The following is a 137,596-nucleotide window of genomic DNA, read 5'->3' as shown; positions in this document are numbered from 1 at the left end:
AAAATATATAACTTTTTTACTTGCTTGTTTCTTTCATGTGAAAATAGACTCATTTAGCTTCAATTTCATATATTATTCAGCCTCTAATTCAATTTCCACCATTTATGGTGAATTTTCAAAGTTTCTCAATTGTTGTTGTTCAAAACTGTCTTATTTCTAAATTTACTCTCTTATAGTTTTGATATTTCATACCATCTTACATATGGGTCGATTTTAATTATCAAACCCAATATTCCTCACATAATCTTGTCCATTTCATATGTACATTCACTTTTCCAATTTCCCTGTTGAACACTCGGAATATTATTCGTTACTCGGTGGATTCAGCACTTAGCAACCACCTTAAATTCAACGATACGGGGAATCAGCACATAGCAACCCCTTTCACAATCAAAGATACGGTGGAGTCAGCACTTAGAGACCACCTTTAGAGTCAATAATTCAGGGAATCAGCACTTAGCAACCCCTCGGGGAATCTGCACTTAGCGACCCCTTTTTATTCAATGTATTCCGGTCTATTCCGAGTGTTCAATCGGAAACCTTGTTTTTCAACATTTTACCACCTTTCTCAAACTTAACCACATTTTTATGATCTACATCAAATATTTATTCTATATTCAATCAAATCTCAACAATATATTGAATAAAATTAAAATAACGCATTAATTCACATGCATACTTACCTCGGTGTAAAATATTGTAATTTTTGCAATTTACTCCACGATCTTTTCCTTTCCCCGATTTAGGTTGACTTCTCGTCTTTCTTGATAATCAAGCTTGAAAGTGGCCAAAACCCTAGCTATGGAGTCTTAGAGACATTCGGCCAAGCATGGAGAAGATGGACACAATTTTGGCCTTATTTTCCCTTTTTAATTCATTTAATTTCTAAATGACTAAAATGCCCCTATTTAAAAAAATCTATTTCACCCATTTCTTATGTCTATTTTTGTCCATCAATTAACTAACGGTCTAATTACCACATAAGAACCCCCAATTTATAATTTCATAACTGATTAACACCTTTAACACATAAAATTCAACTTCTGTATTATTTACAATTTAGTCCTTTTGACCAAATTGAGTGCCCAAACGTCGAAATTTTTGAACAAAATTTTTACGAAATCTTTCCGTGAAATTTTAGACCATAAAAATATAATAAAAATAATACTTTCCCTTGTCGAATTTGTGGTCTCGAAACCACTGTTGTAACAACCCTATACCTGATCTAACCATACAGACCCGGTATAAGACTATTACATTTGGTGCCAAAACGATTATGGCTAGATATTGTTTAAACAAAACATTTATACATAGCATTATAACTTACCAACCATATTTGCAAACATACATATAGTTTTACTAATTCATTTCATATATATATATACCAAAATACGTAAAATACCTAAAAATAGATAGAAGTCCAAGAGTTTACATTTTAATTCCTAACACATGGAAGCATAATTGACTGTCTATGTACATGCCATTTTAATTCAAAATATGGTACCTACTTCTGAAGCTCTTGAAGATGTGATGAGATGAGAGATCTTCTATCCTGACTTTACCTCTTCGAGTCAAACTGTACCTACGCGTTAAAATTAAACGCGTTAAGCCGGTGAAGGCTTAGTAAGCACTACAATAATAAACAAATAAATAAATCTAAACAAAATATGTCAAACTCATTCTGTTATTACGTATTTACGTACGTATAAGCTTCATAAAACTTACCTTAGCATTTTAATGATTCGCTTTTCCACAAATCATAATCTTAGCCCAAAGTAGATTTTATAGAACACACCGGATATACGGAACAAATACAGAGGTGCATTGGTATGCACTAATGAACAGAGAGCACTAAAGTGCTATACAGAGAGCACAGATGTGCCAAAACAGAGAGCACTGACGTGCTAAAATCAGAGAGCACCAACGTGCTAGTAGTCAGAGAGCACTAACGTGCTAATAATCAGAGAGTGCGCTAAAGTTCCTTAATGGCATGCCACTAATATCCTGGTAGTTCTAAATTCCATCTACTTGGGCATTAAAACCGAATCTCATTCAATTAAATACTTTATAGAATTATTTCGAAAAAGATTTCTCATTTCTCCATCATTACAATTTAGTGCACATTTCACAATTCACAATTATCACACCATTTTCACATATATACACTTTTGTCACAATATTTACTTAATGTTCAATCAATATACCACTATATACTTTCCATCTATAATTTTCTTTACAAATTTCATAATTCCATAATCTTTTATTTTACTTTATTTTATTTTATTTCCAAATAATTCTATACTATAATATAAACATTTAAATAAAATAATTTAAATAAAATAAGCTTGTAGTACTTACAACAAAAAGGTTAAGATGATATCTTCCTTCACTCCTTAGCCTTCTCTTTTCCTTTTTCTTCAATTTCATATAAAACACATAACATTTATATATTAGAAAAACAATCAAATAACTTTCCTATATGATTTAATAAGAATAAACATATATGATATAATAATTTCATAATTTCTTACCTTAGCTAATATTTCAATTTAATTCATAACTAAAATTATTTCCATTTCTATCACAATCTATACATTATTTTTACTTAAATTCTACTTACAACTTGACTTAACTCTCAAATTTTCACTAATAAACCTTAATTTCGAATTTCTTATAATTTTACATTAACTTATTTCTCAATTATCTTTTTCCCAATCCTAGTTTGAATTTCCATCAACTCAGCCTCTAATTCATCCACTAATTCAATATAAACTACATAAAAAAAATTCTACTAACTTTCAAAATTTCAACATATACTTGCTAGTATTTTGATCTAGAATCATAAAAACTCAAAGATTTCAAGAAAAAGGACTTAATTTGACTTACCAATTTGAAATTGAACCTTAAAATCCCTAATTTTCTTCTTTACTTTTTCTTTCTTTCTTTCTCCCCTGTTTCTCCCATGTTCCGTTTCGAATTGTATTCTGTTTCTTTCTTTTCATTTCTTTTTCTTTTGTTTTATGTATATAATAATAATATAATATTATAATAATATAATATAATAACTTACTTATTAATTAAATAACATAATATAATATATATAACTTAAATTAAAAAAATATCTTAGATATTTCATTTGTTATGCCGCCTCAATTTCAGAAAAAGGCATAGTTGCCTATTTGGTCCTTTTAACTTTCTTTAATTTATAATTAAACTTTCATACTTATTTCAATCTAATCCATTTTTCGTAATTACTTCTAATTACATCAAATTCTCCTAGTCAAAACATAATTAGACACACAACTAACTTAGTAAATATTTATAATAAATATTTACAAATCTGATTTACCGGAACAAAGTCCCGGAAATGTATTTTTTTATTTAATCTATTTAAATAAATTTTACCATATAATCAATAAAGTTTTATTATCAAAATTTTCATGCAACCTTCCTATCATAATATAGACCATATCACAACATTAAAATAAATTTTCTTTCTAACTCGGATTTGTGGTTACGAAACCGCTATTCCGATTTACTGAAAATGGGTCATTACAACTCTCCCCCCTTAAGGATTTTCGTCCTCGAAAATCTTACCGGTAAAGAGGTGTGGATATTGTTTCCTCATTGTTTCCTCCGGTTCCCAAGTAGCCTCTTCAATTCCATGTCGTTGCCAAAGAACTTTCACTAGATGTATCTTTTTGTTTCTTAATTCTTTTGTCTCCCGTGCCAAAATTTTGATTGGTTCTTCACTGTAAGTCATATCGGGCTGAATCTCAACCTCTGTCGGATAAATAACATGTGAAGGATCTGACCGATACCGCCTTAACATGGATACATGAAAAACATTATGAATTCTATCAAGTTCTGGCGGCAAAGCTAACCGGTATGCAACAGGTCCAATCCGTTCAGTAATCTCATATGGGCCGATGAACCGTGGACTCAATTTACCTTTACGACCAAACCGAAGGACTTTTTTCCAAGGTGATACTTTCAAGAATACTTTATCGCCAACTTGAAATTCTATCTCCTTCCTTTTAAGATCGGCATATGATTTTGTCGATCAGAAGCTGCTTTCAAACTATCTCGAATCACCTTTACTTTTTCTTCAGTTTCTCGAACCAAATCAACTCCAAATATCTTTTTCTCACTGAGTTCAGTCCAATATAATGGTGTTTTACATTTCCGACCATACAAAGCCTCGTACGGTGCCATTTTAATACTGGACTGATAACTATTATTGTAGGCAAACTCAATCAAAGGCAAATATCTTTCCCAATTACCTTCAAACTCCAGTACACAACATCGAAGTATGTCTTCTAATACCTGAATTACACGTTCGAATTGGCCATCTGTCTGAGGATGAAATGCAGTACTGAAATGCAATTGAGTACCCAGAGCTTTTTGTAATTTTTCCCAGAAACGAGATGTAAATCGGGGATCTCTATCAGAGATAATAGAGTTTGGCACTCCATGTAACCTGACAATCTCAGATACGTACAATTCAGCCAATTTATCCAGAGAATAATCTATACGTACCAGAATGAAGTGTGCTGACTTTGTTAGTCGATCAACGATCACCCAAATGGCATCTTTCTTCTTCGGTGATAATGGTAATCCCGCCACAAAATTCATAGTAATTTTTTCTCATTTCCACTCTGGTATAATAATTGGCTGGAGTAATCCCGAGGGTACCTGATGTTCTACTTCCACCTGTTGACATATCAGACATCTTGATACAAACTCAGAAATATCACGTTTCATACCTGGCCACCAGTACATCTTCTTCAAATCATTATACATTTTATTACTTCCCGGATGTACGGACATAATACCACTGTGTGCCTCGTGTAAAATCTTCTGCACAAGCTCTGGATCTTTCGGTACATACACTCTACCTCTGAATAATAAACAACCATCAATCCCAATTTGAAATTCTGAATCATTACCTGACTCACATTGTACCCGTTTAGCCTGTAATTCATCATCATTTTTCTGTGCTTCATAAATTTGCTGTAGAAACATCGATTTAGCTTTCAATTCAGCTGTAAGTGTACCATCATCAGACAATGACAGCTGAGCATTCATAGTTCGTAAAGCAAATAGAGGTTTTCGGCTTAAAGCATCAGCAACTACATTAGCCTTACCTGGATGATAGTCAATAACCAGATCATAATCTTTTAACAATTCGAGCCACCTGCGTTGTCTCAAGTTCAAATCTTTTTGTGTCATCAGATACTTTAAACTTTTATGACCAATATAGATATGACATTTTTCACCATACAAGTAATGTCGCCATATTTTCAATGCAAACACAATAGCTGCCAATTCAAGATCATGTACCGGGTAATTCTTTTCATGTGGTTTTAGTTGTCTTGAAGCATAGGCTATTACTTTATCTTCTTGCATCAAAACACAACCTAAACCATTTAATGAAGCATCACTGTAAATAACAAATTCCTTACCCGGTTCAGGCTGGACTAGAACAAGTGCTTTTGTTAGTAGATCTTTCAATCTGTCAAAACTCTGCTAACATTCATCAGTCCACTCGAACTTTACATCTTTCTGCAATAGACGTGTCATCGGAGAAGCTATCATAGAAAATACCTGTACAAATCTCCTATAATATCCAGCTAGCCCCAGAAAACTTCTGATTTCAGATACATTCTTCGGCGGATTCCAATTGACAATAGCTGAAATTTTACTCGGGTCTACTCTGATGCCTTCAGCAGATACAATATGTCCAAGAAACCCAACTTCACGAAGCCAAAACTCACATTTGCTAAATTTAGCATACAGCTGCTTTTCACGCAAAGTTTGCAGTACAATTCTCAAATGGTCTGCATGCTCGTTTTCATCTCGAGAATAAACCAGAATATCATCAATAAATACTACCACAAACCTGTCTAAGTACGGTCTGAATATTCTGTTCATCAGGTCCATGAATACAGCAGGTGCATTTGTCAGTCCAAACGGCATCACAAGAAACTCATAGTGCCCATACCTGGTTCTAAAAGCTATCTTCGGTACATCAGACTCCTTTACTCGTAACTGGTAGTAACCCGGTCGAAGATCAATCTTTAAAAATACGGTGGCACCCTTCAGCTGGTCAAACAAGTCATCAATCCGAGGCAATGGGTATTTATTCTTTACTGTAACTTTATTGAGTTGTCGGTAGTCAATACATAATCTTAAAGTTCCATCTTTCTTTTTCACAAACAGAACCGGCGCACCCCAGGGCGAGTGACTAGGATGAGCAAAACCCCTATCAGTAAGCTCTTGCAACTGTGATTTCAGCTCTTTCAACTTAGTAGGAGCCATTCTGTAAGGTGCTATAGAGATCGGAGTTGTACCCGGAATTAAATCTATAGAAAATTCTACCTCTCTTTCCGGTGGTAACCCAGGTAATTCTTCTGGAAACACATCTGAAAATTCACACACAATCGGCACTGACTGAATTTTTGACTCGGATACTTTGGTGTCCAATACATAAGCAAGATATGCATTACACCCTTTTCTGACATACCTCAATGCTGTCATGACTGAAATCACACTAGGCAACCCATTTAGTTTATCAGATTCAACCCGAAGCAATTCACCATTCTGACATTTTATTACAATGTACTTTTGTTTACAATTCACTACTGCATCATGTTGAGTTAGCCAATCCATCTCCAAAATCACATCAAATTCATCAAAAGGCAATAGCATCAAGTCAGCTAGAAAACAATGGCCCTTTACCATCAATGGACAATTTTTACAAATTTTATCCACTATAACATGCTGGCCCAGGGGGTTTGAAACTTTAACCGCAAATCCAGTAAATTCAACAGGTAAATTTTTGACAGACACTAACTTTGTACATATGTATGAATGTGTAGAACCAGGATCAATTAAAGCAATAATATCAGTATCAAGTAAAGAAAACGTACCAGTAATAACATCTGGTGCATCAGCATCTTCTCTGGCACGAATGGCATACGTCCTGGTAGGTGCATGTGCTTCAGATCTAGCTATTTCTCTCACCGATCTTGTACCACTATGAGCGCCATCAGAAATTCCAGGTCTTCTACCTCTTTGTGGAACTGAACTACCTCTCGTAGACTGTTCGATAACACTTTCTGACATTTTTGGACAATCTTTAATCAAATGATCTCTCGATCCACATCAGAAACAAGCTCGGGAATTTAGTCGACATTCTCCCCAATGATATCTTCCACAATACTCACATAATGGAAATGTTGGTTTTCTTCTAAAACCCCCAGTACTACCTATAGAAATCGTCTGCTGAGTTTGTCTTATCTGACTTCTGGATCTTTGCTCAACAATAGGAGAAGTGTGCTTATAACCTCTAGAATCCCTCATTCTTTTTGAAGACGGTGGTAGTGCAGAACTAGTTGCTAATCTTTTCCCAAAACTCTTCTCTTTTGAACGAGCTAACCCTTCTTCCAGTCGTTGTGCTCTATCAACCAAAATAGGAAATTCTTGTAGATGTAATGGTATAAGAGGAACATAAATTTCTTCATTCAATCCCCACTCAAATCTTCGGCACATATCAGCTTCATCTGCTATTAATTCCTTAGCATATTTACTTAATCTGATAAATTCATGTTCATATTCAGCAACAGACATGTTATGCTGCTTCAAATCTAGAAATTCCCTTTTCTTCTTCTCCAGATAAAGTTGACTCACATATTTCTTTCTAAATTCAAACACAAAGAAATTCCAATTAATTTTTCTGCAGGATGAATATTCATGACAGTGGTCCACCATTGATAAGCCTCACCCTTTAATAAAGATACTACACATTTCAGCTTTTCCTCCCCTGTACACTGCAATTCTTCAAATATTCTTTGACTGTTTTCTAACCATTCTTCAGCCTCAGTTGGATCATCATCTTTCTTTCCTTTAAACTCTTCAGCCCTATATTTTCTTATTCTCTCTAAGGGAGATCGATAACTGGTTATAGATGGTTGTGGATGTGGAACAGCAGCAGAAGAAGATGGTGGTGGAACATGTGGAACATTATTAGTTCTTACCACTTGCTGTAATAACTGATTCATTATTTGTAACAAAGCTGCAATTGGAACTTCTTCTCTAGGCGGTATCGGCTCAGTTTCGGTCTGAGTTCTTTCTTCCAATCCAGGCTCCCTATCATCCCCCAAGTTTACCGATTCACTTCGAGCTTCAGCTCTCTGTTGATTTCTTTCTCTATCAAAGTTTAGCGCCCTACTCTCAACTTCATTTTCTGACTCTTCACGAGATCTATTTGACATCTTTAAATTTCTACAATATTCACAATAAATCACAAATTATACAATTAAATAAATAAACCTCATCTCATCACATCAATACATAAAATGGCATGTACAGATAGACTCATTCTCGACCCAAGAATTCAGAAAACCTAGGCTCTGATACCAATAGATGTAACAACTCTATACCTGATCTAACCATACAGACCCGGTATAAGACTATTACATTTGGTGCCAAAACGATTATGGCTAGATATTGTTTAAACAAAACATTTATACATAGCATTATAACTTACCAACCATATTTGCAAACATACATATAGTTTTACTAATTCATTTCATATATATATACCAAAATATATATTGTATCTTGACCGTCGGTTTTGGGGGAACTCAACTATAAATAGAGAGCCTACCCCTCATTTGTACCCATTCCATTGTATTCTGAATTCTTAAGTGTAATAAGAGTTCTGAGAGCATTTACTCAAACACCTTGTGTGCATTCTTTTCCGTGGCTTTCTGTTGTTCTTTGGCTTAGCTTCTTTTGGCTTAAATCGCTTCCGCTCTTCAATTGGTGCCTTGGGGGAGTTCTTAAGGAATCCTCATTTGAGTTAAGGCTGACTTAGGCGAGTTTGGAGCAAACGGATCGCCTAAGGCCGCACGGTTTGCGAGACGAAAGGTCTAGCCTCGTGACACTAGTAGATAATGCCCGTACACCATCCAAGATCATCCAGATAATGTCCTGTTATAACCCTCTTGGTTCTCGATCCCATAAGCTCTTAAGCCTTCCATGAAGCCCTCTATAACCAATCAGCAGTTTAACAACCACAGTTTGTTTCATACTCTGATTAATTAAATCATGAACCCGCTCTAAAAAGAAAATGTCAGAATACGTTCCATCCATATTAATCTCAACATCATCACCATGAAGATATATCATCACCCAACCCTAGATCCGATCCTTCCTCATCGCTGTCCACTTCTTCGTCCGTCTGTTTGGACATCAGCATATCTTTAAACGACATTCTGTGCGAGGTACCCTCCACCCCTTCCATAGCATCACTATCGACATCAGCAAATTCTTTATTCTCTACTTTTTCGATCGCTCTTTCCATCTCCGATGGAATTAGCAAGCCTGGATGTTCCAATCCATGGAGCAAATCGGCTTACACCCCCATGATTTCAATTTGTTTTTTCATTTGAAGTGAACATGCTTTGGTTCAAGCAGCGAGAATAGCGTCTGTCATTGACTTGAACAAGTCGTTGATCTCCTTTCTGGGCATTGACGGGTTCAAGCAGCGGGTTGAGTATGAAGGTCTCCCAACTATTTGCTACGAATGTGGTCGTTTTGGCCATTTTAAATATAATTGCCAAATCGATCAGACTGGTAATCGAGATGAAATAAGGAATCGCCAGATCCCATTCCTGTAGTACCGGATAAGGAACAAACTGAGAACTCTCTCTGTGGTCTTTGATGCAGGTGGCGCTTAGCCGGAGGAGGAATAAGGCAAGGACGGAGAACTCGCGATTTGCACTTTTGGATGAGGGGGGATGCTGATATCTCGGCACATATTTGGGAGAATGACGTACAGGATGCTAATTCTAGGGGAAGGACAACTGACACCATGCAGGAATCACATACAGCTGCTTGGAATAATAAAGGTAAGAAGGCCGCATGGGCCTAAGCCACCGATTGTTAATAAAAAGGGCCAGCAATGATCTTGGGAGTCCATCAACAGAAAGCCACATGAAAGAAACTAGAAGCATGGAAGTTGGGTCAGGAAGTACGGCCCAGGGATCACAACAGGTCATTGTGCAGCAGACTACTTTAGATGGGGACAAGCATAAAGCTGTTATGGTTGTTGACGAAGATGGAAACGACGAGACAAACATATTGGCTCGTGTACAGAGAAATATTTCGGTTAATCAGGTTAAGAATAGAGCTATAAGCATGAAGGATATTACTAATTAAAAAGTATTTAAATTTTATTTTTTATGTACAATTATGTTAAATTATTAAATATGATCTAAATTAATTTTTTTTAATTTCCAATATCATATGCATTTTAACTTTCCATTACAATTTTTTATCAATGCCAAACACCTAAAATTTATAAATCACATTTTCTCACAACATTTAAACAAAAAAACATTTTTTCCAAACTAAAATTTTTAAAAATAATTTTCAATCGCAATAGCAAAAGGAAACTAACTTTTAGTCAATTTTGATGACAACACTATGGTGGGAAAAAGCCTTGTGTGGCAGTGGGGTTTTCTTTAGTAGCAAAACAGGGATATTGATCATGTCTTGCGAAAATGTTTCCCAGCTATGTCGGTATGGTCCTCTCTTATTATACCGGAAAGAATGAATATATTGTTTCATATGGACTTTCAGGAATGGTTACAAGTAAATATCCAACAGCCATCATACTTTCCAATGAAGTCGGATGATTGGGACACATTATTCGGTATATTATGTTAGTGTTTATCGCTCAAGCGAAACTCAATTTTATTTAATTTGGTGGATTATGAACAAGAAAGCACCATTGAGAAGGGCCGCTGTTTGTGCAAAGAGTTCATTGGTGCTAGCGCTAGTATGAGAGCACAACAATCACTAGGAGGCAGCAAAGAATGTCGTGGCATAACCTGGGAAAAGCCTGAGCATGGGGTGGCTGAAGATAAACGCAGATGGGGAGAGAAATACTATATCCGGACAGACAACTGCTGATGGTTGTATAAGGGATCATAGGGGAAGATGGGTTATTGGATCTAGTCGGAATATTGGGGTCTGTTCGGTAATGGATGCTGAGCTATGGGGCGCAAATGATGGGTTGGTGCAAGCTTGGCAGCTAAAAGCTTCTCATGTAGTGCTGGAGTTGGACAGCCTTCAAGTCATTCGATTAATACAGGAACCTTATGGAGCCGGGGCCACCAATGCATTGGTACGAGGAATAGGGGCAAATGATGAAATGGAATTGGATAGTGCAGCTTACCCATGTCTATCGATAAGAAAATCGTGTAGCGCATGCATTAATATCCGGTACTTAAGATCGATTTCTAGGATTCAATGTATTTTTACAACCGTCGGATGAAGCTATCATCCACTTAATAATGATAAAGTTGAATTTTATCTTTATGTTTGAATTTTTATATTAATATTTTAAGGATTCAATTAGAATATTTTAAACTTTGAGAACCAAATTAAAATTTGGGCTATAATTTCAAGATGTATCGCGAATTAACCCTATTGTTTAATTTCTCTCTCTTCTTTGGTTCTGCAGCTGCCGCCCTATATCTCCATTAAAATTCTTTCCGTTTCTGTTTGCAACCCATAATTTATATCTTCAAATCACAAACCAACGTTGATAGGCTACTCGTTATCTCTATTTCGATTTTGTTATAGGTTTTGATATGGTCATGCCCAGATTTGTTCGTCCCAAAGAAGGAGATAGCGAGTCAAGCCCAAACCTTTATGTGGCAAACTGTGGCCCTGCGGTGGGACTTCAATTTGACACCATCGTATCTGCGTTTAGCTCCTTTGGGGAGGTCAAAGGTGTGTACGCAGCTGATGAAAGTGGTGCTCGTGTTATTGTCTCTTTTCTTGAACCAGCCTCTGCTCACTCTGCTTTCATTGCCTTGAATGGCCGCCCTTGCCCTCACCTTGGAGGCCGCTCTTTACACATCCGTCATTCCATTTTGCAACCACCGTCTTCCAGGGTCTGCCACTCTCTCCTCTGTCGTCTTTTTTCCCTTTGTAATTTCTGCTGATACTAATATATGTGCCCATTATTTACACTTAGGGAATGGCGTCTGTTCCAGTCTCGCTAAACGCTTCGGATTTAAATATTCCAGGACTCTATTTGTTCCATGACTTCATCAGTGCTGTGGAAGAGGAGGTTAGAACTTAGGTGTCCTAGGCTTTTTTTACTGATTTGTTCCTTTATTTTTTATTTATTCCATGATGTATGAACTGCCTAATGTCCTTTGTTTCTTTTCAGCAATTGCTTCAAGCAGTTGATACTGGATCTTGGATTAGTCTTTCGAAACGGAGGGTTCAGCACTATGGATATAAATTTTGTTATGATGTAAGTGCTCACTATTGTTGCTCTCTCTTCTTCTAATTTTCACTCTGTACCATTAGTCCAAATGTAGTTTTTAGAAGAACTTTAGAAGGTTTCATATTGGGCTCCTGGGAAAAGAAGTTTGTTGCTTGAGGTTACGAGGATATTCTCTTCTACTCTACCAAGCACACTCCAAATTCATTTTCTTTCCACTTTTCCACCCAACCAAGCACAGTAAACGGATTTGGAGTGTGCTTGGTAGGGAAGAAAAGTGAGGAAAAAAAATAGAAGATTATCATTTTCCATCCTAATGCATAGAAACCAGTCCTTCTAAATTGGAATGATGAGAGGAGAGAAAATGAGAGAGAAGTGTATGTTAGTTCAAAATTATTTTTTTTTCAACTGTTTTATTTTCTTTCCTTTCATTTTCAACTCCACCAAGCAATTGATAAAGAAAATAATTTTTTCTTTCCCTTTTTCCATTTTTCCTACCAAGCACACCTATGGAAAGAAAAATTATATTTTCCGTCTTCTTTTTCTACCCTTCAGTTTTCCATCTTTCCACTCCACCAAGCAAAGCACTAGTGTTATTGAGCTTCGAATGATTGGTCTAGAAGAAATATACATTTATGAATGTGTTTCTCAGTAAATGCTGTTTGCTAACTCCTGATACCAGTATAAAATATAAATTGCTTTATGATCTGGTAATCTGCTGGTTATAATCTAAGAATTATGGAACTCCTAAAGCCCTCTCTAACCCCCTATATATCCTTTCTATGTTACAGACTAGGAATGTTGATACAAAGCAGCATTTGGGTGCACTTCCATCATTTGTTTCCTTTATACTCGAGCGGATTTCATTATCTCCAGACATTCCTGAAAAACTGGATTTGGACCAATTGACGGTATGTAGTAGCAAGTTCCTTCCCACTTCTTTCTATTTACTTTCCTGTAAATAGACCAAAGGTTTCATGTTTTGATTTGAAAGGGGAAAAAAAACTTGAGCCCTATGTCATGGTTATAGACATACAGCTTGGACCTAGGGGGATGATGTTAGCAAGACTGAAGATCAGTAGTGACCTTACAGGTTAATGAATACCCACCTGGGGTGGGCTTGTCCCCGCACATAGACACTCACTCAGCATTTGAAGGATTAATTTTCAGCCTTTCACTAGCAGGGCCTTGCATTATGGAGTTCAGAAGATACACAGCAGGTTCATGGGCTCCTAAAACTGCCTCTATAAGTGACACGGAAGTTGAAAATCCTAATAGTTGCTCAGAGGTTTCTAGGAAGGCTGTCTATCTTCCTCCTCGGTCAATGCTTCTTCTATCTGGGGAGGCACGATGCGCTTGGCATCATTATATTCCCCATCATAAGGTAAGCTTTATGATTAGATGATTACTGAATACTTTCGTCTGTGCAAGTTTCTCTTTTAGAGGTTATGAAATCTTAGTTTTACTGTTGCCATCATAAACCCAATGATTACGGCTATGAAATGAATTGTCGTGAAAACTAAAAATAGGAAAAAGAGACAGAGAGTTGAGTGGAGTGGAAAACCAAATCTTCCAAGTAGTGTTAACCAAGGTTAAGCTTCAAATCTCTTGCATATATGTGTTTGGCCTTTTGGATTGAGAAGTCTTCAGAGTTTATCAATGCTTCACGCTTGTGGAACTTAATAGTAGATCACTCCTAATATTCTGATGCTTGGACTATGATGAAAATTTTAAAGAGTGACTAGATATATGTTGAGGGTAAAAGTGGGATGTAGATAGTGGCACAGTGTGACACTATGACCACTATTTTGCTGTTTCAGTTCTCTCCGCTGCCAGTATTAGCTGTAGTTGACTGGATAGCATTAGTTATGCCCACAACTGTAATAAACATGTCACAATCAAAAACGTGTCCATGACTGCAACTTAAATCCCTAGGTAAAGTGATTCCATGATATTTCATTTGGTGATGGATAATGTTTGAGCATTTAGACTTACCACCTAGGGTTTGTTAGCTCTATGTTCAGGTTTTAAATGTATATGGCTGCATTGCAAAGGCATGAACCTTATGAAGGGAAGCACATCATTATCCTTTTGACAGACATACAGGCAGAATTTTGAGAGGCTTGTGGTGTGATTTGGAGAGAAACTTAAGGGGAATCTTGAAATCACTAACATTCCTTCTTGCTGCTGCTTGAGAGTTGAGATTTTCATGCCAATTATGAGGTTTTATTCTTTTATGTCTTTCGAAGAAAATAATACCTTGGTGATCAGGTCATAAGAAAGTACCGTAATTTGTATGACTGTTAGATATTTTATAACTTGGTGAGTAAGGTATCTTTGGATGGCATATCAGCTTTCCAAGGATTGCACTCAAACATTTTTGTATTGTTATCATCATCTGTGAATGTTAAAAGGTCCATTAATGCACAATTTGCAGATTGACAAGGTGAATGAAACAATGATCAGAAGGGGTTCGAGAAGAGTATCTTTCACATTTCGTAAGGTTTGTAAGATTTAGGCTTTGGAGAAGTAGTTGTGGCATTGTTTATATCATTACCTTAATTCATGAAGAGGTCACTAGATTTTTTAGGGATGGAGACTTGAAAACCATCTTCCTTGGGTGCAGGTGAGAAGAGGACCTTGCCAATGCGAATTTCCCCAATACTGTGACTCTCAATCCCAAACACGGGGAGGAGGCTTTTGTTGTGCTACATAACAATGTTGATGTTGAATGGATGTTGTGCTCGGATGGAAAATTTTGCATTGCAAAACTAAGGAATTGTACCATTAAAGTAGAAACTTCTGATTTAAGGCACATGCATGGTCAATGGATGATCAAACCTTGATGAGTGTTATGAAATACAATGTTTTTTTCTCTCCCACGATGAGATCCCCCTAACAATATTTACTGGATTCCGGCAATGTTATCCATAATACCATACCTTGAGGTGACTAATCACTAATTACATGATGAAAAGAGCACAGAAAATACAACCAGCCCAAACTCAGTATAGTCTCTGACAGAAGCCTAACAACCTACAGTTCTACACCTTTCATGTTAACATTATTACCTTACAGTCCAAACTGGTACTACTTTGTATGTGTAAAGAAAGAGCAAAATCCACCGTCATCATCAGGGCACTAGATCACCCGTGATATCTCCTGCTATGCATATTTACCAAAAAATTTAATTAGAAAAGAAAATTTTGCACACAGTAAAGACAACAATAATTCCATGACCATTTATGTACAGTGTTTAAGCTGAACAGCCTAAGGCTATTCAACGACAAAGTCATATTGGCATCTTAATGTTCATTTCTAATCATTTAAATTATAACCTAGCTGTCAAATATGGAAATTTCATTTCTAGCTTTTGAGAACACCGTATGATATGGAAGAAAATGGAGTAAAATAGAACTAAGAAACCCATTTCATCGAGTCACTTAAAAAGATAGGGAGTAAACTTCATTATTCTTACCATGCATGCATTTAATGAAGTAATCCAAATCTGGGAGACATATTACTCCTTGAACCAAAGGGGATGGCTGTTGATAGACAAAGAATGAAAAGTGGCGACGATCAGGGTCATTTCTCGGCTTGGCTGTCTCAATTATTCTCAAGCACCCTTCTTTGTCATAACATGAAAGTGTATTCTCACCAGCAACCTTCAATCCTCGATCCCAGACTGAATTGAGAACCTGTGGCAGTAAGTTAGAACCTTCAGAATTATATTGCCAATAATAATGGATTAAGGGATTTAATCAGATCAAATCAGTCTGGCGTCTGTTGTGGCCTTATATAGTATTAGAAGAGGCTCTACACCTATTATTGCTTAACCTAGCAGTTAAGACTTGAGAGTCTAAAGCACGATATTAGAAATTAACTTCAGAAAATGATATACTGAGGGCAAGTGATTGATCACTTGTATAGTTCAATAAGCTAGCAGGTAAAAGCAAGTATCAGGAAATCACGTTAGTTCACTCCAACATAATACTTTACTCTTTTAATCCAACAGTTGGCTATCACGGTATAAGCGTCAGTTTATTTACTGCCCCCTTTTAATCCACATCATAGGGCCAGTTATCTTAGCGAGTCTCAAGTGATGTTATTTCCAGATTTGTGTGTAGTAACTTAACATTCAAGTTGAACATTTTCACATGCTACCAACTAGTTTGAGGCTAGATACTTGATACAATATGGGTGAAAAGTATTCATGAAGACTTGCCTATCCTTAATATTGAAGGCTAGCCAGGATGCAACTAAAAGGCAAAGAACTAATTTTAGCATTAAAAACTCTTCAATAGATGACAGAGGAAAGACATCTGTAGCTTAAAAGTAATCAAGGAAGTCATAGGACACCACAAAGACTCACTTGCCAACTCAAACCTTCTGGATCAGCAAATGCTTCATCATTTTCATAACTACAAATCTGCAACCCATAGCATACAAACTTCACTGTCACAGAGTGTTTCTTTAAAACCTCAAAAACTGGAGAATATCCATCCTGATTGGTAGGGTTATAATATCCTGCTGTCAGCTCTGCCGCATGACTGGAAGTCTTGTACCACCAATAAACTGCAGGTATCTGCATATTAGAATAAAAAATTAATCCTTCGTACTTTCTAATATCTTGTAAGCTCTAATCAAATATCACCTTCAGGAGCCAGCCACTGACAATAATGACATTCATTCAGTTCAAAAAACTAAGCAGGCCATACATCAGAACTTTTATACATAACCAGAGTTTAACATATGAAATTATTCAATCTGCAAGGAAGTAATTAAAAATGCACTGCGAATCACCTAATTTGTCTAATCCATTTAGATTTGGAACCAGTAAATGACCAGGATACAATAAAGCATGGGATCTAGGTTCAGTGTTAGAAGGGAATTGACAGAAAATTACACTTAATTGCATGAAAAGTAATTAAAAGTACACGATCAACAGACTATTTATTAACAAGGAGTCAAAGAATGACAAGTCAAGCAGTGAACAGTATAAAAGGTAAAGCTAGCTTATCTTTTGTACACTACTTGCATACCTTAACAATAATCTTGGTCTCCTCAAAAGCAAGATTTGCTAGAGACAAGACATTATCCGCATGGTCCATTAGTGCCTGGGCATACCAATGGAGGAAAAAACGCCCATAGTAGCTATCATAATCACCCCGTTCACAAAAGAATCCCGTTTCATGTGGCCTAGAATTATAATGACCAGCATTATCAGGTCCCCTAGCCCAGAAAGAGTGCCCACGCAATTTAGCAGCTCTCTGTAGATGTTGTTGTAAATATTTATCGTAACACTGGACAGATTTGATGGTATCAGGAAAATATTGCATACAGGCATATGCAAGCAAGTCCTCAACTAAAGATATTGATCACATATAGAGAGAATGCCAAATTTTCATATGCAGTACAATAAATAACCATAAAACACGCTATATGAGCATAATATATAGTACCAGTTCCAGAAGAGAATGAGCTGGTTTAACAATTTATGAGTTCATTCTTCTTTTAACACACTATATGAGCATAAAATATAGTACCAGGTCCAGAAGAGAATGAGCTGGTTTAACAATTTATGAGTTCATTCTTCTTTTAACTTGGGGAAGCATATCTATTTGATAACTGGGCTTGACTTGAAGAATATTTAGACTTGTATGTACATCATACACTAATGAGTTAAGAAAGCTAAATTTAACAAATTTAACACTCTTCGAGTTTCTTTTTTAAATATATTCATATAACTTGCATATAATATATGAATATACATGTAAGCAAGTATTCTAACTTGAGCTTGATCTTAATGTTAGCTTGATTATAATTGAACCTAACATTGTTGAGATCAGGTAGCTTGACTGCATTTTCAGGTTGAACCTATTTATGGCATATCATTTGGATAACAGAGAAGATTGATCCAACTGTGTTTTAGAATTCACACCCAAACCTGCATATGTTAGATACAGAAAAGAAACAGAAACATTGAAAGACATAGGAGTTAAAGTTAACAGATACCTGAAACTCACCGATGCCAGGATACCTCCATCCCATCCTTTCTGAGAAAGAGGGATACCTCAACTCTCCAGATGGTCCAAGTCCAATCTCCACTGCAGAAATAAGACCCTCTGCAAACAAATCGTCAAACTCTGTCCTGAAGCTTCTCATGAAATCAAAATAGACCTGCAAATAAATGACAATAACACTAGGAAAGGCAATCAGTATAAGCAAGATAATCAATATAAGCAAGAGTACCTGAATAAGTTTTTGGTTACATGCATCAAAAGATTAATGTGATACACATTACTTTGGATGAAAGAGAAAGGGGAAAAGAGATCAAAATATGTTGAAACATGTAGAAGAGGAATAGTTTCCACTTGTAATTGGTTAAAACTTAAAACACTGATGGATAGACAAACTACCTTTTCCAACCCATTGAGATGATGAGGCTGGAGGTAACTACAAAAATATAATTGCATAGAAAAATTATCAGCTTTTCAGTACCTCAACACCAGTTCTTCCATTCAAAACACGTTCTTTGTTAATTCCCCAAGATAAAAATTCAGTCGTCCTCCTTCCTTCACGATCAGTAAAGAAGATATCCTGGTTTTCTTTTCCTATCTCCAAAATCCAGTTTGGTAGGGAGATCAGTACATCAGCAGAATCAGTTCTCCCATACTCATGAAATGCCATTACAACCTTCAAAAGTGAATAAGAAACTTTAAGACAGATGCTTTCATATAAGCTAAAGACCACCAATAGAATACTCCAACAAATGCAGAATAAAAGTTTAGATATGTCAACCACTTTCTGATTTGAGAAGAAAATACAAGTAAAAAAAATTAGAAATGCATGGATAAAAACCAATGAAACTTTTGAAACAGAAAGCATTACGTCACATGTAAAAAAGTGCTTAGTAAAGAATGAACTCAAAAATGAAGATACTTAAACTGAAACAAGCAGACGTCATTAGACACGTTCCTTCAGAATTCCTAAAAAGTTTCATTATATAGATGTTAAGAGGATGTAATTCATACAGAAACAGTCTTGAAAGTCATTTCCCACTACTGCATCAACTCTCAAATAATGTTAAACATCAACGGCGAGAGAGTAAAGAAAGGAAGAGAGAAAATGCAACTTTATTTAGTTGAAAGCCACCTGTATCTTCATCTTGAACTCTCGGATATAGTTAAATAATTCCCGGTAGCCAGACCAGACATACTTCTGTGGATTCCAACACTCAACAATTCCCCACCAACAATCTACAATGACTCCATCTACATTTAAGGAGTTCATATGACTTAGCTCTTGTCTAACACCATCAGGATCAGCCAACTGACAGAAGTTGTTGATGAAACCTGTCTGCCAAAGAATAGAAAAGAGTTAAATTTCCACAAAGAGAATTTGAAAGTCAATGTGAAAATTAACAAGCCACGACAAGAACTGTGCATCTCAAACTCTCAATTAGAATATCAAAGACCAAGCCTCACCGAAAGCTTTACATAAACAGGGACATATTGGGTGCCTGTAAAGTCATTATCGTGCTCCGTTGAATGAACATCTTGTATAAGCTGCTTCAATGAATCACCATATCAGATATATATTTATAACGTCAAAGGATTCAAAGTACAGGGAAATTTGAAAAACATAGATGATGGCAGGTAAAGCAACAATTGGTATCTATCATTTGAATAATATGAAGATGTAACCACATTCATTTTTAATCTTAAATTATGGCTATAATCCTAGAACAAATTACTCTAACAAATCATAATAGTGACATTATTATTTGTAAAACACAGACAGATTGCAACTCAAAAAGCAGAGGGATGAAGAAAAAGAAAGGAAGAATAAGAAGCAGTCAATATGTAGCTCAAAATTTACCTGATCTGCCTCCAGGCACTCAACTGAGTTGATGGGACTCGTACTCGGATATTTCTCACTCCGTGTATCTCTCTCAGCTATAACAACGGAATCAAGAGATGCTGGAGACAAACTGTCATCAATTCTGACAACAGGTTGCTGACAGTCTAACGTTGCTTTAACAGAGCAATTCTTCAAAGAAGTAGCCGTTAGTGGACTTTCACCTGACCTCACCGGAAATGCTCCCTGAGCATTATCAATGTCAAAACACGGTCGTCATAAAGATAAATCAAGCAGTGTGCACATAAAGTAACACCCAGTAAAGCATTTACAATATGGATGTCCAGATAAATTATCAGGATACTGACTAGAGCAAAGAATGAAAAGCTATTAAAAGCCACAAAAAGCAAACTTCAACCATAGGCGCCACTCCAGTGGCTCAAGGGCTAATTAGATTTTTTATATCTATCCAAACCATGCTTGAAACTGACACTATTTGATTCCATAAGATTAGCATATATCAAGTGCGTAGAATGAACATTATGGTTCGGAAAAACAGCTTAAATGACATATCGAAGCTGACCTAGATAACGATGTATTCATCCCACTTAAGAAATTGAGAACTGTAGCAAATTATTACTAATTGCCTAGACATTATAGTCATATTTTCAAGTAAATTAATTTTTGTTCGGTAAGTTGTTGGACTGGACAGAGCTAAAGGAAACCAACTAAGGGTGAAATAACTGGCCACATGATATTCAAATATTCGAAGCCCCCCCCCTCCCAACAAAGCTGCCAGTAAACTTTATGCTTGGAGAAGAAGAGGAGAGATTCGAAATAATAAAGGAATCAAACAGCATTAGCAGGCACCTTTATAGAGAGAGAGAGAGAGAGAGAGAGAGAGAGAGAGAGAGAGAGAGAGAGAGAGAGAGAGTAATTTAGTAGTTAAAGAGAAAACGAACCAAATGTTGTTGATGTTTGGGAGGTGGAGAGTGCCTGTAAGTAGTGCCGTCGGGCTCAACGGTCCAACCAGCCTCACGGGCCAAGGCGGCTAGCACATCGTTCATATCAGCACGCGCGGGAAGAGGGAAATTACCGTATTGTCTCAAGCCGGCCAGCATACGGCTAGTGATGGCTCGCCTGTGCCGTTCCCGAAGCTTCGTCCTCTCTTTTTCTTTCTCTCTCTCACGTTTGCCCTTGCCGGAAGAGGCAGTGGGTGCGCCGGCAGATCCAGAGGGAGTGCCGGTGGGGCTCACAGAGGCAGCAGCCGCAGCGGCGGTTGCAGCGAAACCGCGGGGTCGCCGAGGCTGAGGCTGGGGCTGGGGTTGGGACTCCATGGATGGGATCTAGCTTGGAGGATTTAGGAATTTTGCATAAATTATATTTGTGTTTCTTTAGGTTGGGAGTCAGGCAGTTAGTGTGGTGGCCACCGTCATCATCGTCATCCTCGAGCTTCACACTTCAAATCAACTCCCTTCTCGCTCTCTGTCTTCCACTCACACTCTTCCCATTTCTGATCTCTCCCACTACGACTGCGTTTTTACTTTTTAGTTTTTGCTTTCTTCCGTTCTAAAGTTTGCCATTACATTTTAACTGCCTTCAAAGCCTTCTCGTTTTTTTAATTATTAACTAAAACCATAAATGATGGTAGAAGTATAAAGAAAAAGAAATATTAGAAAAAAAAAGAAAGTTAATTTTTGTAGGTTAAATTAATGAGGAAATTTATATTTTTATTAAAAAATTTATTTATTTGTATTAATCTATTTTTTAATGTAATTTATATGGACTAATTTAACTAATTTTTTAATAAAAAATATAAAGTAATTTAATCTGACTTTTAAAAATCAGATACTACTTTTATCATAGACAATGCTAAACCCATTAGTTTCGAAATAAAATAAAATAAAATGACAATTTTGGAGATCATTTATCATGCATATTTTATGTATTTATATATTTCATTTTTTTATTAAAATTTATTTCAAATGAATAAATGTATGATTTTGAATTTGTAATGTTTATATACTTAATCTAAATTTTATAAATAAATAATTTATATTAATTATTTAAAAGTATTTAAAATATATATTTTACATATCAAAATATTAATAATGAATTATAATAAATTATTTTTTATATTTTATAAAAAAATTGTAATATTAATGAAATTTAATATCATTCAAATGCATATTTTTTTATTTTAGAAAAAAAAAGGGTGAGCTTTTCTTAAAAGGAAAAAAATAAAAGTGAACAAAATTTAATTTGATTCGAGAAAATAAAATGTTTTTAAAATTTTGAGTTAATCAAATCGAGATATTTGATTTTCTTGAATGAATTATTTGGTTTTTTTAGTTCAAGTTGAATTTTACGATTCGAATAATAAATTAGTCCATTTAGTGTAAATACCATTTAAATCTCTAATAGTTTCAAAAAAAATATTAAATTGGTCCATTTCAAAAAATTCAAATGAATTATTTATAATTTTCCCAAAATTTTATAAGAAATATATATACTTAAATTAAATAAGATGTTAAATTATAATTTTTTTAATATTTTAAAATAATAAATTTAAGACTTTAACCATATAAATTAACAAATCAATATCATTATATTAAATTTTCTCTCTCTCTTTCTTTACTCTAAAGGAGTTTTCAAATAAATATGGTATTAAATTTATGTGTTTTAACTTGAAATTTAGTCATATTGTCAATAATATTTAAATATAGCTAGTTTATTTTTTAAAAATTTAACTCAATCAAATTTATTCAACTTGATTCGATTTTTTTAGATCAAATTAGAATGATAAAATTGGACTCCTCAACTTTAACTCAAAATTGTTTTTATTCGATTCAATCGAATGCTCACTCCTAATACTAAACACCTAAATCTTAAACAAAACTTTTTAAATGCACACTTTTATAACACTTTTCAAAAGCAATGTATAATAGCCTGTTTTTAGTGGTGCCGGAAAAGGTGGGTTCAGAACCCTATTTTTCGATGATCGAATCTGAAAATATTATTAATTAATATTTACGGGTATAATATAGTATTATATTAACTTTCGGTCCAGTAATTTTGTTGAATGGTTAGTAATTAATACATAAAGACTAAATCATAAAATTTAATCGCTATTGATTTTTATTAGTTAAAAAAGTTTAAACAATAATTATTTAGGGGTTTAAATGAAAATTAAACTATTTTAAATTATGGTGGACGGTTAATGTATATTGTTTAGTGAATATTTGTCAATCTTTTTAATGTTAAAATTTGTTTTAATTATCTTAAAATATTAAAACAAAAGAAAAAGTGGCCATCTTCATCTTTCTTCCCTTTTCTCCACCAAATCCACCTTGAACCAAGGAAGTTTCGGCCAAGCTTTCTCCCTTGCATGATCAAAATCTGAATCAATAAGTAGATAATCGAGAAAAAGGGAATATTGCTGATTAGTCTCTACACTTCAACTCGTTAACAATTTTTGTAGGTAAGTTCATATGGTGTAATTATGTTTGTAAATATATTGGATGTGTTTAAATTATGAAATTGTATATTGTGATTGTATTTTGAATTAATTATAAAATGGTACAAAAGGTAAGGAGTGGACTGAATTGTAAATAAATGATCTAGTGTGTGAAATGTGCCCTATGAACTTAAGATAGGATACAATTAGCATACCAATAAGGTTATCTATGCGTTGTACGGGATATTATATGAGATGATACTGATGTAAAAAGAATTCACTATTTAACCCGGAATCCAACATTTGTTGTGGATTACCGAGTCTTGTCTCTACAGAGACCACTGTTACTGATCGTATCTATAGAGACCCTGGTGTGTTCTAGAGGGATGTATTGTTTTATGACATACGATGCCTACGGGCTTAGCACCTCGATGCACAAGTGTGTTTGGGAGTTATCACTCAAACGAGCAATCTGGTGTGTTTTTGATGGCTACTTGCGTATCCGTATCTATTTAGTATATTTCATTGGGTTAAACGGTTAGTGTAAAAGGAAAATATCTGATTGATAATATGTATTGTATATGAAATGTATATATATGTGACTGGAATGATGAAATGTCGTAAATATGTTCGATGATTCTGATAGAATGACACTAAATGAAAATGTTTTGTATAAATTGAAATGTTATAAGTTTATAAGTAACAAACTCACCTCACTGACGAGAAATGTCATGTGGTTAGCTAATTCGTTATGTTAGTATAATTTGAGGTGAGTATGAACTTACTAAGCATTTGTAATGTTTACTCTGTTGTGTTTTCTCTATTTGTAGTTGTCTTTTGCAAAACGAGGTGATCAGATCAATTTAGAGCTCACACTATCAAGCCTTCGATTTGGTAGTCTTGTTATCGTACTGCACTTGGTTATGTGGCATGTAAATAGGCAATGTGATGTTCATGTGTACTTACTTTGAATGATGTTGATTTTGAGACCTAAAATGGTAAATGACAAGAATGGTTATATGATATGGATGAATGTGTGTACCTTGGCAAATGTTTAACTATAATAGAAGCATATAGATGATCATATTGATAATGAAAGGTTAATTTGAATGATGCAATTGATTAGTATCATAAGTTGAATGGTTGATGAATGTACAAGTTTTAATGTCATGTTTAGGTATCTAAGGGAGGTATAATGAGTTTGGTATTCTTGAATCAATTTATTGTTTTGAAATAGTTTAAGTAGATGGAATCGTTTGGAATGATTTATGAAATCTTGCTGTGTTTTGGTGCCAAATGTGGCATATTGTTAAACGTTAGGAAAAATAATGAATGATATGTTTTGGCATGGTTTTGAGAATGTTTTAAATAGGTTTGGATGCTGCTCTAAGAACTTTTTTGATATATTTGGATGATTGGTTTGAAACAAGTATCAAATGACATTAAAATACCAAAAAATAGGATTCATGTCACGACGTCATGTGGTGGTCATCCTAATGAGAAAAGGCAAGTAATATCACGTTGAGAAACTCCGTCGTTTCAACAAGGCCAAAATAGTGAGTGACGTTGCGACGTTGTGATGTGACAAACTATTTTGGCGACGTCACGACAAGGAACTCCCTCACATCATGACGTCATTCCGGACTTTTGAAATCTTTGCAATTTAGTCATTTTTTATGCTCGGGTCAACTTAAGAGCTTTCGTAAGCTCGGTTAAGACTCAGTTTTAATTATATATTGTATTATGCTCAGAATTATGAAATGAATTAGTGTTTAAATTGAATTAATTGATATGATCTGTATATGATTGCTCTGGTAACTGTAGTAGCATCCTGTAGCTCGAGTCCGACGATCTGATTGAGTAAAGAGTGTTACAAAATGTTAAAACTCTAAGATGTTATTAATTTTTTAAACAATTCAATTAACTTCGCAATTGTTATAAATAAAATAGTATTGATAAATTAAAATATAAAATTAAATCAATATAAAATACAATGGACAAAAAATTGAATTAAAACCTTACATAGCATATACAAATGTCAAAATTAACATTAACACGTTACATTGCATGACGAAACTCGAATATGAATGTTCAAAGACCAAAGGTGTCCACCTCAACCGATAATACAAATGTTGAAATTAAAAATCCACACATCACAATTAAAAGATCATAATATTAACAAATTTGAATATTATTTAAATGTATGTTTTTATTTCACAACATCATGTTTAAAGTACACATTTTATTTCTCAAATTATTTTTTAACAATAATATTAAATACTTGATTTTTAAATAAAAAATTTTAAAAGTACTTTTTTCATAATATTTTTCAAAAAAACTTTTCAAAAGTAGTAAAAAAATTGTCAATTTCTAATAAAATACTATGATAAAATTCATGATAAAATTTCATCACTTATATAAAGGGGTGATTAAATCTCTTGTTAAACTATTATTTGATACATATTCAAATGGTGAGAACCAATCCTCTACCTCGTACAAAAAAAAAAATACTCTACGTTACAAATGTAAAGGCATATCCATTTACAGCAGCAGGCTTCAAAATTCAAATCAAAGCTGTTGGAGATGGGCTTCAAAATTAGGCATTGGGTTAACTATAGTAAATTTTAGTGGCAAGGCCAGCCCACCTGGTGAGGTAAGAGATGAACGAAACACAAAGTCAGAAGAGAGCGGCGGTGAGTGAGCGAAGAAGAAGATAATACAAGTTAGATGGTGATCATCGGGAGGACCACAACTCTAGCTTTAATCATCCCTCGCTTACCCCTTCTTTGTACCATATCCTGCAGTCCTCGTCTCAGGTGCCACATCCACTTTTAATGATTACATATACTATTTCCTTTTAGGAAACATTAACCGCTTGTTCGAATTTCATTTCATATTCTCTCACTTATATATATATATTGATGTTATCAATTTAAATAAAGTGTTAGTAGCAAGTTGAGAATGAGTACGAGCGCAAGCACTAACACGGGAGGAAGCGGCAAGTCAGCACTTGTAATTCGGGAATTTGTTAGTGTAGAAGGCGGCGGTGGCAATGCCAGAGACGAAGCTGATGCTATCAGATTCCGTCTTGTATCATACAACATTTTAGCTCAGGTAGGTTTTTCTTTGGGTTTGGGGATCTACGCCCTTTATTAAGAATCATTATGTAATACTTTGTATTCGTATCCGTAGGTATACGTCAAGAGCTCTCTGTTTCCACATTCTCCGTCTCCCTGTCTTCGGTCAGCTCAAATCAAACAATTACTTCTTTTCTTTTTTTATGTCATTGGAATTTCAATTTCTATTTATCTTTCACATGTTTATCATTTCAACTTTGATGTACATAAACTCATGGACGATACTTCTTAGGTCATTATTGTTTAATACATAACTAGTAACTAAAAATGAATGTCCCTCTGTTTTTATTTCTGCTAATTATATCCAAGTGATTGTTTCGTACTCTAAAATCGAACCCCCTTGTTTCAGATGGAAGGCTCGCTCACAGGTAATTTTAACTCTTCTTAAAGACCTTGGAGCAGACTTTTATTCCCTTCAGGTTTGTTTTCTTTCCTCCCAATGAAATTCATAAAATTTCATTTTTTTCCTACTCCTCTCCTGCTTGTAATCTTCCCTGCATTGACTGTATCTCTCTGCATGCACTCATGTACTTTGAGTGTATATTATTCTGATTTTCCTTATATATGGTCAAAACTTATACCAGGAAGTAGATGAGTTTGATTCCTTTTACAAAACAAGTATGGAGGACCTTGGGTATTCCAGTATATATGTTCAGAGAAGTGGACAGAAGCGTGATGGATGTGGAATATTTTATAAGAAAAACTGGTATGCTTAAAGTACTCCCTATTTCTCCCTCAAACAATTCCCTTCCACATATATTAGTAGAATATATACTAGAATTTTGTCTCATTTTTTACATAATGCTGGCGTTCTATCTTATGTTCCAAGCTACCATTGCACAATTGTTTCAGTGCAGAATTGCTTTTAGAGGAAACAGTAGAATACAATGATCTTGTACCCTCGTTACATGATGAAGCCTACTTATCTTCAGACAAGCAGAATGCACCACTGACCAACAGAAATAATGGGGATAGTTCAAAGCAAGGTAACATTTTCTAATGTTATATATCCTTTTTGCATCCTGTCACACCTGCATTATACTTGTTGCTTGATACTTTGGCATCTCAAAACCAAGTTATATAATTTTGTTAGCCTTTCTTCCTCTGATTTTAAAGACTTCTCTGCTTCTTGCCTTTGTTTTCCTCTATTACCATGTGCAATTGGTTTTAGTGTATACAAATTTGTTTTAACATTTTATTTTCCCCTTTTCTCCATTAGTATTGCCTTTGGTAGTTTTGTGTGTCTTTTACAAGTTGAGATGGATTAGGGATAAACTTTATTTGGCATTATTATGGCGAAAAGTTCTGTAGTAAATCTTCAAACATATAGGTAAGCTTTAGAGATCCTGTTTTCTGGGCTTTCCAGAAATTCTTAAAGTGTGTTTCTCGGTTAAATATATGTCTGCAGAAAAGCAAGCAATGGCGTAAAAGCATATTGCATTTTAGGTTGCTAAACTGTGACTAGTTAATAAATCATATTATTGTTGGGTGATGTTATTGCTTGAAGCATAGGTTGATAAGAATAAAATATTATTATCCAGAAAGCTAAAATTTAATTTCTTAATATGAGTTTTCCTTCTGCTAGAAAGTGATCAAGAAAGAAGTATAGAGCACGGAGCACTTTGTCCTCCACTGAGCTGCTGGTGGCATTTTAACCACTAAGGTCTTCTTATTACATATAGTAGAGATATTATTTGGACTAAGTGTCTACTGCTGAAGTTTTATTAGCTTATATTACAGCACAAGTACATTTTCATGAAGGAAAAAAATTGATATAGTTAATCGTTTATCATTTTGCAAATCTTAATGATATGTATACCTGCCCTTTCCTTTTCTTCTCTGTCTTTTGCTAAAGTTCTTTTTTGTGATGGAATTTGGAATCTCATATCATTACCTGCTACAAACTAGTGATGACATGGTATGCTGGTTGTTCACTGTTTGGATGATCTGTTTTCAGATTTGTCAGAAAAGTTCTCAATTTTGTCAGTAAAAAGTAGTCCAGAGAATCGTGGAGATCCCAATGATCCACGTGTAAGATTAAAGAGAGATTGTGTAGGAATTATGGCTGCCTTTAAACTCAAGCATCCTTTTCATCATGTTGTTATTTTGGCAAACACTCATCTTTATTGGTAAGCTATCCAAGTTTTCGTTGATTCAATTTATATAGCTATTATGTGTTTATACATCTTAGATCTTATGAGTTATGTTTGGTTATATATATAATATCAGGGATCCAGAATGGGCTGATGTTAAGCTTGTCCAAGCCAAGTATCTTTTAGCGCGCTTAGCTCAGTTTAAAACACTTGTAACAGACAGATTTGAATGTACTCCTTCGTTAATTTTGACTGGTGACTTCAATTCAACCCCTGGAGACAAGGTTTGTCCATAAAATTTAACTTATTTATTAGTTTTTCACATGTTTCTAGTTTCCACGGGATAACCCAAATTCTTTATCTGTAGCTTCTTGTCTATCCTTTCTTGCAATTTTATATTGGAAAATTATCCTAATTCCATGAGTTTCTTGATGGCTCTGTTTGTATTCTAAGTTTATTTTGCTCCTTTATCCATTTAACATTTTCATGGAACTCTAAAATAATAAACACGTGGAGGGAAAATACTGTTGGTGCTAGTGAACTAAGTTTGTGCTCAGTAGCAGCTTGTCTTGCATAGTTTTTGTTTGTTCTGTATACTTGCACGTGAAAATTGTAGTCTTGCCCCCCAGTGAAACAGCTTGATTGGAATGTTTGATGAGCTTGAGATCCACGGGGACTTGTTCTATACTTTAATTTGACTTTCATTGTGCTTTCTTAACTCACCCTAAGCTTCCTCTTTCAAAATCCTTGCTCTCCCTCTGGGGGCATGGTCGCCTGTTTCAGAGCATAATCAAGCATGTTCTTTTGCTTGATTGTGGCTTTTTAGTGATAAAGATTGAAACAAAAGTTATGGTGGTTTTTTTAATGGATGACATACTGTATATCTATATATCTATTAATCTTGCCGAGTTTTGTGGATGCCTTAAGTAGTTGCCAACAGCTTCTTTTTTTTTTTTTTTGTTATTTCTGCAGCCTCAACATTTTGCAACATTCTGAATGTTAGTTATGTTTTCAGGTTTATCAGTATCTTATTTCTGGTAACTCTACATCATCTGATAGATGTTTGGAAGAACTTCCTCTTCCCTTGTGCAGTGTTTATGCTTCGACAAGAGGAGAACCACCATTTACGAATTGCACCCCTGATTTTACTGATACACTTGACTATATTTTCTTTTCCCCATCTGACTGCCTAAAGCCTGTCAGCATTCTCCAACTTCCAGAGTTGGATTCACCTGATGTTGCTGGTGCCTTGCCAAACTATAGCCACCCAAGTGATCATCTGCCAATAGGTGCTGAATTTGAAATTGCCAAAGACTAAAATGTTCAAGCTGAGAAATGAGCGAAAATTGGTTTACCAGATAAGTTGAATTTGCTTCGTTCGTCGTATTCTTTTCTTTATTTTTTGGAATTTAGGACATCCTATACTATTCTGGAGATAAGGCACTTAAAGCCTGTAAAAGAATTGACAGAATAAAGCTGAATTCTTGTGGTTTTGGATTTGGATGGTCGTTAATGGAGAGAAATGGAAATGGAATTGCGTAATAAGTTGGGCTTTAATGTATGATACTTTGGCATGGAAATTGGTGTTGAAAGCCTGTTTTAATTTTTATACAAGGGAGAAATGGTGCGAGTGGGGTAAGCACTGAGCATCTCTTTTTGTTCTTTGTGGGGATAAGGGAAAATGGTAGTAGTAGTAGAGGATCAAAAGCAAGAGACAAATAAGGTAAAGAATAGTAGCACTTGCCTTACCTCTCTATTTTCAAATTTCAAAAGTTTGTGCAGCAAATGAGAAGGGGATTTGATAGACAAGCACCAAAACCAACACCATCACCCATTCAAAAATTATAATAGCAACAATAATTTACATCTCCAAACAAATTAAAGGAGGGGGCATTAGCAAAGGAATAGCATATATGTAAGATTGCAAGTCAATGCCAGTTATAAAGATCACTAGAACCCTTTTAGTTATATTCCCAAAGCAATGATAAACTTGAATGCTCATAGATTATGTGAAGTGATGCAAAGTCAAGTTTCTCCCTAAATACTAAGAGAAAGAAATATAGAAAATGTTATAAACAAACAAATATATATCCATAAAATTAGATACATTAACTAACAATTGAGACAATAAAACAGTACCAAAGTGCAATTTTAACTTTATTAATTTAAAATTTTAAAAATTTTTAAAGGGTTTAAATAGCAAATTCGCCTCTACAAGTGATTGTTTGGTAGATTGGAAAATTTTGGAATGATAGAAATTTGAAAGACTGAAAAAAAAAAAAATTGATCTCCTTGTTTCATATGGGAGTCTCGTTCACAGGAAATTCATAAATTCTCCTACTTAAAATCCTTGGAGCAGACTACTATTCCCTTCCACCCAATGAAATTCATAAATTCTCCTTCTTCTTTTTCCTACTCTCCTGCTTGGGCTCTTCCATGCATTGACTCAATCTCTCTGCATGCACTCATGTAATTTGAGTGCATTTGTGCGTATTATTCTGATTTGCCTTTTACAAAACAAGTATGGAGGACCTTGGGTATTCTAGTAAATATGTTTAGAGAAGTGGACAGAAGCCTGATGGATGTGGAATATTTTATAAGAAAAACTGGTATGCTTAAACTACCTATTTTTCTCTCGAAACAATTTCCTTCAACATATAATACTAGAATTATTCTAGAATATATACTAGAATTTTGTCTCATTTTTAGGTAAAGCTGGCATACTATCTTATTTTCCAAGCTACCATTGCACAATTGTTTCAGTGCAGAATTGCTCTTAGAGGAAACAATAGAATACAATGATCTTGTACCCTTAGACAAGCAGAATGCACCACTGACCGACAGATGGGGATGGTCCAAAGAATTAGAAAGGTAACCTTTTCTATTGTTATATATCCTTTTCGCATCCAGTCACACCTGCATTGGCCAAGTTATATAATTTTATTAGCCTTTCTGCCCCTGATTTTAAAGAATGCTCTGCTTCTTGCCTTTATTTTCCTCGATTACATGCATTTTTTTAGTATTGCCTTTGGTAGGTTTCTATGTCTGAGATGGATTAGGAATAAGACTTATTTGGCATTATTATTGAGCGAAAAGTTCTGTAGTAAATCGTCAAACATATAGGTAAGTTTAAGAGACCCTGTTTTCTGGGGTTTCAGTAGTTCTTAAAGTTTGTTTCCTTAGTTAACGGAAATATCTGTTTGCGGAAAAGCAATGGTGTAAAAGCATATTGGATTTTAGGTTGCTAAACTGTGATCGGTTCATATATCATATTATTGTTGGTTGATATTATTGCTTGCAGCATAGGTTGATAAGAATAGAAATTTAATTTCTTAAGATGGGTTTTCCTCCTGCTGGAAAGGATCAAGAAAGAAGTATAGAGCGTTTCGTCCTCCACTGAGCTGCTGGTGGCATTTTAACCATTAATGGTCTTCGTATTACATGTAGTAGAGATATTATTTGGACTAGATGTCTACTGCTGAAGTTTTATTAGCTTATATTACAGCACAAGTAGATTTTGATGAAGGAAAAAAATTGATATAGTTAAATCGTTTATCATTTTGCAAATCTTAATGATATGGATACCTGCCCTTTCCTTTTCTTCTGTCTTTTGCTAAAATTCACTTTTGTGATGGAATTTGGAATCTCATACTGTTACCTGCTACAAACTAGTAATGACATGGTATGCTGGTTGTTCACTGTTCGGATGATCTGTATTCAGATTTGCCGGGAAAAATGTAGTCCAGAGCATCGTGGGGACCCCAATGATCCATGTGGAAGATTGAAAAGAGATTGTGTAGGAATTATGGCTGCCTTTAAACTCAAGCAACCTTTTCATCACGCCGTTGCCCATCTTTATTGGTAAACTACCCAAATTTTCGTTGATCCATTTTTTATAGCTATTATGTCATGTGTTTATACATCTTAGGTCTTATGAGTTGGCTGTGCTGAAGCATATGTATATTTGTTTATATATAATATCAGGGATCCAAGATTGGCTGATGTTAAGCTTGCCCAAGCCGAGTATCTTTTAGCACGCTTAGCTCAGTTTAAGACAATTGTAACAGACAGATTTGAATGAACTAAGTTTGTGCTCAGTAGCAGCTTGTCTTACGTAGCTTTGTTTGTTCTGTATACTAGCGCGTGAAAATGGTAGTTTTGTCCCCAATGGAAAAGCTTGATTGTGATGTTTGATGAGCTTGAGATCCATGGGGAATTATTCCATACTCTAATTTGGCTTTCATTTTGCTTTCTTAACTCGCCCTAAGCATCCTCTTTCCAAAACCTTGCTCCCTCCGTGGCATGATCGCCTGTTTCAGAGCATAATCAAGCATGTTCCTTATTGCTTGATTGTGAACAAAAGCTGAGGTGTTTTATTATTATTATTATTATTATTATTATTATTATTATTATTATTATTATTATTATGGATGACATACTGTATATCTATATATTTATCTCGTTGAGTTTTGTGGACGCCTTAAGTAGTTGCCAGTAGCTTTTTCTTTTTCTTTTTGTTATTTCTGTAGCCTCAACAGTTTGCAACATTCTGAATGTTGTTAGTTATGTTTTCAGGTTTTTCAGTATCTTATTTCTGGTAACTCTACATCATCGGATAGATGTTTGGAAGAACTTCCCCTTCCCTTGTGCAGTGTTTATGCTTCGACAAGAGGAGAACCACTATTTACGACCTACACCCCCACCTTTACTAATACACTTGACTATATTTTCTTTTCCCCATCTGACAGCCTAATGCCTGTCAGCATTCTCCAACTTCCAGAGTTGGATTCTGGTGCATTGTCAAACTATAGCCACCCAAGTGATCATCTGCCAATAGGTGCTAAATTTGAAATTACCAAAGACCAAATGTTCATACTGAGAAATGAACGAAAATCTGTTTACCAGAAAAACTGAATTTGCTTTGTTTGTTGTATTCTTTACTTCACTTTTCCTTATTTTCCATATTTATTTCTTTGGAATTTAGGATATCCTGTACTATTTTGGATAAATGGGACTGGTTTTGTGATTTGTGTATGTATTTTTAAAGCCTGTAAAATAATATACAAATAATAAAGCAGACATTTTTTGGTTTTGGTTTTGGTTTTGGAAGGTCGTTAAAGGAGAGATGGAATTGGTAATGCGTACTAAGTTGGTATTAACATATGATACTTTGGTAAGGAAATTGGGGTTGAAAGCCTGTTTTAATTTTTTAGGGAGGAATGAAGTTTTTCTTAACTGACCATGAAATGTGTTTCATTTTCATGAGCGGAATTAAATTCTCAATTATATGGTTAAAGGATAAGATGAACAACCATCATATGAAATGGAACAAGTTTGGTAAGCATTGAGCTTTTTTTTTTTATTTGTTGGGGGTAAAGTTGTCTAGGGTCTAAATTGAAAATTTGATATTGAATTCTTTATTGTTTCATCTGTGGTTTAATCAATTTGAGCGATCAATGCTTAAAAATAGGAGGGAACACGTTACACTACCATACCAACTTTGTACAGATAGGAGAGGATCGGATCAAAAGAAAGAGACTAATATGGTAAAGAATTAGTAGCACTTGCCTTGCCTCCATTTGCAAATTGCAGAAGTTTGTGCAGCAAATGAGAATGGGATTGATAGACAAGCACCAAAACCAGTACCACCACCCATTTACCAACGGCTCATAGATTTTTCTTTTGCCCTATGATGCAATAATTAGAGCATTACATTGAAACTCAGAAACTTGATTTCGGTTGGTACGATATGATGCTGTCTGCCAATGCCATACTTGACCATTCAAAAGCGAGGTGAAAGTAGACTAAATATAATGGACTCTGACTCTGATGTAACTAATGGATGCCCATAAGCGCCACTTTAAACGTCACACACGCATATAGGCTCCTTTGACATCCAAAAATCATGGAAAAGACACTTTTTGTCGTCTAAAGAAGAGACTACTACATATATTTGTATGATTTCATCACCCCACAAATATAACAGTGACTCCAAATTGACTCTTTCAATTTTCTTGTCAGCAATGACAAATGATATATGTTTTATTATATCATCATCATCATCACCATCATTTGCATTCCATATTCCATGTGCATATATATGTACTTGAAGTTTTCTAGTATAAGTAGTGTGAATATATATATTAGATGTTGATTACTGAGAGATGGAGGAGAATCCAAAAGAAAGAAAAATGTCAGTAATACTGAGGAAAAAGTGCATTGTTAAAGCTATGAATGAACATCTCTCACCAGAGCGTCACCATAAGCTTACACTTTCAAACCTTGATCTTCTTTCCGGCCGCTTCCCGGTGACATACTTGTACTTATATTATCACAGCAGATCAGACAGAGGTTCGATCAATATTAGTAATAATGTGTTTGAGTCACTCAAGACTTCACTCGCCAAAACTCTGAGTTACTACTATCCTTTTGCTGGTCGAATAGTAGAAGACCCGCAAACAAGCCAGACTCTAATCATATGTGACAACAACGGTGCCCTGCTAGTGGAGGCAGTGGCCAATATCCCTTTGATCCACCTGGATTTCTACAATTTAAACCAGACCCTTGAAGGGATACTGGTCTCGTGCCTGAACCCCGACGAGTTTCCTTTTCCTGTGCAGGTTCAAGTAACATGTTACACTTGTGGCGGGGTGTCCATTACTTTTACCTTCGACCATGCTCTAGGTGATGCCACTGCTTTTGGCAACTTTCTCTCCTCGTGGTCCCAACTAGCTCGTGACATGCCTCTCTCTTGCATACCGGATCTTGATCTCGGGAGAAGCCTTCCACCGCGCCTCCCTCCTACGTATCACCCTTATTTCAATCATGTTTTTGTCAAGTGCACGCTTGAAGATATTAGAAACATACCTAAAACCGGCATCTTGCTCAAGCGCCTTTACTTTGTTGACGCCTTGAGCATCAATCACCTGCAAACTCTTGCATCTGCCGACAGTAACAAGAGAACGAAAATCGAGGCTTTCTCTGCCTATGTTTGGAAGATTATGGCAACAAGCATTGATGAAAGCCACGCTAACTGCAAGATGGGTTGGTTAGTTGATGGACGTGGTAGACTAAGTCATAGCTCCATGTCAAATTACATTGGTAACGTATTATCTGTGGCTATTGAAGAGGCAAGCATTGTAGAAATAAAGCAGGGCTCCATATCGGCAATTGCCAACAATGTTCATAGGGCTATATCCAAGGTAACTAATGAAGCTCATTTCCAGGATTTGATTGATTGGATTGAGTGCCACAAACCTGGATTGATGCTCCCAAGATTTGTCCTAGGTCGGGAAGGGCCTGCCCTTGTTATTTCATCCGGACGAAGATTTCCGGTTGCTGAATTGGACTTCGGGTTTGGTAGTCCCGTGCTCGGAACAGTCTCCTCCACAATTGAAAACAGTGGAGTTGGTTACATGAACCAGAGGCCAAGTGCTAGGGGTGATGGCTCATGGGTCATTTCCGCTATCTTATGGCCACAACTTGCTGCAGCATTGGAGTCTGATTCAGTTTTACAACCACTGTGTGCCTCACATCTTCAAAAATCATAATAATAACAATGATTTCATCTCCAAACAAATTAAAGAGGGGCATTAGCAAATGAATAGCATATATGCAAGTCAAAGCCAGATTGTTATAAAAGTCATAAGAACCTGTCTAGTTATTTGCAAAGCAATGACAAATTTGAATGCTCATAGTTTATGTGAAGTGATGCAAAATAAAGTTTCTCCCTAAATACTAAGAGAAAGAAATATAGAGAAAGCCACAAGCAAATATATATCCATAAAATTAGATACATTAAATAACAAATGAGATAACAAAACAGTACCAAATTTATTTATGTTTCAAAACCAAGTTGAAGCTCAAAAATCTCAGCAATCTGACAGTCTCATTCTTGACTTTTTATTAATTTATTTCTATCTAATTTCCTTCTTTGACATTACATGACATGATGAATGAATCATCTTACAAACACCTAATTTAGTATTTCTGGAAGAACTAACGACTGCCTGCTTTGAAGTTTCTTATTTATTCCTACCTCAAAATCCCAATTCCCTCAACCAAGAAAAAGGGCGAGGGGGGTTGTTCTACCACCTCGTTGGCCAGATAATGAAAACAGCAATCTATCTGATAAATCTTCTCTAACTACCAATTAACAGATGAATGGTGCAAGATTTGTCCATCAACATACTCAGTTTTTAGCAGAGAAAAGTGAGGAACTTGATTGTGATACATGGCACTTCTATTCATCCAGGAGAAGTTCCTGAAAAGTTTTAAATGTATTTAGGCCAACATTTCAGAATATATGTGAAGGAAACTAACTAGTAAAACAAAAAACAGATCTACATAGTTTAAAACTCCAAATAGATCCTTACTCTCCCAATTCATCTTCATGATGCAAGAAAGTCATCACAACCCCCACACATGTGCATCCTGCAGCATCAGCCTGTTGCGGCTAACAGCTCAGTCAGTAATCTCAAGCTCAAATGCACCTGACATTCTAGGCGGGAGAAGCAAGCATGCAACTGTGAGAACATTTAGGAGAAATCAGTTCCTTTCTTAACATCAAAAGTTCAGAACCATAAGCCCTAGTCACTCAAATAATTTTCCAATACGATTCACCATAAACTCCAAATAAAAGCACATACATCAAGCAAAGCCATTTGGAAAAAAAAAAAAAAAGCTTCAGTGCTAGGGTAAACACTAGAATTACAAGTAACAAGATGAAGCAACGAACCTCTGATGTTTAGCAACCAGTACAGTATTTGAGAAAGAGAAGTATCATTGTTGTCCCATGGTCAACAATAAACTTTCCTGCGAAAGAATAATGCAAAATAAATAATCAAACAAAGTAAAACATCAATCTTACAAAGTACAACATATATATAATATAATTGCATAGATCCAGTGAGATATTATACCATGCCAAAATTTGCAACCAGCCCTCAGGGACACTCATGGATCAAAGTCGTATAGGTAATATCATCTAATGCCAGTCCTTCACTATTCATATTATCACATACTCTAAAAGCATCATCCACCCTCCCTTCTTTACATATCCCGTTCATGAAGGCATTATAAGTAACGGCATCAGGGGCAATTCCACGTTTAATCATCTCTGTGAGAAGTTTTGCTGCCTCATTCATTTTAGCCAATTTGCAGTATCCATTGATCATAATGGTATAGGTAACTTTATTTGGTTGTATATCATACGAAGACATTTCTTGTATAAGACTCGCAACTGTATCCATCTGGCCTAACTTAGAATAACCTCCAATTAGTGCTGCATAACAGACAACATTTGGCAACAAGCCCAGACCTCTCATTTCCACAAGAAGTCGCTTTGCATCGTCAGGAAGACCTATGTTGCACATTCCATGTATTAGAGAAGAATATGTGCCAATAGTTGGTAGGATGCCCTTGCTTTTCATGTCATCACAAAGTTGAAAGGCCATCTTCATATTCCCTTTTTTACAGTAAGCTCTAATCAGAGTGTTGTAAATAACAGCGTTGAGCTCCAGTTTGGTAGTAACCACTTCATCCAACAAGTTTTGACCCTCTTCAATTTGATCAACATTACAGTATCCATCTATCAAGATGGCATACGTATAAACATTGGAAATCAGACCATGGCTTTTGCTTTCATCCCAAACCTTGACAGCATCTTCCATTTTCCCCATATTCGAAATGCCAAGTATAAGCAAATTGTAAGTGTAAATATCAGGCTGAATTCCACGCTTAAACATTTCTTCCTTTAATCTAAAAGCTTCTTCCACTTTCCCCTCTTTGCAACATCCCAAAATGAGTGTATTGTATGAGACCCTATCAAATATCAAACCCCTCTGCAACATCTCCTTTAGAAGCCTAATAACCTCTTGTACCTTACCTGCTTCACATAAACCATGAATTAAAGCATTGGACGTTATAATGTTAGCAGGAAATCCTTTTTCGAATAGCTTATACCAAAGTTCAACGGCTTCATAATGCTTTCGTTCCTTGCAAAGTCCGCCAACCAACATTGTCATCAACCCGTCATTGGGCCTTAAATTTCTCAACAACATTTCTTTCGTAAGATGTAGAGCAGAATCAAACCTAGACTGCAAGCATAACCATCGAATTACAGAACTAAATGTGCCAATGTTTATAAATAACCCTCTAGACAACATTTCCCCTAAAAGATGCTCAGCATGCTCCATTTGGCCAACCCTGCAAAATCCATGCATAAGCAAATTGAATGTGACAGAGTTGGGCTTCATCCCATTGGATAACATTTGATGCTTTATCCTAAGTGCCTCATCAATATTTTCCATTTTGCAGTAGCCAGCAATTAATGTATTATATACAAACTCATTTGGGGCAAAGCCCTTATCAGACATTTCCTTCAAAACTGAATTGGCTTCCTCAAATTTATCCAATTTAATCAAACCATTGATAAGAACACTATATGTAATGAGGCTGTGGTCAACACCCTGTTTTGTCATGTTTTGCTTAATCTGAAATGCCTCATCCAGTCTGCCACTCTTGCATAATCCGTGGATAATATTATTATAAGTAACTACATTTGGAGAGATACCCAAGTTTTCCATTCTAGAGAACAAAGCCATGGCATCCTGAATTCTCCCACCCTTGCAAAATCCATTAATCATTGTAGTACACAAGTAGACATCAAGGGAGACAGAACGAGACAAAGTTTCAAATACTTGGTACGTCTTTCGCACTTCATTAGCCTTAAGTAAAGAATTCAAGAAAAAATTGCAAGTCTTGGTAGAAGGAAATATACCCTTGTAGGCCAGTGTGAAAAAGACATCAATAGCGTAAGTAAAACCCACATTCTTGAACTGGGTGCAATAGAGATGCAGCAACAAATCAACCCCCGCAACCCCCTTAAAAGAGGTATTCAAATCCGCCAATGCAATAGCAATCTGAATGTGATTAACGGTAGGAGGATTGTTAGGAGAGAAAAGTGGCAGCTTCCCATCAATCAAACGAATCAAAAGCAACCTAGCAGCGGAAGAATTATTTGAAAGAAGAAGCAAAAGAATCAAAATATAGTAGGATCGGAGCGTAAAACGGAAGTTAAAACAACGGGAAGCAAGGTGAAAAAAGTTAAGAGTGGTTTTGGGATCGGCACGAGGCGAAAGAGCGATGAAAAATCGATCAAAATCGGAAGGGGATAAAAGAGGAAGGAGCTGTTTGGATTTGGAAGAATCAAGGGAAGGCTTAGAGAGAATAGAAGATAGAGTATCGAGCAAACTCTGGTTCACGGGAGGCGGAGAAGAAGGCTGCCGTTGAGGATCGATTTGTGGGGCAGCTGGAGAAGGAATAGGAGACGAGGAAGTCGCGCAGGTCAAGGGGCGTGTGATTGGGGTGTAGATATAGATGGGTTTAATGACAGCCGCCAGTCTCCTCACATCCATTGCTAACAACGTTTGGGGATAAAGATTGGCGAATGATAATGGTGAAACTGAATATAGAAATGGTATCATAGAGTCATTCGAGTTTGAGAGGATAATAAGCAGCCACGCTCATCCCAATTTTAGACGAACAAACATATTATTATTACCTATAAACACTACTAGGGCACCCATTCATTGACTCGGCTTGCAAAAACTAAAAGGTCACCCAGTTGCTTGCAGAATGCAGGCAGCTAAACACAAAGAAGAAGCTAAACAAACAATGAAAATGGAATGGGGTACAACACAACAATGATGAAATCAGGGTTTAGAGATTTAGGCAGAAGATCAGAGGAGGAGATTACAAATGCGGGCTTTTCAATCCAACTGGACCAAGCCCACTTCAAACCTTCCTCATTATCATTACTTTTGGATTGGACTTAACCTAGTTTTCTTTCTTTTCTTTTCTTTAAACTAGGTTTAATTTTACAAATAGTCCCTATACTTTATAAAAGTTATGAATTTAGTTCCTATACTTTAATTTGATCATTTTTAGTCCTTGTACTTTTTTAATTTTAAAATTCCTATCATCACCAAATGATAACTATTCAATTCAATGAGTTAAGTTATGTTATTTCTACAATATTGATAACATGTTAATTTGCACGACATTTTGTGTTTAATTCGGCTTATTTCTGAATTGATCCCTGTTAAATTAGTGTTTTTATGTTTTAATCTTGTCAGGGATGCAATTGAGACACTAAGAGACAAAAACAAGCAGAAAATGACCAAATTAAAACACAATAAATGAAATGAGGCCAATCAAAAGTGTGAAAAAAGCCAATGACTCGTCAGATTTTTTGACTTTGTAAAAGTCAAAAAAAAAGTTATTTTATTTTTATTTAATTTTATGTTAAATTAATTAAGGCTAAAATTAGTAAATTCTATGTATATAAATAGGAACTTAATGTTCTTAGGAAAGACACACCTAATTTTACATTTGATTTCAATTTGAAATTGAATAGCCATTATTCTTTTTCATTCAAATTGGCGTGAGCATTCTCTTTCCATTTCTTTATTTTTTTCAAATTGGTTTAATTGCTTTCTAAGTATTTTTCTTTCTCATTCTTCACCGCTATCATCAAATCACTTTTCAATTCTACAAAGCATGAATAATTTCATGCTTCACTAAATTCCCTCTTAGCTTTAGGCCGGTGCTTTTTTCGGTAGGGAATCGTGAGATATGTATTCGTGTTAAAAATATTTCCAATCGGTATTCACTTTTTTTCCTAATTATCGGGATATACAACTCATCCCTTGAAGTTAAACTCGATTTCAAGTCAAAGTGCATGTTGAGTTGGAGTTGTGTTTGCTAACAGTTAGAGAAATGAGTTGGTCGTATTGTATTTGGATCTCTGAGAACAAATCAAGGAAGAAGTGATTGGATTTAAACGACCCAAGCGGTTGAGGCCGTTGATTCGAGTTAGGTTCTTCAGAGCGCAAGGTTGCCGGAATCTTGAATCAGGAACACATGTATCTCGCTTAGATAATCGATAATGGTTGATTTGCAGGTCGTACCAGGATCAGCTATGAAAGGAAGAATTGGTGGTTAGGACGTTATTAACTACTGTAACCAGCTTATTGTTTGAAGGAGAAAATTAATTTTCAAGAATCGATTCAGAAATCCAGAATCCACCGAGTCTAGGGCTAAGGCTTATTATCTTTGATTACAAAATCTGAATTTAATTTCCAGTTTAATTTTTAATTAATTTAATTATTTATTTATGTTGTTTCAATTATTTAGTTTCTAAACATTTCAAAACTCCACTGATTTATTTGTTTATTTTTTAGCAAGTCTGTTTGGAGTCGTGGGCACGACTTTTGCAACAACTTTCGATACGACAAAAATTACGGTCACAAGTTAAAGATGGAAGTTGATTATAACATTCAATCCTTGTGGACTTGACCCCACTACCACTCTTTACTACTATTTAAAGTTATTTTGTAGGAATTATTTTTTGTGATTTCGACCCCATCAAATATGATTGAGCAACATGTTATCATATACCTAATGTCGTGTTAGCTTGTTATTTCAACATACTACACACTAAAAATCCAGTTAATGGATTAATGACTGTCATATGCGTCAATATTAAAATTTAAAAATTCAAAAAGTATAGGGACCTAAAATAATTCAATTGTAGAATATTGATTAAATTTACAACTATATGCATAGTATAGGACTAGTAATTGAATTTAACCAATAAGTTTAACTGTTACTGTTTGGGTCATGACTAAATTTTCAAATTTAAAAAAGTAAAGGGATTGAAATTGATCAAATTGAAAGGTACAAGTACAAAAATTGATCAAGTTAAAGTATTAGAACTAAATTCATAATTTTCACAAAATATAGAGACGAATAGCAAAATTTAATCTTTACACTATTACGAGCAACCAAGGATCAAGTCCCATACGTATGGGATTAAACTCAAATTCTTATATCTACAACATAATACTCTTGTCATTAAGCCAAGAGATTGTTAGCTCGTACACAAATATAATTAATACAAGACAAACCATTCAAAAATACAAAATAAAACCATAGAGACAATATCTAAAAGGCCTGAAACTCATTTCCTGTAGAAAGAGTAAACTTTGCTTGAATTAAACCGTCAATCATCGAAAAAAAGAAGCAAAGGTAAAAACTCTTACCAAATTATCACAATCACGCAAATCGAGTAAAAAAATTATAAAAAAGAGAAAAATACACCAATAATTAATCAACTTTAATTCCAATAACAAAATAAACACTCAACTTATAAAAATAACAAATCATTCATTAATATTATGAAAAAGTGAGAAACCAGTCACTCACTAATATTTTCCCTTATAAACCTAACAGAATAAATGACATGACCAGTTAGCCAATTAACTTACCACGTTGGCATGAATTGGATATGAGGAGTAGAAGGGTCTTCCTATTCTCCTCTTCTTTTTCGGCTAACCATCAAAAGTAAAAAATTGCCAAACAAAACCTATGGTACTTTTAAGCCGCTAACCCTTGCGACGGCCATTGCCACTGCCATTGCCGCTGCTCTACCTGCTGCCTTTGTTTTCTCTTTCTTCTTCTTTCTCCTCTTCTCGCAATTCTTCTCGCTTCCCCGAGAAACCAACAACATAGTTTCTTTTTTGTTTACGTTCAATAATACTTTCTACTTTATCCCCCATTATTTTTCTCTTCTTTATTTTTTATTTCCATTTTTCATTTTAATTTCCCTCCATTTCCAGACCTTATTAATCAGTAAAATTGAAAAAAAAAACCCAAGCAGCAGTTGTAGTAGTGGTGAAAGTGAAACCTGAATTCTAAAACCAGTCCCTTCTTTTTTTTTCTCATTTTTTCTTCATTTTTCTCTTCTGGTTTTGTGTTCTATATCTTGAATAATCTCATTTGGTAGAGTTTAATTTTGAAGTAGATGATTTGGGTTTTATTAAGAAAAAATTGGAGAAGTTTTTGAGTTTGCAAAACCGAAGCAAACTCCACCTCTACTTACTTTCTCTTCCATTTCTTTAAAGACTAAATTTTAGAGGAAACCCAATCAAGAAGATTCAATAATGAGACAATCTCTCCAATTATTTGTCTTCCAAGTCTATGGTTTCTGGTAAAAATGTTGGTTACTTCTCTCTTTTTGTATTAGTTTGGTCTGTATATGTACTTTTTTAATGTTTACCGTCTAACAGCAAAAGTTCTCAATTATGCACTCGTTGGAAATTGCTAAAATAATGAAATGAGGATAGATCTACGAATTTTCCTTTTTTAGAAAAATAAAATTGAATGTTTGCTATAGCCATTGCTAGGGTATTGTCTTCAATTTCGTTTTCGAACGACGACTGGTTTCTAAGAGTGAGGGATTGGGCGGCATCTCCATTTCTTCTTTTTCTTCTACTATCTGGCTAAGGTTTTTAAATTGGGTTGTTTAAACTACAGCATAAATTTTAATGTCATTACGTCTATAACAAAAAATTATTACTATGACTGATTTATTATATTTTGAATGTCGGAGTAATTAAACGACTATTAGTTTAACCTTACCCTTATAAAAATTATAAAAAATTTACTCACAAACTTTAACTGAATTAATAAAGTTAAAGACTTTAATTTGTATTTGAAGGAGTAATTTTAAAATTTTGGAAGTTTTTAAAATATTATTGTTTCAAATTTGATTAATTAAAAATGTTATCAATTATAGTTGCATTGATTGGATAAATAGCTGTTAATTTTTAAAAAAATTAAAATATTATTTTATATAAAACTCATATATGATGATATTTATACCCGACACTTACTAAATTTTAAACATTTCAATCAAAATTTTATTTAATTTTTTATAGAAAAAATAATTAAACTTATTAAGATATTTATTAGGTAAAAAAATTTCATGTGGCACAACCATAAAAGTTTTATCTCGTAATAATGCCAATGGACAACAACTATATGTTAAATAATGAATCGCTTTAAAAGCCAAAAAGAAAGAGGCAACCTCTATCTTCAATCAATTTCAAGTAACAAAGCAAACTCAAAACTTCAATTTCCTCAAAGTTTTCTCAACTTGATCAAAACGTAAGTGGGAAATTCCATAAGACTGCATGTATTTTTCACTTTTCTTACCTACCAGCAAATGCTTGACCTCTTCTCCACTCATTGCTAACAGCTTCAGGATGTCTCTAATACAGGGGAAAAATGCTTCAGGACGAGCACAAAATGGTTGGAACACAAGGAACAATGCTTGCATATCAGTTCCAAACTCATTGCTTTGCTTCTTTGAAAACTTAACATCACCTCCTAAAATGCTACCACATATAAAATGGTCCAGCCCATCCGCCACACTTCGCCACAAGTCCAAGAAGTCTTTCCCGTTGAGATTTTTCTTAAGAACATGAAGCTGGCTCTTCAAACTCTGCAACGCTTCAATAAAAGCATTGGAATCCTCAGTATGGTTGTATTCCAGAGTTAGATTTTCAAACTGACGAAGAAGAACGGCGATGATTTCCATAAGCCAGTTGGTCTCTAGTTCAGCCAAGCATTTTATTTCCTCTTCAAAGAAGCAATCATCATAAAACCCTTGGTGTTGTTCCTGCATGTTAGAATTGCTTTCGGCAATTGTCATCTCCAAAAAACTTGCATCATCACTCCATTCTTGCAGCTTAGACTCAACATATCTAGCAGCATTGATTGATTCACAAGCTCTAACAAATGCGCTACCATCAAGCTCTTCAGGTGGCAATTCGGCATTTCGGCAATGCAGAAGCAGCACATTGGAAAAATACCAGAAGAATCTGGCTACAGTTGATCTAACAAATTTGGCACGAGACAAAATATCTGGTAAAGTTTGGCATCTAACAATCATTTCTTGCGCAATTTTAAGTGCAGATTCCGCAACAAATGGAGCTTTATGGGCTTCTCTAGAAGAGAGCAAAAATGTTTCACATATTGTACTAACATCAAAGTCAACTCTATGTTTGTCGTCAATTTGCCAAGCTTTAGCATCCTTGAGTACTGCTTTTAGTTTCTTCCAGCCGTCCTTGAGCTCCATCTTTGCCCAAATCTTAAGCCAATCTGGTCTATCACAAAATACTATCAACACGGATATCCCTCTCCTTTGAGCATCTGGAAACAAGAGACAAGTTTCGTATCTCAATAACGACTGCATCTGTTTATCAAAAGCAACAATAAGGTCGACTAGATGAAGCCACAATGAGATAACTTCTAATTTCATGTCTTTCTCCTTGTATCTTTCAGCCAAGGCAGGAAAAACATTTTTTGTTAAGAACCCAGAAAGTATATGCACCATTGCAGAAACCCAAGCTTCATTAGCACTATAGCTCGTTAATCTAGCTGCATCAATCAGAGGCTGCAAAATATCACTTACTCCTTCCATAAAGTCCCTAGTAACTCTATATACAAGAGCAAACATAAACTCAGGCTGCTCAGCCCATTTCACGAAGTGATATTCCATTCTTACAGCTAAAGGAGTCACCAGTTCATCAATAGCCCAAAGTCGTATCTCGCACTCCTTTTGACCTAAAGTTTTAAACTTTCGAGCTTCTCTACGTGAATGCAGTTGCTGCAAAGTGCAAAGCACATGAAAACTTTGAGCATAAGACTTCTTTTCATTTCCGTGCATTAGAAGTAGTGGGTTCAGGAGCTTAGAGAGCCCTCCACTTTCCACTTTTGATGCTAGGAGTTTTGGAGGCCACCCAAAAGAAGCAAGAAGAGCACGATGTTCTGCAAGAGCTTCTGGTCGAAGTATAGCCAAAGTTTTATCTACTCTATGATCAACTGACTTGAAAAGATGGTGCCATTGTTGGGATTTCTCAACATTGACAATTATCTCCTCAACATCATTCATGGCTTTTATGGCTTTTAGTAATTTTTCTTCCTTTACTCCAAAATCCTGCATGGCAAGAATGTCTGGATATAATGTTGGCGATGCATTCTGAAATAATAGGGGAAAACAGGATCACAGTTATTACTTGTGATGTCAGTAAAGTTGAAAACTTTGCGAACATATTCCCTGGACGATGATTCCCAGAAGAGAAAACTACATCCTCGAGGTCTCCTACCAAAGCTTCTAAGCGAAGTGCAGTTTCTGTAATAGTTAAAGACGAGCTAAGTTCATAGCCAGGTGGCATAGTACATAAAATATTGGGGAAAGGTCACACAAGCTATGAACATAAGAACAAAGAAGGACATGTAAACATATTCTAAAAACAAAGAAAGCATTGCACGCTAAGCCTTTGCTTGATAGAGTGGAAAGATGGAAAATTGAAGGGGTAGAAAAATAGAAGGGTAGAAAATATAATTTTTCTTTCTATAGGTGTGTTTGGCAGGAAAGATAGAAAAATTGAAAGAAAAAATAATTCTCTTTCCATCCACTGCTTAATAGAGTTGAAAAATGAGAGGAAAAAAATAAAACTTTCGAAAAATGCATAATTTTGAGCTAACATAAACCCTCTGATTTCTCTTCTCTTATCATTTCAGTTTGGAAAGATTGGATTTTATGCATTAGGATGGAAAATGATTATCGCTACTATTTTCTTTTCTCTTACTCTTCTTCCCTACCAAGTACACTAAAAATTTATTTTCTTTACACTTTTCTACTCCCTCCTTCCATCCTTCCACTTTTCCACTCTACCAAGCAAATTTGCTTGGTTGAGTGGAAAGGAAATTGGAAAGGTGGATGGAAAATAAATTTGTACTTTTCATAGGTGTGCTTGGTAGTAAAGATGTAAAAATTGAAAAAAAAAATTCTTTCCCTCCATTGCTTGATAAGGTTGAAAATAAAGAAAATAAAACAAAACATTTTAAAATGCATAATTTTGAACTAACTTATAGGTTATGCATTAAAATGTAAAATGTTTTTTTTTCTCACTTTTCTCACCTACCAAGCACAATTAAAATTCCTTTTTCCAATTTTTCAGTCCCTCCTTCTATCCCTCCACCTTTTTACCCAACCAAGCACACCTAAAAGCCGAAAATATGTGTTGTTATTCTAATAACAGATGAATATGCATCAAGGAGCATTCTCAAAATCTAAGCAATAAACTATGAATATAAGCATTAGCAGTAGCTGAGCATTCTTATTCTGAAGCTGCATGAAATCACTGTCGTTACCTCACAGCAGGTTTTTCCTTTTTCAAATTGAATGCAGACATAAGCTAATAGGCAATTGAAGAAAACTTGCATAAAGGAACATTCTTACATACACAAGGCCATAGAATGCAAGAACAAATAAACAGTCTTTCATTGTCATGAGGAATTAAAACCCAGTATTATTATGTAGATAAAATTAAGAAGAAGAATGAGTATGCTAGAAACTATCTGCTTGGGATTATTGCGATAAGGTGTAAAAAAAATGCTGACCAACATATTGGCGGATGAAGTGAATCCGGTGCAATTGAAGGGCCAGCAGCCGCAGTTCTTCACCCAAAAGCCTCTTCAAAGCAGTCCCATCTGCAAAGCCCCAAACATGTTTAAATTAAAAAAAAAAGGGAGAGATTAAGCAAAATCAACCAACAAATCTTATGCAGAGTGCTAACACTGAGAGGAAGCGGAGAGGGTGAGATTGAGATTAGAAAGGGAAGCTTTAGCTCGAAAAGAAGAAGAGATCCATGAAAGGGTGCGATCCATGAGGGTGGTGCGGAGGTGTAGTAGACGATTGTCGTAATCAGAACAATGTTTGGTCCATTCAGACAACAGACAAGAAGAAGAAGTAGAAGATGAGGAAACATCCTTCTGGGTCTTGAAATGTTGGTCCAGGTATTCTGACTGGGATCGACATAGCTTACCCACCTCCGGTAGAATTAGATTTTGAGGATCCCATCCTTCCATTTCCCTCTATTCTCACTAGATTCTCTCTATTCTGAACAGTAAATACGCATGATAACTAAAACCAAACTCATCTCTCTCAATTTCTCTATCGAAGAATTTCGGTTTTTTTTTTAAAAATTAAATAATATAAAAGTACCGCCTTCCACTGCTTTTTTATTTTCTTGGGTCCATTTTCTTTTTCGTCCAACAGCTAATAGAGCGTAAATTCGAATATTTGCATATATTTACTTTTGCTAATTGATTCGACTTTATATGTTATTATTTCAATTTGGGTTAATACATATTTTATTGTTGAATTTCTGGTAATTTTCGGTTTGTAGGTTGAGATTAACATAATTACTTTATCTTGATATGATATTATTAACCAATTCGATGATGTCATGTGATAATTTTTCAATATGTCATTAGATAAATATAAATTAAAAATTATTTTAAAATATGTAAATAATAAATATATTTTTTACAAAATATCAAATTATTTATATTACTATTATTTTAAATTAAAAATATATTAAATTTCAAATATATATAAATTAATAAAAAAATATAAAAAATTTACATTAAGAATGACGTCAGAGATATAATTGTCCAGATTTAAATATATTTAGACAACTACTTATCCAGGTTCTTTGTTAATATAAAAGATTGTGCTTTTTTTTTTAATTTATATATTTTTAATTTTTGTAATTTGTATTTGTTACATGGCACCACTAGGTTAGCAAGTAGTGTCACGTCTTCACAAACTAAGGGCTCCTTTGGATGCCCAGTTACTACCAGTGAGGTGCGTTTATAGTGCCAAACTCACTGCAGCAGTTGTTTGGTTTGCACAGTCAGTGCAGTGAGTTTTCCTTTCAACCACACTGGTCAGCTGATTTTCAGCTGGAGAAATCAGCAACAGTGGATGAATTTACTGAGCTGTTGGCACTGTAACAGACAAAAACACCCTTACTTTTACTTATCATTTTACCATTTTAGCCTTGAAAATTAAATTAATTTCTTTTCCTGCAGAAAACCCTGCTCTTCAACTCCTTCAATTGGCACTCACAGCAGACTCAAAGAAGCTCATATTCTCGACTCATCCTATCAATCTTGTTCTCAACTTTGATCTGGTAAGTCAAAACCCTTCTTTTTCTACTCTATATATGTGTTTGAATTGTATCAAAGTAGTTTCTGTTTTTCCTTCTCATCTTGTTCTTAGCTAAGAAAATAACAAGAAATAAATATGTCCTCACATGGAGGACAAAATCTTAAAGCAGTTAAGTAATTACTAGAAATGAAAAAGAATTTTTGTGTTCATACACAAATCCATATGTTCTTTCTCCATTATTTTTTTACCTCTACTTGCCGTTGAAGAGATTGAACATAATTGACGATTTCATCATGCATACCAGCTTTGCCTGTGATTTTGTTACATCCTGGTATAAATCTTACAGATACTTCATTCTTTCACTGATTTTTTCCCTTCTAACCTATAAAAATCAACATAATTAAAACATTATTATCTAATGAAAGAGACCTGATAAAATAAGAAAACAAATAAGAAAACATCTCCTGCAATGCTGTATTCGTGTCTCAAACCCTCAAAAACTAAAAACTGTCAAAAACAAAACAAAGCACAGCTAAACAAACGAAACAACAAAAGCTTGTATAGAAAGGTTCTAAGGTTCCCAAGATTCTAGAGAAAGGCTTAGCCTAAACTTAAGTTATAGGCCGAGTCATGCATTTCTTTTTAGTCATAAGTGCTCCCATGCAGTTGTATAGGCTGAATTTTATTCTATTTGAGTTGTGAGGTAAACATGTAGGGCAAGGTGGTAGTACAGGTTACAACGTGTCTTGCCTCTCACATGCATTGGACACATGGATAGCTATTTGCCCACTACTTGCAGCAAGAAGAATGGATGCTGATTCAGTTGCTGACATGTTGAATGCAAAATAAAATGGCTTCAGACCAAACTTTTTTCAGCTAGTCAAAAATATTCAATAAGGACTTAGTTTTAGATTACTTTTGGCTTTCCTTCATAATCTGAGATCACTAAAGACCATTGCTCATATTTCAAGATTTAGGGCTATTCTAGGAAGCTGTTAAAAGTTCAAATTGATTCAATCAAGTAAACAACCAACCAAGAACTAACAAAATAATACTTCACAAGCATGCATGTATAGCAGAAGTTTACAAGCTAAAAACAAAAGTACTTAACTTAGAAACAAAACATACCGATCTAATATATGGTTGCTGGAACAACCAACCAACAATAGGTATCCTCTGCAAAAACATTGCCAGTGTTGGCCAAAAACCACTGCCAAGTCAATAGACTAAAAGATAATCTCATTAATCCCATCTTCAACTTCCATACCTCCTCATTTGTTGCTAAATAAAATTAAAGCAAAAGCCATGTAATTAAAAAGTCAAATATGCCAACACTAAAAACTTTGACTATACAAAATTGTTATTCTATATGTTGTTCGAACATGAAATAAAACAAGAGAAGCAATCAAAGTTCTAATAATCTCCCTCTTTGACATTTTGACAAGATCAACAACAAACAATTAACACACAATCTGAACAAATCAACGAAAACTAGAATATATCTCCCCCTAAGAAATAGAACCATGCTCGACCATACACTTCCCTTGTCAATATGATTGGTCATCACATTGTCCATCAAGCATACACACTCTTTCCAAAGTAATTTCAAGAAATATAGAGCATGACAAATAATCCACACAAGTCCCATCTAGTATCAACAAAAACCACAAAAAGTAGCATAAAGAGAACACGAGATAAGCAACAAATGAATTAAAAATTAAACTTATAAAATTAGGTGTCATGTATGTTAAATTAGAAGTTATTATATATATGAGTTAATATATGATATATTCACAATATATAATTTTATACATAACTAATGAAACAGTTAAGATAACGCGAAGCCTTATTACAAACTATTTCAAATATTTAAAAAGAAAAACTTGAACACAGATTACAAAAATTAATTTTCTTAAAAAGAAAATAATGTACCTTTCAAATCTACTTTTGTATCTGCAAGAGCAGAGACAACATAGTACCTATGTTTCTTGTCCTGCATGGATAACCATTTGCAATCACACAGGAAATTAGGAACAAATCTGAGATTCATTCAGCCTTCACGTCCGAGTAACGGTAAAGCATTTTATACTATACCTTCAAGAACAAATTTTTTCTCAATGCACCTCCCAAATTCCCAACATATTTTGCCTGATTGAGAAGAAATATTTTAGTTATATAATCCATGAATATGCTTAGGGATTCATGAGCCAAGTTAGCAGTCTTCTTTTACCTGAGCTTCAACTATCAAAACAACGGGATGTTCATACTGGGAAAATTCTATTTGAAGCTCCTGCAAGATCCCAATCCACGTACCAGTCACTAAAGAAGAGGGTACAAAAGCATAACCACCATAACTAAAGCAAGGCCATGATTATGATTATGAACCCCATTGATGCTATCAATCTCATTTTCTTTCAGTAGGTTGTAGAATTGATATAAATCAACATCTATCGTATCTACCGTTTGCTACACCAGATCGACTCTGGCAAAGCATAAAGCAACAATTATTAACAATCACCATCCTCATTTTGAACATTTGCTGTTACTTCTCCCCCTTTTAGACAAAGATGTCAGAGGAGCTTCCCTTATAAAAATTTTCAATTTTCAGGACAAAGCTTTCAATCAAAGTCTGCTACTCTGTTACATATTTCTACTAGAAACCAAATAAAAGAACTTGCCAAAACAAATCCAACCACCATATCGAAGGATACAGAATTTGAGCATTTATGGTATTTCTAGGTTTTCTAAGCATTTTCTTTTCAATTTCTACATTCACTTGAATAGGGTTTGTTCTTAACTCTTAAGTAACAGCTAAAGCTATAATTCAATCAAAATTTGAAGGAGGAAACACTAACCTCTCGGATTGAACTCACGGCATGGAGAGAAAATTTCTTTGTTCTTTCTTCCTTTCTTTGCCGTCTGGGAGAGATGAGAATGACCAAATCTGTTCTTTTATCTTTCCTTTTATGTTCTCATAATAATAATAATATAAATCCTTTTCTAATCATAAATTTAATGGCCATTATTGATTCATAAATATGTTAGTGGACTTCAATGGCTAAAATCAATATCATCCACTAACTACTGCCTCCGACTCATAGCTTTGATTAATAACTCACCTAATCCTCCTAATGTTTACTACTTCTTCAATTTAGTCTTTATACTATACTTACTAATTTCTTTAATCATTTTCATCTCAATTCTCATTCTTGCCGCGGAAACTTCTTGGTTTAATTTTTCAGAAATTTTCAGTTTAAACAATTCGATCTCAAAGTCAAATTTTTCTACACCGGTGAAAAAATAAGTTGTTACAATGCCACGTAATATTTGGCATGTTTTAATAATGACATGACTTAATTGATATAACAACAATAGTTTAGAGACCAATTCTGAACAATGGTCATAATTTATCATAGTTTCCTTTCTATATTTATAAAATTTTGACTCATTTACTAACACATTTATTTTGAACTGAGTTTTTGTCCAAGAACATTTGATTAAAAAATAAACAAAACAAAACAAAAAAAGATAAATTAAAAAATAAATAAGTCCATCTTACAAGCCCAAAAATACAGGGAAAATAAAAATGAATAGTATGTAATATATTCGGCTATAAAAGCCATAATAACACATGTATCTATTTATAGACAATCAAAAAAGAGAAATCCAGAAAGAAACTACAACAGTTTTTTTTTCCAATTAAGGTGCCAGTTTTTTTTGGGTGTGGCTAGATAAAGATTAGCATTGGGAGACGTCTAATATAACTTATAGACTATATATTTGCTCTATGCTTCTTGGTGAATGCTAGCACATTGACTGAATTATATCAATGACAATAGATGGTAAAGACACGAAATTTTGTGGAGGGAGATAGTAGCTTAGCAACAAAAGCTGTTTGGGATGATGAGCTGACATTGATATTTTGTGAACTTTGCGTGAATGAAGTCAAAGCTGGTAATAGACCGACAACTCATCTAAACTCAAAAGGATGGGAAAATGTCATTACTCTTTTTCAAGCAAAAACACAAAAAAATTATGGAAAACCTCAATTGAAAAATAAGTGGGATACATTAAAAAAAGAATGGAGGTTATGGAGGGAGTTGCTTAAGGAATCTACAGGTATTGGATGGTGTCCATCTAAAAAGACGGTCAATGCTACCGAAGAATGGTGGGCTACAAAAATACAGGTTAGTGTTCACTTTATCATTATTTTAATGCATAAAGTTTATTGATATTAGTAATTTACAATTATAAAAATCTTAGTATAACATTTAACATGTTATGTAGGAAAATCCTGATTTTAAAGGATTTAAGAAGAAAGGAATTGAACCATGATTGAATGAGTTAATTTGGCAAATGTTTGGTGGCATTGTAGCCATCGGAGAGAACGCATGGGCACCTTCGTCTGGTGTTCTTCCAAGTGGGGTTCCTATGGGAGATGATGCACTTAATGAGGGATTTGGTGATTCAGATGAACATAGTAACGAGAATGAATGTATTCCTCCTGATGAGGTACCATCAAACCCTTCTCATGAAATTCCTAATCGAAGAAAGCAAACACTTGGGGCTGTACACGGTAAAGGAAAAAAATTAAGTTTAAGTAGAAAATCATCAAGAAATACATTAACTACTCAGATTGAGAAATTGTGTGAGAGTATGGCTAGTCCAAGGAAGTCAGTGAATAAAATTATTTTTCCTCACTCTCAATATACTATTTCAAATGCAATGGATGCTTTGCGTGCTTTGGGAGATGAAATTCCAAAAAGAGATGAACTGTACTATTTTGCCACCAAAATGTTCCAAATACCGGTGAAACGAGAAATGTTTTTGAACTTAGATCCAGATGATAGGGTTTGGTGGCTTCGACGTGAGTATGCTGAACAAAATCCAATTGCATCATTTTCATCCTTGGTAGCAACATCCTCATTTCCCTTCCAACCATACCATCAACCACCTCCACCATCAGCTCATTAGAAATATTATTGTAATATAACTATACTACTTTTTTATATGTAAAACTAATGTATGCTACTTTTTATGTTTGGTATTTTTATGTTATGCTTTTAATCAAGTTTCTGTGTTGTATAGAATGTCACGAAATATTAATTTACTTACATTTGATTACTTTTTCAGGTTATGGATGAATTTAACAATATGTATAATAGTTTTGATATGAATTATGATACCTCTGAATTAAGTGAAGAAGCTTAACGAAGAATAGCCACAATTGTTACCCAAGTTGAGCATAACAATTATCATAATGAGGAATAATATGTGTTAAGCAGTGTATTGGTACACCATGAAACTTATTTCACTATGCAACCGCGTATGGATTCAAATTATACTGGTCAAATGTGGGTGGACGAAGTATTAAATGGGCACGATGATCGTTGCATGATTAGTTTTAGGATGCCAAAAAATATATTTCACAGATTGTTGCATGATTTGCAAACAAATTATGGCTTAAAGAATGGGAAAGTATCGGCGATGGAGAAGTTAGCATTATCATTGTACATTCTTGGAAATAGAGAATCAAATTCAAATGCAACAGAGCGATTTCAACGATTTGGGAAAACTGTTAGTCGAATTTTTACTGATATGTTGCATATATTTGCTCGAATGGGAATAGACACGATTAAACCCATTGAAGGTCAATTCGAGGAAGTACCGAACCATATTCGACATGATACAAGATATTGGCCTCACTTTAAGGTAAAATTTACACAATCTTTATATTTTTAAAACATAAATTATTTCTAACTTTTATCTCATTACTTGTATTTATTTTAAAGGATTGTATTGGGGCCATAGATGGAATACACATAAAAGCATGCATTTCACCTTCTTCTCAAATACCTTATATCGGACGGAAAGGTGAACCAACTCAAAATATTATGGCAGTTTGTGACTTCAACATGTGCTTTATTTTTGCATTTCCTGGTTGGGAAGGAACAGCACATGATAGTAGAATTTTTTTGCAAGCACTTAGAAAGCAACCCTCCACCAGGTCGAACTTTAATTTTTTAATTACTTTTTACATAAAAAATATTAAAATTTTTAATTTATTTTTAAACTTGATATTATGTTTTACTTTTTTGCAGGAAAATATTATCTTGTGGATTCCGGATATCCACAAATGGCAGGTTTTCTAGGTCCATATAGGGGGGAACGATATCATTTACCTGATTTTCGTCGAGGTAATCATCAAGTATCTGGAAAAAAAGAAATCTTTAATCATGCCCATTCTTCGTTACGCTCTGTGATTGAACGAACATTTGGAGTGTGGAAAAAAATGGCCAATATTAAGAGATATTCCAAGTTATTCATTCAACAAGCAAGTTTTAATAGTTATTGCAACAATGGTTTTGCATAATTACATTCGAAGACATGCTTGGTCAAATGATGAGGATTTTCGAGAATTTGAGAATATACCGGATATGCCAGTCTCTTCAAGCCAGTTTGACAGAGGTTAATCGAGTTCTTCTAACAGAGAAAGTGACCTTGAAATCACAATGTTAAGGGAAACCATTGCAACTAGTTTAATGAATCAATATTTGTAAACACATTTTGTATCATAACCTAATTTCTAGTAATAATGAAACTTGTTATGTCTTATGTTACTATATTTTTTTATTAAAAATCATCCGTTTAGATACTTCAAAATTAGATCCAAGTATAGTGTTATTATTTGTGAAAATAATATTTATCATTGTTATAAAAAATATTTAATTATAACTATAAAAAATTAAAAATAATTTTCATTTTATCTAATAAATAATTTAAATTAATTATATAATTCATTAAAATATTGGAAGATACATTTTAATATTTTATTAAATGAATTTGCATATTTTAATAATTTTAAAAAAGTAAAATAATTTAAATAACTTCTATTATATATCAATTCTAATCTGATGTCCTTAATAGTCATTTTTCATTCTCACCTCACCGCTACAGCTGCGTTTGAATCCAAACACACACTCCACCATTGTTTCTAATCTCACCGCTACAGTACCCAATCTCACCGCTACAGTAACTAATCTTACCGCCACCGCTGTTTTTAACCTCACCGGAGGTAAACGCACCGCCCATCCAAACCAGCCCTAATAGTGCTAATGCAAACGAATACAAATTCAAGTACAAAGTAGAAAATAAAAAAAAGACCAACTATGTACAAATAAATAAGGTTAAGGAACAAAATATATATTAACCCTTTCAATTTATTAAGATATTCGAATATAAAATATATTTTATATTTAAAAAAATGAAATTAATAGTGAATTTGGATATCATCAAATAATTTAATTAATTTAAAATTTAAAGCATATTCAAATTTCATAAACAAATTAAAAATCTGTTGTTTATATAAAACTAAAAATTATTAGTAAAAAAAGGTGAGATGGAGTGATGTAAAATAGCGCGAAAGGATAATGAATACTTCCAACCTATTTGCAACGGGAGGATGAAAATGCAAATCCAACTCTATTGCTGTCCTTATTTTGAGGTCAGAATCCCTTATTTTCAGGTCAGAATCTTTTCTTCACCAGAATTTTCAACTAGCTATGATTTATTTTTTAGGCTGAAAACTGGGGCAAATTATCAAAAAAAAGTCCTATTTTTTTAAAATTTACCGAAATAGGCCCGGTATTTTATTATTTACAGGAATGGGCCATTTTTTCCGAAATCGCGTCCACGTCAGCGCGATGTCAGGGGACGTGTCAGAACATCGTGTCCACGTCAGCGCGATTTGCTTACGTGGACACAAATCGCGCCTACGAGGACGCGATTTGCTGACGTGGATGAACAGTTTATGTTTTTTAGCTTGAAAAACTTTGAAAAGCCATAACTTTTGACTCGGTTGTCCGATTGAGACGATTTTTTCTATTTCGAATAATTTTTCGAGATCTACGCGCTGACAAATAGCCGAAGGCGGTTTGCCGCACTTTTCGTCGAAAAAGATTTTTTTTTACCTCTAAATTTCGATTTTTCGGTTTAAAATTGAATTTTGAAACATTCAAATCATTATTTTCCTTATTTATTTAAAGTAAACACCGGATTTTTTTACAGAATTGTTGTATTATTTTTTCTGATTTGACACGTGTATGGAATATGTCCGATAAATCGTTAGAACGTAAGTAATATAATTAAGATAATAACAGTATTTCTATAATATGTCAATTAATTAGTTTAGTTTAGTTGGTTAAGATGCTTGCTCTTTTCCCATAGTACCTTAGTTTGAATTTTCTTGTCAATAAATTTGAATTTTTTTTGTACTTGTTGCATTTATTTTTTTAATCAATTAACTCTTCAATATTACATTAATATATATTATTAGTACAATAGTATAGATGGATTGACCTACAATATTATGAATATTAACTACAATACATAATTTGAGCTACATATTACAGTAATACATTAATATGTATTATTAGGGGCAAAATACCAAAAAAAGGGGCAAATTATATATAAAAGGGGGGTATTTATACTTTTTTTGGACCGTTGGGTACTGTTCACGCGCGGGCCGAAATCGCGTCCACGTCAGCGCGAGTACCCTGACATCGCGCTGACGTGGACGCGATTTCACGGAAAATAGACCATTCTGGTAAATAATTAAATAATTGGCTCATTTCGATAATTAAAAAAAAAGACTTTTATTAGAAAATTGCCCTAAACGCACTTGTCAAATAAATTAGGTAAATAAATAAGGGGCAAGTTTCGTGTACGCTATGGTCAAGGTCAATAAATTAGTCAAATAAGAGGGGCTCAAGAGTCAAGACCAAAGTGCCACAACATTCAGATTTTAGTCGAAAACATAGTTATATCGCAACATAGGTAACACACATCAGTGTCTTCAATCCAGCTCCTGTATTAATTGTCTGAAATCTTAATTTTAAATGAAAATAAAATGCAGCAATGAATTCACGAGAGTAAAAAGCAATAGTCGTATAGACTTGCATATATGTATATGTATATCCTAAGGATAGACACAAAATGTGTCATTTTTTATACAAAGAAACAATCTCTCATACGCCAATGCCATCTTGCTTGCTGTGAACATGGAAGATGCATATTCCCGAGATGCCTTTCCCCTTTGTGCTACCCTCTTTGGACCTTCTCTCACCACCTCCTCTAACGCCTCTACTAGTGAATCCACATTTGGCGAAAACATGAAACCCAACTCATCATTAACGACAATACTGCCTTTGATGCTCGGGAACCTCGATGCAATCACCGCTTTCCCGCTCATCATTGCTTCCATCAGTGTCAGATCTAATCCTTGAGGCCTCAGCGTTGGGTTCACAAAAATGTCAATAGCATTGTAAAATGCCTTCAGTTGGGATGGGCTCATTGAACCTAAAACTTGTACGCGGGCCCCTAAATCCTTGTATCGTTGCTCCCATGGTCCGCTCCCCGCTACAAGCAAATACACATCGGGGTGTTTTGTTATGAGCCTGGAGAAAGCTTCGTAAAGCAAAGGGTGTCCTTTATCCTTCACCAATCTTCCGGCCACACCAAGCACCAAACTAGCATTTTTGGGGACACCGATTTTGGACCTGAAGTCAAGGCCCAGGGATAAGTCGTTTCCAAAGCCATTTTCATCGACACCGTTGAGGATGACATGAACTCTTTTCCTTGGGATCTGATACACATCCCTCAACATCTCCCCGCAACTATCACTGATTGCCACATGATGAGCGTAGTTGTGGAAGAATCTTATTTCTTTAAGCACTTTTGGGACGACCCCATATAAACTAGCGTTGAAAGCAGGCGACATGGGTTCATTGGGCTTACGAGTTAAATCTTGGTATATGCTGGATTGTAAGCTTTCAAGGGCTATACCGTGCCATGAAACAGCAAGATTCTTGAGATTGCGAGCCAAAGAATGAGGAAGAGCCACACTTTCCGAATGGATGACATCGAATGGTTGACGCTGGTTTTCATCATTAAAGAGCTCCCAAGCTTTGTTGTATTGCCACTTGCCAGCTTCACCTTCATGGCAGTGAATTTGTGGGGAATCATTAGAAGATGTTGTCAGGACATCAGGGGGGTGTCCGTTGTTATTGACTACAGGGGACGTAAACACATGAACACGGTGGCCGCGGCGAGCTAAAGCGGTGTGCAAGGTGTAAGCATGGCGCTCCATGCCGCCAGGGGTGGTGCCAATAGGCCATTTTCGTGAAAAAACAGCAATTTTGAGCGTGACAGGGGGAGATTGAATATGGGGGAAAGAAAGACGATTCCAGGCAAATAGGGCATTCCGCAGGTCGCCAGACCAAGACTTAACTTTGTTGGAGGCAAAAGGGGGTTTGCAGAGGTAGGAAGTAGAGGTATGAAGGATAAGAAACAAGAGAGGAACGGTGAAGGCAAGTATGAAGAGAAGAGTAGCGAAGACATTAGAATGGAATGAGATGAGATGAGGCTTGGGTTTGTTGTTGAAGGCCATACTATTTTTATTCAATCCTATCTTTTTCTATCTAGTAATAATCACTTTTTAAAAGTTCTCTGGCTAATTCACTTCATTCCAGTATGCATATATTCTACCCTACCCCAGCTAGCTAGGGATCCAAAATGCAAAGTTGGGGTATGACAATTAGGAAGGAAAGAAGGAAAAGTTTGCTGTGGGCAAGCACTAGGCACGCACTACCTAAAGCAGGCAAGCAAGCAACGCAATGTGCCTTTATTGGTTTTTAAATATTGGACTCCTTTTTCAGAACTAAGTGCGTTTCTCACGCCTCCTCTAAACAGAAAAAAATGTCCTATCATCATCTTCATAACGTTTCTATACATATAACAAATTGGTTTCATATTATAAAATCCTAAACTATATGCTTGTTTTTCTACTCGACTTGGTCGTGGGCTCGTGGCAGTGCCACTCACAAAAAATTTATAACGTGGCAACAACAGTTATCTTTCGCTTTTTCCGGCCCGCACTTCATGCTTTATTACCTGTTAGCCAACCCTAAAATGCAAAAAAGAAAAAAAAAACACGAGAAGAGATGGTAGGAAGTTTGGATTATCGACCACGCCCCTGCTAGGCAGCTCCGAAACTAAAACCTAAAAAAAGGTCTAAATGTCAAATGGATGGATCGATGTTGTAGTTGCTGCTACACGTGGTCCTTTGAAAATTTGAAGTTTGAACGCCGACCCAACGCTAAGTATATCAACTTTGACAAACTAGGCCAACCTGATGTTGAAAGGTTTCGGTGGATTTTTTTATCTGAAGCCAGAAGAATATCTCATCAGTAATATCCAAACTAACCGCAAGCTTTAGTGAAACTGATGATTCAAGCACTAGATAGTAACATAACATCGAATTAGACAGGACAAAGTGTCATCAAAGGCAGAACCAAGTTGCATCTATAAATGAGTGCTATATAATTCACCGAAAGCCAAAACAAAAACAAGAAGACACGACAGGATGCTAGATACAATGTCTTTGCTGTCTATGTGTTCCCCAGAGAACGAAAATACCTACATTATTGCTTCAAGTTGAAAAGCTAAAGCAGCTTACCTCTAAAGCCTAGAGTAGTGGTTAATTTGTAATTTAGTTGGTGGGTTAAACTGGGTTTTTTTTTGGGTAAATAAAGAGAAAACAACTTAATACAACATACTATTCATAACATATTTTAAACCGAGCTAGTCCTTAACGGTTTTCAGTAATGACACTTTTGATTCCTTTATGTCGTCCACTGTCAGTTAATGTATTTCGGTTAAAATTGAATTGATTTAATTCGGTCAATTGGTTGATGATTAAATTTAATTCGATTAGAAGTTAATTAATAATTTTTTGAAATTTCGATTATTGGTTAATTCGGTTCGAAATCGAGTAATCAATCGAATTAACCAAACTTAATAATTAATATTATGTGTTAGTTATGAGTTAATTTCAATATTTATGTAGTGTTTTTAATTATATAGTGTTTCAAGATATAGATTTTCAATTAATTCGGTTAACTTTCAAGACAAAAATATATGTTTTGGTTAATTTTAATGTATTTTTTTAATATCTATTATATTTGTTTTAACTAAAAGACAAAAACATATAAATTTTAATTAATTCAGTTAACTGACTAAATTAATTGAAATATTTCGATTCGTTTAAATTTTTTTTAAAAAAATTCGATTTGATTAATGTTTGTTCGGTTCTATTAACCGTTTGGACATCCTAATGAAATGAGAATCATTCAAACAAGTACGGCACCAGAAGCGAATGGCAAGGACTTGACCCCTCTTGATGTATTTTTCTTTTTAGGCTTTTAAATTTTAGTAAATTTTAATTAATAAATAGTAAAATTTTTTATTTTAGTCCTAAATTTTTGGCGTATTCAAATATGAATAATTTAGCATGTTACCAAATATATATATTTTAGAAGCATATAATATAAATTATTACCGTTTACGTTTGGTTTTCTATTATAGGTAGCGATCATCTTGGTGTTTTGAAGTTAGAAATGGTTCCTTATATTTAATGGAACAGCGTGGCTTTCCTTTACTCTTTTCGGCTCCTCATCAGTCATCATTGTATTTGCAATTATATAAATAATAGACTTATTTAGATTGAAGAATGAAGACATTTAGGACGGTTACCAGAACCTATAGGGTTCTTTATGTTTAAATTTGGTTTAAATAATAAAACTTTACTAATCTTTCCAAAGAAACAACTAAGGTACTTTTACTAGATTATAAATATAAAAATTATAATTTGTTAGATTAGATATACAAGTTTTTTGAAATGAAAAGAAATTTGAACCCGATTTTAGTTAGAGTGTTCACCGCATTAGATGTGATCTAGATTCGAATCACACTAGTCACGTTGCTCTACCTTATTATAGTTTAAGAAAAAAAAAACGCCATTCCAAATCATGCATCAAATCAAATTTAGATTTAGTGTCTTAACTAAATGACTTCCCTGCAGAGATAACGGTAGCATAACGTACAAAGTTAATTTATGATTGAATACAACAAATTAAATGCCACAATGATCGAATGAAATTCCCTATTTTCGTTTCAGCTGATTAATGCAGCTAACTTTTGATCCACATCTAAGCTATAAATTAATATGTTTCTGTAAAGCTTAAAGTAAAATTAAGCCCCCCTCCCCTCTCTACTTAGCTCGTAATATTTCTCAAAAACAATGGCTTCAACTTTCGGAAACTGTTCAGTATTATCTTCTGTGGTTCTACCAATAATGTGCATATGCTTGACTCAGTGGCTGCTAGTGTTTCCAGTTGCAAAAACCATCCCAAATGGCTTTTCGGTGGACCTAATACATCGTGACTCCCCACTCTCTCCGCTTTACAACCCTCTTGAAACCCCGTTTGATCGTTTCTACAATGCTTACAACCGCTCTATCTCTCGCATTAATCGTTTCGGGCCAAGTTATTCCAAGGCAGTCTGGTCGGATATAATGGCGAGCGGTGGAGAGTATTTCATGAATATTTCCATTGGAACCCCACCAGTTTTGGTGCTGGGGATAGCCGACACCGGCAGTGATCTCACGTGGGTTCAGTGTAAGCCTTGTGAAGAATGTTACCTGCAGAAGCCTCCTCTGTTTGATCCTATGAAATCCTCCACCTACAAGAGCGTTCAATGCGGGTCTGATCCCTGCAATGCATTGGATAGCTCCGACAGAGTCTGTGATCAAGAGCAGAACACTTGTAAATACAGCTACTCCTATGGAGACCGCTCCTTCACCAGAGGAAATGTTGCTCTCGAGAAGTTCACCATCGGTGCAGCCAACTCTACTCGCATAGACAGTCCGGTTTCCTTTCCGAACCTTGTGTTCGGCTGTGGACACAAAAATGGTGGCACATTTGATAATGTAGGTTCAGGTATCATCGGCCTTGGTGGAGGTCCCCTTTCTCTAGTCAAACAATTGAGTAAGTCCATCCATGGCAAGTTTTCCTACTGTCTGCAGGCTCCGGATTCAGCAGCGAAATCAAGCAAGTTAATATTCGGCACGGCAACCGATTCCAATTCTGTTTCAACTTCAACTCCCTTAGTTGACAGAGACCCTTCAACGTATTACTACGTGACATTAGAGGCCATCAGTGTAGGAGACAAAAAGTTGGCCTACGGCAGCGGATCAGCTTCATCGGCAACAGGGGAAGGCAACATCATCATCGACTCCGGGACGACATTGACGTTCCTGGAATCAGAGTTCTACAACAGCCTTGAATCAGCGTTGGAGGAAGCAATTAAGGCGAAACGAGTGAGTGATCCCAAGGGGCTTCTCAGCCCATGTTTCGAAGCCGATAAGGACATGGATCTTCCCGTTATCACGTTTCATTTTAGCGGTGCGGATGTGAAGTTGCAGCCATGGAATACATTCGCGCAAGTCCAAGATCATATGGTGTGCTTCACCATCGTACCTTCCAATGATATAGCCATTTTTGGGAACCTGTCTCAGATGGATTTCTTGGTCAGTTACGACCTTGAAGAGAGATCTGTCTCCTTCACGCCAACTGATTGCACCAAAAATCCATAGGACTCGATACCTAAATAAATACGTCAGTGATTAAATAAAAGTGTGTGATATGATGATCTTTAATCAATATATGACAAGTAAGTCGTTAATTGTGCAGCTGACAATTGGGTGTTTGGTATAATGTGATATATACACATGGCTTGGTTAGGACTTTTTAAAGTCGCACTTCAATGCACATTATATTTGAGTTTATTAAATATTGACGTCTTTGTCTCAACTCAATCATTTTATATTTCTCGTATCAATCAATTTGTGTAAACACCAAATTCAACCTCGTTCTAACAACGTATAAGCGAAACAAATTGCTAAAAATGTGATGATGGCATGCCAGTTAATCCATAGCATGAAATCACGGAAAAGAGACAAAAATGCTTTATTCGTGTCAGCCATGAACAAAGCATACATTAAGTGGAATTTCCTTAAAAAGCAATTATGTTGAAAATGGGTTTTTATAGGAAGTGAATTAAACACATTATCAAATGCATCAACTTTGATATCTACTCTACCATTGTTAATGGAAAAGTCATTATTATTTAAGCGTTTAGAGTCGAATGGATTTATTATCATTTAAGGGTGTGAAGTCAGAAATCATTTGTGAGGATCGGAATTAACTTAATGTATTTTATGAGAGATAAAGTGCAATTTAAATATTTACTAACTCATAACATGATAAAATTTAAAGGAGCAAAAGTGTTATTTTTCCATCTTAGGGCTTGACATCGCCCTTTGATCTCCGCTAGCCGCTAATTGCTGATGATGGGTTCATGCTTGAAGGTTGAATTAAAAAAAAGAAAAAGAAAAAGAGTAACTTTATCCATTTTTATAATATTTTTTATTTTTAAAATTGTATTTTTTTGAATTTTTAGAATTGATATTAAATTGACAAAATTCAGTAGTTAAGGGTTAAATTTATTAATTCTTTCAGAATAAGGAATAAATTGATAAAATATTATGGTTAAAAGAAGACTATGCCTACATTTCGTTTGATGTCAAATATATTTTATTGATGGCGTGACTAGAATTTGAAATTAATGTAATTGGGTAAAGTGATTAGAATTTAAAATTAATCTAATGAAGTGATGAAATTAAAAAATAAAATCAGTGACCAAAACAAAAATTCAGGAGGATAATTTTTTTTAAAATGGTAAACTAGATAGTTGGTCATCCAACTTTTATAAGTTCTCATTTTAGGCATTAAAATTAAAAAAATTGCATTTTGGGCACTACCATTAACAACCATTTTCATTTTGGTCAACCGTCGTTAATTCAATGTTCATTTAATTACCAAAGTTTAGTAAATTTTCATTTTGGTCACTCTTTTATTTTTTAATTTCCTTTATTATTTTTTAATTTTCCCAGTCAAAGGAAGAAACCTGGGGTTTTAAGGAAATTGTCTTAATTTTTATAGGAAAAACTTGAGTTTTTACAAGGAAAAAACATTTTATCTTTTTAATTTCCTTTATATTTTCCCATTTTTAGATTTAAATTTAATTTTTTTCAAGTAAAAAAAGAGAAAAAATAGAGTTTTTACATGGAGTTGGGTTATAGGAAGAAACTTGGGTTTCATTTTTGCATCTGAATAACTCAATTTCCTGTAAAAACTCAAGTTTTTTTTCTCTTTTTTTAATTAAAATTATTTATAAGAAGGAAATGAGTGAGTAAAATGAAAATTTACAAAAATTGGGTGACTAAAATTAGTGTAAAACAACATTGTCTAACCCCAAATTAAGGGGGACCAAAATGAAAACAATTGTTAATGTCTATGTCTAAAATGAAAATTTTTTATTTTCAATACCCAAAATGAAAACTTACAAAAGTTGGACAACTAAGTGCTTGGTTTACCATAAAAACACAATAAAAACAAGGGTAAATTGTATAAACAGTCACCCAACTATTAATATGATTATGTTTTGGTTACTCAAGTTTAAATTTTCTATTTTATTCATTAACGTTATTGAAATTTAATATTTTGATCACTCATCTATTAAATCACTAATGGAATATTTTTTTAACATAAAATTTATTTATTAAAAAAATATTTAAAAAACATTCAATAAATTTTTTTAAAAGGCAACAAACAAGAATTAAACTAAATTTAATTTTTTTAAATTTTTAAATTTTAATAATTTATCCAATGAAATTGATTAAACCGAAAAGGGAGATTACATATGTAGCCTCTGATTTCATAAATCCAAAAATAATAATCTCTCCCTATATAACTATAACTAAAACTAGCATCTGCTAATTTTCTTATAATTGAACAAATAGTAATAGTTTAAGAAGAAGAAAAAAAATTGATGACGCGTAACGGGGCGGGCAGCCTGGCAGTCCAGTGCCTTAGGCTAGGCTAGCGTCTTGACTCCTGTCGTTTCCACAATCGGGAATTTCTCCCAAATCTTTTTTCCTCAGTTTTTCACTCGTCCAGTCATTGCTCCTCTCTGTTCTTTTCACGCTCTTTAACGCTACCATCTTACTCGAAGCCACTCAAAGCCTCTTTGCCTCTTCCTCTTTCTTGTTCTTGCCTTGGGTACTGGGCTCCATTTATGGCAACCTCAGGTGAGTGTGAAGGTGATGGTGAAGAAAATGGGGAGCAATTTCTATTTCAACAAACCCAGAAGCTGCTTTCTTTATATCTCGGTGTTAGTTTCAGTGTTTTCTTGGCATACCTTCCCGAGTCTTCCCTCGCTTTGCTGCCCAAGTTGCAAACCCAAACGAGAGATATCACAGCTAGGCTTTTAACGGCCGAAGAGCAGTTGAGGCAAATGAAGTCTAGGAGAAAAGAGGACTCCAAAGCTAACGCCAGAGTGGTCGAGATCTTTGCCACCCACAGGAACGCGTGGCAAGCGGAGGAGAAACAGCTCCTGCAGCAGATCCAGGATCAGAGAGCAAAGATCGAGGAGTTGGAGAGGGAGACCCATGAATCCAAGCGGAGAATTGAGGAGCTCCAGGACATTATCGGCTTCATCTCTACTACTAGCGGAGCTGCTGGTGGAGAACAACAACAACAAGAAGAACAACAAATGGAGGAGGCATTCGCTGCGGAAGACACCAGGGATGACCAACTCAAGTTTAATGGTGTCCTTAATGTTGCTCACAATGGGAATTTCCCTTTCACTCCCGATCTATTAGCTTCTGCTTCTTCTAAGTTCTGGGCCGACAGAGCTACTGTCTGGCAGGTTTGTTTCACTCTTCTTCTAAATCATCATCTTCTCTTTTTTATTATTATTTTTGGTTGCCAGGCAAATACTAGATTAGAAGACATTTTTTTATTATTTCTTATGACTCGGACTGTGAATGATCTCATAGCTTTTCTCTCTTTTTTAATTATTAATTGTGTGGAAAAAAAGGAGACAAATCATGGTGAAAAGCCTTAAATCAGTAGGAGAAAAAACTATAGCTTTTCTCGCAACTCTTTGTTTTTGGCACCTTCTCTTCTCCCACATGAAATTTCTCACACTATGTATTATATCCTTGTTGAAATTTTGAGCAGAGAAGGCACTGCTTTGCTTCTTTTATTTTTATTTTTTGGTATAAAGAAGCTGCAGCTTTGAACTTAGAAGGGTTGCTCTATGTATTGCTTTTCTTCAATTTGATAAAACATGAGCGCACTGTGTAATAAATCCAAGATCCTTTTGCTGAATGGGCACTCAGACCGGTTCTAGGCTATCTATTACCTCTGCTCCGCATGCTGACTACTAGTCTTCCTTGTACTGGTAGAAGCTTTCTGCTTAAAGCTGAGAATGAAAAATCAACTTAGTGTCGTCTTGCTCATGCATCTTCATCGTTTAGAAGTTTGAATCTGCAATGAAGTTTTAATTAAGTTGTGTATTAGGCTCATGTATCATTAACACTTAATGCATAAAGTCATCCCTCTCTTTACTTGATTCTTTGTTCCTTTTCACGATATGTTGGTTTGGTGCCCACTCAAAAAGTAGCTTTTAGTTTCTGATTAGGCCCTTCGTTGGAGCATGTGGTTGGACCACCTTTATCTAAGACAAGACAAAATCATAACCTACACAATTTCCTTTAAGGCTTCTATTGGTTGCAACCAAAGCAGCTTCAAGAAGCATATATACGGTTTTCAATCAATTCAATATCCTTCAAAATTCGTAATTCTACCTCAGATCAATCAACTATGATTCTTATCACACACACACACAAAAAAAAAAAAGAGTGAAAAATAGTATAGTTTTACAACCGATAAATAATCAACTAGAATGTGTGTGGTTGGCACTATTTATTAGTATCATCTGAAGATATTAGATCTCCGAAAATTTTTTCATTTCATTGGCTACTTTTTTCTTTTCTTTTCTTTTTCTTTCCGTTATTTGGATGAATTTGATCACTACAACTTTTAAAACTCTCCTTGAGTGCTCTTATCTTGATTCTGGTCTTGGTCTACTGGCTTTTGGGAGAGAATGAATAGCTGAGAGATGAGAATGTGAAATTGAATGCCATTTGTGAGAAATTGTTTAATATTGCCATCTTTCATCAGATTGTTAAGTATTCTCATATCTGTTTAAACCTTTTAAAAAAAATTATGTTCAGCATGACAGATGGTGAGGATTTATCAGCTTTGTATTTGGATATTTTGGGCTTGCCCTTTTTTAATTGCTTCCTGAATAATTTGCTATGTCTGTGACTGTTAAAGGTTCATTGCCGTCTGTTTATGCTTGCAGGATATACAGTGTGAATCTCTTGAATCTTTGTATCATATGAAGCATTTTGTTGCAAGGTACAGTATAACAGTCTTGTTATTGGTTCTTGAAATATGTCTATATGAAATGCTGAGGCTGATGAAGGCGCAACTTATGTTTTCTCATCAGAAGGGAATCACCTTGGAAGGTAGATGGTGAATCAACTGGAGTTTCCTCTAAACTAAAGCTGCTCGAACAGGAACTATTGAATTTAGAAAAACTAGGCAAAAGTGATTTTTCAAGGGTACCTTCATTAATGAGGAAGCAGGCCAGAAGATATCAAGCTCTTACTGCAAAGATTGATGATCTCTGCAGAAGAATGGTAAGACATGTCTGCCTTAGATTTTATTTTTCTGTGGTCCATTTTTCTACTTCTGAATTTTGGGCTTTTGAGAACCATATATATACCACAAAGTTTAAAATTGAAACTCATGTAATTAGATTTTCATTCCGGATTATGTGAGGAACCCAATGATTCAATACCAATTAGGACTTGGTTTTCTAGGGTATGGAAAATTATAGAGGCATTCAATATTTTCAAAAAGAAAACAATGTCCTGAACTTTTTTCTTCAATTAATGAATCTAATTCCTAAACTTTTAATGAAAGTTGATTTTATTGTAGTTGGTTATGATATTAAAATTTTGACTTTAACTGGTATGACCAGTCTTTTGGTGATGAGATGGCATACTAAAGTGGAATAGTATTTTTATAACTAAAGTTTTTGTGGCTAGTTTAGGCCACATGACCAAATAATTCAAGTTGACATTTCATGTCATAAACCAAAATGCGATGCCCCACGAAGTTAACTTGGGTATTTTGCTACGAGTTGTCTTAAATCAGCTCTTGTTTAAGTGTAGGGATTACTAAAGGACTAAAACTAGGGAAATGAGATATTAGAGAAACCAATATTAGACTTGGACTCTTATCTTATTATACACTGTACATGATACATACAAGGAATGACACAATTGTTTCCAGTTGAGCCTAACTTGCTCTGGTGAAGCTTGGGGTGCGAATCCATTGACTTTGATCATGTCAGTTGGAGAGTAAAATATCTGTTTTCTGTTTCTCTCATGCCAATTGTGGTCGTTAGTTTACTATTTCTTTGCCAAGATAATAGCAGAAGTAGATCCATCATACTGTGTTGTTTGGCTTAATATTTGTTCTTAATCTTGCAGCAGGCTAGTGATCCCTCTGAACCTACACTCAGTGTAGAGTTTCGAACACAGAGGCAGACGGAGTTTTTGCTGGAAGCATTTCGGCTTCAGCAGCATGCATCTGAAACTGGTCAAAAGCTAATGGCATTGCAAACCGAGATAGGGAAGAGTTACTACAAGGATGATATTGGAAGCTCAGGGTCAGCCAAAGCAGGCACGAAACGATCCATGGATTCCATTAGAAACAACTTACAGGAAGTACAAAGAAACTTGGAGATATGGTTGGCCAGAATTATAGGAGACCTGGAAGGGATTCTGGCCAGAGATGGCTCTTGCTCTTCTCGTGTTAGGGAATACTGCGTTTCTAGATACAAGAGTCATTTTGTGCAGTAGTAGAAACAAATATTGGTCTAACAAAATACCCTCTCTTAGTAAATATGAACTGATAATGTCATATAGTAGTAGTTCTAGTAGTTAGTTTGTCTGCAAGGATGAATTACATTTCAATTAACGGCCTTGTGTGTAATTGTAATATTCCTTTTCGTCTCCAGCAGGGCAGCCTTAAAAGTCCAATACTCCTTTTAGCTAGCAATCACCGAATCTTTATAATTAAGCATTTTAAAAGGAGTGAATGCCTGATTTGGGTTTTTCATGGCAAGCATCAAAATGAAACCAAGTTGTTCTACTTGTTTGAACATAGTATTTTAGTGCACGTAGTACCAGAGTTTGCATACATAGAAATAACTTAGATTTCTCTGTTGATCTGCCCCTGGATTGGAGAGACGGATTTGTGTTGGATAGGAAGTGTTATCCACCATTTGGTAAAGGTGGAGCCTTTCAAGAACACATCATTGCTTATTTGGTTACTACGAATCCATTCATCCAACTTTCTTTCCAGATTTATAGTTCTTTCCCTGATAACTTCAAATGCTCCAGGGTCGGCAGTCCTATAGAGCAGCAGCAGCTCCTCTACCTCAGCCCAGAAACAGGACTCTGCGCTTGATCCCACCGGCATTCTCAAGCCATGCTCACGCCATCTTTGAGTGTATTTGTAGCGTCTTGGTCTGCCTTTGTACATATAGGATCCAGTGTCTTCGTTTTTCGCGTGTCGATAATAATTGGCAATGTCCAAAGGCTCGACAATGCGACGGTACTTGGTTGCAAGCTCTATCCAATCTTTTCGGCTTTCAAATGGTTCAGGGAGTTCATACCTATTCAGCATTTCAATAATCTCATCCCATATTCCTGTTAGTTCCAGCCTCGTTACATTTGCTTTGAAATCATCCTCGTATTTTGATATCCTGAAGGCGTCATAATAGCCCACCTTGCACAATGCAGATTTGCTCTTGTACTCTTCTAGTTTTGCAAGTCCTAATTCAATTTCTTGCCTCTTATTATCCATTCTTTGCTGGTTACTTAATTTTTGCTTTTCGTGCTCTCCGGCAGCCCGAAGACACAACCTGGCCCTAGTGCTCTGGAATTCCAAGACACCAGCAATTAGGTCATGTTAGAAACAACACAGCCAAGGGCATATTTCTTGACAAATTGAACAAGTGATACTTACCAAGCCAAGGTCATCCAAGGCAATGTTTGTTGCTATATTCCCAGCAGCTGCGCCACTCGACGAGAGTGGAAGCCCTTCCAAATGATCTAATTGAACAACATTTTGCCAATTTAAGCATCCTTGAAGCTCGCTTGGATAACCCAAGTGGTCGTTGAGGCTTCTCTCAGCAACGGCATTAAGTTGATTCTCAGAGCAGAGCTGAGCAGAGTAGAACAGTAGTTGAAGAATAGCATCGGCATTTTTTACCACAATCAGCTTCCCATGTCCAGGGAGAAACACAAAAGTTCCACAGGGCCTGTAAGGGCTTAGCTCAATGAAGCTTGCCACAGTTTCCAATATTGGATTTGTGTTTCCCATTAATCGGCAGGCAGCATGGCTGGCAACAGCTGATGCATTTCTCATCACACTTGTATAAAACGTCGATGCTTCTCGAACTGATCCCTGAATAGGAAACATTGCCTTCTGGCTCAACAGTTTAAGGATCTGGTCTAGTTCCTGCCCCACGGTAGACAAAGAAGCAAGCAAAATCCGGGGGACAATATCATATCTCATCACAAAATGCAGAAAAAAGTTCGACCAATTCTCTCTTATAAGTGCATGGTTGAAAATGAAATCACCAACAAGCGGGGATCCGAATGTCACACAAAGAGGTGACATCAAGGTTTTCCCAGGTTTCAAGTAGTGCTCCAAGAACCAAACTGTTGTTAGGATAGCAATGGCGCCACCAGATGAATGTCCAGTAAACACTATCTTCTTCTTCTCCTTAATAGCTTTTTCTACCTGGGAAATGTCAAAATCTATAACTATCAACTTCAAGCTATGCTTCTTTTATACCTTCACAATTCCATTATTCTGGCCCAATGGTTTCCTTTTAATGCACCATCTTTACAATCTTAGAACTCTATGCCCTTTTTGCACCATTAAGTTGGTAAATTGGATCTAATTTCAGAATCAAATTTACTCTTAATACATCACCTTTTATTACTGTGTCGTTTTCATCACGTTTATGATTCATATGTTTTCAAAACATTTCACCATCTATCAGTTAAACATCACACACTAATTGCAAAAATGTATAATTACTAATATAGTTAGTATACCTTTTAAAGGAATTCTAATTTTCTGAACTGGTAAGAGTTTTATTATATCTTTAAATAATAATAACAATAATAACCTTCGATTTAATGTCAATATAATCGCAATTTGTCAATCCACATGCATTGATACATATAACATGGATTACCAATATATGCAAATTTTTTACCCAACAATCAATACAACATAGAGTAAATAAATTATAATTAAAAATGTAATTAATTATTATATTATTTTTAAGTTAAAAATAAAGATAAAAACAAAAATGAAAGATTTTATAAATTAGTTAAATACTTACAAAATTTTAGATTTTTTGTACGTTAAAATATTTAATAAATTTATAACTTTTATACAATTATTTATTAATTTGTAAAATAGTCATTATTTAATAGCATTATAACTGAAAAAATATTAGTTAATTATTATATTATTTTTATTAATAATAAAGATAAATTACAAATTAGTTAAATATTTTAGGAAAAAAATTGGAATTTTTGTACAAATATTTAATTAGTTAGAATTTTCTATATCTTATCTTTTTTAACAGTTTTAAATAGTATAATTATGAAATATTATTTTTAGTAATTAATTTTATCAAATAAATATCTCATCTTTTACTTTTTTTTTGAAAAATTAAATTTATTTTATTCAAGAGGGATTGATTTTTTTGAGCAAATTTTTTCTCACTCGTACCTGTATATTGGAGTTCCTACCATGTGCATATCAAATTCAAAACATGTAAATTGACAAGTCACCACATGAAAATCAAATTTTTAAAATTTGACAAATCTATGGTGAAAGCTGTAATCATAAATGTAACCTGTTAAATGGTGATATGAAATTTACCCCAAGTCTCACAATCTCAACTCAAATCGGTTAGAGTACATAATATCCAGATTCAAAGATGGATTAACGAATATAAGTAGTAATCGACTTCTTAACCATGAATTGAGTGAAGGCGCCACAGAGAAAAGAGATATCATAAATATTTGAATAATTCAAAGCGAAAAAAGAAAAAGTAAAGAGATGTGACAATGGTAATTAAGGGGTTACCTCAGTTTGAAGCGAAGATTTAGCCAAAATCATCTCAAATCTTGTCAAAAACCCTTTATTAGCGCTTGCAAGTTCATCACGTCCAATACTTCTAAGAGATGTGGCTACTTTATCGTTGCCCTTGGGACACAGTAACTCCGACCCATCAATCTTCATTTCCCCGAAAGGTTGTTGAGTAAACCAGTCACCCACAGACCAGGATCCAGGGAAGCTGATCAATACTTCCGATGATTTTTCTACAAGGTAAGGCTTTTCCGGCGACTTATGTGCTGCCATCGCAATCCAACATGTTTTCTTTATCAGTTCCCCAGAAATTTCCCCAATCGTAAGGCTACCCATTTCCCTTTAGGATTTGCAAAGTTTTAGAAGCTGTTTTAGAAGCTATGGTGTTCTTTCTTTTTTTGCTTGGCTTTTAAGATTGAGCTAAAAGAGTTGAATGGCAAGAAATTCCACGGAAATTGGGTTTTTTTTTTCCGATAAAAGGAATTTAAATAAATGAAAAGAAAAAGACCCTTTCAATTGCGTATTGACTTTGCATCATTAGTACAGTTTAGTGACTTAATTATTTAAAAATATTATTTAAATTATTAAATTGTTTAAAAATATTTTTTTAAGTTATTAAGCTGTTAAGTTTTACTAGCGAGTTCTAAATGATTTGACTTAATTAATTATTTTTAAGAATTATCTTAAATCCAAATTGATATGACATTAATGTCGGAAATTGGAGAAAAAAACTTTTTGAATTAGTAAATTTCTGACATCTAAAGTTATTTAATAAAAAAATTGAATTGTAGAATAAAAGTGGATGAGAGTTTTTGATTGGCACAAGTAGTGCGAATAAAAAAGCCATATAACATCAATTTTAACAGTCTAGTAACTTAAATGAAAACTTTTGAATTGTTCTGAAAGGATCCAATTTTAGCCGGTGTAAAAAAATATAGTTTGAAAGTTGAATATCAAGTTATTAATAAAAAATTTTCGTTAATTATAATAGGACTAAATTGTAAAAAATACAAATTCTATTAAATTTTAATTTAAAAATGTAAGGGATTATTATAATATATAATGGTCTTATGATAAATAAGTTAATTATTATTAATTAAGTTAATCAAATTACTAATCTAAGTGCATGTATGTGTGAATCAATTCATCATCTTTCTCCTAAGTTGCGCCGCCTTAGCTATGGAAAGAAGAAGAAAAATTCAAAGTCTCTTTAGGCATTTTCGGTCCAAAATTGGTAGGGTAAGAATGTTGCTTTTCATTAGATTTTTGTGAAATTATGATCATCTCAATCTAGCATGTCTTACCCATATATTGGAAATTTAAATTATTAAATTAAATTCAAATTGCCATATTTGATGAAATTAAATTTGTCAGTAATCAGATTGTGAATAATATAAGCTGTGAATGATATGTTTATATTATGATAGAATTAAATTAGAAGGCAGTGAAATTTGATGGATTTGGTTAGAATTCAAATAAGTTTTATAATTAATTTTATAATTTTAGATATTAAATTGAATCAATTGAAATATATTAAAAAATTATGTCATAGATTAAAAGTTCAGGTCCCTAGTGAATAAATATCAAATTATATTTTAATTTGATACTAAATATTAAAAGATATGAGCATTTCGGATATAGGAATTGAAATAAATAAAATACAAATTATGTTAAATTGTTGTGTTTTTATGTGTTTGTGTGAAACTAATATTATTCCTATTATTGAATTTATCGTATGTAACGAAAGACGACATCGAGCTGTCTCAATATAAAGAAAAGATGAAGGCCATAGACGAGTAACCTATTTCAGATTGTGCTTTCATGATTTGTTTTCAATACATAAGTATTAAATTAATTAAGATAATATTTATATGCTTGTGTACGAGTAAATTTATACTATGATTAAATTATGAAATGTAATAAAAGTATAAACTTGTATATATATATATATGACGATCTACATATGATGAATTGTTGCAAAAATGTGAATATAAGATGTACGTGTTAGATAGATTAGATGCGAAAGCATGATAAAGATATGAGATGATGAGTATTAATATGTAAATGATTTGAATATTACATGAAATTGTTATACAATTGTGACATGAGAAATATATATATGCTATGGAATAGTGAATACCTTATTAATAATTTCGGGTTAAGTTGAGTATAGTTGACATACTATAAAATTAGTGTACGAGGTTACTTTGGTTTATACCGACGAGGTGTGAAGTGAACATTATACTTTGGACATATCAATGGAGTGCTCAGCACATTTATATATTTACTTCAATTTATATTAATAAGGCGTAGAGCACAATATACTTCAGACATACCGATGATGCATTGAATGCTAATTATATTGGTGTGATGGTTGAATGATCCATGTCTCCGTCCTGAGTTTGTGTCCGGTTAACAATGATTATAAAATATGTATATTGATAAATGATAATGAATATTGAATGATGATTTTGAATTAGTATATAAACATTATAGAATTGATAATAGCATGTGAAAGACCACGTGATTTAGTTGTTATGAGCCTCGAAGGATGATATGGTTATAATGGATTCGAATATGAAATGAGAAAGTAGAATGATTCATGTGATATGCCTTAATTTCATATATAATGTAGATGTAATGATAGATGAATTAACTTAATAATTTAGTTTAATCTAATTTAAAGTGACTTGCTCATTAGTAAAACACGAATTTATACAACTAAATTATGAGACCAGTTTGGAAATTGGATCTTGGGTTTCAATTGCTTATTGGGTAATTGTTCTCCTTTCGAGGTTGAAGTATGGGGTATCCTTGATGGGCTCTTTATTTTACTAGACAAAGGGTACATAGGGTTATAATTCAAACTGATAGTCAAGCCTTAACTGATTTTGAATTAGAAGATTCAGGTACTACTGTGTTTAGATGAGAATAATGAGAGTTGAAGGGCAACGAAGTATCAAACATATACCAAGAGAACAAAATTTGGTTGCGAATAAAGTAGCTAAACTTAGTCTTATAAGAAAAGCAAGTCTTCACAAAAAAAAAATAGAGTTATTACTAAAGAAAGTGCTGCTTTGATGCATTTGATAATTTATCTTTTCTTTTTTACCAAAAAAAATTATAAAACTCCCAACCTTCCAAACTCTTGATTAATAAAAGATAATGACCCACACATTCGAGATTCAGCAGTCAGCACTCAGCACAGACATAAATTATTGCTTCAATAGATTATAAAGATAATACTTCAATAAAATATCATTAATGACAAAACTTTAATCAAATTGCCGCGTGTACAAGAACCCTACAAATAATAATCATTTACAATAATTATACAAAAGTCAACAATGCTCCACCCGCTCTCATTATTATTCCCAAAAATTAATTCGAGTTGATAGAAAAGAAAAGGCCAAAACCGTATTCATACTGGTGGCGCTTCCTCTCAAAGATCTTCTCGGCCACTGCCGCTGCCACTACCACCAACACGAGCTAATTCATTCAACAAATCAGCCGGAGCAGCACCCACTTCCTCCCCAACCAAAACCGCCACCACCTCCTTCATCATGGGTCTCCTCGAAGGATCAGGGTGACAACAAGCCAACCCAAGCTTCAACATCATCTCCACTTCCTCACCCTCGTATTCCTCTCGAACCCTCGCGTCCGCCGCCTCTCTCAGCCTCCCTTCTCCATACAGCCATCTCACCCAATCAATCAACACTTGCTCTTCTTCCTTCTCCAATGCCATCTCCAGCGGTCGTCGCCCACACACCACTTCCAAAACCACTACCCCAAAGCTGTAAACATCGCTAGACGCCGTAGGAACCGCGACCGTGGCCAATTCAGGTGCCAAGTAACCCAAAGTTCCCACCACCCTCGTTGTATTGGGAACTTGTCCGTGTTCGTACAATTTAGCCAATCCAAAATCTCCAAGCCTTCCTCTCATTTCAGAATCCAACAAAATGTTGCTTGATTTGATATCTCTATGAACAACAACTTGGTCCCAGCCATGGTGCAGATAATTCAAACCCTCGGCCACGTCGGCCAAAACCAAAAGCCGCTGTTTCCAACCGAGGAGCTTCTCCGGTTCGTCGAAAATCCACCGGTTAAGGCTTCCGTTAGGCATGTAATCATAAACAAGCATGAGTTCATTTCCTTTTCGACACCAACCTCGCATTTGAACAAGATTCTTATGTTGGAGCCTTCCCATACTTTCGATCTCAGCCATGAACTCTCTTAATCCTTGCTTGGAATCATGGTTCACGCTCTTAACCGCGACCTCCGTCGTATTTGGAAGCGTCGCCTTAAAAACACGACCAAACCCACCAGCGCCTAGAAGATTTTCGTTGGAAAATCCATTGGTGGCTTGTTTAAGCTCATCGTAAGAAAATCTATGAGGCCAATACTCGAGTTCCCAATCTTCAATCTCTTCTTCACTTTCTTCCCTGAACTTTTTCCTCCAAACAAAATAGCACCCAGATCCGCAGATAATTACAAAAGCAACACAGCCGATTACGATTCCAGCAATAGCCCCAGATGACAAAGAAGATGATGATGATTCTATGAAAAACTCAGGCAAACCAGTTGTGTTAATCTCTCTAAGAACACCCGTATCGCTGAAGCTCCAAGCTAAAATCCTCTGTGCCTCAACCCACTGAGTCTTGGACGCTGAGAACCCAACAAACATTTCACTAGCGACATAGTTAGCAATAACCGGATCTTTATAATTAAGCGTTGGCCTAGAGGGTTTGGAAACGCCGACGGGAGCAACCGTGACGTTGATCTCGAAATTTGAACCATCGAAATCAATCCAAGCATGAACATTTTGGCCAGTTCGCATGTTAAGGGGAACGAAACTTCCATTGGAAGAATTAAAATACTGAGCTGTAGCTGTTTGAGCAGATATAATACTGTTTAAATCGATCCCGATATGATTATCGTCAGGGTCATTGAATTCCGGGTTTCGACCGGTGTCGAACTCAACTGCTAGAAGGGGAGCCACGGTAGGAGAGGTGGCGTTGGTGAAGATGCCAAAGTATTGGCTGGCGAGAGCGCCTGGAGGGGAAGTGGAGTTGGAAAGGACGAAGCAGAGGCCAAAACCGGGGCTGGTGGAGATTTGCGGTAGGACTGAGAAAACGAAGGCCGTTGAGAAGGAAGAGAGGGTTGAGGAATTAGAAGTTGGGATCATGCGAAGGGTGGTGGGGTAAAAGGCGCGGCCATAAGAGAGGGGGTTGGAGTCGTTGGTGAGGCGGATGGTGGAGGTGTCGATTCGGGCGTCGTTAATGAGGGTGAGATTGGTGGCGTTGACGGCGGCAGTGAAGGAATTGAAGAGGAAGTCGAGAGCAGAAGTGGGGGAGACTAATATGATGATGATGAGGAGGAGGAGGAGGAGGAGGAGAAGTGGACGACGGAGAGGCTGGGAGTGGGGACATTGGAGCAGCTTCATGGGTGTCCGGTGATGGTTGGGTGATTCTGAAAAACCAAAGTCTATAAGCTGACGATGACTATTTGTAAAATAAAATAGAAGAAAAAGGTGTGCAGTCTGTTAATTGTTGATTTGGTTAGATTAGCATTAGCCGCCTCAACATATCACCATTATTGCACGCTCGGTCTTTGCTTTGCTGGATCTGTCTTATTTCTCACCCAAAATCACTTCCTACTCTAAAACGTTTTGCGTCTCAAAGTAGCCTTAAAACGATATTATGGTACGGTTTGATTTTGTGTTCTACAATGTCAAAATGAACACTTCATTTCTTTCATTGGTCAATATTTCTTATTCCTTCAGTCTCTATATTTTTAATCATAAAAATCAACTTTTTTCATTAAATTTGGTTTTTTGATATACCTAAAAAAAATTTATACCTTGTTCTCATTCTTAAATTAGACCATCACATATTAAAAAGAATTAACCTCAAAAAATTGAAGATTGAAAATACACATTTAAGTACAAGGATTCGGAATAATCAAATTATAATAGAGATTAAAATCGTTTTCCATGACTAAAAAAGGGTTCAAAATATGTGTAAATTGAAAATCTAAATCGAATACTCTGATTGAAGCTTGCAAGAACTACATGCCTGAAACTGGCTTTGTGGGAACATAACATAGCATTAATGGTTATCTTAATTCTCAAGTCTTTACTAGACCTTTTACAGAGACTAACGACTGGGATTTTTAAATAAGAGGTAAGCAAGACAACCGGAGAGAGTATAGTTTTCAACCAGTTTCTTGCTCAAACTCCTCACCCTCAGATTCTTCTGCATTGTCAGCATCATCATCATCCGCATCATTATCGTCTTCTTTATCATTATCAGCAGTTGTCTTCCCAATCACAACCAAATTTCTGTTAGTATCACTGATTTCGTTCAACTGCAAAAATTAATTATACAAGCGTTAACAAAACCATCACTGGCAAACATATGAAACCCACCTAGATATCAGCTTCTACAAACTTCTGACAATCTGATTACATGCTCAAGTTGAGTTATATGGTAGGGAGATGAGCGTTAGTGATGTCATAAACTACTTGTAATCTAACATTAGAATTAAGAAAGAAACAACACAATGACAGGGTGAGAGGAAAAAAGTTTTCTCCAGTTGATTGCACTCAACCGTGTAGGGAACTGCAAAACATGTAATCACCAGCTAAACCATTTTCAAGTTAAGCTCCGGCATATCCAAGGTCCAGTGCACTTCTTAGTACTTGCCTCCACTTCTCAGCAAAAAACCATTATCCTAGCAACCTAGCAACTATAAAGGGAAGGACTAGGAAAACCAAGAGTATATGAAAGCATGGTCTTTGACACAAGTTATCTGTTAAATCCTGGTTCGGTGACATGCATTCAGCGTCAAGTTTCAAACCCCGAAGCATAGAACCTTTTAGAAAACAAGGTATTTTTTTTAACATTATTAGTGCTCCTTTTGAGCAAGTGGAGTTATTGTCCTTACTGTAACTTGTTCAAATGAATTACAATAGCATCCTATTTCCTTTAAAAACTTAAACACTGATCATATCAATAGCACAGCATTTCTACATGAAATTCTATCATCAACTTTGGTAAACAAGAAAAGAATGTTGCTATTAAATTCTTGTTCAAATAGAGGCTAAGAATTTTATGGAGTAGCTTGTCTCTACAAAATCCATCACATAGCATATCCACTAAATCACCAGAAAGACAAGCATAGCTCTATCAGTGCTCCAATTTAAATAGCAAAGAGGACCTCCATGTTTCAAATACTTCATATTTGATCTTTCAAGGGGGGGTGGGGGAACACTCCTCTAATTTAGCATTACAAATCTCATATAAACACAGTATGAAGGATGGGCATTCATTAAAATATGCGTAATTTAAATTAAGTGATTATTTTTCATAAATTCTTCAGCAATAAAAAAATCGTTTGCCTATTTCCGAGAAAGTGATTAGTGCACAGTTACTTTTTATTATAATAATTGTATGATTTATGTGAGAGGGGAAAATCCCTAGAAGAGAGGGGATTGGGAAATTTGAAAGTACCTTGTCTTCGAGATTAGATTCTTCCATGGCGAGGAGGAGCTCTTCGTTGTGGGGTTGGGGCCATTGAGAAGGAAGCAAAAGTGACGACGGAATAGTCATCGTCGACGGGAACTGCGTCATGAACGCCGGGAACTGTAGCATCTACTCTTCTTTTAATTTTTAAATTTAATTAATTTTCAAATTATGAACTTGTGCCACTGGCGTGGCGGTTTAAATTTGCTTGCCTTTTGGGCCTTCTAGTATGCCTTTCGGCTCATTTAGCCTGCTAATTTGTCCAAAGCAGAGCAGAATTTGTTCGAATTTGGGTTGAAAGCTCACCGATCCATCAATTTTATTTTTCTTTGGTTAAACGGTACCAAATATCACTAATTTACATTTTGATTACTTGATTTTAAAAAATTATAAAATTATTATTGAATTATTTAAAAAATTTTATTTAAGTCATTGAGCTGTTATAGTCTCTCTGTTTGTACTATTTGCACTAATCGAAATTTTTTTTTCTTTTCTCTTCTATAATTCCGTTATTTTTTATGAAATAACTTTAAACACCATGAATCTATAAAAAAATCCAAAGAACTTTCTTTTACTTGTTGATAAGTACCAATCGTCGAACCATTGTTTAGAATTCGCTAGTCAAAATTTTTTTAAAAAAATTTAAAAGTTTAATGACTTAAATAAAAAATTTTAAATAATTTAATAACTTAAATAATTTTTTTAAATAATTTAATTATCATTTTATAATTTTTTTAAATTTAGTTAGTACTCCTTCATTAGACATTACCTACATGTATAAACTTCGGTTCTCTACTCTGTAGCTCACGGATTCTTCTCACTAATTAAGAATAAGTTACTTCCTTCCTCTTCTCATTTAACAGATTGGTAACTAAACTACTATCACATTCAACAGTGACCTTCACCTCATACATTTGCCAAGCCATTTTCAGCTCGTCGAGAATCCTACATATAATTCAACCGCCATCACCATGGAAATTCCTAACCTTCTAGCATACTCCATTATCCAACTCCCTTGCTCGTCCCACAAGCAGTGCTCCCTGAATTATTTGTTGAAACTACTCCGTCGGTGTTTAGTTTCAGCGAATCATCATTGGGAGGATACCACCCAGCACCACGAATACCTCTGTTAGTTCAATAAGTTGAATTGAGATAATTATTTTTTCCAGAACTGAAAAGATTATCGAATTTTTAATAAAATTTTATGAGCTTATTAGTCTCTCTCTACAGCTTTCTAATCTATTGCTTACGGTGTACTTTTTAGCATAAAAAACACCAGACTAATTGCGTGTCCTTTTCCTGGTGTATCCACGTTTCTCAGGCTGAGGACTATTTCATGGTTGGCTTCACACCTTCGCTTTTTATCTCTTCCCAGTCCCCACCGCTTTGAAGTTTAAATTATAAATACACACTAGCCTTCAAATTCGTAACCCCTGGCTTAAATTTTAATCTTTTTCTTTACTACTGTCCATGAGGCTTTACGTTTACGTGTTGCAAGCCAAGGACTTGGCTATTCACGACACTTACGTCAAACTACAACTTGGCAGGTTCAAATCCAAGACTAAGACTTCCTCCAATACTTCGAACCCCGTCTGGAACGAGGAATTCGTTTTTAGAGTGCACGATGTCGGTGATCAACTTCTTGTTTCCCTCTTTCACCAACACGATTCTGCTTTCTTCAATGCTTCCAAGGACTTGGTTGGACGAGTTGCTGTTCCCCTGTATTTGGTCTCTGATCAACAGAATCAAACCTTGCCTCCCACTTGGTTTTCTCTTCACAAGCCCAATACTGGGAAGTTTATTAATCAAGAGTCTGGTGGTTACTGCTCTTTGCCTGTTACTTTGTCTCTTTTTATCTTCTTATATATTTGTGCCACTATTCATTTATATATACATGTGTGTGTGTGTGTGTGTGCATATGCTATAATGATCTCTTATGTGTTATGACTTGCCAATAAATTTGAATTAATCCATTCCAGGACACAGTGAACTTATAAAAATATATATTGGTTTAGTCTCCTAGCTGAAACTAGGATGGATTTCCGTATATACCTTTTTGCTTTGTTGAATCTGTCAATGGAAGTATGTAATTATGACTGCTTCTTTATGCTTCGCATTCTACTTAGGCAGCAAGGATTCGTTTTTTCAATAATGAATTTACAGTATATTTTTCTCAATAAATGCAGGAAAAATTCTTCTAACCCTTTCTTTGCATGGAAAAGGGCATGATAATTCAACCAACCATCTTCTTTATTCACAATCTGACATTTACCACGAGGACTGCAACCAATTTGAAAGCACCTGCAAACTATCTCAAGACATATTTAATGCCAAAGCTCCATGTCTAAAAATCACCAAAGGGATAGTGAAGACTATTGCAGGGCAGCTTGAAAAGGTTTTCAATAAGAACAAAGAAAACTCGAGAACCGATGATTCCCCATCGGACTTATCCTCTACTGTATCTGATCATGAGGAGGGACACTCCTGTGACTGCAGCTTTGAAGAAGCAATTGAATCGATGCAGTTAGAGCACAACGAGCACGATGTTCCCGAAAACCTTGAGGGAGGAATCGTTCTCGATCAGATGTACGCATTATCCCCATATGATCTAAATAAGCTTCTGTTCGCACCTGATTCACAGTTTAGGAAAGATCTGGCACAACTACAGGGAGCAACAGATGTTCAGGAGGGGCCTTGGACGTGGAAATCCGGGGAAGTTTTGTGCTTAACACGAGTTATTACTTACACGAAGTCCGCGACGAAGTTAGTAAAGGCTGTTAAAGCAACAGAAGAGCAAACCTATATCAAAGCCAATGGTCAGGAATTTGCCATCCTGGTATCCGTAAGTACTCCTGAAGTTCCTTATGGAAGTACATTCAATATCGAATTACTTTACAAGATAATGCCTGGACCGGAGCTACAAACAGGAGAAGAATCTTGTCATCTCATAGTATCATGGAGAGTTAATTTCCATCAGAGCACGATGATGAGGAGCATGATCGAAGGGGAGTTAAGCAGGGATTGAAGGAGAGTTTTGATCAGTTTTCTAACTTACTAGCTCAGAATTTGAAGACACTGGATCTCATGGAATTATCAGACAAGGATCATATGCTGTCAGCTTTGCAATCAGAACACCAGTCCGATTGGGAATTGGCAATTGAGTACTTCTGGAATTTCACTGTCGTTTTAACCATTTTCATGGTTTTGTTTTTCATGGTGCATGTTCTACTCTGTGATTCTTCCAAAGTCCAAGGCCTGGAAATTGATGGACTTGATTTGCCTGATAGTTTTGGAGAGCTTATCACAAGCGGAATCTTAGTTTTACTTTTGCAGCGTGTTTACAACATGGTTTCTCACTTCATCCAGGCTAGATTGCAAAGAGGTGACTATTACCTTACTTTATCCGTACTTAAACTTACATGTATAACCCGATACTTTAAACAGGAAGCGATCATGGAGTCAAAGCTCAAGGTGATGGATGGGTTCTCACCGTAGCTTTGATCGAGGGTGCTAATTTGGCATCCCTGGATTCAACAAATGATTTAGACCCTTACGTGGTTTTTACCTGCAATGGCAAGACAAGAACAAGTTCTGTCAAGCTTCAAACTCATGATCCTCAATGGAATGGTAATTTCTTGAAAGGGCATTTTCTTTTAAATTATTCTCAAGATATCTGCTAACCTGTTTTAATGCTGATGCTATGCAGAAATACTTGAGTTTGACGCCATGGAAGAACCTCCATCGGTGTTGGATGTTGAAGTTTTCGATTTCGATGGGCCTTTCGACCAGGCTGCCTCACTCGGGCATACTGAGATCAATTTTCTGAAACATACATCCGCGGAACTAAGCAATTTGTGGATCCCCCTTGAAGGAAAGCCTGCTCAGACTTCTCAGTCAAAGTTGCACTTGAGAGTATTTTTGGACAATAACAAAGGAGTTGAAACTATTAAGGAATATTTAACAAAGATGGAAAAGGAAGTGGGCAAAAAGGTAAGCCTCGAGAGAAAAACATTTGATATTTTCACAGAAAATAAACGCGTTATAGTTGGTATTTTGCAGTTGAATCTTCGTTCACCTCACAAGAACTCAACGTTTCAAATACTGTTTGGATTGCCACCTGAAGAATTTCTTATAAGTGACTTCACATGTTACCTCAGGAGAAAACTGCCTGTGCAGGTGCTAATTACAATTTCCATGTCTTTACATGTTATCACTGCACTTGCATGACAGACTCCAGTTCCTTTTGTCGTTTAGAAGCAATACATAGCTTGAAACAGGACAGGAAATAAAATTGTGGATGCAGGGGCGCCTCTTTCTATCAGCCAGAATTGTGGGGTTTTATGCCAATTTGTTTGGACACAAGACCAAGTTTTTCTTCCTTTGGGAAGATATAGAAGACATCCAAGTGCTTCCTCCATCACTGGCTTCAGTGGTTAGCCCTACTCTAGTCATAGTTCTTCGAAAGGGACGAGGTCTTGATGCAAGGCATGGCGCAAAGTCCCAAGATGAAGAAGGAAGACTAAGATTTTATTTTCAATCTTTTGCGTCATTCAATGAGACCAGCAGGTATATATTAATGTAACATAATAGCCTCCTATCTTCTGATTCCCATTATGGTATTCTCTCTTCTTAAAGACCGTCCCTACGTGATTAACGATAGGACGATAATGGCGTTGTGGAGAACAAGAACTTCAACAACTGATCAAAAAGAAGAGATTGCGGAATTGGTGCAGCATGAACAAGAGGAAATACCCATCGTAACCGAAGAGGTCACCGGATCCGTTGTGGATGTAGAAAATACAAAGATGTCAAAGATTTACACTGCTGAACTTCCCATCTGTGTAAATTCTTGCTTTCTTCACCCTAATCTTTTATGCATCTAGGAACTCAAATGAAGTTGACACGAGGAACTGCATTTGGTATTGTTGCAGATAACATCAGTGATGGAAATGTTTGACGGAGGAGAAATGGAGCACAAAATTATGGAGAAATCTGGTTGTCTGAATTATGCAGCGACCAGTTGGGAACAGGTAAAGTGTAAGAGTGGTGTTTATGAAAGACGAGTCTGTTACAAGTTCAATCGCCATGTTTCAATCTTTGGAGGGGAAGTCACCAGCACACAACAAAAATATCGGATAGCAAACGGTGATGTGGGGTGGATTGTGAATGAGGTGATGCTGCTGCACGATGTTCCATTTAGTGATCACTTCCGTGTATGCTTTCTGGCTAAGCTTTTTTTCATTATCTACGATTTTTTTCCCAAAGGTAGTAATTGCATGTATGTGTGCATGCAGGTGCAACTTAGGTATCAGATTGAGAAGTCGAGTCTCGCTCGTAATGCATGCAAGTGTGATGCATACATCGGAATCAAGTGGCTTAAAGTTAAAAGCATCAATTTTCAGCTCAGAATAACGCGAAACATAACTGATAAATTTATTCATCGAGTGAAAGAGATATTTGAATTTCTCGAAAGAGAAATTCTGTTTGGAACTTGGAATTCAACAAGATAGATATTACATACATAGTTTTGATATACGTTTGATAAAGTTTCCTTATTACTTGTAATGAATCAATTCTTTTCTTTCTTTCAAGGTACACTTCACCGAATATAAATTTGATAATACTTAGGTGAATCAAAATTAAAATATATATGATATGAATTTTAAACTTTGATTATAAGTTTAGATCAAATATTTTTTTTATATAAGAGCGAGTTTAATATATTCATTAATTCACTTAATGAAAAAATAAACCAAAAAAATATAAATCTTAAGACAATACGAGTTTAAATCGATACATAAAATTATTTATTATTTTAATATAGACAGGGATCGTCATTTGTCTATCACAACCTATGAAGACAAGATGCGCACAAAATAAATCTCCAAACTGAAAAAAGAGAATACATGTATAATGAATGAGAAGAAAAAAGACGGACAATAACCAACTTAAAAATTGACACCGCTACTGAGCAAAACAAAAGATAGATCAAGTTTAAATTTTTAAAAGTAGGTTGATAAATTAAAAATCTAAATAGTATTCTTTAAAATTTATCTTGAAATTATCTTTGTTTTAAAATTTATTTTGAAATTATCTTTATTTTTACTCTTGTCATATTGAATTTTGAGAAATATTATTTGAGAGAATTTATTTATTTTTATAATTTTTCAATTGAGAGAATTTATTTATTTTGCAATTTTTCAATGATTCCGAGTGTTTTGCATATAATCTCTAATTATTTTATAATAACGGTTTTTAGCTCTTCTATAATTAAGAGTTTATGTTCCATCCCTTTATAATATTTGTTTTTAGTTCTCTAACCACAGGGAAATATTTCGTTATTGTTTTTCTGAAGTTCTCCGAGAATTTCGGATTTTGGTGTTCAAAATATTAATCAATTTAGGGGTCAATATTTCATAATTGTTCTTCCAAAATTTTGTTGTTAAATAATTTAAGAGGTTGATCAAGGGGTTGGTATAATTTCGAATTACTTTAAAGGTATACATGGAATTAGATTTGTTCATGAGTCAAATTATTTGGTCTGGTCTAAAAGTTTACTTGAAAAGTAAGAGAGTTTGAGCAAAATTATAGACCCGAAAAATAGGTTTGGATCAAAAAGTAATACCCGTTTTCTAAATAGGCCAGGCCTTGGGTAAACTTTTTTAGTTTGGACTCGGCTTGATCTGAATTTACAAAAAAAAATTGTTATTATTATTTTATTGTTTTGTCACTGCTTTTCATAATTATGCTATCATTTCACTATAAATTACTACTATTTTATTGTTATTATTTAGATATTATATAACTTTTGTTTTATTATTAATTTTGCTATTATTTTAGAGGTATTTGCTTATTAAGTTGCACTTATCTTATTGTTATTTAAGTATATCCATTTGTTGGGAAATATTTATTTTAATGCTTTTAGTGTATTTGATGTATTATATTTTTAAAATTTATTTTTATATAAAAATAATATAAAAAAATTTAATATGGGTGGGGTGAGCCAGACTCGAGGTTTAGCATTTTTATCTGGACTGAGTTTGAACAAAATTTTAAATTCATTTTTTGACCCGGGTCCAAGTCTAAAAAATAGACCTAATTTTTTACTCGGACTGGCCCAAACCCAGCTCAACCCACAAAGATAGAAAGGTATAAAAAGTTTGTTTTTAATTAAAAAATGTTTTTATATTATTTCCCTTTAATTTAGAAATTACTATAAATAGTTACTTAACCCATCTTTCATAAGGCCCAATTAAGGATACAAATCTAATCGAAAATTTGATTTTAGTTTGGGCCAATTCTTTTCTGAAGAAAAAAAAATTATAGGGAAACCAAGTCCAAATTTCACCCCGAAAAGAAGAAGTGTCGCCTCCTACCAGCCCAGCCGCAGCAAAGCTAACCTAAATAAAACTTCAAAAACCCTAAACCCCAAATTACGGAACTCTTTTCCTTACCCTTCCAAATTTCTTGTTCTGTATTTTGAAAACCGAATATCAAAGTCTCTGTGGTCTTCTTTTCTACTTAGTTAAAGAAAAGAGATGCAGCACGACGAGGTGATATGGCAAGTCATCAGGCACAAGCACTGCAGTTTCATGTCCAAGTATAATTCTCCCTTTCAAAGCCGCCATTTTCCTTTTTTCTTAAAGCTCTGGGGATCGTCTTTTTTAATGGATTTTTTTTTTTGCTTTTCGCAGAATCACTACCGGTATTTTCTGTAGAAACCCTTATAACGTCACTGGGATCTGCAATCGTAGTTCCTGCCCTCTCGCTAACAGTCGCTACGCCACTATCCGTGACCACGATGGTAACTCAATTTACTCTTCATTCTTTATTAATTTTATCTGCCACTTATCTTGCTTAGAAAAATAGAGAAAGGATAAGAGGGTATTACTGGATTAGACAGTAATTAATGGTAATGTTTTTTGCTGTGTTAGTCTCAGTTACATCGGTTACCATACAAATGTGTTAAATTCATTAAAATATATCTGTTTCATTAGTTATGATAATCAAAATTTAAGCATCTTTTTTTTTTTTTTTGTAATTTGGCTTTATGATCGGTTGCTAGAGAATGAGAGTTAACTGCCTAACTGGGTAGTCTGATTGCTGTATATTTATATTCAAGTGTTTGTTATGTGGTTAACTTTAGTGGATTTACTGTCATGCTCTTATGCAGGGGTCTTTTACTTATATATGAAGACTATAGAAAGAGCTCATAAACCCAATGATTTATGGGAAAGAGTAAAATTGCCCAGAAATTATGAGAAAGCACTTGAACTTATTGACAAGCATCTGGTATTCCATCTCTTCTCATGTTTTACACTTTCACTAATGCCTAATTCTTTTCTTTTAACTTTGGCTCACGGCTTTCTATTGCTTAACCTGCCTTCTCTCTCTTTTTGTTAAGATGTATTGGCCTAAGCTCCTTGTGCACAAAATAAAGCAGCGTCTCACAAAAATGACCCAAATGCGTATCCGCATGAGGAAACTTGCCTTGAAAACAAGGTTCCCTTCTGATTTCACTTTATTTATTTATATGGTTTTGATGTTTGTGTTGAATTTAGTAGATGAAAGTCATAGAAAAGAACTTTATTTCCTAGAACAATGATGCTTGCTAAAAGCTTCTGTCTTAAATTTCATTTTCATTCATCATGTCTTGTTTATATGTTTGCTGTACTTTGCATTGGGCTTAACTGTGAGCATTTTAGTTGAAGTCAGTGAGGATGTAAGCCTGCAATTTTTGTACAATTCTTAAAAATTTCAAGGGATTAAGGCTAATTTTTCCACTATACTTCTAATTTCGTTGGTTTTTGGACAATAGTAATGTAAATGGCAATTTTTCATAAATTCTGTCTTTTTTTTCTGGATTAAAAAATCAACAAAATTAGAAGTATAGTGGCTAAATTTAATAAAATTGAAGTACAATTATTAAGTTCAGCTCTGATCCATGATATATTCAATAGTGGCAATTTTGTTCTTGATTCCGAAACTTATTTTTAATTGACATTTTTTTTGTATGCTGGATTTTCTTTTTGCCATCCTCAGCTGTTTACTTTCTTTTTTCCCATAGGGAGAAGATAATGACTACACCCAGAAAGGAGAAGAAAAGAGAGGCTAGAAGGGAGGAAAAGGCTGAAAAAGCTGCAGTTCTGGATAAGGTTATTATCTGCTTAATTGCTTACCCTTTGTTATAGTATCTTTAAATCGGTTTTAACTAATACCTCTACAGGCAATTGAGAAAGAGTTGCTTGCAAGGCTTGAAAATGGAATTTATGATGGCATATACAACCTCCCCTTCAATAAATTCCTCCAAACTCTCGACACAGATGATCTGCAGGCCGAGGATGAAAATGAAGAGGTTTGTTTTATACTACATATTGTTGTATATAGTCTGAGGCTTTTTCTTTTTTCTCACTGCTTATTTTCTGCGAATAAGCAGGAATCTGAAGTTGAATATGTTGAGGGTAACTTTGAGCTTGAAGAGGAAGATGATATAGAAGATTTGGGTATGAAGGATTATCATATCGGTAATGGTATGACTCTTTTCTGTGTTCTCGGTACTTTTGCATGACGCAATATTGCATTCAATGTGCATGCATAATGTTACAAATGCATGTATACTACACCATGTTTGTTCTTCTTCCTATCTAATTGACTTTCAAGATGGTATGAAGTTACTTTTTTGTGAGCATATTGCAGTTTGTTTGAGAAAGATACTTTCTTATCACGCGAACTGCATGCCATGTGCCTGATAAGAAATTCTGCTTATTTAGTTCTGCTAAGGTTGAAATTTCTGTACAGATGAGGAAGTTGATGATGATGATGATGATGATGATGATGATGATGATGAAGTAAATGCAGTTGAAGAACAGAGAGTCAGAAGAAAGTCCAAGCCTGCACATGAAAAGTCTGAGAAAGATGAATTTGGTAAAAAGTTGAAAAAGAGACCAAGAATCCATGTTGAGGTAAGAATCCTAATCATTATCCAACTTTGTTTTCTGCTATCATGTAGGTATTTTTTTTCATTTTCACATGTGGATATCCTTGATTTTTAGACAATGTTTTATTCATGTGATGGTCCTCAGCATTAATTCCTCAATTAAGTGAAAATTTACCCTTTTTTCTTTTTAAAAGATGGTGACTATACATTATATGGCTTGCAAAATTTCTTACAAGCGTTGGGCAGAAGATTCAAATGTCAAACTTTGTTGTCTAATTAATATTAGGTCAATTGTCACATCTGGAAAGAAACATTGTACTGGTTTCTGCTGTGCTTGGAATTAGCCATATACCACCAGTGCAAGTATTTTGGTTCATCGCTTGGTAATCATTCATGGTTTTAGTTGTCAAATTACTATCTAATTCTGTAGCTTGAGATGCTTCTTTTACATGTATATAGCATCTTATTACATCTTTTCTCTGCCACCTGTTCCGGAAATAAGACTTAATTTGGTGTACCGTTTTATGGAGTTCCCCCCTTCTACTAAAAAATTACATTCAATTTTGAGTATTTACCATCACTGGTGATGTTGAACATCTTCTTTCCAGAATATGGGTGTACTAAGATATGCCATTTGTATTGTATTTGTTTATCACAGGTTGAACATGAGGGTGGTGAAAGGCAGAAGGTAACCTTCTGAGTTGTAAGACTCGGTGGCATCAATCGATCAAATAATCAACAAAATAGCGTGCAGGATAGATTAATGTTGAAAGTGAATGAAACTCGAGGAGGCAACAACTGCCACAAACGATCTTCTGTACCATTTCTGGCTAAAAGAAAGTTTTGATAGGAGGGAGAAAGAGAAAAGGGAAGAGTGTTTCACTCTGTTTTTTTCTTCTCTTTTAGGGTTTACAAGAATTGTGATGAACATGGTGAGTAGTTATTGTTTGTTTAACTATGAAGAGGAAAAAGATGTTTGTAATTTGAAGAAGGGTATTAATTATAGAAACAGAAACAAGCAGGGAGATTGGTGATTGTTTGCAACGAAGTATTTTTGCTTTTATCTTCTATTCTCAGTTTGTTCATCTCCCTCAGAACAATAAAAGAATCTCCCTCAAGTAGTCAAATTCTTTTTTATAACAGCACATCTCAGCATCCCGAAAGGAAATGGATTAGGTTATCCATTCTTATCCAATAAATTATTAAAAATTTGGGTTAAAGTATTGGTTCTTTTGATTCTTTAGTTTAGTTCAATTTGGTCATATCATCTACCTCAAAAACCTAAATATTTCCCAACTTAATTCAGTTAAAATTAAATATTTGAGTGAAAAAAAAGTGGAACATTAAGCATTCATCTGTGCATCAATGTTTTATATTGAAAATTTATGTAATATAATTCATTTGATATTTGTAAATATTTTTATATAAAAATATTAAGATTTTTTCAGAAATATCAATAAATTTCCAGTAAAATATAATTAACGGTGCAATATTAACTATCTTAATAAAAGATAGACATTTACCTTGACAAAGAAAACATTTACTTTTACAATAAAATAAACGAAGGAAAGGCATTTGCTTAAAAAAAGGTAAGGAGAAGGTATTATTGTTTTCATTCATTTATTTTTAATAAATTAAATTGGATGGAAAAGCATTTTTAAACAATAATTGTTAGTAAAATATTTATATTTTAAATGAGTAAAATATTTATATTTTAAACAATCATTTTTATAGAGTATAATTATTTTTAATGCATTTATTTTTTAATAAACTAATTGTTATTACTAAAATTAAATAATGTTTATATTGTGATTAACCCAATAATAAGAGGCAAACCCATTTTATTTAATCATGTGTAATTAATATATTGAAAATATGTTAAAATATGCTTTAAATTTTTAAATTTTTTATATTTTAAATTTGTTTTTTAAGAATTTATTTACTTATTTTTTGAAAATTTTAAAAATTAGGTCAAATTGTTAATATTGTTGAAATTATTCTATTGACATTTGAAATGAAAAAAATCTTTACTTAGCATTTATATAACAACTAAAAATGTTATAATGTATTTGAATTTAATAGAATAATTCTAATTTTTTTAATAATTGCATTTACAATTTTAAACATGAAAAGAAAACCAGAAAGTTTAAATTCTTTAAAATAAAAGGAAATGGACTAAATTTTAAATGTACAAAAAGTGGAGGGACCTGATCACATTTTAACATTTATAATAATACTAACCGCAAGCCACAAAACAACCAGCTGAAAAGTGAAACCTTGGGAATCTCCTCCAATCTCTACCGTAAAGCTTGTAAAAAGCTTTGGAAAACCAGAATCAGCATTGGAAATCCTCCGGCCCTGAAAATGGACCCCAACCTGAAAAGCTACCCGCTCCTCTCCTATGTTTTGTCCCGCCTTCCTTCCATCTCATCCAGGCTCCAGTCCTCACCCTCCTCTGATACCCCCTTCGACCTCGAACAACCACCGCCTATCGACGCCGCCTCTTCCTCCACTGCTCCGCCACCAATAGTCGACCAGATGCCCCACCTTTCCCATCCCAAAGTCCTCGCTTCCATGACCCATGCCATCTACGACGTCGCCCAAACCCGCTCTGTCCTCCAAACCCTCGGCCCCCGACCCGACCACGAGTCCGTCGACATGGCTCACCACAAGCTCGCCGAGATCGATTCCAACCTCTCCAAATCCCTGGAAGAACTCGTCCTCTCTCCTCGACCCGAGGGTGTGGATCAAGCCGAATGGCGTGCCAACTTGGCCGACAAAGAGCAACAGATTCGACAACAAGCTGAGCAGGAAAAATCTATGTACAAGTCGATACTGCAATTGGACGAAATGCACGAGGCGTACGGGAAGCTCGTGAAGCAAGCCGAGGAGAGGTTGGTTAAGATTTATGAGAAGGCGGGAGAAGTGGCGGACGATTCGGAGCCAGTTGAGGAGACCAATCCGGAGGTTGTTGGGATACTGGAGGAAGCGCAAGGCAAAGGATTGGAAAGGGTTGATTTGTGTGGAAGGAAGCTCAGGTATTTGCCCGAAGCCTTTGGGAAGATTAGCGGCTTGCTTTCCCTTAATCTTTCCGGTAATCAGCTTGAGGTATGTTTTCTCTTAATCTTGCTGTTGCAATCATAGTTTTTTGAATTTAGAAAGTGATTGGATAAGGCTGTGGATGAATTGAAGAGTGAACCCAAAAGTAACATAATCAGCATCACAATCAGTCATTTTTAGATATTTGTTTTCACTTAGAAGGAAACAAAGTTGATAACATTGTTTTTAAGGAATGGCCATAACATGTCAGCTCCTGGTACTAACATATGTTGTTGTTGATGCTGTGAATAGGTTGCATCCTGGCATAAGTGTTATATCGCCTTCTATTTCTCATGATATATACACTTTAGTTCATGTCCCTTGTAAAAAATCATCTGGACTTGTGAATTCAGTATTCTTAGGAAACAATCCTACACTTTTATGTTTTGACAATTAGTCTGTAGACATTAGAGATGAAACTTTGAACTCGACTCAAACTGGGTTCTAAGTCTGTTGGCTTCATGTTCCAGGTTCTAACCCTTTTTGTAAACCTTTGTTACCTAGAACACTGATCGGTTGGGTATGAGAAATGAAAACTAAAACACAATGTGCTGCTTTTATAAAACGTAATTCGACAGGGGTAGCCTTCTCCGGTTTGTTTAGCAGGAATGAAATACAATTAATTGTAAGATGAAACATTTTTTTGGATCTTATATATATAGTTTTTGTGCTTATATAAACATGTAATTGTAAGTAAATAAATTCCGAAGTTTTTGAATTGTTTGTTTTACTCAATAATTATGTAATAAACTATAAGCTAATGGGATCGTTAGTTTTGCTGAATTAGATCACTCGTGTTCCCCAGTAGGGAATGTATGTACCAACTCGAAAATCGTTGGGTAGATAGTGATTTTTGGTGACAGAGGTGTAAGCTCTCTTCCCGTTCCCCCATAGTGGAATTTGTATGCTTGTTTCATTACCAAAAAAAGAAAGAAAACTTAATTCAGACATGTTTGTCAGATAAAAATTAACTTCAATGATGTGTAAGATTGTCTCTGTTTTCTTGTTTCTGTAATTAAAAGTGATAAGTTAGCAATTTACTGGTGCTTGTATAGGCTTATTAAATCTGGATCTTGAGCCTTTTAAGATTTTGTCTTTCATCTGACTATACCTGCATGTTGATACAGGTTATTCCTGACTCACTTGCTGGATTAGAAAAACTCGAGGAGCTAAATGTTTCCTCGAATCTTCTGGAATCTCTTCCAGACTCTATTGGATTGCTTCAGAACTTGAAAATCTTGGATGTCTCGGGAAATAAACTGAATGCCTTACCTGATTCCATTTGTTACTGCAGGTAATTTTAGTTTTATTATTATAAAAAAAAAATTGTTTTTGGTCATTATTCGTCCTAAAATATGATTTTCATCAATTCAGGTCTTTGGTGGAGTTGGATGTGAGCTTTAACTCCCTGGCATACTTGCCAACTAATCTTGGGAATGAATTAGGAAATCTAGAAAGGCTTTCAATTTATTTGAACAAGCTCCGATACCTACCAAATTCTATTTGTAAGATGAGGTCATTGCGTTTTCTGGATGTCCACTTCAATGAACTTCGTGGACTTCCGAATGAAATTGGGAGATTGACAAATCTCGAGGTCCTCAATGTGTGCAGCAATTTCTCTGATCTAACAGAACTTCCTGAGACGCTTGGTGACTTAACCAACCTTAAAGAGCTTGATCTCAGTAACAACCAAATCCAGGCTCTTCCTGATACATTTGGCAGGCTTGACAACCTGAAGAAACTGAATTTGGAACAAAATCCTCTTGTCATTCCTCCTCTGGAAGTAGTAGAGCAAGGGGTTGATGCAGTGAAGCTTTTCATGGCAAAGAGGTGGGCCGACAAACTTGCGGAGGAAGAAAGAAAGAGCATGATAGAAGTAAATGAAGAGGAAGAGAATGGGTGGTTGACACGCAGTACAACTTGGTTGAAGCGCTCTGTTTCAGTGGTTGGTGAGACTGTATCAGGGTACCTTGGAACTGCTGGTCCTACGGACCCTATTCTGGACGAGGAGCGATGATTTTACTCTCACCTTCACTTTTGCTGCCAATTTCAATTATTCAAGTTTTCCTCAGCTTTTCTCGAAGCTTCATTTCCATGGTTGAAAAGCTAACAAATTTTCTACCTCTTCTGATTGAGATTCTCGATTGCAGGAAAATAAATTGGGAAGAAACCTTGTTATTTATTTATAATATTTATTTCCATCATCATTAGTGTGTATGCTTTGTAGTACGCACTGGCCTAAATGGCACCCCATAAATTTTGGATCCCCTTTGCATTTAGTAATTTTTATATCAGAATTTGGCTACAGACGGGCACGTTCATTTATGATTTTTTATTTTATTTTATTGGTTGTGGATGTTTATAGATGATGTGATATCGTGTTATACATATATATATATATTAAAATAGTACGGGTGAGGTTGTGCTACAACTCTAAACTTGGTTGGATTGGGATAACATTGACATTCATGCATACATGCAAATTAAGACAAAAATAGGGGAGCTGAGGAGAGGCAATCCTTAGAAAGAAAACAATTGGACTGTTCTGTTCAATCCTTAGAAATAAAATGCTTATTCTTAACGCCATCTCCTGTACTGTTCTGTTCTGTTCTGTCCTGTCCTGTCAGTTACAATTGGACCCACTCTCTTCCACGCCAAGATTGTAACGTCCACCTCCCCTTTGTCACCGGCGTGCCCACTGCCAACTAACCTGTATACAATTTTCTTTTTCTCTTAAAAAGCCCCCTTGAAATGATTAGTTATATATAATCAACAAAAATATATATATATATGAATTATGGTATGCTTAGTTATAATCATGTGAATCACATATAAATACCATTGGCATTGAACAGAGTGCATGTATCTTTAAGGTCATCGGCAACACAATTTGTAAACTTAAGTGGATTTTTTCAGCAAAACATGAAAATTAAGAAGCCAATATTACTTTTCACTGTCTGTGTTTTCTTTTTCTTAATTTGTGGATATAGTGGGAATATCAAAACAAAAGAATGCCCCCCACAATTTGAGTCATGAGTAAAAGAGTAACGTGCACATGCGTGTGCATGCGGGAATCTAAGATTAGCCTTTCTACATACGTCTACACTAAGCTTCCTCAACTCTACAGCACAGCAGTGGTGCTGTTGCACGGCAAATCATATTTCAGGCCTCGCCCACTCACCTCAAAAGCTTTACCTCCCCCCCCCCTTTACCTATCCCTATTTATACTTTTCTCTGGTTTCTTCATCATCATCATCTTAATCATACTTTCTAGCATGTAAACTCCCTATAATCAAATGGGTGTTTTTCACTTCTCATCATCATTCTTGCGGGTTGCATCCATGCAGGATTTCAGGTTAAGTTTCTGTTTCGTTTATAAGAACGAGAGCCAACTGTTTGTTCAGTGAAGAAGGTTGCAATATTTGTTTGAACATGGAATATTGGTGATCAATATCATTCATCCATGCAAAGGGGAATCAAGCACTCCTGGTCCGACCCACATGTATTAAATAATTGATTATCTGTTTTTATCCCTCTCTCTAATGAGTTCACAGTTTATCCTCCTCTACCTACCCATCCTGCCTTTCTTTTATTATATTCTTTGTCCAATTTACCATGTTTTATTAGCATAAAGAATGTAAGAAATGTGTGGAAAGTGGTTAATGTAATAAAACTTGCATTATATTTCATTAATTCAGTGTGCACAAGCTTTTTCTTAGGTTATGCAATAAAAAGCTGAATGAACCAAATAATTATCCTATCTTTATGGCACACCTAAAACTCAATGTTTTGTCCTAATATAACATTCATTAGGTTGGTTTACCATGTTTTAGTTTAATTCAGGAGGAGGACTGCATTATTATTTCTTATCTTACTATTTATTTTATATCTCTGGGATTTCTGCAATTGTAAAATCATAATGATGTTTGTATTTTCTGTAGATAACCATTGTTTGTCCATGCTCGTAAATAATAAGGTTTATTGGTGTAATAATGAAAGAATTTGATCCTACTTTCCCTCTTTCTCATTTGAAGTTCATATGGTACCACCAATATTTATATTACATTATAGATATCTCAACTTCTAAAGAATTCTACTTATTTATGTTATATGGAATAATTAATAAAAATAATAATTATATACCTTGCTTCCTTTAAACAAAAAAATGGTCACAGACAACCTAATGAATCGATGCATGCACGTAATAATGGGAATGAAAGAGAATTCTTTTAATATATATTTATAATCCTTAATTAACCTTTGAGATTTTTATTATTTTAATATTTTATATATTTATAATTTTAAAGAATTAAATTAAATTTTTATCATTTTTAAATGAATTAAAGTGTAACTAATTTAAAATTTTAAAAATTTTAATAGACTTCCATTTTTGCCTACCTCCCTGCTCAACACTTTTCTTTAAACAAGGGTATGGATAGTGTTTTGACGAGGAACGAAAGGATTCAAAATTGGTTTGTGCAGATTACATCATTATTTATATGTAAAGATTGTCTGACTACATCTATGATGAAGTGATAATTTTGTCTTTTTCAAAAAATGATTCTTAATTATATGTAGTCCTTAACCAATCGAGTGTAATAATTTGCAAAAAAAATTCTTTATTATTTATTTTTTAGGAATGAGCCAAGAAGATAGAATTAAGGATGAAAATCCGACCAACAAATTCAAAAGTCACTGCTCCTCTGTATTTATTTTTTAATTGTGAATTTGATTCAAAATGATTTTTATAAATAAAACCAGCTCACTATTGCAATAATTTTGTAAGGCCTGGCTTGAGTTAGAGGTGGTTATTGCGAGTTTGGATTCGGGAAGGGCTCAATAAAAAATTTAGGTATGTTCGTTAGGTTTAGGTCCGGCTAAAAAATAGGTTTAAAATTTTGTCAAAGCCCGGTCTGGATAAAAATACTAAAATTTGAACTCAGTCCGTAGGTATTTTTTTATATTTTTATTTATTTTTTAAATATATATTATATAAAAAATACTAAAAACATTAAAATAAATATTTTTCAACAAATTGAAAATAAATTTTAAAAAATATGTATACTTAAATAACAGTAAACTAGATATAACTTAACAAGCAAATGCCTCTAAAATAATAACAAATTTAACAATAAAACAAATGTTATACAATATCCATACCAACATTGCAACTCCATTCGCGGCAGAAGCACATGCAGGGTTACAAGCTTTAGAGTTAGGAAGATCTATGGGGCTTAAAGATTTACAAATAATGGGAGATTCGAAAATGATTATCAAAAAGTGTCAAAGTTCAGAACAAGACAGATCGGTCATCGGAGCAATCATCAAAGATATTCAAGAGATTAAAACCAATTTTAATAGTATCTGTTTTTGTTATATTCCGAGAACTGATAATATTTTTGCCCATTTGGTTGCAATAGAAGCTTTAAAGAAGGGAGAAGAACATTACCTGGCTGGGGCGATTCCGAATACCGTCCAACAAGCAGCGGAGAGGATAAATCCAAGATATTAAGATTAAGAGCAAAGAGGTGACTGTTGGAAGGAGTAGCAAACGGCAAAAAGATTTGGGGAAATCTGCTACTATTAATGGCTGGATCGGTGATGGGAAATGAAAAGATAATGGAGGCCAGCTGTTTCTGATCAACTGAGATTTCTAGAAGCATTATTTTCTTTATTTGTATTTTCTTATTTTATTAGGGTCATTTCTTTTTTCAGTTTATTTTTTTGAATTATGGGCCAATACGTTGGAGGCCTGTTCTATTTTTATTAGTTTTGTTTTAGGTCTGCTTAACTGGACTACTAAGCCTATTTGGCTCTTTTATTATATCTCAGTTGCAATTTAAAAAAAAAAACAATAACAATAAAATAGTAGTAATATAATAGTAAAATGGTAGTAAAATAGGGAGAAAATAACAAGAAAATAATACTAAAACAAAAAAAAAAACATTTTTTTTATCCTTTTGTGAATTCGGGCTGGGCCGAGCTTGGACCAAAAATGTCTTACCCAAGGCTTGACCCGTTTTCTAAACGGGTCTTTTTTTTTGCACAAGCCCATTTTTCGGCATATATTTTTTTTCAAATCCTCTCAATTTTCGAGCAGGCCTTCGAGTCGGACCCGGTGGCTCAACCCATGGGTAGGTCTAACTTGAGTAATGAGATCAACGTTTCTTCTTTTAGAAACCTTAATTTTCATGTCTACTCATGCCAAAAGAAAGAAGCAAAAACAATTTAGAAGCAGATTATATTATTAAGATGACTTTTGACAAGAATGAGACTGTTCAGTTAATTGAAGAAACTCCTTTAGATTTGATTAGGCTTATGTAATAACTTCGTTTTGTTTTCACCAAAAATAAAACAAAAACAAAAATTTTCATATATTAAAGAAGGTGATTCATACAAAAAAAAAAAAGGCATTAGCTACATTCACTTAGGGTGTACATTTTTTTTTAAAATTTAAAAAATTAAAGTGAACTGAAATGAAAATTCGATTTTTTTTCAGTTTTTTTATTTAACCGATTTTAAAGTTCAGTTTAATTAGTTTATTCGATTGATTTTCTGTTTTTATATTTTTAAATCTAATAAATCGATTAAAATTTTAGCTATTAAACCCATAAGACCATAACTTATTTATATACTTAAATCCAAATTTAAATCTTAAGCTTAAATATACATTAAAATTTAATATTCTTAAAAGCCGAAACCCATTAAAACTTTACAACTCAATACCCAATTAAATTTAAAACCCAATTTGAAATGATAATTTTTTTATGATATTCATTTTATCAATATAAAAAACTTAAAAGCTAAACACATTAAGGTTAAAAAATACCATGAAAAGGTGTTTTTTTAATAGTATTTACCGTTATTGTCAAAAATTGCTTATGAGAATATAAAATATCTATTTTAAACATAAAGTTATAAAATAAAATATTTAATGAGGGGATAAAAATATAAATTCATTAAAAAATATTTTCCAAAAGCTAAAAATTTTGGCTTGAGTTAAAATCCAAGTTTAAAATCAATATTTGATTTGAAAAACTTCGAGCTTTATCAATTTTTTATTATTATTTGAAATCATGGTTTCAAATGCTCAGTTCAAGTCATCTATTCTATGACTTTTTCCCTAAAAAATAATTTAAAAGTGATACGATAAAAATTCTAAAGAAACAGAAGGGATACCATAAAAAATCTAAAAGGACTAAAATTAAAGTGGAAGAAAGAAGCCAATTATGTGAAAAGAAATTTAAAGGAAATAAAATACGTACCTCAATTAGAAAATATTTTTTGTCCAACTCAAACAACATAAAAAAAAAACTTAAAAACCAAATTAAATCGAATTAAAAATATTCGATTTACAATTTTACATGAATAATTCTATTTATTCGATTTTCGATATAAAAAACCATACCAACTGAATGCATACCCCTACATTCACCGAAGGTTGTCTCTAGAATTTTTTTTGAGAATAATTATTTCCCTTTCGTATGCAAAACAATTAAGAAATATAATTTTCAAAGTACAATGTTTTTACTTGAACTGAACAATTTGTATGTTGCACTCTTTGAATTGTTGTAAACTAGAATGATGCATAGACAAGCTCAGGAAAAAAATATTTTGTAGCGATATTTTCACTTACAATTTGGATGGAATGAGTTCTCTAATTCAATTCCATTATTTTATTTGATTTTTAGTTTTTATAATCTTATTTATTTAATTAATTTTCATATATAATATTTTAAATATAAATATAAATATTTGTTTATTTATATTTATATTTGTTCATTAACGTATTTTGTCCAACAATTTTAAGACATATTTTATTATTTTACAATTCTTTAATCCGAGATGAATGAGAGACCAAGGCGAAAAGAAAAAAATTGTTGTATTTTATTTGAGAATAAAAAATTAAAATTGAATAAAATCTGTTTTGGAATTTATTCATACCGTTTAATAGATTTTTTTCCTTTTTGATTTTGTTTCCAAACGAGAATTAAAATTAAATAAAATCTATTTAGGAATTTATTTTCGTTGTTTAACCGATTTTATTCCATTTTGATTTTGTTTTTAAACGAGAATTTTTACTTTTTTCAAATGAGAAACAAAATCAAAATCAAATAAAATCTGTTAAATGGCGGGAATAAATTTCAAAATAAATTTTATTTAATTTTTAATTCTCATTCGAAAACAAAATCAAAATGGAATAAAATCTGTTAAGCGTCATGAATAAATTCCCAAATAGAATTATTTAATTTTAATTCTGAATTGGAAACAAAATCAAAATAGAATAAAATATATTAAACGACGGGAATAAATCCTGAAACAAATTTTATTCAATTTTAATTTTTTATTCTCAAATAAAATACAACAATTTTTTTTTCTTTTCGTCTTGGTGTCTAGTTTGTCTAAAATTAGAGAATTGTAAAATAATAAAATCTGTCTTAAGATTGTTGGACAAAACACGTTAGCGAACAAATATAAATATAAATATAAATATAAATATAAATATAAATATAAATAAATATTTATATAAAAATAAAATAAATATTTATATTTAAAATATCAAATATGAAAAATCAATTAAATAAATAAGATTGAAAACCAGAAATCGAATAAAATAATTGAGTTTTACTAGATATTAAGACATGTTTTACATAGTTTCCTTAAGATAGATTTGACTGCTCTTATGATACTTGGAGAAACGTTGGTCGACTATCTCTTAGGATACAACAACAAGATAATCGAAGCAATAACACTTCTGCAGTGATCAACAAACAGACCTTACTTTATTGTATCACTGCAACGTTGGAAAATATGGAGAGGAAAAAAGAGAAGAATTTTCAAGAGTAAAATAAATTTGTTGTGTGTGTAAAAAATTCTGAAGAATTCTTTAAGCTTTTATAGACATTCAATATGGTGGAATTTTGAAAAATTCCATGAATAAAGATACAAAATTTACATTTAATGAGCATTTAAAATTAATTTGAATAAAATCAAATCAAATTCATTGGAATCAAATAAAATCAAGATATATGTACTTTTAAAATAAATTATGTATATTTGTTGAGAAAAAAAATAAATTTTGTGTTGGGCTAAAATATTCGTAGGCTCATTTTGAGCCCAACATTTCATGTCGTATAAGTGTCCCCAATCCCAATGGATTTAGATTTGCACCCCCATCTTGGGTGCGAGGCAAGATTTCAAATTTAATCATTAAATCATTTTTCAAGTGGGTTTTCATATATAGACAAATCTTACACTTATATTTAACCAATGTGGGATCTAAACTTCTCTTTTCCTCAACAAATACTCACAAGTAACTTACTTTGAGTATTAATTTCTCATTCATCACTCAACTATTTTGAGCATATGATATACAGTTGTAAAAGCCTCATGGAGTAGAATATAAAACCGTAATTTTATGATTCAACTCTCTACCTTACCAATCGATAATATATTTCAAAATTTCTAAAAATTATAAAATTTCCAACAATTTTCTAGTAAATTATTGTTTTTTTATCAATTTTTTGTTAAAGATTGAAATGCTTGTTTAGACGCATTTACCTACATTAATTTACAAATCAAATATCGTAACATATAAAACACTCGATTCTTGTGTTGCTTGCGTTGATTATTGGGTTTGGTGGGTAATTCCAGTTTTGATAAAGTAGTTAGTTCCGTTTCGTGATCAAATATTAGACGTTGTAGGAATAAAATAGCATCTTATTTGCGTAATTTCTATTCATAATTATATTCATATTATGATCTAAGAATGAGTCAAGTTGTTAGTTAGAAGACGAATCCCGAAATCTCAAATCATTCTTCCTCGAAAAAGAAACGAGGGAGGGAGTGAGGCATCAATCAATTTTCAAACAAACAAGGGGAATTTGATTCGTTCGCCAGGCCCCCATATCAAGACAACACACTGCACTATTCACTCTCTCATTACTACAATTGCTGCCTCGCCGCTTAGCGTTCCTCCGCACGACACATCTCACATGGTGCACGTTATTTGTTCGACATAATGTCTCCATAGCAGTAACAACCCCCCAAACCCCACCTCATCTTCATTCCTCAAAACTTTTATTATACCTGAATAAACAACGAATAAGAGAGAAATAGCAACTAAAGACGAAGACCAAGTCTGACAGAGATGTGGAGGCGCGTGGCTTTGCTTTCTTCCTCCATCTCATCCTCCTTTCTTGCCCAGGTTCCGATTCTCTTCTACCTCTTCTCAATTGAAAATCAATGCAAATTAATAAAAAAAAGGGTCTTCATTTATCTCTCTTCTGTTCTTCTCTTCTTTTTAGTTTACTTTTTCTGTTATTCATCACTTTTAGCACTCGTTTTCTTGTTTCTGTTTTATAGACAGCGTCTAGGCTCAACACTTGGGAATCATTAACAACAGGGATCGCCCAACAGGTATTGTAATCCAATTGTCAAAATGAAGAACATTTCTTGTTGCATTTGGACTTGTGTTAGACTTGGACAGATTGAATCTTCAAAACTGACTGATTCTTCGCCCAAAAAAAGGCCCTCGTTTATGGGTTGACTTTTAAGAGTGTGCTGTTATTTTTACTTTCCTTTTCTTATGTGGGTATTGCCTAGGAGGGAAAATGTAGATTCTAGTTAATTTTGCAACTTACTTTGAGACACCTTGTTTGAGTTTGGACAGATCAATTCAACATAAATATGTTAGATGGAGATGGTGCCAAAGCATTTAAAATGTATCCTGTTATCAGTCATGTATCAATTTGACCACCTTTGGTTTGGTATGAATAATTTAGGATTTAGTATATTGATCCTATAGCCCCAGGATTTCGACTTATTCACTTATTTCATGTTAATCCTTGTGCTACTGTGATTGTTTGTCAGATAAGTTTTGTCTGTTTCAAATTCATTTACATTTTAATTCTTTTTACTTTTGTTGGTTTTGTTAATTTTTTGATGCTTACTTGCTTACAGCACAGTAAATATTCCGTGATATATTCTTAAAATGAGTTTTTTTTTTTTTGTTCATCATTATCTGCATGCAGGCAAAAGGTGTAATAGCCCCCAAAGAGAAAACTCCATTCATAACTTTTGTCCTAGGTAAATCTTGCGCATTGCTAGCATGAATGAGTAATGCTCCGTTCTTACTTTATATGGTATCATGCAAAATCACACTTATTTGCTATGCTTTGTGTTGGCTTTGGAATTCTTTGAGCTTGGGAAGTTTTGCACAATTTTAAACCTTATTTTCTCCTTAAGTTCATTTCTCTTTTTTTGATATATTTATATTTTAAATTCTATTTTCAAGAAGAAAACAAAATTAAAGATGCAAATTGCACATCCAGCATGCTTGATTTTTTGCCTAACCAAAGGAATGGTTGCTTCTGACCCAACTTGAATCTTTTGGCTTTCTGAGTGCAGCAAAACATCATGGGTTACATAGTTCACAATATAATTGTATTATTTGGTTAATTATATTAGATGTCACTTGCCATTTATTGTATGGTTAGTATGCAAATGATACTTGAGGTTATTTATTGATATACCACTGCTGTAAATCTTTTGATAGATCAACATTTATCTTTTATTGCATTAAAGGGAACGGTGATGTCAAAAACTATATCCTGTATAAATGTTTGGACAGATTTTTGCACCCTACTTTCACATGGAAACCATTTGTGACACCAGGCTTTGATACAGTATGTGCGATACTGCTTTTTTGAAGTGTTCAAATAGACATCTTTTGTTTAGTAAACTTTTCATCTGGAGCTTACATTTATTCAGAGTTTTCCACCTGCCTTTCAATTTTCAGGTGGCCCTGGTAGTGGAAAAGGGACTCAGTGTATAAAGATAGTTGAGACATTTGGATTCGCACATTTGAGTGCAGGAGATTTGTTGAGAAGGGAAATAGCTTCTAAGAGTGCAGATGGGTAATGATTTCTCATCATTGTTTACAAATCATATTGCCAAGTGACTAAGCAATCCTTATCCTCTAATGATATATCTTTGATTCCAGTGCCATGATTCTTAACACAATTAAAGAAGGAAAAATTGTCCCGTCACAGGTGACAGTCAAACTGATACAAAAGGAGATGGAATTAAGTGACAATCACAAATTTCTCATTGATGGCTTCCCACGTACTGAGGAGAACCGAGTATCATTTGAACAAATTGTGAGCTTTTTTTTTCCCTTCGTTTTTCCCCTAATGGGTTTTTTGTGTGTGTGTGTGTGTGTGTGTGAGAACTGTAAATAAATTTGACTATTTGCCTTCCAAAGCTGTTAATTATGTGTTTCCTAAAGTTGTTTGCTTGTTGGGTTGAAAAAACTCTCTGTAAAAGTGATGACATATGTGTGAATATTTGAAGAAAAGACCTTTTTATCATTAATATAGCTTTCTGAATGGCAATCTCAGATTGGTGTAGAGCCAAATGTTGTACTTTTCTTTGATTGCCCAGAAGAAGAAATGGTGAAACGTGTGCTGAATCGTAATGAGGTACATGTTGATAACTTTTTGGCTTAATTTGAATCACATTAAACCTGTTTTTTGAAGTATGATGTTTTCTTATTGCAGGGTCGAGTTGATGACAACTTAGAAACAATCAAAAAACGTCTTACAGTTTTTCAGGCATTGAGTCTTCCAGTTATTAACTACTACTCTGAGAAAGGAAAGCTCTATACGGTAGATATATAAAATTGTCTCCTTTGGGGCTTTATGTTTTTCCCTTTCTAATTTGTGGCAGCTTACATAGCATATTGGTTATAGTAAATGAAGCAAATACTTGCAGATCAAGGCAATAGGAACAGAAGATGAAATATTTGAACAAGTTCGTCCAATCTTTGCCGCGTTTGAGGTATGTTCTGTGAGTGCAATGATCCTTTCTATCCAGCTTTGCTGTTTTTTTTTGTTACATTTTGAATCAGAAAACATGACTACTGCATTGTTTTTATTGAACCTTTTTGGCATTTTTGTTATGTTTCTTATCTAGAACAAGATCATGCTTCTTGTGAACTTTATTGAATATATAATTACTTGTAACAATAGAAAAGGCCATCCCTTTAAATACCCGGTGGAACTGGAACATTTCTGCCCTGGTGGTAGTGATAGATATGAGCTAGAGGGAGAATAGTCGCAAGAACAACATTAGTGTCCTCCAGCAATTGTAATGTCTATACCAATATGCAGTACATAGGTTTGGGTTTTGAAATGATTTGTTGATTTCTTATTTGATTTTATTTTTTGTTGCAGCAGACTGTTGGGTAAGATTCTTGTGAAACAAGAGCATCACAAAAACAGGAGTATCCTTTTTACCTTGTTTTTAGGGCAAAGTCAAGGCCAGCTGAGGGTCACAGGACCTTCAAAAGTTTCTAGCAAGATGAGGAAATGAAAAGAAAAGAAGGATGTAAATCTGGTTGAGGTAAAAAAAGGAGGGTGCCCATGATGTACTAAAATAATGTCTTGAAAACAGATGCTTTTCATTACTTTCATATATACATGATAGTTTGAACGATTGCTACCTTAAAGCTCAGTTTACTTAAATAACATGCAAATAAATATATGAGCTTCAATACTTATTGAAGCTTTCAAGTGCAGAATAAATCAAACCCCCTCTTGCGGTAGTCTATCTCAATTAGGTTTTCAAAGTTGTTCTACGATTTAAAAATGGCTTTATTCATGATTTCAAGAGGCTCTTGAAATGTAGTTGTTTTTTCACGTTGGAATGTAAACTTTTCGTTTTCCACTTTAGTACCTGAATTATAATTTTCCTCCTATTTTACTCTAAAAGTTATTAACGTGGACGTAAGTCATGTTTTTATTGCCAACTTTGTTTTTTTTTGGGTAAATTGGGATGAAAATGATGGTTCAATTGTGAAAGTGGACAAAACAAAGTTTAAGTACCAATATAAAGAAAATGTATAATTCAGGGTCCAAATTGTAAATAAAGACTTTAAAAACCACTGCATGCGTAAAAATTCTTATCGGGACTTTGGGTGTTGCCAATAACGGTCTTCGTTCTCTGAAAATGGTTGCTCTTTTACAACTGCAGCCACACACTATACCATTGACTCTCCATTTTCACTGCTCTTCTAAAGGCAAGAAGAACCAGAAGCAAAAGCGAAGACAGTTTGAGCATAATAAAAACACTGCCCCTGCCCTCCCATTCCCAAGATCCTCGCCAACCCCACTCTTTATCAACAACAAACCCTTCCCCCAAACTAAACTCCAAGCCGTAGACTCTATCGTTAAAGACCTCGAAGCCTCTGTCAAAAAAGGCATAATAATAGATTCAGAGATATTCTCTTCTCTGTTAGAAACATGTTACCAACTAAAATCCATCGACCACGGCATCGCAATTCATCGTCTTGTTCCCCAGAACTTATTGCGTAAAAACACGGGCATCTCTTCCAAACTGTTAAGGCTGTATGCTACGGCTGGACGCATGGAAAGTGCCCATCAAGTGTTTGATCAAATGTCTAAACGAAACGAGTACGCTTTTCCCTGGAATTCTCTTATCTCGGGATACGCAGAACTGGGACAATATGAAGATGCCTTAGCCCTTTACTTTCAAATGGAGGAAGAGGGTGTTGAACCTGATCGATTCACATTTCCTCGCGCATTGAAGGCTTGCGCGGGAATTGGGTCGATTCATGTTGGGCAGGCTGTTCACCGCGATGTGGTGCGTAAGGGTTTTGGAAATGACGTGTTTGTGCTTAATGCTCTTATTGATATGTACGCAAAATGTGGAGACATAGTTAAGGCTAGGCGGGTTTTTGATAGCATTGCTTGTAAGGATAACATTTCTTGGAATTCCATGTTGACGGGTTATATTCGTCACGGGTTATTGGCTGGGGCTTTGCAGGTATTCCGTGGGATGATTCAAGAGGGATTTGAGCCTGACTCTGTTACTATATCCACTATTCTGTCTAGTTTTTGTTCATTGAAGACTGCGGCACAGATACACGGATGGGTTCTCCGGCGAGGAATTGAGTGGAATACATCTGTCGTTAATGCTATGATCGTTGTGTATTCTAATCTTGGCAAGTTAGATGGAGCAAGTTGGTTGTTTCAACGAATGCCCGAGCGGGATATTGTGTCATGGAATTCAATAATCTCTGGTCATAGTAAAAACCCAGAAGCTCTGTTGTACTTCGAACAGATGGTGAGGAGCTGTACTTCACCTGATAGCATCACGTTTGTAGCAATACTATCGGCTTGTGCTCATTTAGGTTTGGTTAAGGACGGAGAGCGGTTGTTTTGGTTGATGAGAAAGAAGTACGGGATTGATCCAAGAATGGAGCACTACGCTTGCATGATAAATCTTTACGGGAGAGCAGGGCTGATAGATGAGGCTTTCAACATGATAGTGGAGAGAATGGAGTTTGAGGCAGGGCCAACCGTGTGGGGAGCAATGCTGTATGCCTGTTCGGTTCATGGAAACATACAAATAGGAGAGATTGCAGGTCAAAAACTTTTCGAGCTGGAGCCGGATAACCAACATAATTTTGAGTTATTGATGAAGATATATAGCAATGCAGGGAGGGTGGAGGATGCGGAAAGAGTTAGAAAATTGATGTTGGATAGAGGATTATAGTATAGACTTGTCTGCTAGTGGTAAATAGTTAAAGGTGGAAAGCTCACCTCAAGAAATTTGATTGGTAAAGCTTTTGTGCCGGAGGGCTTAAAAGCAAATCAGTGTGGGGCTTGTGGATGTGGTTACAGAGATTTTGTTGGCTACCATTATATATCAACATTTGATTTGTACATCCTCTAAAAAAAACATTTGATTTGTACAATAATGGTGTGGAAGGTTCCTAACATAGCTAACATGCAAGTAGTAGGGTATCTGGCTTTAACTGTTAGAGAATAACTTCCTGCATAGGTATAAATCGAGTACTGTTAGTATTCAAAACTATCAATTGCTTAATAATGAAAGCCTTGTTGGTTGTAATGCATGAATGCTCATAAAGAAATATGTCTACTCGTTGTTGCTTAATTAAAGATAGATGAACTAATGTTGATTGGTAAAAATACCATGAAAGCTTTTGTATTAAGAGTCAAATTGCATTTTGTTCTTGTATTAAAAAAATAAATTAATTTTTGTACATTAGATTAATGAGCAAATTGGTCATTTTTGTTAAAAATTTCATCTATTTCTACGGTTAAAAATTAGAATAGCTAACAGAATAACTAAACAGTGACACGTAATGTGCTATGTGTACCTTATGCTGACATACAATGACTAAATTTTAATAGTAGAAATGGATGAAATTTTTAATAAAACTAATTTACTTTTTAATCTAATGTGTACAGATTAATATAAGGCCTCTATGATACTTTTTTTTTTTTAGGATTTGATGTCCGTAATTCTTATCATATAGTTATAAGTAGTGACGATTTCTTATTGTTTTCTTGGGTTAATTGGATATTAATTTTAAGTTAATGCGATTTTTAGTTAGATTTGAACTTTTTTAGAAGGAAAAAATTTAAAATCAAGAGAAAAAATTTAATTTATCATTCTCCTATTAAAAAGATATAAAAGATGATGTGGAATCATAATATCATAAAATCCCTTTTTTCCTATATTATTAGGTAAGGTAAAGACGAAAAATATAAGAATCTCAAAATTTTATCGATTTATTCTCAACCAAATACCAGGCGACAATACAAAATGAATGGACATGCCCAACAAATAAAAAAAATTATGCACTGAAAACATAATACTAATATGTTTTGTAGACTGGGGGCATCCACCCTTCCCAAATGATAATCATGTGGAAGCAACCATTTCCTGAAATAATGTTTCTTCAAATGGGAAAGGACGAATAAAGGCAGAATTCATCTCCCATATTTTGAGTGTGGCCTTCACATTCACTCCACTTGCATTGTTGAACAAGAACAGCCGTGCTGCTCCATATATGGCTTCCGTTGGATACACTCTTGATGTTATCACCGTCCTCCCTCCTCCTCCAAAACTTTCCACTACTGAATGATCCACCTGTTTTCATTCAACTTTTTAATTTACAATAATCTTTTATCGAATTAACTAATTAAGACTACTAGTAGCAGTACATTTTTTGTAATTTCACCAAAATCATATCTTCAAGCAGACAACATTATTTATGACTTACCAATACCCTCATGTTGTAGTTTTCATCGTCAAGCACTGGAATTTTGCCTCCATACACTCGTTTTGTGACATCGGGAGCTTTAGAAGACCTGCATCAAACCATTTATATATTGTTCTTTCACTTGTTAACTGAAACTCGCAATTAGAAACATATGTAGAACAAAGCAAACCTTGTTTCGTCAGCGCAAAAGTAAGTTTCAAGACTCCCATCGGATGTATTAAGTGGACGGAAATATATAGGAGTGAGCTCAGAAAGTGAATCATCAGCAATAACCAGGACCCCAAATGGCCCGTAAGTGCTCCTATCAACCGCCCCATCACCGCAATCACTGACTTCATCCTCCGTGCTGTTCAATACCAACGTCTCTATTTCAAACTCTGCTAATATATCCAACTGCATTTAATAATTTTATGTTGTCAATATAAATTAGTGCTGGTGGGGTGAGTTGTTATTAGAGGTGGTAAAGTTACAAAACCTGAGTAGCGGTGCCTATGTCGAGGGGCACAACTGATCCTGCTTCAACTACAACATCCTTAAACACTGTAGCATTCAGTCTCAAGCTCTCCACTTCTTCCACAGGCCACTGTAGTAAATGGGTTCCGGTCTTGTTGTCATACAACACACTCCTGGGAATTGTCTGTAAATTACGAAAACAAAATACCATCGTGTAGAAAAGTATGTTATGTATGTTGTAGTACTCGTAGTGGTAATGTATGTATGTATGTAATTTACCTGAATGGAAGCCCATCCTTTTTCGAGGTCATCAGCTTCAGAATCAGTTTCATTAACCCAACCATAAAGAATCCTCCTTTGTTTACTCTGATCAAAAAATGTCTTGGAGGCATAGTATCTCCCATAATCCACTTTCAACCCGATGCCTACATCTTCTTCCGGGTTATCAGGTGTCCATTTATCCGTTATCATGTCGTAGGTCCCTATTGCATAATGATCAACTTTCGTATCATCCAAACTAGCCTTCAGGACATGCTTAATTCCAGGCCCAAGTGCCGTCGTGTCCAGTCCGACCGACCCGTTTATTGCAACGGGGTAAAAATCTACACATTCCCACATACCCGTACCCGGAACAGCATGTAAGACCCCATCCAATAATTCATAGTCCGAAAAGTTTGTCGTTTGAAAAACAAGGGCTGTTCCTATGGTGGTATTAAACCTTGTACCAACAACAATCCGCCAGGAACCATCGGGTCCAAGCCAAGCTGTTGTCGGGTCTCGGAACTCTTCGTCTTCGATCCCGGTTGGGGGAACAACAACCGGGTTACCCGGGTATTTTAACCACTGAAGGAGGAGGGGATCAGATAGGTTGGCGGGATATGCAAGGTTTTGGACTTGCACGGAGTCATTGGTGCTGCCGGTGTAAAGCATTACGATTCGGCCATCTGGCAGGAGAGTGGCCGACCCCGTCCAACAACCGTTGATATCGTACCATTGATCAGGGACCATGGCGAGTGGGAGATAGAACCAGTGAATGAGGTCCGTTGATACAGCGTGGCCCCAAGTGATGTTTCCCCATATGGCTGAATCAGGGTTGTATTGATAGAAAAGATGGTACCATCCCTTGTGATATAACGGACCTGCGACCATCGTATTTTTGTTCCATTATGTCACGTGCTACTTTAATTAAACTATTAGAGTTTAATATAATTACTAAAAAAATCACATGCTATTACATGGTGTATGCACAGAAGCAAGGTTTTGCAAAACTAGTTAGTTAGGACTTAAACGTTAGAACGACAGGTAAGCAAACCATACGGTCAAGTAACCATTGATTGTAAACTAAGGGTTATCATGTCTTTTTCCTTTTAATATTTATTTTTTTAATAAGATATTTGTCCTATTTAATCCTGTTAAAAAATCATATATTTTTTAAATTAATTAATTTTATGCTATTAATATTTTATTAAAATTTTGTAATATAATTGCAGTTATTATACCACAAATGGTGGATTCGATATTAGTATCTTATTGATGTAGAATATATATTTTTTATATATTAAAGAATCGAATTTTTATATGAAACAAATTATGTAAATTTTTTAAATTTAATTAAATGAGTATTGAAAAATAAATTTATAAGTGGATCTAGTAGAAGAAAAAGGGTAAGGTGTGATTCAATTCAATGTAGAAGCCAACTTTAATTGCAAATCAAGGTTGAAATGCTCAAATTTGGAAGAACTAGCAGATTGGGTTGGTCACAATTTTCTGATTCGATATTTTTTTTTACGCATTGATTGATGAAATGGTTGACTAACAACAAGAATTTAGATGTGAAGAGAACTCACCGTCAGGATCTGAAGCAAGATACGTAAGTTGCCGAACCAACGTGCAAGCATAATAAGAAAAAGACAACAAATTAAATTCGATTATTAAAAGGAAATCATATTTAAGTTTAAAAATAGTAAACTAAAATGAAAAGTTTAGTGACGAAAATCAAAAGAAGCAACTTAAATTGTAATTAGGTAACCTACCATTCATCCAATTCTTTTGAGGCTGAAAGTGGTAGGCAGTTCTTTGCCAGTAAAACATAGCGTTTGTCCAATTAAACCCAACTTTGTCAAAAAGTGATGGGTTTGACTTGGCTGAAACACCTTCAGCTATCCCTCTTGGCTGCGCCGCCATTGAATACGACCCTGCCTCCGTTACACTACTGGGGTTACTTGCTAATGGCTCCGGGCTTTGGTTAACGATTAATGTGACCAGTGAGAGTAGGAAAACGACGGACCCAATTATCACTGCGAAACCCTTTAAGGGTCTGCTGCTCCTTCTCCGAGGGTGGTATAGCAAGGGAGCATGGAACAATGCTGGGTCATGGGAGGTGCTGCTGCTGGCCTCCATCTTGGGCATTGAGCTTCTGTACTTGGTTTACTTGGTCACACTTACAATATAAGTAAGCAATGAGAGATTAAGTAGAAAAGGGTAATGGTAGGTAAAATTAAAGAGAGAACAACATAGAGAGAAAGAGAAGAGATTTATATGTCTTGAGCTTGGATTGGTGGTTGTCCAATTTAGCTGGGGAGAGAGAGGTGGTCCCATTAGATCAGATCTGGTGAATGCTATACAGTGAAACAAAGAGGGACAGTTGAAAAGGTAAGGGCATCCCATGCAATGCATGCATGCAGCTGCACCTGGTAGTCAAACTCAGTTGCTTGCTTTTTGGGGGTTAGGATTTTATATTAATATATATTGCCATTTACACTACTATACATATAGTTATAAATTATCATCGTATTATTTGTCTTCTCTAGCTTCTGGGTTGTGGCTTGCGTTGCAAGATTTCAGAGAGTAAATTATTTTTCTTCATTAATAATAATAATTTGGAAGCATGAAGACAGAGCCAATTTACGTGCAATGACCAATGGACACACAGCATTAGGGAATGCCAAGTCTTGAGCATGTTGGTCCTCCTGGCCTGAAAACAGCTAGTTTATGGATACTGATTTGTGAGGTGAATAAGGCATTGGCATTGGCATCACAAATGTTTACCTTTAAATTAAATGGCAGACATATGTATACGAAATGGAACATGGGTCATGTGGCATGCTGTTGAGATAATCTAGGATTAATTGTCCTTGTACTTGTTCTGATCTGTTGAAAAATGCATCATGTGCTGTGGCAAGAGCTCTAAGTTTGAGAGGCTCCTTAATTAAATTTGTTTTTCCACATCCATCAGGATGGAATGGTTGTTGGGATTTGAGTGTGCTCCTTGAATGTTTGTTAGGATCATTGGGTCTTGAATTGCATTGCATTATTCAAACCCTGTCTCCTTTTTATTGGCATTGACAACCAACAAAACTAAATTAAAGGAGCTGCTTCCTTAATTCGATTTAAATGCTATGCTACTTCAAATAACACTCCACATGGTAACTACTAACTATAGACTGACAAAAAGTAAAATGAAAGAAAAACAGCTACCATATGTTACTTATAGTTACACTAGTAGCTAGTTCAATCCCCTGTTTTGTGATCATTGTATTGAAGAAGCTTTTTTAAATGGTGATTTACTGTCACTAAGCTTCATTTCAGCGACTAACTGCTCAACATCACAAGATTAATTAAATTTTCATGTTATGCTGTGAATAATAATAATGAGCAGAAAAAAATTCCCCAAGTTGGTTCACTCGACTTTTGATACATCAAAGAACTAATTTCTATCTTAAAATCAGTTGAGCGTATTTCAATTAAAAGAAATATGCAAAATGAGAGAGAAGAATGCATGAAAAATAACATTCCATCAGGAGTTTGTAAAAATACATATGAAAGAATATCCATGCTTAAAAGAATGAAAAAAATATTTAGTGTTGTCCAATGGAAGAGGGCTGCTTTCCGAAACTGAATGCCAAGAATGGGAAACATGAATATAAAATGGAAGCATCCATCACCGGTTACCAGTGAGAAAGATAACTGAAGCAGGAATATACAGTTAAGACAAGAAGCAATGAGCAGCAATGGTAGGCCACCAGACCTGGAGAAACGCCACCACGTCCACTCCAAAGCCTCCCAGTGTTAACTAGATATAGTAAAATTTTATCTTTATTCTATGCTTTTATCAGTGTATTTTTCTTCTCTATGTTATTTGTTGTATTCAGAGAACACTTGTCTTCTTCCAATTCACCAGTGATTTAAGAAACTCCATCACCTGCATCATTCACAGGCAGAGGCATAATTAATTTCAAACACCAACAATCCCAGTATGAGAACAAACAGATTTGTTTTTATACCTCTTGAGGGTCCCTAAGGGAGAAAAATGCATTACTCTCCTTTGGAGCGGATGATACTAAAATGCCATATCCCAGATTTCCCTCTCTCAGAACCTGTTTTTAAACCAATGAACTTGTTTCTGTTAGTTATTTTTGAACGCATACACAACTCTCAAGAGTGTCAATGGTGTTGTGATTTATATCTTACCTTAAATGCATCTTCGTCTGTCCGGTCATCTCCAACATAAATGGGAAGCACATCATCATGATTACTAAGCCCTAAAGCATTTGATTTTGCTCACAATTAATTCATTATTATGCATGAAAAACAACATATGCCATGACAGTGAAAATAATAAATAATAAGAAGACAGTCTAGAAAACATACTTACCAAGTGATTCAAGTAGAAATGTGAGAGCTTTTCCCTTATCCCAGTCGATCACAGGCCGTACCTCTAAAACCTAATTGCATAAATTTTAAAAAACATAAATGACTAATATTATAAAATAACACAACCAGAAATCACAACATCCATATCTAGCACAAGCTACAAGCAGAAAATGAGTCAAAAATAGGAGAATCATATTGTCTTCAAAGATCACCTTCCGCCCATGAGACAATCGCAGACGAGGGTAGTTTCTGATGACATCATGAACACATTGTGCAACTGTTTTCCAATTCTGGAAACAATTATAAGAATGTGCGCAGAAGTTAATAAAGTACGCAAGGAAAATGGACATGCCACTGAGCATCACTTCCAAAAGATAAATATTTCTTATACCAAGGAAAGTATCTACCTTCTCGTCTACATTACGGTAATGGACAGAGACACAGAACTTATTGTTTTCAACTTTTGCTCCTTTAATTTCTTTGGTGCTGTTAACAAGTGAGTTAAAAACCTGTGATGAATGAAACTCCACGTTAGAACAAAGAGGAAAAGCTGAAGGGCTCAAAGTATGGCACCCGAGAGCCATACATACCTCGTCAATCATAGGTAGGAATTCACTAGCAGGCTGGAATAACTTTACTCCTTTGCCCTGTGCATTAAAGAGAAACAAGATTAAGATATAATTTAATAGAGAATGTAGAGTCACAGGGAATAAAAAGATAAGAGATTTCAAGCCCCAAACCTGCTTATCAGTAGATCTAATGCAGTTAGGAGGATCATCGGACGATTCCCTAACAGGACCCATGATGTCCATTCCATGACTTCCCGCGTAATAGAGATCTGTTAGTCCTACAAAACCATATACCTGAATATACAAAGGCATAGAACAAGATATGGTCAAAACTAAAACCCAACAAAGAGGCAATCAAACACATAAAATAAACTAAATATATCGAAGGTGGCAGTTGGATAAGTACGCATGAAAAACAGTGCCAAGGAAGATGTCAGAATTACTAAAATGCTTTTTGATCAAAAAATTATTTAAAAAATTGATCCTTAAATCACCTTGTCACGGCTTCTTCCACTAATTATTGCTGTTGGGAAGTATTTTGCCACTTTTGCTACAGCAGCTCGCATCTGAATAAATGGCTTTGGTTAGTCTATCATGAGCAACCAAAAAGAGAGAGGAATTTTGACTAAAAGATTTTATATATGGTTTTGTCAGGCAAACCATTTATTCTTACATCAATAGACATAAAGGCAAAATCTGGGTTGTCCACAATTGGTGAAAGAGTCCCATCATAATCCAAAAACAATGCTATTCTCTTGCCTTTGGCAAAATTTGTAATTTGCTCAAAAGATGATAGTGCAGAGGGATACTTAACCTGTAAAATCAGAGAGTAAAGTACATAGAGCAGATCAATAACTCATCCACTTGTATCAAAATTAAACTCGGGTAGAAGTAAAAGAGAAACAATACCATCCATGTGCGATACGCAACATCTGTATCAGCTGATACAATCTCATGGTTGTAATCCCTCGTGCTTGTATGACGAGGGGATGAGGATTTCATAGCATCCAGCCAGCTGCTGGCGCGAACATCATCGAGAATTCCAGTTTTCTTCCTGGGAACAGTTAGAAGTAGATTTGGAGAAAACACTGGTGCTGGGGATGAGTATGGCAACAGACTGGAAGCTACTAATCTTGACTTGCTTATCGGTGCAGGATCAGCCAGAACAGGAGCAGTGTGATTGGATTTCAGGTCCATTTGATCCAGCTTTGTAACACTACTTATAAAGTCAAAGCTAACAGACTCCTCAGCAAACTTTCCACTCAAGTGCAAAGAAGCAAACCTTAATATTCAACCTCAGATATTCTACTCAGCCAACCCTTTTGTCAATGAAGAACCACCTCTTTAAAGTTTTCTTGTCACTGCTCTTAAGCAAGCAGTCCATCAAGCATAAGGGACCTGAAAACGGATTTCGTGTGTCAAAAGAGACAAAATGAAGCTAAAGACCATCACTGTTTTTCAAAAGAACCAGATATAGGAACTGAACCTGTTCATATCCTTTGGTTACTCTGCTTAAAGCTTATGTAAGCGAACACTATCTGCAGGGAATTGATTTAAGAACTATGATTAATGTACAGATCCAGAATAACATCCTTCAAAACTGAAAATGAACAATGAATAAAGGCCAAGAAGAAACAGTAAACAAATTTGACAAATTCATTATTGGAGGACAATGATACAAAACATGCCTCACGAAACAAATATAAACAATTAACTTCAGAAAACCAAAAGGTTGGGGGCAGAAGAGGTGCAGGAAAACAAAAGATATATCGGTGTCGAATATATGTAGTGCAATTCAGTTGAAAGATGAAAATGCACAAAGATGACATACAGATGAAAATGGACAGCTCAGATTGGGTAGAAGACAAACATCTTATCAGTCAGAACTGGCAAGCAACCACACAACTTGCAAGGAAAGGGACTTTATAAGCATGAAAATTTCCTAAAAAACGCATCGAGACATTACTGAAAAATATAGTAAATTCTACTTTCTATGGCCCTTCACAGCCTCAGATTCCTTTTAAAGTTCAGTCCTTTTCTTACCAGACAAAGTTAATTTGCAAGGGCAAAAGGTTTGCACTTAACAATAACTTGTGTCCTTATCCTCCTTTTAAGCAACTAGACTGCAATTTTACATGAAATTCCTCTAAAATATCATTGTTGCCAATGAATAGTTTTTCTTGTTCAGTATCACAATGATTTATATTCCATAGCTCAACAACCTTTCCTGGGATATAAAAAAAATCAAAATTGCAGAACCTAAAAACAAATAGAAGCAAACTTGAGCGCTAAACAAAACATACAGGGAATATTTTTTGAAAGCAAAAGCAAGATAAACTAAAAGCCCATAAACATTCTCAATATTTAGGAAAAAAGGCAAATTGATGACTTCATTACTATGCAGAATTACAGATTTCACATACATTAGATAATTGACATCATGAACAAAATAAGTAAACAAATAATAGCACCACCCAAAATAACTCAAACAGTAACTGTAAGGGGAAAAAAACAAGACAAAAACAATCACAATCACAATTACCTACATCATCCTCGTAAGCATGCAAAAGGTAGCAAAGCCTGAAATTATATGAAACCCAAAGAAGTGAAGAGCAGCATTCATTCATAAATAAAGCTGGCCCACGTGAAAAAAATGATATCTGGTACAGCAAAATATAAGTAAATGGTAGTTGCTTGATAAAAATGACGCCTTGCCCCCACTCAGGGAGAGGGAACCAAGTTAAAGGCAACCACACATTACGGGCCTACAGTGAAAATGGGGAAAACACACAATGGACCCCCAAGCACATAAAAGATCCATCAATTGAATTAAAATCATTATTGGAAAACCCAAAACAGAAACTTCAGGTTTCACCATACTCGTGTTGCTATCATACATTCCATCCATCAGCATCAAAATTACCACTAAAAGTATGCAAGACTTATAGTTTATTTTTTTTCCAAGATCAGTAACTTGCTGTCATTGTTTAATCAGTACGGTTAAGCATCTTACCGGCTAATTAATCGACTGTGCTACGTTAAACAGTTTTTTATTGTCTTTTCTTTTTTCTTCTTTGAAAATTCAACTATTGAAAAATATCTTTGAGGTGAAAACAAAATGAATATATTATAACATCATTGCAAGCAAACACAGGTAGAAGAGATAGACAAATTGGAATAGACATTGACAGCTTCCGCTTTGCGGTTAGGAAAAAACAAACTGAACGGTCAATCATGTAACGAGCAATTCAAAGAAAAAACAACGAACCAATCAGAAAATTAAGGAATTGATTCTTTTGACCAAAATAAAATAAAATAAAATCTTGAAGAAAACAGAGCACAAACCAAGTCAATTCAAAAAACAGAGAAAAAGAATTTAATTTGAAAATGTAAGGAATGCACATAAAATCTTTAAATTGGAAACAATCTTTTTCCTTTGGTTACCATTAGACAACGGCATTGAAGAAATACTCTGGAAAGCAGAGATTTTAAAACTCGTCAGATTAAGAAGCGGAAACTGAGCAGTGAACAAAAAGTCAGTCAACGGTACGCTAATTTTTAACAAAATCAAAACAGCTTTCTGAGAGGCAAAAAAAAAGAAAAAAAAGTCAAAACCACACCTAATTTAAAAAACTCGACAACGAAAAAGAAAACGCGTTCAGAAAGGCCGCTCGAGAAATGCAGGAAGCTTTGAGGGCAAAAGGAGCAAAAAGAGAAAACTTGGAAAGAAAGAAAGAAAGAAAGAAAACTAATCTACAAATGCACCATTTTACTTGTTCAAGAACGAAAGAAAAGCCGTGATGATATTATAATGTACAAACAAAAGAATAAATTTGCGACGCCGTAATGAAGTAAACCACTGCCTTAGTCTATCTTCTCGACGGCCAAAACGAAACAAAGAAAATGTCAGATTATAATCACCTGAACAGGAGAAGGAATCGCAGAGAAGGAGAATCAAACTAAAAAAAAATCGTATAATACCGAATCGATGTTTAACTCAGATAAGAGATCAAAAGAATTTAAAAGAAAAAGAGATGCGTTATGGCCGTTTGGGTATTTATAGAGTTTCGGTTAGGTTCGGAGTTCGAGGGAGTGCAATTAAAAGCAAAACTCTGAGCGATGAGTTGGCAGAATTAGGAACCAAAAATGGAAAAGCAGACGAGAAAATACCTTGTAACTGGTTTGTGTTTCCCCACTTTTGTTGTTTGGAAATGTAAAATGAGAGGAGCGGGTAGATGGGAAAATAAGGGGTGAGAAGCGCGTAATTATAGTCGAGGTTTTAGTTTAGAAGCTGGTTTTGTTGATGTATTTGGCATTATATAATGCGAGTTCGGTAAGTAACAATGGAGGTGGTTTTGAGTTTTGGGGCGAAAGAAAAGGAAAAAGAGGGGGCCCACAGGGGATCTTTGATTCTTGACGGAACGCCGGGGGGACACGTGGTGGAAGACTTTGCAGCCAATACGCGTGTGGACACCTGTGATCGACTTATGTCTGACGTGGCCGCGTTGGAGAGCGGGCCCTGGGCACGGATGTGCTGGACATGTTGTCAGCGTGCCGTCACTTTCAATCACTGCTGGGGGAGGGCGTCGGTCGTGGTTTTAATTTGGGCCAAACATGTGGTCCCACGTCGCAATTTGACCGTGGGCCCACCCATATTACCATCTTCAACCCACAACGGTAATCCACGCAGCAATTACGTGGGAGAAGCTTTTGGGAAATAATTAAGAAATTACACGCATGGTTTTTGGAATAAGACCGATGATGAAATCCATCAGGATACGTTGCACCAATCAACTTGATTCGGTGCATTTTTTTTGGCTTGTTAATATTATAATGTAATATTATTTATTATATTATTGGGCTGGTTACATATTTAATTTATTTGAATGGAATTAAATATTTTTATTTATTTTTTTGGTATAAACATAAATTTGTTCTTTTTATCTTATCATTTGATTGAAAGCCTCAGTTACCACTATGACAATGTCATGTACCGTCCAACAATATTCATCAAAGATTTTTCGTTTCACATTCATTCTCATGGCAAGTTTGACCATACCAACCGCTATATTGTTCTTCTATATTGATATATGTATCACACGAAACTCTTCCATCTACTTCAATAAATCCCTCACTCTTCCCCCTAACAAGTTTTGATCTCGAGTCTGACCACTCAATAGGTTAATTGTTTCTATACAGCCTATCTCCAAGACAATTTTCTTAATTCCCTTCTCCCATGCTAGTTTAACTCCCTCAAAAGCCCCCCATAACTCAACTTCCAGCACGGGACAAATCCCTAACTTATGGGAGAACCCCTAGAACCAACATCCCCCATTGTTCCTGGCCATTCCTCCCACCGCAGCAACAAACGAGTCAACTCCTACAGTTGCAACAATATTCCCTAAATATTTTATATTATTTAAAATCACATTTATCAATTTTTTCTTTAACTATACTATATTGAGAATTGAAGTTAACTATATAAATATAGGAAAAGGATTAAAACAGTAATATATAAAATGTTAAAATTTTCAAGTTATAATAATTAAGGTTCCACATTTGTCTCAACAAATAATAATTAAGTTTTTCATTATCATGATATGAGATTCAGTTGTAAAAAAAATAAGTTTATATCTTAAATATAGATAAATTTTGATTTTGCTTTACTATAATTCATATTTATTGTGGTAGAGGTGGTCTAGCGAAGTCCGGTAGTGTAATACCCGATTATTGTGTTGTCATTCTACATAATGGAAGCATCAACGACCGTGTAACATTTATTCGCCTCCCGATTACGGGAGCATGGCCTAAATGTCTTTTATTCAATACAGCATCCATTAAAACTACAAATAATTATTTATTGTTAACAAAAAAAGATTGATTTTGGAAATTATATAAATGTCAATAAGTTAATTAAACCTCCAAGGTTTTGGAAAAAATTCAAAAAATTAAAATATTGTTTAAAAATTCAAAAAAGTGATAAAATTTCCCAAAAATAGAAACTTAGACGTATTAAATTTATGGATTTATTTTATTTTGTAATTTACAAATTAATTGAATTTTAAATTAATTGATGGGTACAGAGGCATTAAAATTTTTTATTTTTCTAATTAAAAATTAAAAAATAATAAATAATTTTAAACTTTGTATAAAAAATTTTAATTGAATAATTGTTGGTCGGGGAGGCTAAGAAAGGAAGGTAGCAGTGGAAGCCGGGAATTTAGGTATTAATGACTTTACCCAGAGCAGTCAAAAAGGGCAAGTAAAATCTAAACAGAGAATTGATTGGTTCTGAAGCAGTATTAATCTTTGCAATTTGCATCATTAAGAAATGGAATCTTCGATTTCAACGCAGATGTGTATGGTCAACATGTAAACCTAAAGCCCCTTTTTACTTACTGCACTATTATTATAAGCATTTTTATTTTAGTTTCTAGCAAAGCTCACTTGTTTTTTTACTGCAAATTGTAGACTTTTCCTATTTTATAACTCTAATTAAAAAGAAGTTAAACTGTAAAAGTTAAAAAGGGAAGTAAGATCAAGGGCAGTGGGAGACTCACACAAGGACATCCCTTTTTTTTTTACGTAATTATTGTTTTTAAATTTTAATAAAAAAACTAAACATTTTCATTATTCAAGCTTTTTTACCTGAATATTATTAAAAAATAAACTATTGACTTAAATAATACAAGACTGAAAATCTCTTTCACCTCGATAAATAATTCAGAATTCAAATTATTTTAGTAAAAAAAAAACCCTAGAATTCAAGAGACTATAAATTAAAATCCCATCGAATACCTTTCAAATTTATTATTATTATCAGTCAATTTCTTGCAGTTGCGGTCATATTTATTTACCGTCACCGTCATCGTCATCGTCACCATCAACATCATCAATTCTGCAAAAAATAAACATAATTGGCCTTTCACGCTAACCAATCGGCATTAATAAATTGCTGGAAGAACAATCAAATCAGCTGGTTGGTACATGCTATAATGTTTAACCAATCAACTCCTTTAAAATCCCACGACTGCGCCACCTTATTCTAATAATTATTTAATAATTAAATTAGTTGAATTTTAACGAAAACTTAACTAAAAAATAAAAAATAATTCCCCATGCTTGAAAGTGAAGCGTCTTATTTTGACGAACAAACTAGGGTTTTATTTAGTAAGGAAGAATCTGAACTGAATCTTCCAACCCTAAACAAAGAAGTTGATGGAAAATAGGTTACACAACACGCGGTGTGAGGTTGGTTTGAATTAGAAAAAACAGCACCCATAATTCCCTGGTACATTTGATGAAAAGTCTTTGGGTTGGAAAAATTGCAATGCGGAGGGCCTTTCGGGGAAGGTTCGGGTCCTGGAAATATTGTTGTGTAAACATGTCGAGAGACACAGAACCATTGTAGAACATGTGTGTTATAGGAAAGTCAGGAGATTAAAGTGTTTGGTCAACGTAAATAAGTGAGCAAACCCTGTTACAAGTCTGGTCGTCCCTGAAACATTAATTAATAGTGGGAGATGAATGGAACTGGATTCATTTTATTAGGAATCTGGGAGTTAGGTAGGACCATTTGTAAAGCGAAATCTGAAATGAGCTCCACTGAGACTGCCATCTCAAATATTGATTGAACCAATTAGTTTATCTTCTAAGATTTTTCTTTTTTACTGAAAAAGAAATTAATTATGATTTCATTGAATAACGAAGGAATAAAGAAAGTGGAAGTGAACAAAAGTTTGTTTCATTGAGACGGCGGAAATGGGCATGACTTTTATGAAAAATTCAGCCATGCAATGCAAGGGCTCTTTGAGTGGGCGTATTGGTAAGTAAATAATGTTTCGATTAGTTTGGGCTTCATTTCCACTTAATTGTCCATTTTTCGGACTTTGGACAGCCCACAGACACTACTGTTTTATACACTTCTTGACCTACGTTGCAAATGAATACATGTATTTAAATTTTTATATGATTCAAGTATTATAAGATTGTTAAGAGCCTGCCTTGTAGCACGTCTGGTTGTTCTCTCTGTCTGCTTGATAGCACGTTTATGTGGTGTTTCTACTAGTTAAGTTTTTTCTAGAGTTTAGTGGGGGCGTGGAGGTTTTGCTGTGTGGAATGATGGAAGAAGAAATGACAAATCTCAATATAGTCGACGAAGAGGAAAAGCCGGTACAAGCTCTAGGAAATGAAGATGTGGTTGAGGAGGATTATAGCAGCGGAATTATAAATTCTCAAATGACAGTTCTGAAGGTAAAAATAGAGTAGATTCGGCATTTAATGAAGGGAACGTACAAGTTCTTTTAAAAGAAAAAGGAAAAATACGAAGAAGCTCAGAGAAAAGAGGTTGAGATGAGAGAAAGAACAACGATTTTCATAACAGAAAAACAATAATCCCCCATTCCCTGCCAAGGCAATCATTTTGTAGAAAATCTTCCTCCGAGTGTGTGCACCAATATTCTCTATTCGTCCATCATTTGCCCTCATGTCATACTGTTATGAAGTCATTATATTGCTTAGGCAAGTGCCTCATGCGAGAGCTTCTTCTCACCTCTTGGGTCCTTTGGGTTGCATATTCCCAAGCAGAGCCCTCAACAGCATTTGGGTTCATAACAGTACCCACCTCATCGAGATAAACCTTATCCTCAAGGTTGAAAGCAAGATAAAACTGGTGCAACTTCTCTTTATCTTCCCAAGTAGCATCGTCAATGGTCAGACCATTACATTGGATTAAGCACTAGTTCACGGTGGCAGACCCTCGTTGCACTTGCCTATGATCTAAGACTGCAACAAGGTGCAAATTAATAAAGCTGGTGGAGTCGACCAAGTCCAAATGAGTGACTTGCTGGTCAGGGTGTCCGAGGCATTTCTTGAGCATAGAAACGTGAAATACGAGATGGATACGAGCCGTGGAGGGCAGATCGAACTCGTATGCTACTGGACCAACTCGTTTGAGGACTTGATATAGACCAAAATATCAGCGACCGAGCTTTGAATGGCGCTGCAACCGTATAGAAGACTGATGATAAGGTTGCAACTTAACGTATAACTAGTCCCCAACATTGAAACTGATATCTCGGCAATGTTGATCAGCATAAAACTTCATCCGAGCCTAAGCTTGGGTTAGATTTATTTTGAGCTGTTGTAAAACAAGGTCTCGTTCGAGTAACTGAGCATAAACAAGAGGGTGGCCGCTGTCATCCTTAACATACCGTGCCACTGTAGGTGGGGGCAACCATACAACACTTCAAAAGGTGTCATTTGCGCAGCCGTTTGGTACGATGTGTTGTACCAATATTCGGCCCAAGGTAAGAATAACATCCAAGAGGAAGGGTGGTTCGAGGCATAGCAACGCAAATACATATCTAAGCATCGGTTGAAGGCCTCCGTTTGGCCATCGGATTATGGATGGTATGCGGTGCTTATACGCAGTGTCGTGCCTTGGAGACGATGTACTTCTTTCCAAAAGCTACTGAAGAAACGAGGGTCACGGTCCGAGACAATTTTCGTAGGGATGCCGTGTAGTCGCATTACTTCTTGCACAAAGGCAGAAGCAACCATTTGACTAGAAAAATGAGTTGGTAAACCCACAAAATGCCCATACTTCGAAAGTTGATCAACGACAACCATAACCACTGTTTTTCCCTTTGAAGGTGGTAGCCCGATGATAAAATCTATGGAAACATTTTTAAAGACCAAACTCAGGATCGGGAGAGGTTGAAGGAGGTCGGCTGGAGAAATTGTGGCAGACTTTATTTGTTGACAAATTTGGCAAGAGCGGACGAATTGGGTGACATCTCGACGCATATGTTTCCAATAAAAATTTGTAGTAAGGCGATGAAACGTGCAAGTGATGCCTGAGTGGCCACCAATAGGGGACGAATGGAACTTAGTTAACAGAGAAGTGCGGAGTGGAGAATCAAAAGGTAGCACCAACCGATAGTTAAAGTACAATAGCTTGTCTTTGAACAAAAATCCAGGTAAAGAGGTTGGATCAGTGGCTAAACGTTGCTGCAAAGCAAGCAGCTCAGTGTAAACAGCATTGGCCTCTCGGAGCTGATCACCGATAGAGAACTAAACATGAGAAAGGGCCAAGAATTGAGCAGCAGGAACCCGAGACTAGGCATCCGCTGCAGTGTTGTTTTGGCCCGGACGGTAAACGATGTCGAAGTCATAGCTAATCAATTTGCCTAACCACTTCTGTTGATTCGGTGTTTGAATTACTTGAGAGGTAAGACTCTTCAAAGATTGATGATCAGTAATAATTGTAAATCGGCTACCCAAAAGGTATTGGCGCTACTTGGAAACTGCTTGCGTAATAGCATACATCTCCCTTTGATATGTGGAGGATTGTTGCAAGCGAGGGCTAAGCTGGTGGCTGTAATATGCAATAGGGTGACTACCTTGTGAAAGGATGGCACCGATTCCAGTACCTGAAGTATCTGTTTCCACAACAAATGGTTTACTGAAATCAGGCAATTCAAGAATAGGGGCTTCGCTGAGCAGCTACTTCAAACGCTCAAGGGCCGTGTGGGTAAGAGAGTACATTGGAAGGGTATATGTACGCAGCAAGTCAGTCAAGGGACCGACAATTGCAGTAAAGTGACAGATAAACCTGCGGTAATACCCTGCCAAACTGAGAAAATCAGGAACAGCTTTGATGTTGTGAGGAATAGGCCAAGATTGGATGGCTTTAATTTTATCGAGATCCACTTGAACTCGTTGCCGAGAAATAATATGCCCCAAATATCCAATGCTTGTATGACCAAATAGACATTTAGAACGTTTCGCTACAAACTTGTACTCACGGAGGAGAAGAAAAACAACCCTGATATGTTCCAAATGCGTTTCCCAATCCTGACTATAGATCAAAATGTCGTCAAAGAAAACCAACACAAACTTGTGGAGGTACAAACGAAAATCGAATTCATAAGACTTTGAAAGGTAGACGGTGAGTTTGTTAGCCCAAACGGCATGACAAGGAACTCATAGTGCCCGTCGTGAGTCCTAAAAGCGGTCTTGCTTTCATCCTCGGTTCTAACTCGAATTTGATGGAATCCAGCCAACAAATCAAGCTTGGAGAAATACATAGCCCCATGAAGTTCATTGAATAACTTATCGATGGACGAAATCAGAAATCGATCTTTGACAGTCACGGCATTGAGGATCTGGTAATCAACACAAAAGCGCCACGAGCCATCCTTCTTACGTACTAACAACACTGGCGAGGAAAAAAGACTTGTACTTGGCTGGATTATAGCATCAGCCAACATGTGATAGCCCGAAATAGGGCCTAATCGGAATAGTGGTTTCGTAACCACAAATCCGAAGTGAAATAGTTTTATTTTATAAATTTTTATTAGTTACTGATTGATTGAAATATTGTGTGAAAATATGGATAGAAAATTTTAATGCTTTAGTGCTTAATTGAATTTTTAGGACTAAATTGAGAAAAATGCAAAGTGTGTCTAATTAGTGATTAAATGACTTAATTGAATTATTGCACGAAATTGGAAGTGTTTATGTGGCAATTAGACCATGAATTAGTGTTATGGACACAAAAGGGTATTTCTAGAAAAATATCTAAGTAATGGGTCAAGGGCATTTTTGTCCAAATTGAATAAAAGATAAAATAAAGATGAAAACAAGTGTTCATCTTCTTAAAATCAGACGTTTGCTGCCAAAAAAATTCATATCACCATAGCTAGGGTTCTTGAACTTCCTAAGCTCAATTGTAAGTGATTTCTTGCCCCGTTTTTAATTATTTTCGTATTTTTATACTTATTGAAGCTTGAATTTCATGTTTCTACCATTTAATTTAAATGAAATTAAAGTTTAAAAATTGACCCATTCATGATATAATTGTAAATTGATTAGTGATGTTAGATAATGAATGTTTGAAGTGTTAATTACAAGTTTTACTAGATGAATTTTGATGAAAATGTTGAAAAAGGGCTAAATTGTGAAAGATGGTAAAGTGTGCATAAAGTTGTGATTTTGTGAAATTGAGGGCTGTTATGAGCATGAAATATGATTTAGTGAAGTTTGAAATTTAAAAATTTAGTGAATTTTATTTTTACGAGCTTAGGGACAAAAGTGGAATTTTTGAAAAGTTTGGGGGAAAAATGTAAATTTACCAACATGTTGTGTATGAATTGTATTTGAATGAAATGTTGATAAAATGTATTAAATTATGTTAATATAGATCAAGAAAGAAGAAATAGTGGAAGTGGTCGGGGAAAAGAGAAAGTTATCGACTAAATTACAAAAATAGTCGTTTTGCATCCGAGGTAAGTTACATGTAAATAATAGTTATATTTTTATAAATTGTGAATTATATTTGATATGTGAATTAATATTCAATGTGGAACGAAAATTATTCATGAATTATTCAAGTGATAAAGTGCTGAAAATAAAGTGTTAAGTGTAAATTCCCGGTTGAACTTAGGAATAGAAGTGGAGACAAGTGACATGTCACTAGAGATCAGTGTTACAGTGTTACAGTGAGTCCCGGGTGCTGGGTGATCTAGCATGTGTTGCAGACACCTGACAGCTTGTGTGAGCAGGCCCGTGGACATTTCCAGTGTTATTGATCAGTGGTAGCTTCGGCTACATAACAGTGGTAGCTTCGGCTACATATCAGTGTTGCACTTATGTGCTAAATCTCTATGTATCTGTGTATATTCCGAGTGTTCAACGGGATTAATGATGGGTTAAAGTGAATATGAAATGAAGTGTGTATGCAGGTACAATTGAAAGAATTGAGCATATGTGATAAATGTTAAATGTGAAAATATATATGCAAGTGAATTGGTAAGATTGTGCATGTGTAAGTGATTGAAATTGCTAAGAAATGTTTTGATTAGTTATATGTTAAAAGTGTTAATTGTTAAATGAGTACCTATTATTTACATGTAACTTACTAAGCTATTAGTAACTTACACCTTTCTTCTTTTCCTTTGTTTTATAGTGATTTGAACTTGATCGAAGTGGGGATCGTCAGAGCTCGTATCACACTATCATAATCGTCTCGGTATTATGTGTTTTTCAAAATGTTTAAACTATGGCATGTATAGAGTCTTAATCATTTTGAGTATGTTCATATGATATGGTTAGTAAAGATTATGTTTTGGTGTTATGTATGTGTAAATGGTAGCTAATACATAGAAGCAGTTTCTTTGACAGCAGCAGTGACGTGAATGTGAAAAATCACCATAAATAGTAGATATGGAATTATAGAGTGAATGATATATAGAATTAAATCTTATCAAGTCTATTTTTACATGAAAGAAACGGCGTAGGCAAAGGAATTCTATATTTTGAGATATTTGAATTTTAGTGAGATAGGGTCAGAATGGTTTTTTGAAGTCCCCTGTTCTGAGTTTAGAAAATCACTAAAAATGGTATAAAAATATTTATGAGTTGTAGTTTATATGTGTAGAATCCTTATTGAGTCTATTTTCTGTAGAAACAAGTGGTAATATCATATGAAAATCCTATAATGAGAAAATTGATTTTTAGTGCCAAGAGGTCAGATCTCTCGAGCTGTGAAACTGGGGATACTTTAATGAATAAACTGTACTAATTGGCTAAGTCAAAAATTCTGAAAATTTTTTTGGTAAGTAAGAATATGAGTCTAGTTTCAGGGAAAATTTACGGAATTAAATTTCGAGTCCCGTAGCTCGAGTTATAATCAATTTAGTAACTGCTGCGCGATTGGGCAGATTACTGTAAACAGTGAAATCAATTTTCAAAGCAAATTTTTCTGCTCCGAATCGGTAAGTTAAATTGGATGACATCTCGTACTCGATTCCGGCGACGGTCTCGGGTAAGGGGTGTTACACAACATTTCTAAAACCAACCACTTTATTTCTCGTTTCTGAAAGTGTGGATATCGATAAGGCTTAACATTCATTGGACCACAATTCGAGGCTAAATGAATAGCGTGATCACAGGCTCTCACCTGAGGTAGTCCCGTCGGTTTGAAAAACACATCAGCAAACTTAGTCAATAATGCATCAATTTCAGGTGCCACAACTTCAGATTGATAATTAGGCTTGGACATGAGATCTAACCTAAAAAACTCAGCCACAGAATTATTGTGAGTCAATCGGCGAAGCCCATTGAACTGTATAAGTTGAACAGAGGGAGTCCATCACCCGTCCATCGAACCTTCTGGCTGGCATAAGAAAACTCAAAAATTGATGAAGAGTAATCTGTAAGTACTAGTTCCAGCTTCACTAACCATTCGACTCCCAAGACCATGTCCCATCATTGAATAGGAAGAACGAAAAAATCAATAAGAATCTCCTAATTTTGGATAACCAAGGGAACTTGTTGAACGATGCCATTGCAAGGGAGGCACTCACCACTAAAACAGAAAAACTGGGAGTAGTGGTGACTGTCAAATTCAAATAGGACGCGACGCGTGTTTGAACGAAGTTATGAGTGCTACCTCCATCTAATAACACTTGCACAGGTTTCTCAAACACCGAACCTTGAAATCGGAGCGTCAAAACAGCGCAGCCACCGACGAGGGCACTGTAAGATATGGCGGACTACATTGGAGAAGACAAATCCATTGAAGAGAAGTCAGGACCGGGGCCGTGTGTGGGCTCCAAATCATTCTCAAGTAATAAAAGCTGATGTTTAGACTTGCATTTATTATCCCAGGAATATTTCTCATCACAAGGATAGCATAATCCTTGGGATCACCGTTGGGCAGCCTCCGATGGGATAAGACAGCAAACGGGTAAAGTGGTTGTAGATTGGGTTGGAGGAGGTTGCGAAATAGTGGGGTTAATTTTTGGGGAAAGGGAATGAGTGGGAAGGAGAGGCTTAGTGGTACTGAGGGTTGGAATCGGTCTAGTAGGGGATTTTTCCAGAGCAATGCATCTCTCATGAAGTTGGGCCAACTGCATAACATCATCTAAAGTTCTGGGCCGATAGATGAGCACGAAGTGCTTGATGTCGGAGTGAAGCCTAGAAATGAAGCACTGGACCAAGAAGTGGGCCGACAAACAGATAGCTTAATTGGTAACAGCCTCAAATTCTGAACGATAGGCACTCACAGAAGTTATTTGGTGCAGTTTAGCAAAGAAACCTTCTGGCTCTTCCAAATCGCGAGAACAGAAACGGGCGAGGAGCGACGCCGAGAACGCCTGCCAACCAGCAAGCTGACGATTACGGAACAACAATCATACCAATCGAAAGCAACCTCGTCGAATTAAAAGGAGGCAATAGTTACGCGGTCTTCATCTCTGATGTTGTAAAAAGTGAAGTATCGATCGGCTTGCATTAGCCAACGGTCAGGGTTGATACCGGAGAACCGGGCCAGTTGAACGGAGGCTGGTTTATGTAGTCCCAATGGAGGTTGAGAGTTAGAAAGTGGAGAAGGTGCCGAACTTAAAAACTGAGAAGAAGTGCGTTGATTGGCCAATTCACGGAGCAAGGCCTTTTGCTCATCGAAAGAGGCAACAAGGAGATTGAAGTCTCGACGGAGAGTGTTCTGGGTAGTGAAAAGTGAATTCTGAGACTCGGTCAATGATTTGATGTTGTCGTCCAAAACGCGAAGTCGGGTCTGATACTCTACCATATTTGTAGAGACTCAATAAAAGTTCCAATGTTAAGAGCAGGGGAATTATAAATTCTCAAATGACAGTTCTGAAGGTAAAAATAGAGTAGATTCTGTATTTAATGAAGGGAACGTACAAGTTCTTTTAAAAGAAAAAGGATAAATATGAAGAAGCTCAGAGAGAAGAGGTTGAGATGAGAGAAAGAACAACGATTTTCATAATAAAAAAAACAATAATCCCCCATTCCCTGCCAAGGTAATCATTTTATAGAAAATCTTCCTCCGAGTGTGTGCACCAATATTCTCTGTTCGCCCATCATTTACCCATGTGTTATACTGGTATGAAGTCATTATATTTCTTAGGCAAGTGTCTCATGCGAGAGCTTCTTCTCACCTTTTGGGTCCTTTGGGCTGCGTATTCCCAAGCAGAGCCCTCAGCAGCACTTAGGTTCATAACATTATAGCTTGTGTTTGGTAAGGCGAGTGTTAATGGATAGCATGGTACATTTCCCATCGATGAGGAACATTTTGGTAGATCTATGGCAACCGTTTGGAGGAGTGTCCATTACGGAGATCGGGGAAAAGATATGTCTTGTTTCGATTTTTTTAATGAGGTAGATCTATAAAGGGTAATGGATGGAATTCCCTGGTTTTTTAATAAACACCTTATTGTTTTTTATATAAGAGAGAAGGGAGAGGATCTTTTACAAGTTCCTTTCATTTATGCCATATTTTGGTTGCAAGTTCATAATTTACCGATGAGTTTCATGTCAAAAGGAATGGCGTGACAATTTGGAAACTTCATTAGCCAAATCCTGAAGTATGATGTTGCGTTAGTGATGAAAGGTGTGAAGAAGTTTATGTTTATTAAGGTTATATTGGATGCTCAGATTTCGTTGAAGATGAAGAAGCGTGTTGTTTTTTTAGCAGAATAGATCAACGTACGCAATGTTTCAATATGAGAAGATCACTTTGTTTTGTTTTTTATGTGGTAGGTTGGGTTACAGAGAAGGTTTTTGTCCAGTTAGATTGACGGAGGGATCACAGGAGGTGGTGTTTGGTTGGGATATTCTCTAAGAGCTCCACCATGAAAAGCGACGCCGGTTGCTAGTAGATGGCTGAGGGATTATTCGAGGGATGAGATTAGGATAGAGAAGGAGTTGGATGAAGGACAATAAGGGAGGACTTTTGGGGATATCCAATTTGTTCACCCTTATCAAATAAGAGAAAGTTGAGTGGGGGGTCATCAATATATGTCAGGAAATCACACACTATTAGTTAAACTAAAATGCTGTCAATCACAATCATTTAACATGTGAGTCTTACTATCAATACTCATAATAGATAATCAACTCAATTGAACTAGATCATACATTATCAATTCATATTAACTAATTAGAAAATCATATAACCACTTAAAGTACTAATATACTCGATGAACAATATAACAAATCCGGATACACGATTAACCATCTAGAACACACCAGAACACTCAAATGAGCTAATCAACCGAGGACACACCTGGACATCAAGTGCCAAGTCCATAGGCTAACATCCCTCCGAAACACACCTAGGTACTGAGTGCCAAACCCAAAGGCTTTACATTTGCCCCCGATAACACACCTGAATCACTGCAATATGACATGATAGTCTGTAACAAATGCTAGAGTTTGATATATTCAATAGACAATAATAAATCAGAAATCATCATTTCACCACCAATCACTCCTATACAGTGCGCGATATAACCTATTGACATGCCAATTATATCCTATCCTACGTTCATCGACTCAAATATATATATCGAACGATCCATTTAATTACTTTCTAGACTCATATTCATTACTTCTATTCAACTATTTAAGATATTCAATAATCTCAATTCACAAATAATATTTACAACTATTTATAATACATACATTTAATAATCATTAATCAAACCATGTTAGATAATTAAATAACAACTAATAACTGTAGCAGTATTACCATACAAACTTTGGAATCTTATTTATCTATGGGTTTTTTACCAAAATATTACAAAAAAAATAAAAAATACCAAAATAATATACAAAAAAGATTATTCACCAAAATAATACAAAAAAAAGACGGCAGAATGGAGGGCCTGCCACAGGCAGCACCAATGGTGCCTGTGGCAAAGGCGGCACCAATGGTGCCACTGCCACAGGCGGCACCCCCCTTTGTTCGTATTTCAGCCCTTTGTTCGTATTTCAGCCCTTTGTTCGTCTTTTTTTCCCCGGATTTTATTACTTTTAAAAAATATCCTATTTTCTAATTTATTATTTTATATTATTTTAGTACATTATGCCTAAAATGTATTCATTTAGTGTGTTTTTTTATTGAAAGTAATAAAATCCGGGGGAAAAATACGAACAAAGGGCCGAAATAAGGGTTTTTTTAAAAATTTATTTAAAAAACACACTAAATGAATACATTTCGAACATAATGTACTAAAATAATGTAAAATAATAAAATTAGAAAATATTATATTTTTTAAAAATAATAAAATCTAGGGAAAAAAATACGAACAAATGGCCGAAATAAGAGTTTTTTTAAATTTATTTAAAAAACACAATAAAGGATGTGGTAGCTGGAACTAGGGAGCAAAGGAAGAAGAAGAATGTGGTAGCTGTAATTATTTGGGTGATCAAAATAAAAGCATTCAAAAAATCGGTGACCAACTAAGTGATTTATCCTATTCTTTTATCAGAAACAATTCAAAATTGATGTGACGAAACAAAACTTTTTTTAAAAAAATGTCAGTACGTGTTGATTATGACTTAACTTCTGTTCAAGCCTTTAGCTGAAGTAATAGTAAATATTCAGTGGCATTAGTTGAAGTAAATTGCATTTTCGAGAAACAACACTGAAATATTGAAGATGATATGATTAAAAGAGATAATTATGAATTTTGAATATAAATTGTAAAATGAATGTTAATGATAAAAGAAATTTGTAATTATTTTAAATTATTGGTGAAAATGAAGGCTACATACAATAGAGTAGTACAATAGCACGTATCTCTAGGACTCTAAGCATATTTGAAAAACTAAAATATAAACAAAATTGAACATTTATCCTCGTATTAACAACATGAGAGGTGGCACCAACATATTTGTATTTCAGCTCTTTATTCGTATTTTATCTCAGATTTTATTACTTTTAAAAGATATAATATTTTCTAATTTTATTATTTTACATTATTTTAGTACATTATGTTTGAAATATATTCATTTAGTGTGTTTTTTAAATAAATTTAAAAAAACCCCTTATTTCGGCCCTTTGTTTGTATTTTTTCCTCGGATTTTATTACTTTCAATAAAAAACACACTAAATGAATACATTTCAAGCATAATGTACTAAAATAATATAAAATAATAAATTAGAAAATAGTATATTTTTTAAAAGTAATAAAATCCGAAGAAAAAATACGAACAAAGGGTTGAAATACGAACAAAGGGGATGCCGCCTGTGGCAGTGGCACCATTGGTGCCGCCTCTGCCAAAGGAACCATTGGTGCCGCCTGTGGCAGACCCTCCATTCAGCCGTCTTTTTTTTGTATTATTTTAGTAAATAATCTTTTTTGTATATTATTTTCGTATTTTTTTATTTTTTTGTAATATTTTGATAAAAAAACCCTTTACCTATCATTATTTTTGTATATGATTTGAGAATTATAAGATTACTTTTCCTATATAAAGTATATACATTTAATAATCAATCCAATGTTAGATAATTAAAATCACAATTAATAAATGTAGCAGCATTCCTGATGATGATTTAGTTAAATGATAATGTTAAAAGGCTTAAGAAATTTTCCAAAAAAAATATTTTAATTTAATTAATTATTGAGTATTCAATTTAGTGGATAATAATTTCGGGCAAATTACTAAAAAACCCTATTTTTTTAAAAATTTATCGAAATGGGCTCGGTATTTTATTATTTACTGGAATGGGCCATTTTCCCCGAAATCTCGTCCACGTCAGCGCGATGCCAAGGGACGTGTCAGAACATCGCGTCCACATCAGCGCGCTTTACTTACGTGGACACAAATCGCGCCTACGAGGACGCGATTTGCTGACGTGGATGAACAGATTATGTTTTTTAGCTTGGAAAACTTTGAAAGGTCATAACTTTTCGCTCGGTTGTCTGATTGAGACGATTTTTTTTTATTTCGAATAAATTTTCGAGATCCACGCGCTGACAAACAGCCGAAGGCGGTTTGCCGCAGTTTTCATCGAAAAAGACCCTTTTTTGCCCCTAAATTTTGATTTTTTCAGTTTAAAATTGAATTTTGAAACATTCAAATCATTATTTTCCTTATTTATTTGAAGTAAACACCGGATTTTTTTTACAGAATTGTTGTATTATTTTTTCTGATTTGACACGTGTATAGAATAGGTCCGATAAATCGTTAGAACGTAAGTAATATAATTAAGATAATAACAGTATTTCTATAACATATCAATTAATTAGTTTAGCTTAATTGGTTAAGATGTTTGCTCTTTTCCCTTAGTACCTTGGTTCAAATCTTGTTGGTAACAATTTTGAATCTTTTTTGTACTTGTTACTATTGATGTAATATTGAAGAGTTAATTGATTAAAAAAATAAATACAAGTACAAAAAGATTCAAAATTTATTTTTTCAAAATACCAAAAAAGCCCTATATTTTTAAAATTTATCGAAATGGGTCCGGTATTTTATTTTTTTGACCGTTGGGTACTGTTCACGTGCGGGCCGAAATCGCGTCCACGTCAGCGCGAGATGCTGACGTGGAAGGAAATCGCATCCTTGAGAGCGCGATTTCCTTCCACGTCAGCATCTCGCGCTGACGTGGACGTGATTTCCTGAAGCGTACCCTGAC

General features: G+C 34.9%; 21 protein-coding genes and 1 long non-coding RNA gene across 59 annotated transcripts; 10 read left to right on the top strand and 12 right to left on the bottom strand.

The window, feature by feature from the left end:
• Nucleotides 1-1,243: 1,243 nt before the first annotated feature.
• LOC121224287 (uncharacterized) lies at nt 1,244-2,995 on the bottom strand. The gene is made up of 3 exons (XR_005921900.1): nt 2,887-2,995; nt 2,359-2,415; nt 1,244-1,582 (listed from the first exon to the last, which is right to left on the bottom strand). It is a non-coding gene; the product is annotated as an uncharacterized lncRNA (long non-coding RNA).
• An 8,319-nt stretch (nt 2,996-11,314) lies between these two features.
• LOC107946842 (alkylated DNA repair protein ALKBH8 homolog) lies at nt 11,315-15,190 on the top strand. Of its 6 annotated transcripts, none has more exons than XM_016881311.2 (7): nt 11,315-11,972; nt 12,056-12,151; nt 12,254-12,340; nt 13,102-13,221; nt 13,404-13,694; nt 14,748-14,813; nt 14,937-15,190. In XM_016881311.2, the coding sequence occupies exons 1-7, from the start codon at nt 11,667-11,669 to the stop codon at nt 15,024-15,026; spliced, it is 1,056 nt and encodes a 351-aa protein (XP_016736800.2). In that variant the 5' UTR covers nt 11,315-11,666; the 3' UTR covers nt 15,027-15,190. The 6 variants fall into 6 exon arrangements, 3 of the variants coding, with proteins under 3 accessions (XP_016736800.2, XP_040963202.1, XP_040963201.1); XR_001697012.2 differs by lacking the exon at nt 14,937-15,190 and adding an exon at nt 14,409-14,533 and having other exon boundaries at nt 11,471-11,972; XR_005921899.1 differs by lacking the exon at nt 14,937-15,190 and adding an exon at nt 14,323-14,533 and having other exon boundaries at nt 11,471-11,972; nt 14,748-14,764.
• On the bottom strand, nt 15,132-21,777 carry LOC107944311 (beta-amylase 8). Of its 4 annotated transcripts, none has more exons than XM_041107266.1 (10): nt 21,133-21,777; nt 20,192-20,416; nt 19,798-19,878; nt 19,466-19,669; nt 18,812-19,006; nt 18,326-18,490; nt 17,353-17,580; nt 16,683-16,895; nt 15,789-16,008; nt 15,132-15,472 (listed from the first exon to the last, which is right to left on the bottom strand). In XM_041107266.1, the coding sequence occupies exons 1-10, from the start codon at nt 21,505-21,507 to the stop codon at nt 15,444-15,446; spliced, it is 1,935 nt and encodes a 644-aa protein (XP_040963200.1). In that variant the 5' UTR covers nt 21,508-21,777; the 3' UTR covers nt 15,132-15,443. The 4 variants fall into 4 exon arrangements, with proteins under 4 accessions (XP_040963200.1, XP_040963198.1, XP_040963197.1 ...); XM_041107264.1 differs by having other exon boundaries at nt 17,353-17,613; nt 21,133-21,766; XM_041107263.1 differs by having other exon boundaries at nt 15,132-15,475; nt 17,353-17,613; nt 21,133-21,760.
• A 4,440-nt stretch (nt 21,778-26,217) lies between these two features.
• Nucleotides 26,218-33,950, top strand: LOC107946845 (carbon catabolite repressor protein 4 homolog 4). Of its 6 annotated transcripts, XM_016881322.2 has the most exons (12): nt 26,218-26,443; nt 26,570-26,741; nt 26,820-26,869; nt 27,114-27,183; nt 27,349-27,470; nt 27,617-27,750; nt 28,722-28,893; nt 28,994-29,141; nt 32,579-32,718; nt 32,842-32,880; nt 33,126-33,225; nt 33,433-33,538. In XM_016881322.2, exons 1-11 carry the CDS (start codon nt 26,355-26,357, stop codon nt 33,181-33,183), a joined length of 1,194 nt encoding a protein of 397 aa, XP_016736811.1. In that variant the 5' UTR covers nt 26,218-26,354; the 3' UTR covers nt 33,184-33,225; nt 33,433-33,538. The 6 variants fall into 6 exon arrangements, 5 of the variants coding, with proteins under 5 accessions (XP_016736811.1, XP_016736808.1, XP_016736807.1 ...); XR_001697013.2 differs by lacking the exons at nt 33,126-33,225; nt 33,433-33,538 and adding an exon at nt 31,621-31,728 and having other exon boundaries at nt 32,842-32,891; XM_016881319.2 differs by lacking the exons at nt 32,842-32,880; nt 33,126-33,225 and having other exon boundaries at nt 33,433-33,950.
• Nucleotides 33,951-35,021: 1,071 nt separating this feature from the next.
• Nucleotides 35,022-36,558, top strand: LOC107946844 (coniferyl alcohol acyltransferase). Its single transcript, XM_016881317.2, has one exon. It carries the CDS (start codon nt 35,022-35,024, stop codon nt 36,405-36,407), a length of 1,386 nt encoding a protein of 461 aa, XP_016736806.2. The 3' UTR covers nt 36,408-36,558.
• A 1,244-nt stretch (nt 36,559-37,802) lies between these two features.
• Nucleotides 37,803-40,691, bottom strand: LOC107946843 (pentatricopeptide repeat-containing protein At4g19440, chloroplastic-like). The gene has a single exon (NM_001327520.2). It carries the CDS (start codon nt 40,341-40,343, stop codon nt 37,803-37,805), a length of 2,541 nt encoding a protein of 846 aa, NP_001314449.1. The 5' UTR covers nt 40,344-40,691.
• A 4,070-nt stretch (nt 40,692-44,761) lies between these two features.
• Nucleotides 44,762-48,831, bottom strand: LOC107946846 (RINT1-like protein MAG2L). 2 transcript variants are annotated; one of them, XM_016881323.2, is made up of 4 exons: nt 48,348-48,831; nt 48,172-48,261; nt 46,782-46,897; nt 44,762-46,702 (listed from the first exon to the last, which is right to left on the bottom strand). In XM_016881323.2, the coding sequence occupies exons 1-4, from the start codon at nt 48,637-48,639 to the stop codon at nt 44,825-44,827; spliced, it is 2,376 nt and encodes a 791-aa protein (XP_016736812.2). In that variant the 5' UTR covers nt 48,640-48,831; the 3' UTR covers nt 44,762-44,824. The 2 variants fall into 2 exon arrangements, with proteins under 2 accessions (XP_016736812.2, XP_016736813.2); XM_016881324.2 differs by lacking the exons at nt 46,782-46,897; nt 48,348-48,831 and having other exon boundaries at nt 44,762-46,744.
• Nucleotides 48,832-49,709: 878 nt separating this feature from the next.
• On the bottom strand, nt 49,710-52,933 carry LOC107944318 (uncharacterized). The gene is made up of 7 exons (XM_041108034.1): nt 52,900-52,933; nt 52,582-52,697; nt 51,957-52,016; nt 51,821-51,874; nt 51,659-51,719; nt 50,855-51,007; nt 49,710-50,108 (listed from the first exon to the last, which is right to left on the bottom strand). The coding sequence occupies exons 1-6, from the start codon at nt 52,931-52,933 to the stop codon at nt 50,859-50,861; spliced, it is 474 nt and encodes a 157-aa protein (XP_040963968.1). The 3' UTR covers nt 49,710-50,108; nt 50,855-50,858.
• A 5,644-nt stretch (nt 52,934-58,577) lies between these two features.
• LOC107946864 (alpha-maltose-1-phosphate synthase) lies at nt 58,578-60,579 on the bottom strand. The gene has a single exon (XM_016881357.2). It carries the CDS (start codon nt 60,171-60,173, stop codon nt 58,704-58,706), a length of 1,470 nt encoding a protein of 489 aa, XP_016736846.2. The 5' UTR covers nt 60,174-60,579; the 3' UTR covers nt 58,578-58,703.
• A 2,108-nt stretch (nt 60,580-62,687) lies between these two features.
• Nucleotides 62,688-64,405, top strand: LOC107946863 (probable aspartic protease At2g35615). The gene has a single exon (XM_016881356.2). The coding sequence runs from the start codon at nt 62,865-62,867 to the stop codon at nt 64,215-64,217; it is 1,353 nt and encodes a 450-aa protein (XP_016736845.2). The 5' UTR covers nt 62,688-62,864; the 3' UTR covers nt 64,218-64,405.
• A 2,060-nt stretch (nt 64,406-66,465) lies between these two features.
• Nucleotides 66,466-70,623, top strand: LOC107946862 (uncharacterized). 3 transcript variants are annotated; one of them, XM_016881354.2, is made up of 4 exons: nt 66,466-67,393; nt 68,897-68,952; nt 69,044-69,236; nt 70,098-70,623. In XM_016881354.2, the coding sequence occupies exons 1-4, from the start codon at nt 66,761-66,763 to the stop codon at nt 70,464-70,466; spliced, it is 1,251 nt and encodes a 416-aa protein (XP_016736843.2). In that variant the 5' UTR covers nt 66,466-66,760; the 3' UTR covers nt 70,467-70,623. The 3 variants fall into 3 exon arrangements, with proteins under 3 accessions (XP_016736843.2, XP_016736842.2, XP_016736844.2); XM_016881353.2 differs by having other exon boundaries at nt 70,095-70,623; XM_016881355.2 differs by having other exon boundaries at nt 66,512-67,393; nt 69,047-69,236; nt 70,095-70,623.
• Nucleotides 70,624-70,740: 117 nt separating this feature from the next.
• LOC107946860 (protein EDS1L) lies at nt 70,741-74,300 on the bottom strand. The gene is made up of 3 exons (XM_016881352.2): nt 73,786-74,300; nt 71,638-72,417; nt 70,741-71,547 (listed from the first exon to the last, which is right to left on the bottom strand). Exons 1-3 carry the CDS (start codon nt 74,122-74,124, stop codon nt 70,819-70,821), a joined length of 1,848 nt encoding a protein of 615 aa, XP_016736841.2. The 5' UTR covers nt 74,125-74,300; the 3' UTR covers nt 70,741-70,818.
• Nucleotides 74,301-76,995: 2,695 nt separating this feature from the next.
• LOC107946858 (L-type lectin-domain containing receptor kinase S.1) lies at nt 76,996-79,607 on the bottom strand. Its single transcript, XM_016881350.2, has one exon. It carries the CDS (start codon nt 79,229-79,231, stop codon nt 77,231-77,233), a length of 2,001 nt encoding a protein of 666 aa, XP_016736839.2. The 5' UTR covers nt 79,232-79,607; the 3' UTR covers nt 76,996-77,230.
• Nucleotides 79,608-79,738: 131 nt separating this feature from the next.
• LOC107946859 (uncharacterized) lies at nt 79,739-81,563 on the bottom strand. The gene is made up of 2 exons (XM_016881351.2): nt 81,300-81,563; nt 79,739-80,154 (listed from the first exon to the last, which is right to left on the bottom strand). Exons 1-2 carry the CDS (start codon nt 81,438-81,440, stop codon nt 80,002-80,004), a joined length of 294 nt encoding a protein of 97 aa, XP_016736840.1. The 5' UTR covers nt 81,441-81,563; the 3' UTR covers nt 79,739-80,001.
• A 697-nt stretch (nt 81,564-82,260) lies between these two features.
• On the top strand, nt 82,261-86,896 carry LOC107946857 (C2 and GRAM domain-containing protein At5g50170-like). Its single transcript, XM_016881349.2, is given in 10 exon segments — nt 82,261-83,127; nt 83,498-84,313; nt 84,316-84,693; nt 84,756-84,938; nt 85,018-85,301; nt 85,371-85,487; nt 85,615-85,877; nt 85,972-86,152; nt 86,243-86,524; nt 86,606-86,896. Coding segments are annotated over 10 exon segments (3,066 nt in total). The 5' UTR covers nt 82,261-82,781; the 3' UTR covers nt 86,822-86,896.
• Nucleotides 86,897-88,667: 1,771 nt separating this feature from the next.
• Nucleotides 88,668-92,311, top strand: LOC107946856 (protein MAK16 homolog). 2 transcript variants are annotated; one of them, XM_016881346.2, is made up of 9 exons: nt 88,668-88,911; nt 89,006-89,115; nt 89,485-89,603; nt 89,716-89,813; nt 90,379-90,466; nt 90,538-90,666; nt 90,748-90,835; nt 91,110-91,273; nt 91,907-92,311. In XM_016881346.2, the coding sequence occupies exons 1-9, from the start codon at nt 88,850-88,852 to the stop codon at nt 91,946-91,948; spliced, it is 900 nt and encodes a 299-aa protein (XP_016736835.2). In that variant the 5' UTR covers nt 88,668-88,849; the 3' UTR covers nt 91,949-92,311. The 2 variants fall into 2 exon arrangements, with proteins under 2 accessions (XP_016736835.2, XP_016736834.2); XM_016881345.2 differs by having other exon boundaries at nt 90,748-90,841.
• A 1,154-nt stretch (nt 92,312-93,465) lies between these two features.
• LOC107946854 (plant intracellular Ras-group-related LRR protein 9) lies at nt 93,466-96,652 on the top strand (the record flags this gene model as incomplete). Its single annotated transcript, XM_016881342.2, has 3 exons — nt 93,466-94,356; nt 95,475-95,641; nt 95,722-96,652. Coding segments are annotated over 3 exons (1,701 nt in total), but the record flags the coding sequence as incomplete, so codon positions are not given.
• A 115-nt stretch (nt 96,653-96,767) lies between these two features.
• Nucleotides 96,768-100,255, bottom strand: LOC107946855 (uncharacterized). 2 transcript variants are annotated; one of them, XR_001697015.2, is made up of 2 exons: nt 99,797-100,255; nt 96,768-97,057 (listed from the first exon to the last, which is right to left on the bottom strand). XR_001697015.2 is itself a non-coding variant. In XM_016881343.2 (2 exons), exons 1-2 carry the CDS (start codon nt 100,008-100,010, stop codon nt 96,925-96,927), a joined length of 369 nt encoding a protein of 122 aa, XP_016736832.1. In that variant the 5' UTR covers nt 100,011-100,185; the 3' UTR covers nt 96,768-96,924. The 2 variants fall into 2 exon arrangements, 1 of the variants encoding a protein (XP_016736832.1); XM_016881343.2 differs by having other exon boundaries at nt 96,768-97,079; nt 99,797-100,185.
• A 3,693-nt stretch (nt 100,256-103,948) lies between these two features.
• On the top strand, nt 103,949-107,850 carry LOC107946852 (probable UMP-CMP kinase 2). Of its 10 annotated transcripts, none has more exons than XM_016881341.2 (9): nt 103,949-104,554; nt 104,713-104,766; nt 105,381-105,435; nt 106,148-106,265; nt 106,352-106,508; nt 106,749-106,829; nt 106,908-107,015; nt 107,122-107,187; nt 107,586-107,850. In XM_016881341.2, exons 1-9 carry the CDS (start codon nt 104,498-104,500, stop codon nt 107,595-107,597), a joined length of 708 nt encoding a protein of 235 aa, XP_016736830.1. In that variant the 5' UTR covers nt 103,949-104,497; the 3' UTR covers nt 107,598-107,850. The 10 variants fall into 10 exon arrangements, 6 of the variants coding, with proteins under 6 accessions (XP_016736830.1, XP_040963195.1, XP_016736829.1 ...); XM_041107261.1 differs by having other exon boundaries at nt 103,950-104,554; nt 107,583-107,850; XR_005921896.1 differs by having other exon boundaries at nt 103,976-104,554; nt 107,100-107,187; nt 107,583-107,621.
• Nucleotides 107,851-108,357: 507 nt separating this feature from the next.
• Nucleotides 108,358-109,926, top strand: LOC107946850 (pentatricopeptide repeat-containing protein At4g25270, chloroplastic-like). The gene is given in 1 exon segment (NM_001327521.1): nt 108,358-109,926. A coding segment is annotated over 1 exon segment (1,569 nt).
• A 1,019-nt stretch (nt 109,927-110,945) lies between these two features.
• On the bottom strand, nt 110,946-114,624 carry LOC107946849 (acid beta-fructofuranosidase 1, vacuolar). Its single transcript, XM_016881330.2, has 7 exons — nt 113,950-114,624; nt 113,764-113,772; nt 112,196-113,055; nt 111,939-112,100; nt 111,633-111,856; nt 111,464-111,551; nt 110,946-111,330 (listed from the first exon to the last, which is right to left on the bottom strand). The coding sequence occupies exons 1-7, from the start codon at nt 114,323-114,325 to the stop codon at nt 111,103-111,105; spliced, it is 1,947 nt and encodes a 648-aa protein (XP_016736819.1). The 5' UTR covers nt 114,326-114,624; the 3' UTR covers nt 110,946-111,102.
• A 1,059-nt stretch (nt 114,625-115,683) lies between these two features.
• Nucleotides 115,684-121,474, bottom strand: LOC107946851 (trehalose-phosphate phosphatase A). Of its 11 annotated transcripts, none has more exons than XM_016881335.2 (14): nt 121,309-121,459; nt 119,681-119,718; nt 118,625-118,676; nt 118,048-118,536; nt 117,812-117,952; nt 117,633-117,704; nt 117,310-117,432; nt 117,160-117,216; nt 116,977-117,078; nt 116,782-116,859; nt 116,571-116,640; nt 116,387-116,457; nt 116,200-116,292; nt 115,684-116,117 (listed from the first exon to the last, which is right to left on the bottom strand). In XM_016881335.2, the coding sequence occupies exons 4-14, from the start codon at nt 118,333-118,335 to the stop codon at nt 116,064-116,066; spliced, it is 1,149 nt and encodes a 382-aa protein (XP_016736824.1). In that variant the 5' UTR covers nt 118,336-118,536; nt 118,625-118,676; nt 119,681-119,718; nt 121,309-121,459; the 3' UTR covers nt 115,684-116,063. The 11 variants fall into 11 exon arrangements, with proteins under 11 accessions (XP_016736824.1, XP_016736823.1, XP_040963193.1 ...); XM_016881334.2 differs by having other exon boundaries at nt 119,681-119,798; nt 121,309-121,433; XM_041107259.1 differs by having other exon boundaries at nt 119,685-119,798; nt 121,309-121,433.
• Between the last annotated feature and the right edge of the window lie 16,122 nt (nt 121,475-137,596).

Source organism: Gossypium hirsutum, chromosome D12, assembly GCF_007990345.1.
Source record: "Gossypium hirsutum isolate 1008001.06 chromosome D12, Gossypium_hirsutum_v2.1, whole genome shotgun sequence".
Taxonomy (NCBI): domain Eukaryota; kingdom Viridiplantae; phylum Streptophyta; class Magnoliopsida; order Malvales; family Malvaceae; genus Gossypium; species Gossypium hirsutum.
The sequence above is the reverse complement of the archived record's forward strand: the minus strand, read 5'-3'. Positions and strand labels throughout refer to the sequence as shown.

What these genes read in the sequence shown, in the direction of transcription:
- LOC107946843 (NM_001327520.2), bottom strand. Translation starts at nt 40,343, where the DNA reads ATGATACCATTTCTATATTCAGTTTCACCATTATCATTCGCCAATCTT.
- LOC107944318 (XM_041108034.1), bottom strand. Translation starts at nt 52,933, where the DNA reads ATGAGAATTGAGATGAAAATGATTAAAGAAATTA. An exon ending in GAAAATGATTAAAGAAATTA is followed by an intron (nt 52,698 to 52,899) that starts GTAAGTATAGTA and finishes TATTATTATGAG; the next exon opens with AACATAAAAGGAAAGATAAA. An exon ending in CCGTGAGTTCAATCCGAGAG is followed by an intron (nt 52,017 to 52,581) that starts GTTAGTGTTTCC and finishes GGGATCTTGCAG; the next exon opens with GAGCTTCAAATAGAATTTTC.
- LOC107946860 (XM_016881352.2), bottom strand. Translation starts at nt 74,124, where the DNA reads ATGGGTAGCCTTACGATTGGGGAAATTTCTGGGGAACTGATAAAGAAA. An exon ending in AATCTTCGCTTCAAACTGAG is followed by an intron (nt 72,418 to 73,785) that starts GTAACCCCTTAA and finishes GACATTTCCCAG; the next exon opens with GTAGAAAAAGCTATTAAGGA. An exon ending in CCTTGGATGACCTTGGCTTG is followed by an intron (nt 71,548 to 71,637) that starts GTAAGTATCACT and finishes TTGGAATTCCAG; the next exon opens with AGCACTAGGGCCAGGTTGTG.
- LOC107946846 (XM_016881323.2), bottom strand. Translation starts at nt 48,639, where the DNA reads ATGGAAGGATGGGATCCTCAAAATCTAATTCTACCGGAGGTGGGTAAG. An exon ending in CTTCATCCGCCAATATGTTG is followed by an intron (nt 46,898 to 48,171) that starts GTCAGCATTTTT and finishes TAACTATTACAG; the next exon opens with AAACTGCACTTCGCTTAGAA. An exon ending in CAACTTTACTGACATCACAA is followed by an intron (nt 46,703 to 46,781) that starts GTAATAACTGTG and finishes CTTGCCATGCAG; the next exon opens with GATTTTGGAGTAAAGGAAGA.
- LOC107946844 (XM_016881317.2), top strand. Translation starts at nt 35,022, where the DNA reads ATGGAGGAGAATCCAAAAGAAAGAAAAATGTCAGTAATACTGAGGAAA.
- LOC107946845 (XM_016881318.2), top strand. Translation starts at nt 26,355, where the DNA reads ATGGTGATCATCGGGAGGACCACAACTCTAGCTTTAATCATCCCTCGC. An exon ending in TCCTGCAGTCCTCGTCTCAG is followed by an intron (nt 26,444 to 26,569) that starts GTGCCACATCCA and finishes ATTTAAATAAAG; the next exon opens with TGTTAGTAGCAAGTTGAGAA. An exon ending in GCAAACACTCATCTTTATTG is followed by an intron (nt 28,894 to 28,993) that starts GTAAGCTATCCA and finishes ATATAATATCAG; the next exon opens with GGATCCAGAATGGGCTGATG.
- LOC107946862 (XM_016881353.2), top strand. Translation starts at nt 66,761, where the DNA reads ATGGCAACCTCAGGTGAGTGTGAAGGTGATGGTGAAGAAAATGGGGAG. An exon ending in ATGAAGCATTTTGTTGCAAG is followed by an intron (nt 68,953 to 69,043) that starts GTACAGTATAAC and finishes TTTTCTCATCAG; the next exon opens with AAGGGAATCACCTTGGAAGG. An exon ending in ATGATCTCTGCAGAAGAATG is followed by an intron (nt 69,237 to 70,094) that starts GTAAGACATGTC and finishes TTAATCTTGCAG; the next exon opens with CAGGCTAGTGATCCCTCTGA.
- LOC107946864 (XM_016881357.2), bottom strand. Translation starts at nt 60,173, where the DNA reads ATGGCCTTCAACAACAAACCCAAGCCTCATCTCATCTCATTCCATTCT.
- LOC107946863 (XM_016881356.2), top strand. Translation starts at nt 62,865, where the DNA reads ATGGCTTCAACTTTCGGAAACTGTTCAGTATTATCTTCTGTGGTTCTA.
- LOC107946852 (XM_016881337.2), top strand. Translation starts at nt 104,498, where the DNA reads ATGTGGAGGCGCGTGGCTTTGCTTTCTTCCTCCATCTCATCCTCCTTT. An exon ending in ATTCATAACTTTTGTCCTAG is followed by an intron (nt 105,436 to 106,147) that starts GTAAATCTTGCG and finishes TTCAATTTTCAG; the next exon opens with GTGGCCCTGGTAGTGGAAAA. An exon ending in GTGTGCTGAATCGTAATGAG is followed by an intron (nt 106,830 to 106,907) that starts GTACATGTTGAT and finishes TTCTTATTGCAG; the next exon opens with GGTCGAGTTGATGACAACTT.
- LOC107944311 (XM_041107263.1), bottom strand. Translation starts at nt 21,507, where the DNA reads ATGGAGTCCCAACCCCAGCCCCAGCCTCAGCCTCGGCGACCCCGCGGT. An exon ending in AGACCAAGATTATTGTTAAG is followed by an intron (nt 16,896 to 17,352) that starts GTATGCAAGTAG and finishes TCTAATATGCAG; the next exon opens with ATACCTGCAGTTTATTGGTG. An exon ending in CAGAAGGTTTGAGTTGGCAA is followed by an intron (nt 16,009 to 16,682) that starts GTGAGTCTTTGT and finishes TTACTGCCACAG; the next exon opens with GTTCTCAATTCAGTCTGGGA.
- LOC107946842 (XM_016881311.2), top strand. Translation starts at nt 11,667, where the DNA reads ATGGTCATGCCCAGATTTGTTCGTCCCAAAGAAGGAGATAGCGAGTCA. An exon ending in ATTATATTCCCCATCATAAG is followed by an intron (nt 13,695 to 14,747) that starts GTAAGCTTTATG and finishes CACAATTTGCAG; the next exon opens with ATTGACAAGGTGAATGAAAC. An exon ending in TATCTTTCACATTTCGTAAG is followed by an intron (nt 14,814 to 14,936) that starts GTTTGTAAGATT and finishes CCTTGGGTGCAG; the next exon opens with GTGAGAAGAGGACCTTGCCA.
- LOC107946858 (XM_016881350.2), bottom strand. Translation starts at nt 79,231, where the DNA reads ATGAAGCTGCTCCAATGTCCCCACTCCCAGCCTCTCCGTCGTCCACTT.
- LOC107946851 (XM_016881333.2), bottom strand. Translation starts at nt 118,335, where the DNA reads ATGGACCTGAAATCCAATCACACTGCTCCTGTTCTGGCTGATCCTGCA. An exon ending in ACCGTAATGTAGACGAGAAG is followed by an intron (nt 116,860 to 116,976) that starts GTAGATACTTTC and finishes AATTGTTTCCAG; the next exon opens with AATTGGAAAACAGTTGCACA. An exon ending in GATTGTCTCATGGGCGGAAG is followed by an intron (nt 116,641 to 116,781) that starts GTGATCTTTGAA and finishes TTATGCAATTAG; the next exon opens with GTTTTAGAGGTACGGCCTGT.
- LOC107946856 (XM_016881345.2), top strand. Translation starts at nt 88,850, where the DNA reads ATGCAGCACGACGAGGTGATATGGCAAGTCATCAGGCACAAGCACTGC. An exon ending in AACTTATTGACAAGCATCTG is followed by an intron (nt 89,604 to 89,715) that starts GTATTCCATCTC and finishes CTTTTTGTTAAG; the next exon opens with ATGTATTGGCCTAAGCTCCT. An exon ending in CCGAGGATGAAAATGAAGAG is followed by an intron (nt 90,667 to 90,747) that starts GTTTGTTTTATA and finishes GCGAATAAGCAG; the next exon opens with GAATCTGAAGTTGAATATGT.
- LOC107946849 (XM_016881330.2), bottom strand. Translation starts at nt 114,325, where the DNA reads ATGCCCAAGATGGAGGCCAGCAGCAGCACCTCCCATGACCCAGCATTG. An exon ending in AAGGATGGGCTTCCATTCAG is followed by an intron (nt 112,101 to 112,195) that starts GTAAATTACATA and finishes CGTAATTTACAG; the next exon opens with ACAATTCCCAGGAGTGTGTT. An exon ending in ACATAGGCACCGCTACTCAG is followed by an intron (nt 111,857 to 111,938) that starts GTTTTGTAACTT and finishes TATTAAATGCAG; the next exon opens with TTGGATATATTAGCAGAGTT.
- LOC107946855 (XM_016881343.2), bottom strand. Translation starts at nt 100,010, where the DNA reads ATGCTTCTAGAAATCTCAGTTGATCAGAAACAGCTGGCCTCCATTATC. An exon ending in TTCGGAATCGCCCCAGCCAG is followed by an intron (nt 97,080 to 99,796) that starts GTAATGTTCTTC and finishes GGGCTTTTTAAG; the next exon opens with AGAAAAAGAAAATTGTATAC.
- LOC107946859 (XM_016881351.2), bottom strand. Translation starts at nt 81,440, where the DNA reads ATGCTACAGTTCCCGGCGTTCATGACGCAGTTCCCGTCGACGATGACT. An exon ending in AATCTAATCTCGAAGACAAG is followed by an intron (nt 80,155 to 81,299) that starts GTACTTTCAAAT and finishes TAATTTTTGCAG; the next exon opens with TTGAACGAAATCAGTGATAC.